The 130425-nt window shown below is 34.0% G+C and overlaps 4 protein-coding genes and 1 long non-coding RNA gene across 14 annotated transcripts; 4 read left to right on the forward strand and 1 right to left on the reverse strand.

Moving 5' to 3' along the window:
* Positions 1-3860: 3860 nt before the first annotated feature.
* On the reverse strand, positions 3861-23335 carry LOC106672736. Of its 4 annotated transcripts, none has more exons than XM_014404389.2 (30): positions 23169-23335; positions 20033-20228; positions 19742-19930; positions 18473-18583; positions 18230-18286; positions 17782-18114; positions 17631-17714; positions 17409-17510; positions 17006-17151; positions 16765-16921; positions 15197-15406; positions 14971-15047; positions 14677-14829; positions 14545-14593; positions 12509-12551; positions 12249-12284; positions 10574-10696; positions 10483-10500; positions 10364-10384; positions 10281-10289; positions 9788-9808; positions 9652-9675; positions 9447-9521; positions 9298-9329; positions 8961-9056; positions 7168-7354; positions 6947-7103; positions 4442-4833; positions 4010-4366; positions 3861-3945 (listed from the first exon to the last, which is right to left on the reverse strand). In XM_014404389.2, the coding sequence occupies exons 4-28, from the start codon at positions 18548-18550 to the stop codon at positions 4647-4649; spliced, it is 2475 nt and encodes an 824-aa protein (XP_014259875.1). In that variant the 5' UTR covers positions 18551-18583; positions 19742-19930; positions 20033-20228; positions 23169-23335; the 3' UTR covers positions 3861-3945; positions 4010-4366; positions 4442-4646. The 4 variants fall into 4 exon arrangements, with proteins under 4 accessions (XP_014259875.1, XP_014259874.1, XP_014259876.1 ...); XM_014404388.2 differs by having other exon boundaries at positions 6947-7115; XM_014404390.2 differs by lacking the exons at positions 3861-3945; positions 4010-4366; positions 4442-4833 and having other exon boundaries at positions 6988-7087.
* A 20-nt stretch (positions 23336-23355) lies between these two features.
* LOC106672726 lies at positions 23356-33123 on the forward strand. Of its 4 annotated transcripts, XM_014404373.2 has the most exons (11): positions 23356-23401; positions 23485-23616; positions 26674-26815; positions 28708-28831; positions 30652-30772; positions 30893-31008; positions 31587-31674; positions 31895-32108; positions 32209-32333; positions 32416-32502; positions 32572-33123. In XM_014404373.2, exons 3-11 carry the CDS (start codon positions 26809-26811, stop codon positions 32608-32610), a joined length of 921 nt encoding a protein of 306 aa, XP_014259859.1. In that variant the 5' UTR covers positions 23356-23401; positions 23485-23616; positions 26674-26808; the 3' UTR covers positions 32611-33123. The 4 variants fall into 4 exon arrangements, with proteins under 4 accessions (XP_014259859.1, XP_014259858.1, XP_014259861.1 ...); XM_014404372.2 differs by having other exon boundaries at positions 23391-23616; XM_014404375.2 differs by having other exon boundaries at positions 23391-23616; positions 32416-32496.
* A 1260-nt stretch (positions 33124-34383) lies between these two features.
* On the forward strand, positions 34384-51284 carry LOC106672739. Of its 3 annotated transcripts, XM_024228455.1 has the most exons (9): positions 34384-34488; positions 35010-35068; positions 36737-36877; positions 36946-37095; positions 47561-47717; positions 47781-48033; positions 48120-48233; positions 50849-50954; positions 51152-51284. In XM_024228455.1, exons 3-9 carry the CDS (start codon positions 36805-36807, stop codon positions 51232-51234), a joined length of 936 nt encoding a protein of 311 aa, XP_024084223.1. In that variant the 5' UTR covers positions 34384-34488; positions 35010-35068; positions 36737-36804; the 3' UTR covers positions 51235-51284. The 3 variants fall into 3 exon arrangements, 2 of the variants coding, with proteins under 2 accessions (XP_024084223.1, XP_024084222.1); XM_024228454.1 differs by lacking the exon at positions 35010-35068; XR_002910566.1 differs by lacking the exons at positions 34384-34488; positions 35010-35068; positions 36737-36877; ... (3 more) ...; positions 50849-50954; positions 51152-51284 and adding exons at positions 41540-41776; positions 41851-42417 and having other exon boundaries at positions 37028-37095.
* A 28043-nt stretch (positions 51285-79327) lies between these two features.
* Positions 79328-87529, forward strand: LOC112127438. Its single transcript, XR_002910569.1, has 3 exons — positions 79328-79491; positions 87177-87240; positions 87376-87529. It is a non-coding gene; the product is annotated as an uncharacterized LOC112127438 (long non-coding RNA).
* Positions 87530-88208: 679 nt separating this feature from the next.
* Positions 88209-118812, forward strand: LOC106672738 (homeobox protein CDX-1-like). 2 transcript variants are annotated; one of them, XM_014404395.2, is made up of 3 exons: positions 88209-88560; positions 114390-114553; positions 117420-118812. In XM_014404395.2, exons 1-3 carry the CDS (start codon positions 88269-88271, stop codon positions 117522-117524), a joined length of 561 nt encoding a protein of 186 aa, XP_014259881.1. In that variant the 5' UTR covers positions 88209-88268; the 3' UTR covers positions 117525-118812. The 2 variants fall into 2 exon arrangements, with proteins under 2 accessions (XP_014259881.1, XP_014259882.1); XM_014404396.2 differs by having other exon boundaries at positions 114408-114553; positions 117420-118811.
* The last annotated feature ends 11613 nt before the right edge of the window (positions 118813-130425 follow it).

Here is a 130425-nt window from a genome sequence, read left to right on the forward strand (position 1 = left end):
AAAAAGTTCCATTGAAATCAATGATCCAACGACCGCATCCCCTTTTAGGAGAAATACTGTTTTAGGTCAGATTATCAAATTATATGATTTGACCAAGGTTGGTTTCATTAGTTTCTTTCCGTTGTTTGAACCATTTCTATCTTCTTTTTTATCATGAACTTCATTTTGATCGTGTTGTCAACCTTTTTTTCTAGTTTTGTACAAACCCGTCAGCACCGCCACCAAATTATTCGTTATTTGAGGTAGTTGGCTGAGGCTTTCTACCTTTAAAACTCTGAATTATTCTGTTCTATAACACATTTAATTAGTATTTTATTTCATTGTATACATATTATTACATTTATTTATTTATTATAAATTATGTACATAGAGAAAATTAGTTTCACTGCTAGGTTTGTATATTTAAAATATGTAGGCTCCAAAATGCAGCTAGTATACGGTAAAACATGAACATGACTGGCTCTTATATTGTAATCGATCAATAATTTCTGATATTTTGTTTTTTAAATTTTAGAACACGGTATTTTTATAGGCAAATTCCTGGCTGCTGCCATTATTTATAGCCATTATTATTGTAATGAAGTCCATTACGTTATAAAACAAGAAACAAACAAAAAAGCTGCGACTCTTTCGTTGGCAAGTCACGTTTCACATTAAACTTAATCATTATTATATTTTTTGAATCACTGCAAACGGGAAGTTACTGGGACAGATTTTTGGCACTTTCAGTCCGTTTTTTAATATATTAAATTTAAAAGTTCAAAATATAAGAAAAATTTGTAATAAACTAATGGTTTATCAGGAGGAGAAAGTCACACTTTCCCGAGTTTGCTGATTGTGGTGTTTTAGAGGCTCTGTTTTTAAGGCAAATTGCCCTTAAAGTAGTACTGTAAAATAAAACACATTGAAGATGGCAAAAGGCGCTAGACAGACCGGCTAAGAGATAGGCAGTGGGAAATGATTGACAACGGCCAAATTTCAAATAATAAAAACTGCTTAACGATATCGTGCCCAAGTATCGAAACAGCTAACTTACTCAAGCGTCTACTAAAATGGTACAATGTGGATTAATTTAGATTGCAAAGATAACAGAAAATGGATTTTACACGACGTAGATCCTCACAGTCTGCAGATAGGTAACACCACCCATATCCATAAATTCCTCGGATTTGTGTTGGACAGCAATCGAAACAAAATAAAAAAAGGCTTTAAATGTACTCAGATGTATTTTGAAAATAAAATATGGTATCCACCCAAGGATATGAGTAAGAATTTACCGTGTGCTTGCAGTTTTTAGTATTATGGGTCCATTTACTATGATAGTGCAGCGAAATCCTATCTTAACAAGCTGGACAGAATCCAAGAATTAGACTGGGCGCAATGAATTCCAGCTCCACCAATACATTAATGGTGTGTCATCAACCGAGATCAGATATGAAAAACACGCATCCAACATCTTGTGTGTCCTTCCGAACCAAAACCCAGTCAGCTAATTACTATGAACTTTTCCGAGACGACTACCCTCCTCCTTTCCTCCAAAGTAGCACTGTTAGAAAGCAACCCATACTACTAAGGGCATTTGTGAAACAAAATAAATAGCCCTAGGCAAATCAATCTGCCCAGACCGCGTCTACACTCAGTGATATTAGTTTGGTCTCTCTCTGAATGATATTACGAAAAAAGAGAGTATGTGAAATAGTATTTCGATTTGATGCATGCTTCGAAACTGAACGAAGCCCAGTGTCCACAGTTATCTGTACTGAGGGTCAAAATCAAATTTAGATATAGACACCAAGCGTAAGATGCTCATAAAACTTCCGTCTATGGTTTCTATCTTCTTATATATATCTGCAACAGTACTCTCCGCACCACTGACTTCTCTTTGCTCTGGAAATACTCAAATGTCGTCCTTTTCCCAAAACCCGGCATCACAGCCAAGCTTCTTTTTATATCCAATCAGCCTACTTCCTCTGTTCACAAAAATATTTGAGATCATTTTCAAGCGATTGATCCCTACAGTAAACTCCCTTAACGTTTTCTCAGATCACCAGTTTGGTTCTCAACATTCAACAGTCCAGCAAGTGCCTCGCGTTAAGGACTACACACCTCACCTCATGTAAAAAATATTGCATGGAAGCCTCGATTAATTTATCACAAGCGTTTGATCGCGTCTGGCATGAGTGTATCCTATATACTAAAGTATGTCCTTCCTACACCTTATACATAATCCTTCCCACCTCGAAGGACGATTCTTTCGAGTTTGCCAAGGACTACTCCGATTACTGCCCTGTAGGAGCTGAAGTACCATAGGGCAGAGGGCAATACCCTGTACCTACTCTACACCTGAGATAACCCGACTACACTCTCTACCCCCTTGCCGAAGGCACAGTGCTTTCCTCTGACCCCGATCCTGCAATTGCTTCGGAGGAGCTCCAGACACACGTCCAACGAAGAGCCAAATAGAGCCAACTTTGGAGGATAAAGATTAATGAAAGCAAAGTTTTATGAAGCAAAGCCGAGCAAAGTAAAACTTCTTTGACTACTTTTTTAATCATCATTTCTCAATATAAATTGTTTCTTCATTTTTGTTTGAAGAAACTAAACCGTATCAGTGTTGGGTGTACTATTAGTTATAAAATAGCTAGTGTTTCAAAACAAATTGCAGCGTGTCCTTCCAAATACCTAACGGAACAATCCTTCCGAGTTCGTTAAAGATCAGACAGCCCCGAATGCCTCCTTTGGGAATGCCACAAGGTGCTCGGATCAGCCTTGTACCTCATCTATACCTCAGATATCCCGACTACATCCTCCACCACGACGTCATAACTATATCCTCTGATCCTGATTCCGCAGTTGCTTAGGATGAGCTCCAGGCACATGTGTTGCGAATAGGCGAGTGGGGCAAACTCGTCATGTTAAGATAAGCTTTTCCCCTTCGAAATAAAACCCATCATACAATGAATATTTAAAGATCACGAGATGCGGTCGGATCGGTGATGTAGGTTATAAAAACATTTTCTTTATGGTGCCAACGTTTTGCTCTTGATTTAGATCATCTTGACCCCTTCCCTTTAACCTCAAAAAAGCCGACTCCTCATTGTAAACTGAGTTTCTATCATTAATTCCTTCCCCACTCCTTCGAAATAAACATATATAAATAAAAAAATATTAAAATCTCACTAACACTCCCAACACGACACACAACAGTGACACGACAACCCAGAAAACACACACACTTTGAGTGAGTACAAATGTTTTGATTAAACATAAAAATTCTATATTGTGTACATCACTGTATAAATTCATATTAATATCTTATATGTACTTGTATAGCTTACATAATGTTTATAAATCCCAGGCCCTGAAGATGATATCAATGAAGATGTAAACATTGGCACCATAAAGAAAATGTTTTTCTAACCCTTTATCACATCCGACCGCATCTCACGATCTTTAAATATTCGTTAATTAATGGTCACTAAATATTACACATACACAATATTCAAGTTAATGAGAACTATCACCCATAATAAAATACCCCTTCAATGTCACAACTACTGTCCAGGACCTAACAGAGGTCATGGACGAAATTGTCAAGATATCTGTGGAAATGGAATTCAGCTGTAAAGGGAAGTTAATGACAAATCAAAGCTAAGGCATTCAATGGAAACATAAATTGAAATTAAATGTAGTTTCAGCTGGCATTCAATTAATTAGTGGTCGTTGGTGGTCACAATAAAATTATATGATGATTTTTAACTAAACGATCACATAAACAAAAAAAAAACTTCTAGCACACCCGCTCAACAGTTTCCCCCATGATCAACTGGCATTTCTCCTTTTCCTTAAATAAAACAGCATTAAGTAATGAAAATATATTTTATTTTGTCTCATTGTGCCGACACCATGATGAATCGAAACCGACCAATGCTGAAGCGTAAGTGTCTAAAAATAAAATAATAATGTTAAGATGATTAATAATGCTTAAACCAAACGATGCTTAAGTTACTTATTGATCTCAAACGTCGGTTTAAGAAAAATCAGATATACTGATGAACCGCTACGCTTTTCTTGTGATTCTTTACACTGGTCTGTTCCCCGTGGAAAATTTGCTGACTTGACCCGTGCCAGAAACCTCTTAGAGTTTACTCCCAGCATCCGTGAACAGGGCCGGTAACGTTTTAACAGCTACTCAATACATCGAGAATAGGCGGACCAGGGAGATCAGGGACGGTCGAACTGTGGACTAATGTTCGATTATGCCCATTCTCCCGGTCCCTTTCCGGCGGACATCACGGTTTATATAAATACTAGACATAGGCCATCATCTTGAAGAAGTAATGATACAAGTCTGGGAACGGCCAGCCTGGAGAAACATTTATTTTTATAATGACGAAGAATAATTTGCTTAACTAATAACTGCTATTTTGTTAACTAATACCTTAAATCACAGCCGTATTCACTTTTGGTTGTTATTTAGTTTGATCTAATCTGCTGTTCTCAGCTATAAACAATCTAAAAGGTGTTTTTCCTCTTTTATAGTTACAATTCACAATGTAGCCATAGTAAGCTCGCAACTGTTTATATTTTGACCTATTGGCCACGAGCGGCACCCGTTTCGATACAGATTGGCTTCTCATCCGCGTTCAAAAGACGGGAACACAAGGCCCTTGGGTTCTCTCTTTAAAAATACATCTCATGAGACGTCGTCCAAATATACGGACGACGAGCTTTCCGATTCTTTTGTCCGTAAAAGAATAAACAGGTAAGGCGATCTTCTTCGCAACGCCTCTCTTCTTCTGTATCAAAGAACGCAACCGTAAATCTGCAAATCTGAAAGACAATTTTTTTAGGCAGTAAGGTGAATATATTTGAACATTATTTAACCCACTTTTAGACTTAAAGCAAAGCGAAAAAAATAATAAACTGCATATTCCTGAGTTCAAGAGTAATTCTTAACCCATCGACCATCAATTATGCTGGGGATTACTAATTATGGGAGTAAGGTGAAAAGGATGATTGATGGAGGAGGAATATCAACTACTCCACTACCCTATCTGAGTGAATGGTATGTAAATACGTAAGAATGTATTTAAGAGTGAGTGAGAGTGTGAATGAGTTTCACCCAGCTGCTGTTGGTAGCCCATGGAGCACAAACTTGGTGGCTGAATGGATTAGACCGAGGTCTGACCCCGGACTGCCAGCATAGGTGATTCTTGAGGCCTGCTGATAATTTAGAATAAATTACAAAAGCTGGAACTCCGGCGGACTGGGAGAGATACATGTGGTAATGTATACGTGTACATACATGTGTAGATTTGTACTTATATAAATCAGTAATCAGTAAAATGGAGGTCAGAATGGGGGAGTGTACAGAAGATCAGAAGGTGATATGTAGAGAAAAGAATGGAAAGATATCATTTGATATGATAAAAATGATAGATGCAATAAAAAAAAGTATTACCACTTCGAATCAGAATACAGATCAGTCACTTGGGACCTCCTTAGTAAGCCAAAGATAAAACATGCAAAACAATTCATTCAATGAAAGCTTATCATCCCAAGGGATGAAACTAGAAGTCTACGCATACTCATGGGAAGGAGATGACTGGCAAAACAGAACCAATATTAGGTGGGTATGCAGAACTGGGAAATCTGGGAGATATGGGGCTTTCAGTTCAAAGTCTGATTATGGACAGTCAAGGTCCTTGATGGTAGGACAGAAGGAAATGGTAAATGGAGGAATTGGAATAGATGAGGGAGCTAGATCTGAAAACAATGGCTTTTCTACATTCAAAGCCCATTTTCAGCGGCCCCAATTGAGATTCCAAGTACTCCTGAATTAAGTCAAGAGCAATATTTTATAGATTTAGATAAGTCATTGATGTAACAATAAAAAGAGAAGCAGAAATTGTTTGAGCCTTGACAGACTCCAGATGTGATGGGCTTGAATGTACTGTTTTAACAGGACTTTTAAACATAGATCTTAATGTCCAACTATCCATTGGGTGTCGCGAATGCTGATTCAATCCACTTTACAATACATTTTTTCATATTATTCTCAATTAAAATTACATGAGCATGCCAGGATTCAAACCCAGAACTGCTACTGTAGCAACATGAGGCAAACATGAGTTGGACACCCTAACGACTCAGCCACCGCAGTCCCCATCAATCAGTGAACAGCAGTGTGTAAATAGACCATCTTCTAATAAAAATTATATTCTGCAAAAAGCCAATCACTTGAGATAACAAAAATTATTCTTATTGTTTTTTTGTTTTTATTTTTTAGATGTTTTACCTTTTTGGGGGGGAAAAGTATCATAAACAGAAGAAATCCCTTCTTTATTGTGACTAATTATGGTTGGTAATATAATGGTTGAATTATTTTTCAAGATGGACCTTCCTTTCCACTTAAGGAAAAACAGTCAACAAGAGGCACTTTATTTTGCTAAATTTAATTACAGTTCAACCTTCAAGATCCAAGTTCCAGTGGATCTTATAAAATATCTACACTGTAAATAAGGAAACTTCAAACTTAGTTTTAATTGGTTAGAAACAAACCAATGAATTAGTTAAATAAAATAACTAATGTCTTGTCATACAGGACATCTAATCTAACACATGGGTGTCGTGGAAGAGCCAGAACAACTTAGCATTACTTTTTCCAAATAAGTATCTAATAAAATTTCAAGAGCTATGCTGCTATTGCTAGTTAAAACCAATTACCAAACTCATGAATTACAATTTAATTTTTATGGAAATACTATAGCCCTCTGGTCTGTATAAAGAAGAAGATAACCTACCAGTACATTCAGTTGCTGATATATATAAGCCAACAAAACACCTCTTTGATAAGTGATTACAAATTCAATTCCTCTGAGAACACTAAATTACCAAGCCCTTTAGCGATTAAGTATAACTATTTGCCTAATGTATTACATACGCAATATCCCAGCATCTGCCTCCAACATTTGGATCGTCACCAGGGTCTCCCACAACCAAAAATCTTATTACTGTAGATGTTATTTTGCCAGTCGGTCGTAACATCTCTTTTAAAATGCTTCTTTCCTTCATGTTAAAATTTCTTGAAAAGCAAAACCCTAAAGATGTTTCTATAGAACTTTCATATTGCAACTGATCGGTTAAAACTTTCACAGCACTCACTATTTTGAGTTCTGTACATAATGCGTGAAGCAGGAGGGTAGCCTAAAGTTTCTGCCATTATGTGACCGAGGAAGGCAAAATCAACAAAAAGGGCCTCGTAACAGTCTTGCAATTCATCGACGACATCAGTGTCCAACTCCAACCGAATTATTTCAATAACCATTTCATCTGCTTCTGTAGTTAAATACTGCAAAAAAATTCAATTTAAAAAGGTGTAATTGTTCTCATCATACAATATGCAAGGCATTTATGTATTTATTGGTAATGTGTAGTGTGAGAAGACCAATGGCAGAATATTGGATACCCATTGCCCCTCAATTAGGTTAGTTATATAATAGGAGTGAATGGCATGTAAATAGGAGAGAATATATTTAAGAATGGGTGAGAGTATGAATGGATTTAGGAATTGATTGCGTTGGGGGCTGAAAAGTGACCTAGCTGTTGATAACTCCTAGAGTACAACCTCGGAGGCTGAATGGATAAGACCTAGGTCTGACTCTGGACTGCCAACAGCCTGCCAATTATTTATTGTAAATCACAAAAGCTGTAATTGCCGGTGGGCTGCAAGAAGTGGTAGACTCAACTCTGTACACGTGTTTTTGTTTTTTTTTAGTATCAAGAAGGACCGGGCAGAGCCAACCCGGCAGCAACGGACGAACCGGCGGATAAAGCGGGCTTGGCAGTGGTCTCTACGGAGACGTGGATAAAAACCATTTACATCGAAATATCTATGGAAAAGTCCATGTCTCCTAGAACACCGAAGCTACACATGCTCAGGGAGCTCTCCTCCACCCTCCGCCCGCCCGCAGTAACCGCCCTGACCCCCCCACAGACCTCACCCAACACTCCCTCCCAATATCTCTCTAAATTTTACATTTTTAGTGAAGGCCGTTTACCGATCTTGCCATATAAGTAGATTGTATTGATGCACAAAATTCACTATATACATGTAAACCTTTTCTTCTTTCATTTGTAACAACAATCTGTAGTTGAACGGATTATCTACTTCTTATATTAAATACAAGCTATCAAACAGCAAACTCCTCTCCTTGTAATATCTTTCACAATTCATAATGATGTCATAATCCCTACGTTGTTTGATCCTTTCTAAATATACTCCACAGATCCCATGATTTGATCTTAACCTAATCATAATAGTGCAATCCTTCTTTGACCATTTGGCATTGTGAAACCAGGGCTTCTCGTTTATATCGGGATTAATGGAAGTAAAGAAAGCCCCTGTAGGAGTGTCAGTGTTATATATACGCCATTTTTCTCTCATTTGGGATCTGATTTTACTCCTTGCATCCTGTAGGAGTATAGGAGTCAATGCCTCTGTCCCTTTAGTGATGGCTCGTTTCGCTAGACTATCAACCACCGAATTACCCTCTATGCCTGAATGGCCCCGAACCCAAAGAAAGCGGATGTCAATGTTTTTCGTTTGTTTAACTTTCCATACCTTTTGGGCTACCCATATTACTAAACGATTTATATCAGATTTTAAGTTAAGGTTCCCTAAGCTTTGTAACACACTCATTGAATCTGACAAAATTAGTATGGTCTCACCATTGACTTCATTAGTCTACATATTCTATATTTAAGATGTTCAAGAGAATGAAAGTATTAAAAATAAAAAATAAAATTATTCCTTTCATACTGGAGGACTCAACGTCTAAATGTTAGCTTCTGGTGTTGTAGACAAGGGGATGGTATCAACCAAGTTATAAATATCTAGTTTATCAATACGATATCAACTGTTAAATTATTAATAAATTGTTATTGGCATAACTTACATTTGCGCAGAAAAATCCAACATCCTGTGCTTTCTGCATGTCATAGACGTTAAACATTATATTTCTGTTCCCTAGGCACATTTTACATCCTGCAAACTAAAGACATGTTACTTAAAATAGTAAACAGCATATAAAAGTTTAAGATTTTTATCTTACACTTTTTTAAAAACAATTGACTTATATCTATTATCCTTTGGCCTTTAGCCTTTATATCACAATATAACAGAGTATATATTCAATAATTAATCTATATTTGCTTTTGTCAATTAGAAATATTTTTGAGTATTTTAGGTATTATACAATTAAAACTGTTAGTTGAAATAAATCAAATACTCACAAACTTTTCCCGGATGGTCCTTCTTATCAATCCTGAAATAAACAGCAAATAAGTTTTATTTAATGGCTTTCTACAACATGCAACATCAATCTACGATTTCACTATTTAGGGTATTATCACATATTACCTTTAGTCTTAGTAAAACTTACTTCGGAATGTGTATCTTGGAGGATATTTTATTCGATTTCTGTACATAGCTTCTAGGTCACCAGTTGATACAAAATCTGTAAATAATGAAACCCAAATAGACTGTGTTATTTGGTTTTATTGATTTAAAATAATTAATTGATTCTGTTTAAAAGTCACTGAAGTCATTCACCTTGAATACACAAACATTAATTGAATAATACAAACCTTGTGTAGGAGGTGGTGGTGGTGCTGAAAAAATTGTTTTGTTATTGAATTAAATAATTTAATAATAATTTAAAATAATTCAATGTTACATTTTATGGAGTCAACCATTCTCTAAGAAGTTTAGAAACATATTTACCTGCTCTTTGCGTTGGCGATTCTGCAAAAGAAATGTTATTAATAATAAATAATTGATTATAAATTATAACATTAGTTAAAAATAATAAGAACAAACAACTAAGCTTCTGCACAGGCTGTTTTATATTTATAAGTTTTTCAAAATTCATTAATAATAAGCAAAAAAGTAAAGTAATTCCTGCTGTACAGGAGGTCATAATGTCCAACTATCCATTGGGTAGCGGATAAGGGGTCAAACCATTTTACAATACCTTTTAAATATTATTATCAATTAAAATTCCATGGGCTGGGCCAAGGATTTGAACCAAGAATCACTAGCGTGGCAAGTGAGACACCTTAACCACTCAGCCAATCCTGGTTTTTGAACATATCTTCAGTGGAAAATATTATTTTTAAAATAAATTTTAAAGTTGTCTACTAAATGACTTTCCTTCAAAATTGATTACTTATACACACTTCATTAAACCACAAAATAAATAATAAAGAAAACTTACCACGAGGTCCTGTACATGAAACAAAACAAACATTTAATTGGTTGGTTAACAATTAATTAAACTGAATCACAAAAACTGTTTACCTGGAGGCTCTACATCACCTTCTAATCACCCAAAATAATAAGGAAAAAATAGCATTAGTTTGTTAAAATGGTGTTATTTTACAAGAAAAAGAATCATGAATAATATAAAATACAATTACCATCTACGACATATTCAGCTGAAACAAAAAATGTGTGTTAGTGATTTTTGAGTGAAAGACTTCAATAAGTAATCTGAGGGATAAAATTTACCTGGAGGTAAAGGCGGAGGTGGCTCTGGAAGTGGCGGCGGAGGAACCTCCGTTGGTTCAGGTGGAGGAAGAGGCTCCAAAGGCATTCCTTCTTCTTCTTCTGGTGGAGCACCTTCTTCTTCTTCTGCAAAGGCATTTTGGATTTGTAAAAGTTCATATAAATTTCTAACATTTCTACTGAGTATTTGACAGTGTAAAAATAACCAGTCAGTCATTATGGATTGACCCAAACATGTAAATTGTCTGTTTAATGACATGTTAGTTTTAAAAACATACGAGGTAACCAGAAAATTTACATAGGAGGATTAGATGCTTACATCACCTAATACCAAGAGGATCATATGCCAGTACATAAAGAAAAAAGTGTCTTGAACAGTTCACTGTAAATCATAATTTTTTTTTAATAGTTTAAAACCCATAATTTTTGCATGCTTATTGTATGAATTTAAGTTCAGTACTAGGGTGGCTGAATCAGTTTGTTTTAGGTTTATTCTTACTATTTAGACAAAATAAGATATATCATTTACTGGATAATAAATGCAACGCATGTACATTAGTACGTATGCTTGGTTGATCTTTTTACAGTAATAAACAAGAAATCATTTAATCAACAACAATACATATTTCTTATACAATACAGATTCATAAATAAATAATATATAAAATAAATTAAATTATAAGTATATGAACCTCCCATGAACTAACCATTAAGCCTTAAACTGAAATAATAATGAACCTATAAATTACAAAGATATCTTTAAAAACAGGTTATGAATAAATAAATATAGCTTAATATAGGCATAAAAGGGTAATATAGAACCATTACCCATTTTTTCCAATGTTGGTCCCTTTCACCTCAAAGAAGCCAACTTCTTATAGAAAAATGAATTTCTATCCCTACTTCCTTCCCCACTTCTTCAAAATCAAACATATATAAACAAAAAACATTAATATCTCACTAACACTCTCAACTCGACACACAACAGCGACAGATCTACACAGAAAACACACTTTGAGTACGTACAAATACTTTTATTAAACATACACATACATCATTGTATCAATTAATATTCATATCTGATTTGTAATTGTATAATTTAAAAAATGTATCCCAGGCCCTGAAGATGATCTCAATAAAGATCGAAACGGTACGATAAAGAAAATGTTTTTTTAAACAATACGTACAAATACATACAAATACTTTTATTAAACCTAAAATTTCTGTAACATTTACATCATTGTATAGATTAATATTCATATCTTATTTGTAATTGTATAATTTAAACAATGTATCCCAGGCCCTGAAGATGATCTCAATAAAGATCAAAACGGCATGATAAAGAAAATGTTTTTCTAAACCCACATCACACCAGACTGCATCTCACGATCTCTTAATAATCATTTCTAAACTAATTTTATTTGTGACCAAAAATCTTTAAACCCAAATGGACTTTTCTGGTTACCTGGTATTTGGCTTTGTCAATTATTCTATCCATTGTTATGTATGTTTATAGTTTTTGTGAACATTTCAAGAATCTATTTTGTTTCTGTTATATGCATTACAAAGTGAAGAATTTATTATTAGTAGTAATAATAATATTCTTCAGAAGCATCTAAATACTTGAATTTGTTGTTTGAACTAGTCTTTATGACAATATTGAAATTAACATATTTACCTGCATCACATGGCCTCGGAATAGGTTCACACACCTCTGAAAATATACAAATTCACATTAGAAGTAGTTTTTAAAAAAACTCTATGTTGAATTATAGACTGTGTATTGGATCTTCAGTTTAGATTTACCTTATTTAACAATTTAACTAATTTTACAAGTAGATAAACATCAAATTAACAAAAACTTAAAATATTATGAACTTTTTGTAAGTGAATCAGTAAATTAATAGTTCACAAAGCTTATTGTGTAATTATTTTTACCAGCAGGTCGGATAAGTTGTCCTCCATCGCTAAACAGATATGCCTAAAAAGTAAAAATATAATAGTTAGAAAAAGTTAAAAAAATAAATTGAATTAAAATATTAAATAAATCATGTGTCTCAATACAACCTGTATAAAAAGCAGAGCTATAATACTAGAGTGTATATTCAAGAAATTATAATAGTTGAAGCATTTCAAAATTTTCCATATCATTATGAATTGGTCTGTACTGATCATTTTGGTCTGCCTACCCTTGCAAGATCAGTACTGTGACAGGAACACTGAGGGTGGTGAAATATCAAAAGTTGAGTTGAGAGTTTTGAGAAGAAATAGAGTCAAAAAAACGCCCTTTGGAAAGGAATCATTTTTTAAAAAATTTCTTTATAATGTTGTTGCTTAAATAATTAAGTAGGTGAAAATCTGAAGTCTAGACAGGACAATAGGACGCAGAAGAACTTTGTAGCCCAGTTCCTTTAATTTATTCACGGCATCCCTCCAAACATGAAGGCTGGCATTGTAATGTACGAAGAACCCTTCCAATTTACCAACTGTACATTTTTTTGCTAAGTTTTTCATGAATTTAATCAATTCAATTTTCAAGGTAATGGTCTCACATCTTGACAAAATGTAATGACTCCAGCCACACACCACCATCCGGTTTTTTTTTTTTTTTTTTTTTTTTTTTTTTTTTTTTTTTTTTTTTTTTTTTTTTTTTTTGTCGAACAAGCTGCTCAGTTAGCTCATGAAGTATCCACAAACTGAAATTTTTTACTTTTCCAGTGTTTATTCGTAAATACGCCTTTCTACAAACAAAATAGTGATGTATCTTGTTTCTTCTTCTTCTTAGCCCAAGCTGCCGAATCACTGAGTTTAAACTTATAAAAGAACATAGCATGAAAACTGTGTGTCTTCATGTACATATTTCAAGATATACTAAAAACTATGTAATGAATTGAGGGTCTAATCAATATAGACAAAAATTAGAGGATTAACAAAATTGCTTATTTTAATCTGTAAACATATTGATAGTAAACAACAAGAAGCTCCTTAATATTTTATAAATTACTAAAATAATAAAAACATACATTTCATGTAACCCTATATGAGGGTTATAGATGTTTTTCTTTTTTTGTTTATAAAAACTAATATTTGTGTATAAATTCTATTCATCAAGTAAATTTACTTTTTACTTGCATTAGCCAATGAGTTGAGTCTCTCTCTCTCTCTATAATATAATATGTTCCCACTCACTCTCTCTCTCTCTCTCTCTCTCTCTCACACACACACACACTCTCTCTCACTCTCTCTCTCTCTCTCTCTCCCTCCAAATTGCCCATAATTGGTACAATTTTTCGAATTCAAGCATGCCAACAATTCTAACTCGAACAAAATCCTTTACTCTCATTATGTGGGTATGTTGGTGAATTTTTTCGAATTCGCAGTTCAAAAATATATCTATAAGCTCTCCTGGACGGAAGAAGATCCCAAAATATATATGTACAAATTTGTTAGCAAGGCGCTTAAATAGACTACACCAAATATTCGGATTGGTCGTGCTGGTTTAACATCCGGAAGCGCCTATTTGCGATTATTTCACGTTTATTTCCTCTCTCTCGCACTCACTCACTCTCTCTCTCTCTCTCTCTCTCTCACTCTCTCTCTCTCTCTCTCTCCCCTCTCTCACCCCTCTCTCATCCCCCTCTCCCATCTCTCTCACTTTCTCTCTCTCTATCTCTCTCACTCAGTATTTTGTATAAATTTTAATGTTTTTTTTTTTTAATGTGATTGGATTTATTTGTTGACATTTCTATAGTTTAAATAAGAAGAAACTTTTTGTTTCAAAATGAACAGAAACCCGTTATAAACAGAAATTTTAATGTATTTTTGCTCAAATTAAATTATTATTTGTCGTATTTATAATTTTTGTCCCCTTATACTTATAAAGTATATTTTTATGAGAATATTAAATCAAGATTAACTTTATAATCTTAACATAATTAATTATTAAAATTAATTGATCAACTTTTACCACTTACTTCAAATCGCTTAGAATATTCATAAGAGTTGCACTCATCCAGGTCTTGACTGGAAAAAACAAATAATTGTTTTTCTACATTGACATGAATTATTTGGCATAAAAGCTATTTTATTAACAAACATGTACTTACAAATGGACAATCACTTCACCAGGTGGAAGTTGGTATGGTTGTGTACTGCCTACTAATTGGTTATTTACTTTTCTTATTTGTTTATCTAAAATCCAGCGCTCCGTTTCCATTAAGACTTCATGCCTGGTAATACACTCATCACCTGACCCAAGTCTGTGAAAGATTAGAAAATTTTAAATTAAAGTTTATGTAACTTTGATTGTGATACACAAATCTAAAACATTGCATTGTTAATACATTTTTTAATATATTTTTGTAACATAAATTATATGTTCAATATCTAAAATAACACACTTAGTTTCATCAACTCTTCTCAGCCTAGGACCAGTGTGAGCGGCCAAGATTGCATATCTATGATGCTCTTCTCTAGCCTAAGGGTAGAATTAAGACTATTACTATTAGCAATAAACTTTTTATATTATCCTGTTTTATGGTGTATTGCATGTGTGTTTCTCTCTGTGTAATGTGTATTTTTAATGCATTTTAATAATTTTATCAATTATTTTGTGAATGTACTCACATAATCCAAATATTCATATATTAAGTCCAATACACAATCCAACTCATACCAGCCTCGGAGAATTCCTATTGTTGCACCTCCGACAATTTTTGTTACTATGTAGACATGTTTTCCAGGATATTGAAATACAGGTTGAGTGTTTATAACACCTTCTCCTAATAGAGTTGTCCTGCCCTTGTTGTATTGGAATAGTTTTATTGGTATGCCATGCTAAAACAACAAATTAATTATTAGAAATCTAAAGTCAATTTATGTTTTAATCTATGTCTTACACACATAATTATATTTATAGATAATTAATTAGATATTATGTAAATTATTAACAGTGATTTAAAACCAGATATTCCATTAAATATTTTTATGAAAGATTATACTACACGGACACTTTCTAATGGGGGTGAGAACATTAAGTGATTAAGTGCATATGGGGTGGAGAATTTATCATGGCAGAGCACATAATAACAGACTGCAAAACAACTAAGTCTGCAAAGAAAGAAATACCAAACCTCTGGATCAAGGTATGGCCTTGAAGAAGAAAGCAAATTCAGTTGTTACTGCCAAGCTTTGACGAGGATCTGAGGTACAGAGAGGCTAGCAATAAAATTTAAAAAAAGAGAGAGTTAGTTATATTAATATCATACATCATAACTGGACTGGAGAAACAGGAAAACAAATTAGTAAGATTTTCAACCCATAATAGGTTAGGATGCCTTGAAATTATCTGGAATATTTATTTTGGACTAGGTATATTAAGTGATGCCCGCTGAGCTGAGGGCCAGTGGTTCCAGCATCAAGGAGGCAGGGGGACAAGGCAATGGAAGAGATGCCCAAGACCAATATCTCTCCATAATTTTTTCTTTTCTTCTATATTCATGGCAGTCGTTTTACATGCCAGGTGCCGCCTTCCAATCATCCGCCCCAGCTGCACCAACCTCCCAACCCTCCAGCAATGGCCAATGGCTCTCCACCCAGGCTTCTCACATTTGTTACACTGTCACATCTTTCAGATGTCCCGTATCAAATAAAAATTGTCTATTGTCGTTTGGTCATATTTTAGTACATCAGTTAAATTATCTTCAAGATTATATTTAGCTTGAGTTTGAGCAAATTTCTTGCATGAGGTGGAAATATGTTTAATGGTTCGATGGTTAGCCTAACATTACAGATTGAACATAGTTCTTAAGACATTAAAGGACTATGCATTAACCTAGTATGTCCTATTCTCAATCTAGCCAGAATTGTTTCTTCTCTCCTTGACTGACGGTTAGATGTATTCCACATTTTAACTTCCTTTTTTATTGCTCTTAATTTGTTCTCAGCAAGATTCTGCCATTCTATTTGCCAGTTTTTCATGGTTTCATTAGAAGGATTATAACACGAGAAAGTCAAGAAAAGTTAAGAAAGAGAGGGCTGGCGATGTTCACTGTACTTTGCCAGCCCTAAAACTAAAAAAATGTACTAGCATTAAACAGACATAATGTCTTCATTCACATGAGCATTAGTGCTGCCAGTTTAACACATTATTAAACTAAAAGTATTTCAGTTCTAAAATTGAATTTTGTACTAACATGAGCCAGATAATGAAGAAAACCTCGAGTGGCGTTTCCAGAATACACTGTTTGTGTACAAAACACAGGATCACAAATTTCGACTAACTGTGAAAAGTGAGGTTCAGGATTGGACATGTAACTCCATGTCAGAAATATTTGCCCACCTCCATCTCTCCTACAAACAAAACATTCAAATGTAAGTATAATTTGATTTACTCTAGAATACAGAAAAAAGATTTTAAATACAGGCTGTACTTACAAGTAATACTCTGCTGTTGCAGGGTATAGAACCAGATTTACAATATTCATCGTGAAATCTGCTTCCAAGCCTTTTTTTGCAGCTTTACAAGGTGGAGGGTAATAAACCGAGGCGTAATCAATTCCAAAATCAACACTTTTGTACACCTACAAATTAAAACATCTTTTTTAGTCATTCAGGGTTGTCCATTGAATCCGAATATCTGATTTAAATTTTTTTTATTGTTCGTTGTTTGCATTTGTGCACTCCTAAATATTTTAATCTTAATGTCTTTTACAAAAAATGCATGTAAAAGAAACCAGAATTAGCTTTTATTGAATCACAACTGAATAACATATCAAAATACTTGATAAATTAGGAGTGACTGTGGTGAAATTTGTTACTAATAACACCAAGAACTTACCACATTTCCAACATCCTCATCTTGTCCACACAGACAGATACCAAGTTTTTTTAAAAGCATACATCCTAGAGTTCTATCTGCCAAAAGATACGGATCAAAGACCTGTAAAAATATAACTTTTTACAGTTTAAGCTCATAACAGATGAAATTTTGAATATATTAATACATGTTTAATCTAATATAAATACTCACAATAGGTTTGTTTAATTATAAATTACTTACTGCTCCACCAGTACCTCCCAAGCTGAGACCCCTGATCTTTCCAGATTTATCTTTATATGTAAATTGTGAATCCTCACATACATCCTAAAATTTAAAGTTGGTTTGTAACGGTTCATTCATTATAATCTTAATAAAAAATTATATTACATACAACAGTAGGCCGTAGTGGATAATCATCGCCAAGATCAGCTAATTGTTTTCCAATCACATCAGCACATTCTGGAGGTGGTTCTTTTAAAGCACCTGGGTCCGGTTCAATAATATCACCCTCTTCAGTACCAGCACCAGTAAGTGTTGTGTCATACACTGAAACTTCTTGTTGGTATGTAATAGACTTTTGCCTTGTACTCAGTTCATCACAAGAAATTGCCTCTTCTGATTCGGCTTCCTTGAGTTTCGTCCTACTTGGAACTTTCTTTGCTGAAATATCTTTTTCTGAAAGATCTTGTGCTGAAATATCTGAAGCAAGTGTATTAACGACTATCTGAAACACAGCAATCGATATCAGTTAATAAAATATAATCATTTTGTATTTAGCTTAATAATAAAAGTTTATTATTTCTACTTAATTTCTTATTGATATTTTTTTATCAACTTACCCCGCATGTTGTCGCAGTTTCATTGGCACAAGGTTTAGCTGGTGTTGGATTGTCTTCCTACAAAATAAAAAATGAAAACCTGTTTTTTATCATTTTAAAATTATTGAATAGAACTAGACCATAAGAATAAAGTAATTTCCTGGTTTTGTAATGATATTTAAATCTAAACAATAATTCTTAAAATTTAAGACCAAATATTTTTTCTAAATTTAATAATGAAATAAAATAAAATGATTTACATACTTCATCAACTGTGAATCCTCCTTGACAATTATCGCAAAAGCAACCTTGGCCTGCAAGCATGAATTTACACCCTTCCATTGTTAGTGGCTTCTTCAAATCAGTTTATGTTTCCTTTTAATTTGTAAAATATCTTCATTAATATTTTTGTTTTTTTAATACAAAGATAAACATTTGAAAAATTCTAATAAGTCGATTAATTTATATGAGCTTAATTTTGCACATACAGAATCGAGCTTATGTGCAAGAAACACCCACATTGATGATATTGGAGGCTAGGTTTTTTTTTTTTTTTTTTTTTTTTTTTTTTTTTTTTTTTTTTTTTTTTTTTTTTTTTTTTTTTTTTTTTTTTGCGTTATGAACTATGCATATTAGCCATGTGACAATTCGTATATGTGTGTTCAAATTTGGGGGGGTTATTGTGAAAAAAGGGCCAGAGGCGACGGTGGGAATCGAACCCACGACCGCGGTGTGAGAGTCTCTCATGCTAACCACTCGGCTACCGCGGTCCACCTCGCTGCTAAAGTTATGCCCCAGGAGCTGACAACAGCTAAGGTATTTAACCCTCAGTGTATGCTGGTTTTAAACTTAGGCACACTCACACTCTCTTTTATTCTTAAATACACTATTTTCTATTTACATTCACGCAAATAGGGTAGTGGAGTACTCGATATTCCTTCATCAACCCTCTCACACTATTCATGATGATAAACACATTCAATCTTAATATACACAAAAAGATATATCCATCATGTACTATATGCAACAAAATAGTGCTCATAATGTATTGTACTCAAATTCTCATATTGAGTGGATTCCTACTCCCCATATGAAGTCAAGGAATGACATCCTTCAATAAGAGGGACACGTAAGCTTTCTCTACATGCAACCATGCTCGTGCTTTCTCTAATGCTGGGCCACCGTGATATAAGAGAGCTCCTCTGCTGATCCAGCCTATCAATATAGCTACTTCCTTTTAATCATGTTTTTTATAGAAATTTTAGTGTCAAAGGGCTGGATCTCAGTTGTCAGATCCAGGGGTTGGAATTGCCTGACTCGTCCACCATATATATATATATATATCATAAATTAATGGAGAACCTAATTTCTCAGGGCATTACTCTTCTGTAATCTACTACATGCTTATTGAAGCAAACTTTATATTGCTCTATACACAAATCTGGATAAAAATCTGTTTTCCACATACAATATTTTTATGGTGCAACACATCAGTGCACATGTTAATAACAAATTCTCAAAATAATATAATACCTGTCTTATGGGTTATGCTGTCCAATTGGGAATTTTTTCCCAGCTCCTTTTATGTAGCAGGAAATAACGTGTAAAATTCATCCGCTGTCATCTTGGTTAACACAACTTTTTTCACACTTCTTTTTTTAGTGTTAAATTGTTCATGCTCTTTTTGTTGGCATTGTTTTGTATTTTTGCTAATAAAATGTTCTAAAAAGTAAAAGTTGAGCATTTTAGCATTTGTATTTCCAGCATAAATAAATATTTGAATTGATTAATAATAAATAAAGGTTGTAATTTGAATGTACTTACTACTTTACAGAAACATTCCAATTTAATCGTCAAAAGCAACATAGCATTAGTTGCTTTAAATATCACATCAAATTGTCACCCTGTGTATATCGCAACAAATAACTCCCTCGTTTATCCTTTTGCTCAATTCTTCCACATACAGCATAAATACAAAAGAAGGCAATGGTCAAATTAAATGAACCTCTTCAGCAGAAAACTAAATAAAGAAAAAAGATGTGAACAAATTTACTAGTATTGAGAAAATACTTTGAGCTGCCTCTCTCCATCAAATTATAACAAGTGCTCTAAAGAAAACCATTCAACGTAAGCAGAGAAGAAATTCTAGTGGGATTAGAATATAAATGGACAGATCAATTATAAAAAGGGAATATACAAATAAATATAAATATAAGAAATTCTCCCTACATCAAGTAAAGTCCTACCTGTTGGTATACCAAAGGTACAGGAGCAATATAGTCAAGCACCCATCAACTAACTCAATTTGAATACCATCAACACAAATAAATTGCAAGACTTCATCTACTTGATCATTAACATATATAATGATAGAATAGTCATTAAAGGTGTTTAATACTGCCTATTTTTCTACAAGATTGACAGCCTTTCAGTCTTCAGACAATGCGTACAAGAGCGTTTCTGTACCTATAGTGAAGTACAGAGGAGGATCAATGACAAAACTACAGAGCATGAGTAGAAGCATCCTCAAGCAAAGTTAGAATCATGCTTTTAAGGATGACAAAATCCCATAAGAGAACTTCTACCCATGCCTTTAAGTTAAGAAATATATTACATATGTAATTTGTTAGATTCGTGAGGTCAGACATATACATTTAATTGGTGCATATATGTTTTTTTCCTCAACACTGACACTACAGCCAGCACTGCACCTGGAGAACATAGGCTAAGAGAAACCAGCCAATACTGCCACCGATTAAGGGGCGAGGAGGTCTCAAAGCCATCATCATTTTAAAGCAACGTGGTAGATTCTCAGGGTGGGAAAGTAGAGAAAAGTCTTGGGTAGTAGGGTTAGGATGGATCAAAAGCTTGGTATAGAACTTGTGGAATTGGGATTAGATCAGTTTGTTGACAAAGGGAGTGTTGAGGTCATCGCAGATAGTTAGGTTAGTGATGTAGTAAGCTTTAACAATTTTCCTGAGAACTTTTAATTAGAAGGATTTGATGTGCTTCATTTGATAGCCTGGTAGAACCCCACAGTTCCACTCTGTATGTCCAGAATGGTTGCAGTAATGTGTATAAAATAAGTTGGTTTAAGCTTTAAAAGTCAAAACAATTGCAGTTCTAAAAGTCTTGTAGTTGTTCAATCTTCTGTTAAGTTGTCTCTTAAGATGTCAGTCTGCTGTCTAAGTCCTAAGTATCGACTTGAGTGGATGTACATACATATATATTATGCAGGGTGGGCGACCAAGACCCGAGGGGTTAAATGCCTGGGTAGACTCGTACCCCATCCCTAAAAGGTCCGGGACTTGGTCAGCTCACATGTCCTGCATAAACCTCTTGGACTTGTTCACAAACCCCAAGATTTTGGACCATTTTATTTCGGGGAGTGATTTGGTGATGTCCTCTCCTTCAAAGATTTCAAATCTAGACCTAGCATACCTATCACACTCTGTGAGGTAGTGCCTTGCCGTTTCTTCTTTTATTTCGCAGAAGCGGCAAAAGGGATCTGGTAGGATACCCATTACGAAGAGATGTCTTCTCAGTGGGCAGTGGCCCATCAGAATACCTATCAGCCTCCTAATTCCCTTCCTTGAGATCGAGAATATCCATTTCGATTCTGCTGGTTTGATCGCCTTAACAAACTCTTTCGATTGCCTGTGTCCAGGGGATAAATTCCACTCCCTAAGGAATTGTTTCATGCCCCAGTTATTGATACTCTCTTTCGCTGTGCTCATAGAGTGAGGTAATACCAGTTGTGGCCTGACAAACACAGTATTCGAACCTTCTTTGGCTAGGCCATCCGCCTTTTCATTGCCATGGTGTCCTTTATGTGCTGGTATCCAAATAAGGGTCACTTTATTCTCAAACCTGAAAGAGATCCTATTGATAAGATCTATAGTTTCCTCCACCAGTCGTGAGGTTGACAAATCTTTTTGTAATGCCCTAAGACTAGCCTGACTGTCAGAAAAGATTTTAATATCTTTTCCCTTAATTTTATTTTCCATACGTGTTCTACAACACACATTGATGACCCAGATTGCCGCCTGAAAAACGGAGGTGTTATTGCCAAGAGGGGAGGAGATGCTGATTCCTAATTTTGGTATGTAGATTCCTGCACCACTCCCTCTTCCTTTGATAAGTGAGTGGATGTACATGTACTCTTTGTACAATTTTACTCATTTATTCTCCCATTTTTGCACAAGTCTTTGATAAATACAAGGAAGAAACTCAAATTCAGGTTAGAAGACTGAATTGTGGTATGTTTTGTATAATAATGATTGTGTTGGGATGTTTAGGAAAGTCAGCAGTATTAACAGTATACAGGATGGGACCAAGAATGCTCCCTTGTGGGATGCTGCTTGTGTTGGTCTGGTGAGTAATAGCCATGGTCTGTGGCAGTCACTATTAGGTAGTGAATAGTAATAATACTGAATTAGTGATATAATACTGAAAGAACTTATATTCTGCTGATAAAAAGCTTATTGTTTTAAAACAGTAGACTTTAATTTTGTTTCCAAATGAATTTTGCTGAAGTGAAAGGTTCTTTCGCTTTGCTTTCACACTTTATTTCGTTTCAGATCATTGGTTTTCGAAAGTTACCAATTTTAATATTAATGTATCTGTCATTCTTGTATTATTTACATTAGAACTTCATGCTCTGACACAAAGTTAACAAACAACTGATATAAACATCTTCAAAATTGATTTACTTTAAAAAGCAGTCCTGCTTTGAACATTTGCAGCAAGTACTTTGAGCAAAGATTTTAAGCAATTGTTATTAAATCAGTTTCACAAATACTGATGCAATGTACAACCAAAAACATAAACTTTAAAATGTTATTTTCTTCTTATATTCAATATACAACTTTATTATGCCTTAAATTATTCATAAATTCTTTTTTGGAGGTACAATACACTAGTTTTCTGGTATAAGACACTATATGCTTATATTACTTACCGAAAGAAATGCTAAACGTTGATAAATTTTGATGACAAAAGTGTAATGATCCTTATTTTCTGTATCTGTATTATACTAATAATTTTTAACTTAAGCTAAAATGAAGGTCTAAAAGTACAAAAAAAGAAGAAATTTTTAATTTTTATTTATATATATATTGCAATTTTAAATAAACAGTTTCCATGGCTTTTTCAGTTTGATTGATAAACAAGTTGTAAGATTCTTCGGTACAGGTTGTGCTTAACATACAATTGTATTCTTTGAGTTTGGATAATAAAAATTTTCACACTATTTCTCTCGATATTATGGATTTCAGCTGCTAACAACCAGAGGATTATTTAAAAAAAGTACAACACAAGGACTAATGAGGATAGTTTTAATTTTGGAGATATTCTTGACCAAGTTGGACCAGTTTGTTCTAGAGCAAGGGTTAAAAAATCATCATCTAGTGAGTTATAACCAGTTCCAAAATAATGACAAAATTAAAGCACCACTGATGGACAAAATAAATGTTAATATAATCTCTTAAATGTTAAGGTATTTAGGTTTATTTTGCCTACCAAAATAGGTTTTGTTGTAAAAATAAGATATTTAAAAAGAAATGATTACCTAATTAGAAAAACAATTATTCAGTAAAGAACATTTTTGTGCCCTTTAATACTGAGTATTTCGACCCCTGGCACTCCTTGGAAAACATTTCTGATCATGAGTAATTCTTTCTCATTCATCAAGAACAGCCGTTTCTAACTCTTCTAGGTTGTTAGGACCTTGGTTTTGCCATCATACATGCCACATAAGTTGTCCCAAAATGTGTTCCATTGAGTTCAAATCTGAACTTCAAGCTGGCCACACCAAGCACTCAGTTCCAAACTCATTCAGGTAGTCAACCACAGTCCATGCTCTATGTGGCCTGGCATTATTCTGCACATTATTCTAATGTGGGCGGCGGGCAAATGGCACTACATATTCTTCAATTATTTCATGTGAGTATCTTCGTAAAGTTAGAGATCTTTCTTGCACAACAACCAATTCGGTGTGGGTATCCAAGGAAATGCCACCCAGAACATCAATGACCCACCATCTGAGGAGCCATATGCACGGGGTGTACCTTTCTCCTAAGCAACTCCTCGCACAAAAACATTCAGACCAAACCACTCATGCCTGCAGCAGCTCCATTAAGTGGTAGATACTGGATACATTTGAAAATAAAAAATTAGCTTGATACGTTCTGGACAGAGAAAATAAACATTTATTAAGAACTTGGGCTTCTTGTGAAAATGCTAAAATACTCTCTCTATAAAAAATATCAATAATAATAAGTTAATACCAACCCTATCTAGTATCCAAATAGCTTAAAATCCAAGTTTTGGTCATAGGATGGTATTTATAGTAATAATGTAAGGACTAGAATTCACATAAGCCTTGGGCAATATGTCACTGTCTTTCAAGCAGAGACTGTAGCTACTGAACATTGTGCCATGTAGATTACAAGGCTAAGTATTGTTAAGAGAAGAATAGCCATCTAGTCAGACAGCCAGGAGGCACTGAGGGCTTGGGATTGTATTGGGCCCTGTCAGACATTGGGTAAAAAATCTGGGCTGTCTGGGCACCATGGCACACAGGGCAGATGGCACAAAGAAGCCAATAAATTGAGCAAGTAGAGTTTGGCACTTATTGGCCATGAACCCTCTTGTGCCATCACTCTCTCTCTCTCTCTCTCTCTCTCTCTCTCTCTCTCTCTCTCTCTCTCTCTCTCTCTCTCTCCGAAACATCGCAGGAGAACCGAGTTTTTACATTGCAAACCCTATCGTCCAACAAACATATTTCAGCCGTAGCCCTCTGAGGAACTGAACCATAAAAAAGGGATGATCCTTGTCTGATTAAGAATAGCCTTGCAAGGTCGACACACAGACACTTTTAGACTAAAGCCCATGTGTGTTGTTTGGGACAGTTGTTGTCTGGGCCCCAGCACTTTAAAAGGAAGTGTCAGCATCAGCAGAGAAGCTCTGGCGTATCAATAGCACAGCCAAAGTTGCTCTTGGAGGATACTAGGAGACCATACTAGATTGACCCATAGAGACTTACTTTTTAGGAGAAAGTTCGTGTTTGTGTCTCACTTAATTGAAAAGTGCCTTTCCTCTATATCTGTTGCATGTTCTGATTTTTGGAGAAAACAAAGGTTGTTTTCTACTTATAGATTTTTTGTTAGTTAATGTTATTATTGTTTATATAAAAAGTTTGGTGATGGATGTATTTGAGTTAACTGTTTGTGTAGTACAAGGAAGTTGTTGTTGACACATGAATATTTTATTTTAAGCCAAAAACTCTGTATGTGACTGGCATGAATAGATTTGGTGCTTGATATTTCCCTCTTAGTTGAATGGTGTTAGTCCTTGACTTCATATAGGGAGCGAGTAGGAATCTCTAGTCCCCTGTTCTGATTTTTGGAGGAAACAAAGGTTGCCTCTTACTTATAGGTTTTTTTGTTTTTTTTTTAATGATATTATTGTTTATATAAAAAGTTTGATTATGTATCCTGTGTTAACAGTTTCGTTAGAATGTATTTGTAAGCGTAAATGTGGGCAGTACAAGAAAGTCGATGTTAACATAGTCGCTTTTTGAGTGATAAAGCCCGCTTATGTGTCCGGTATGTAGAAAAAGCTTACTCAATGTGCCTCACTTAATTGAAGGGTGCCATATAGTGAGCGTGTAGGAATGCCCCCCAATACGAAAACTGTGAGCATGGCAGCGAGCATTTGGGTCCCTTGTTCTGTTTTTCAGAGTAAAAAGGCCTGTTTTATTGTATATAGAACTTGATATTAATGTATATTGAGATCGTATGTTTTTATTAGAGAGAGTGTGGTGGTGGATATTGAGTACTCCACCACCCTATTTGAATACATGGTATTATATAGGAAAGAATGTTTGGGCCTAAATTCAAAAACCGTGTGCGTTGGAGGTCGGATAAGACAGAGATCTGTCCCCGGACTGCCAAAACCCTGAGGTCAATGATCCTCACGGCTTGCCAACAATTAATTTATCCACAATCGTAACTTTCGGGAAATCGCGTTTGAAGGTTTAAAAGTTTTAATGAACGATCACAATAACATTAGCGATGAAAATTTTTTAAATGTCTAATTTCCATACAAACACATTTAAATTCGGCATTGTTCCATAGTTTTTTGTGATAGACGGAGACTTAATGGATTATCGTCGTTTTACTTTTCCTCTCGGACTTGAGTGTGATATCTGTATAATTCAATTTAAGTTCCCGTGTCTACTTTCAGGAGTAAAAAGCCCAAAGTGGTCTGTTTATTAATTCCTGACACCGACTTGCGCCTAAGGTAAATGACTGGGTAATATTGACTGCGATGTGTTTTTTTATTATTTCTTTTCTAATCCATCCTAGGTTTTCTAACACAATTCACCCGAATCATTACGATAGGGTTCCCTTCCGGCACGAACAAAGCTAATAAACTAATATTCAGTTATTCACATTCCTTAGCAACGCTACCACAACAAAATGAGGCGTGGGTTTGATTACCGACGTTGGCTTACATCCAGGAGTTGATTTTTTGTGATATTAGCTAGTATATGTCATCCTTGTGGGCATATTTTTTAGTTGAAACAATAAACAAATATGAAATGTAAGTACTCATTAAAATAACTTAATAATGTAATAGAATTTATATTTTAAAGCTTTAAAAATAAGCCGGTCAGCCCACTTCTAATTTTGCTAGTTTTCAATACTATGTGGAACTTAGTTGCAAAATAATATTTTAATATTTTACAGACACGTTTATTGCAATGACAAAAACGTGTATTGTTTTCACACTCATCCCCAGAACAAAAAAAAAAAAATCCACCAAACTCACTTCTATTTTATTCTCAAAAGTAAATAATTAAACAACCTGTTTATTAACGATTTAATTACATTGATGTTGAGTCTTAACACGTGCATAAAATTATGCATGCGCCACTTAATAAGACATACACAACATAAAAAATGTAGTTCTTTTTTTGCCTTTTTATTTATTTATTTTTGTTTTTAAAGACCTATTTGGCTGCATTCCATAATATGTATTTCAAATGTACAAAAAGGTATACTTTTTAAAAGTTTTGTCATCTAAATTTATATACTAAAGATGGTGATAGATGTTTAAACTTTTTCATAATGTATTTATATGCTTGAATGTGTGTAGACAAGAGTGCCAATAGTAGAATATCAAGGAGCTATTGACCCTCAATCAGTCTAGGTATTGTAAGTATAGTTGTCTTTGTGTGATAAAGGGTGATGGAGGAATATCTAGTACTCCATCCTCTACGTGAGTGAAAGGTAAATAAGAGACAATGTATTTAAGAATGAGTGTGCTTATGTTAAAACTACATGCATTGAGGGTTGAAATGACCTTGGTTCAAGTTGTTTGGTAGTGCACTTACGTACATTCATACACCCACTCCAGATGTTGGCAGTCGGTCATATTCAACCAGCTAGGTCAGTTTAGCCCCCAATGTAATCAGTTCCTAAATCCAAACCCACACTCCCATTTTTTTAATACTTCTTTCCTATTTACCTACGATTAACTAATTTAGGGTAAAGGAGTAATTGATATTCATCCATCATCCTCGACTTCATATAACTAATCTATTGAGGATCGATGGGTTCTCAATATTCCACAATCAGCCCTCTCAAACTACACATTCACGCAAATAAATACATTCACTCTCAACACACACTAGTGTACATAAAACAACACATATATCAAAACAACCCTGTTACCTCCAATTGGAACAGGACATCGAAATACTTTGCTCAAGCACAACTGTCATATCAGGTGGCATTCTCACTCACTCTCTATATGTAGCCGAGGAATGGCACATGCCAATCAAGTCTTCACAAACTATCTTGAAGTAAATGATAATGTGGAATGCAGTTCAATAGGCCTTTCTTTTATTTGTCTTAAAAAAATTGTAATATTAAAGGCTGCTATCGATTATATTGAATAAAATACATTTATAGCAATTTTAAAATACATAAAGTATATGGTTTATAATCTAAGATAAGTCAGTAAAGTAGTTCATACTGACTAATCTTAGATTATGAACCATATACTTTATGTATCATAAAATTGTTATAAATATATTTCATTCAATATAATTGATATCAGCTTTTAATATTATACTTTTTATTGAAAATGCAGGGATAAAGCCAGTTTGGAAGAAAAGAAAAACTATAGCTTATAGATCATGTTCAACTGTCACCTCATAAATTCAATAAGTTTTAAACCATAACTTTCGATACTGTAGGTAGATATTCATATTTCTTAACCTTGTGAAATAACTATATTTTTAAAGTCCGGATGAAAGGGTTATATTCTATGAAAGCTTGGTGAAGTGAGTGTTTTTCTTTTCTTTCAAATTGGCCTTATTCCTACATTTAAAAATAATCGGTTATGGTTTAATTTGGTGAACCGAGGGGTCTTGAGTACAGAAATAAGACTGTGCATGTGTAAGTGCTGAGTCAGTGATTTTGTTTCAGCCCGATTATATAATGGGGTTAGTAAAATGACTAGGACAGAACTAGAGGGTGCTTACTGTGAAATAGTGAATGAAAATCTTATTCTTAAACGGACGGTGCAAAACCAGTCTAAAGAGATAAAAAGGTAAGCCATGATTTATTATAATTAAACATATGATGTAGGTAAAATTGTTATTTAAAAAAATGCACTACTGATTGTTTATACCTCCATTTTATTTGAATAGTGATGTCAATTTTTACATCAAAAGAAACTGGGAGAGTAGATTGTTTTCTTTCCAACAAACTGAAACTTCATGTTATGTATGCACCATATAAGTTTCATTTAAAATCTTTTAACGGAATATTTTAAAGTTTTCATATTAATAACGTCTACACTGAACATTTTATGACCACTATTTACAAAAGTATAATCCTTCAATTCTACCATCTGAGCTTTCTTCCATTTACTTTCATCGACAGCCAATATATCGAACCATAAGTTGTATTTCATTCCCTTGCAAGAACTTTGCTAGACACTGGTTCCAAATACTCCGCAATAGATCATTTGATCTTCAGTTTGCTGAAGCAGTCTCCAAGGGTCATTGCCACTTCTGTTTTATGTAGCTTAAGCATTTTGAACTGTGAAAGAAACTGTTATATTGGGACTAAGAATAAGTCCGTCGTAAGACAGGATAAAGAGGGAACCATTTCAGAAAATAGCTGCTGCATTTTGTTTTCTCTAAGAAACTTATTGAATTAACACAACTGAAGGGTGTTGCTGTGAAGTATCTAATGCATGTAGATACATTGTCGAAACAATTTCTGTTTTAACTGTATATTATATGTAATATGTGACACACACACACACAGATATGTGGCCTGACCTTACCTAACGCAACCCCTTTACATTCCCCAGTAATGTAAAATCGATGACACAAAAACGGTCACTAAAAAAAGTTGTATACCCAGCATTGGAAAAACTTTGGAGTAGTTCAGAGCTTTTAATACTTAAGAGTTGTCACTGACAAGGAATTAAGGTTGGCATTCAAGCTAAGATTTCATCATTCATTGTTTCGACCCCTGTATTTACTTAATTTTGAGCAGCTGTCCAGGAATGTTGATAATTATAAAAGATATTGAATATGAATGATTAGGCCCAAGATCAGGAGCTAAGAGGTTTGTATTGTGAAAAAAAAAATAGAATTGGTTAATTGTAGCTGCTTGAGCTACCTTAAGAGGATGGAGAAACAAAGGAACGTGCTAAAAAATGTTTACTGACCATCCAAAGGGTAATCTGGAGAAGAACTTTGGATACTTGGAGTTAAGAGATTTAGAGGGCATTAGAGATTGTTTGGTGTGGACAGTCTTTCAACAACCTTTTTCAGTGGTTGGCTAATGAGGAAAAATCACCAAACCCAATTATTCCTACATACTACTCCAACCAGGAATAAAATATGGCAAGAGAAGAAAAGCTTGTAAGCTTTTTGTAATATATGTCATCTTTTCCACTGATGCCCTGTTATATGAAAGGCATAAATGAAATTGTCCCTTGACAATTGTATTACATTCTTTTAAGTTCTTTCTTCAGAAATATTCTTCGTGGGACCATGGTGGCCAAGCGGTTAAGGTGTCCAACTATTAGCCACTCAAGCAGTTCTGGGTTTGAATGCTGGTACAGCCTAGCTTTTTAATTGAGAATAATATGAGAAAAAATATTGTAAAGTGGTTTAATGACACTTGACGTGTAGTTGGATGTTAAGCATACTCGTAAAACAGGAAGCAATATTTTTCACTGATTATTGTTATAAAATTTACTCACAGGTGAATGTTGTTCTATTCTATAGATTCTTGCATCATATATTTTTGTATCATATCATGAGTGAATTTTTCATTATTGATTTTTTTAATTAGTAAACACTTAATAATTGTTATATTTGTGTATACTCAACAACACACCTATTTCAGGTTAGAAATTCTGTTCGGAAATGCAAATACAAATCATAAGGATCGATACAGTGCAACACCGACATTAGAGGACATAAGGTTTAAAGATATTCAGGCGAGAAATAAATATCTTATGGATAAGGTGAATTCATAAGCTAAAATTAAGATAACTTGTAACTAAAGTAATTTTAATTGAAAAGAAAATTGTTAAAATTTATATTATTTACATAGTTCATCATATATTGTGGATAATATTTTCCAGGTAAGTGTTTTGACACATCAGTTACTTCAACAAAGCCGGTTTCATGCTCAAGCTCATAAATGTTTAAAAAAATCACCATCAAAAGCCTGTTATAAAAAGAATCCACCATCAGAAGGGTATGCTATTGTTGTTTTTATCAATCTAAGTATTCTTTAACAATCTATAAATTGTAAGATTTATTTCTGAGATCTGTTTGCCTCTAACCATCCGTCTTTTGGTCTGCAGTCGTGTTTCTGCCTTTTTAGCAGTTACCTTGTAAGCAAAAAAAACACAGACCAAAAGCTGGTATGGTAAAATATGGTAAACCGATCATTGATGGCAAAATGCCAAAAAACCATTTGACAGATTAAAAACAGGTGGACTAGGATGATTGTAAACAACTAAATTTCAACATCTGTAAATCATAAGGTTCCCTTCTATGGTCTGTGGGGTAACGGACTTGAATTGGGTTGTTACCGATCACTGTGATTAGATCAATCAATCCAATTAGGATAGGCAGCCAAAATAGTAATAACCAAATTACATCTATAAATACTAGTTATTCTTAATAGTCTGATAATTTTTATTTATTTATACTTAAGTTAATACAATTTGAACATTACTTTAGAAAATTTTTAAATTAATAATTAGAATAATAACTGTAATTAATATAATAACTATTATTTGTATTAATACAAAGTTTTTGAATTATCAGAATAGAGAATGAAAGAATTGACCATCAGGAATCAGAAAAAGAAGAAACCATACACAGTATTAGTGAAAATTCTGAAACTGAGGATGATGTGAGTGCTTACTTTTTATGTCTCATTAATAAACTAATTAAAGTGTAGAAATGATTTGATCAATATTTTGATAAAAATTGCAATACTATTATAAGTCGAACTTGCATCACTGAAAAATATATATTATCATTAATACCTGACAATTGATCAACTCACTACTGAATGTTTATACCAAATATCGCATAAATTGCAGTTCTTTTTAGGATATGTTTTTTTCCAGAGTACCAGCAGAGATGTTTCTTCCTACAGTAGTATAGCTTCAGACCGAAGTGGGTTGACAAATACTTTCGACCATCTCATGAACAACGTTGACAACTTGCGCTGGAAAATATTTCTGAGGCAAAACAACGAAGAGAAAGAAATGTTGGTTGCAACAGCTGAAGGAGAAATCAATGCTCTGAGAAAAACAATCCAAATGTTAAATGAGGATTATGGTAAAAAATAATAAACTCGTAATTAAGACTGAACTTTCACAGAAAAATCGTTTTTTACAACAAATAATGCTGTATTGGTGTGGGTGTGTTTTTTTTTCAGATGATATTTGTGCACAACTTAATGAAGCACATATAAAGTGTTCAGAGTTGCAGACAGAGTTGCTTGAGCTGAATTCATTGAAAAAATCATACAAAATGTTGGAAGAAAAATTAAAAGACATAAAGGTAGGATGTTCACATTATTTGAATTATTTAGCTTTATAAGTATGTAAGATATGTAATGAACATTGTTATTAAAACATATTAGGAAGAAAGAGAAATGTTGCGTGAAGTTAATAACAAACTTCTTGCTCTCAATGACAACGGAGAAGAAAACCTTTCACCAAATGTAAAAGTAATACTCTTTATTATTGTCCCCAATATTATTGGAAATATTGCTTAATAATTTTGTATTTCATTTCAGGGGAGCATTGAAGTTGATTACAGTGCCGTCATAGAATAATTGTGATACAGTCCAATTGTTTCTGGTTAAAACCATATATAAAGTGCTTAAACAAGACAATAGAAACAATAAAAATATATGTGTGGTGTTTAGTGATCTACCTCACACCAGACCGCACCTCACGATCTCCAAATAATAAAAATATACTCTTTTTGAAAAATAATTTGTATCTTCTAAATGTATAGTTAAAACCTTTAACAATTGTTATTTTAAGTGTTTAATATTATTAATTACTTTATTTTATTTGTTATCAAATTAAGTGTATGATATTTAGTTCATTAAGCTCTTAAAAATCGACAGTATTTTAGATGTAAATAGTGTTTTAACATGTAATCAAATATACTTTATGAGACTTTTATATCCTTCTGTGTTACCCTCAATCTTACCACATGCCAATGAGGGCTTTATAGACTAATCTGATATTATAAACCATATAGTTTATGGTTGTTAAAATTGTTATAAATATATTTCAGAATGGAAAGAATACATTTAAAAATAATAAAATGAGGTTAAATGGACTATTTAAGTATTAATAAAGAGTTTTTGTAAAACAATGTGAATAAATTGTTTGATATTATGTAACTTAATTTGTTGTTTGATATGTGTTCAAATGTATTTATGGTAAAGTAATAAAGTTATTGTTAAATTTATTTAATTATATAATTAAAAATGTACCTTTATTCTCTTTATATAAAATATTAATTAAGGGAAACTAATTCAAGATAGAAGACAAGCAAGAGACGTATGTTATTTTTTCATATTTTTTGTCTAATAATATCTAGTCTTTTTTACATTGATATGTTTTATTAATTTGATGAGATTTTGTTATTTTTCCATTTCCCTAATGTGATTTTCTCAATACTCCAGAAAGGAAGTTGGACATTTTCCAGGATTCCTCTATGATTATTTTGCAAAGCGTTACCATTCCAAGATAACTGTCTCATTCCAGGCTAATAATTTGCAGTCACATAAGATATGTTGTTATCTTTATATCTGCTGATTCATGGTAACATCAGGAGGATTCTGTCTTAGTTTTCCCACTTTGTTAGGTGGTGATTAAACAGGTAATTGCCAGTATAAAAACCTATTATTTTCCTTACTTCATGCCCGCTGAGAGTTTTATTTTCCTGGTTGAGATGTTCAGAGACTTTTTTGATTGTTTTGCACTTGGTAAATTCATCCAGTGCGTAGTCATTTCTTTTTCAAGCATGACTATTTGTAGCTTTAGTCCAAAGGGTCTGATTTTGTCAGGCTATTGCCTTCAATCCCCTCATTTCCTAACCTGATTTTGTTTTACCAGGAATTATAAATATGTTAGGCATTACCAGAGCATTGAGTTGAAGGTGGACTCCTTCAAGGTGGAAGCCTTCAGTCCTTTAAATCTCCTTTTAATTATTTCTTGGGCACAGAGTTCTATTTTGTGTATCTTGGCTTGGAAAAACTTACGTTCTGCTATATCAAAATTTGTACCTTTGATTCCTGCCCTCACTATATGTTCCATTTGGATTCATCTGAGTGCCATAGCAAACCATTCAAATAATTTTAAAATGCTATTCTTCCAACATTTCTTGTTGCTATTTTTATTTGGAAGGGTCTGTCAAAATTTTCTTTCGTCTTCTTTTAGAGATGCCAATCTTTGTAATTATTTAAATTGATTTTGTCTTTTTCCAAGGTTTCATGGTATCCACATGCTCCATGGGTTGGTATATAGTAAATTAAAAAATAGTAAATTAATAAAATTTAATATTCGTGCAGTTACTTAGCAACAGTAGTTATTGTCAGGACTACCTTTATAACTATTCCGAATTTTTCTAAATTTTTGTGAATTATAGCTAGACTAATATTGGATATCATCTGTTCGTTAAAGTTAAAGAAAACGTAAGTTCAGTTTTACCACTTAAGTCATGTTATATGTGTGATCACAAAATTGCAAAAATACCTCTTGAAGTGAATAACAGATAAACCAAAAGATAGATTGTGAATTTATGCCGATTGCTCTAAGGTCAAGTATGGCTGTTTTCCAAAATGAAAACATTTGTGCATAATTCACAATCTGCTTAATATAAATCAGCCTATTCTCTTATTTGATTATAAAAAAAATTGAAAAAGAAAATATCCACTAAAGATGACTCGTACATACATCAGAATGGAAGATGCAGTGAGCATAGGTGGAAAATGATCAAAGGTAAATTGTGAAATTTTGTGTTGAAGTACACCAGGTGATCCGCAGCTCAATGTATCTCAAATGCACTTCATCATTTACCTTTTTCAAAAACAAATGTACAGTGAAATCAATTGTTGAAACCAAATTGTTTTAAGATTCAAGTCTTACTTTCAATTAGGGTTTTTGTATTGTGGGTCTAATTAACTTTCATTTTTATGTCAATTTGTTCAATTAGATGAGCATCAATTTGCATGGATTCTTGGGGCTAGGTGTCAAAAATCAATTATTTACAAGGTATCAAAAATCCTTTACTGCATTTTAAATTAATGAATATTTTGTTATCTTTTGGATTTTACTATTAATAAAATCTTGATATTTATAAAGACAATAAAATATTGCATTTACTATTTTTAAATGATGGATCATTAAAAATAAATATTATTTTTACTTAAATTCACTAATTTCGTGGTCCGCTTGACCAATTAATACATTACAATTAATTAAGGTTTTTAGTTGAGATAAAAAAGTCAATGGCACGAGCGGGATTCGAACCCACGATCTTCGGCTAAATACGCCGCTGCTCTACCACTTGAGCTATCGTGACCTCGGTCCACTCGGACGTCAACTTCCTACCTCAACCCCACCGTTTGAGTTCTCCCTCCTTTTTGCCATTTTTCAAATGTCGTGTAATCGGATTGGATTCTCGGCGACAAATGAAATGGCCACGGAGAGCTTTAGTGAAGTATACTTCATTTTAATTCATTAAATTCACTAATTTCGTGGTCCGCTTGACCAATTAATACATTACAATTATTTAAGGTTTTTAGTTGAGATATGTCCGAGTGGATCGAGGTCACGATAGCTCAAGTGGTAGAGCAGCGGCGTATCTCGCCGAAGATTGTGTGTTCGAATCCCACTCGTGCCATTGACTTTTTTACCTCAACTAAAAACCTTAATTAATTGTAATTATTTTTACTATGTAGAACACTTGTTATCTTTGAAAAAACATGAATCTGTAGTTTGCTCATTTCCAAACAGACATATTGTTAATGAAACACATTTGACAGACTAAAACATCAAGGATAATCAGACCAAAATGGCCAGAAAGGTCCTAAACTAAAAAATGCTAATTGCTGCAAACAAATTTGACAACAAATATATTACTGGACACAGATTTATTTGGTTAAGAGGTTTATAGTAGCATTATATTTTACTCTTGGAAGTAGAGGGGGTCCGCAGTCGCCTAGTGGTAAGGGTGTCCAACTAGTATTTGCCACACTAACATTCCTCGGTTCGGATCCTGGCATAGCCCATGGTTTAATAATTAGTCATAATATGTAAAAAGAAGTGTAGTGGTTTGACCTCTTGTCTGCGACACCCAACAGGTAGTTGGACGTTAAGCCCTCCAGTAAGACAGATAGTGATTTACTCTAGTCTAGGAATGTAGAAAATGGAAATTCTTGGGATTCTACATTGCACACTACAAGATCCTCTTTCCTGTATTTATAATTTGCCCCTAATTTATTACTTGCTTTGATTGCAATGAATGTATTTCTTCCACTATGTTGTACCACCCAAAACATTTTCTTCTGCAGACAATGAGAAGTTTTCATCTTCATCTATTTCGGTCTTCACTTTACCTATAGTTCTAAACATGTCTAAGATAGGGTAACTTTCTTTGTTGTGAAAAGGTTCAGCCACTGTCACTGAATTGGAAAATTCCATTTGCAATTGGAAAATGAACAAATAGACCATAAAAATACGTTCACCTTAACTCTATGGGTTCTGTAATTTACGCAATAGTACAAGGAGATTAAAACTTGTTGCTCTGCTTTTAAAATGGACATACATCACAGATTAATTAAAGTCTGTATAATGGCAACATTTATTTTTTAAATTTCAACAATAATACATAATAAAAAAGTAGTAACAATATTAACATAATATATTGTTACTTTTAAGGTTTTGGCAATTGTGGAGAAAAAAGTTGTTCATATTGTGTTAGAGTGTTAACAATAAATAATTTCAAGATGATTACCCTTTTCATGAGAGGCAGCAACGAGTCGGTCATCAGTTCACGCTGGATGATAAACAAACATATTGGTAAGATTGTATATCATTTTATCGTTGTTCAGTTAATAATCATTTATAACATGACTCATATATCACAGCATATGGAAGTGGAAAAGGAGCCAATATTATTAACCCGAGTCAATATGCTTTCCCTTATCATCCAGAAGAAGTGAAAATATTACGATCTTTAATAAAACAAGTCAGAATAATTATCATGAAGCAAGATATCATCCCAAGTGAATTAACAGGTTTATTATTAAAATTCAAACTTAATGTAGAACATAAATATAAATTATATTTACAAATTAGGCTTGTAGATTGACTTATAATTGAATTCACTAATTTCGTGGTCCGCTTGACCAATTAATAATAATAATAATATATTGATCAATAATTATAATTGAATATTTTATATTTATATTTTATTTTACAACCATATAGGAAAAAGAAATAGCACTATGCAGTTTCATGGGCATAGAAGGTGCTTTTGATAACTCCCCATATGAATCCATTGAGAGAGCAGCAAAGAAAAATGGCAACCCGAGTCGAGAAATAAAAGCCAAATTAGGACATCAATCACTGTTAGTAATACCACAACGGGGGGGGGGTACTATTGGCACTTTTATGGTTGTTGGTAGTTGTCCTAAGTGTAGAGGTAAATAGAAAAGGATATGCTACTACACGGAGAGGGCTGGATATTTTTAAATGTAAGCTTTACGTTTTTATATGTTATAGCTAAATTTAAAAATAAATTAAACTGAGTAAAACAATGTTACCAAAACTGTTGCTATTGAAACAAGAAAATATCCAATTCAGAACGGAGTATTTCCTCCCCTTGCACTGATCACTGCTTGCATTCGATGTGGCATTGGAATGTAATGCTGTGGAATATTTTCATACTCCTCCAACAGCATCTTTAGGGGGAAGGGTAGCGTGAAAAAAATGGCCAGGGGCGATGTGGGAAAGCGAACACACCACCGCGGGGTCTACAAGCCAAGGGTCTATCATCCTGCCCTCTCGACTACTACAGTTCCCCAAAATTTTTCAAGTTCAGATCCATTTAATAACACTTTCTTCACAAAAAATAATCAAAAAGCTGCATGGATAATTCTCAGACAGCCAAGTAGTACTAAAGGCATTAAACTACAATTTCAACTCAAAACTTGTCTGAGAATGAATGTAAGCCTAATTCTTGGGAAAATGCAACCAGTTAATATGATGGTGCCAAGAAATGACAGGATTGAAGTCAATAGTTTGACAAACTCAAACCCTTAGACCAAAGTCGCAAATAGTCATACTAGAAAAAGAAATGACTATGCACTAAATGAATTTACCATGTACAAAACAATTAAAGAAGTTTCTGCACATCTCAACCAGCAAAACAAAAATCTCAACAATAATAGGCTTTAATACTGGCAATTTGGCTGTTTAATTACCCCTTAAAAAAATTGGAAAACTGAGACACACATCTTATCTGGAACCAATTTAACTACTTTAGACCAGGAAAATAAGTGAAGGGGAACTCCGGAAAGTTCTCACCTTAAAGGAAGTGCATTTTCTTGCTTATGGATATAAAGATGTGTACTAGTGTCCCCAGATGAAGGATAAACGTGTTACGCTAGTTTAAAAAAAATTCAGTTGAAGAAAATTTTATTTCTTGGCCTTCTCTTCTTGAATATTATTACTTCTTATCAATACCCATTTTCCACTTAAATATATATGGTTGCAGTGAAAAGTGGGTTAAGTATAAAAATTGTGAAAATCAAATTATCAGAATGGAAAAATAACAAAACCATTTCAGGACAAGCTAATGTTGAAATAAACAGAAAAGCATATTTATGGGAAATTTTATCCACCACTCAATTTTGAGACAAAATGTAAAACTAAAAATTGACATTTACCACTTGCATTCTTAAAACTAGTAATTATAAGCTGTACCAAATGGCCAACATTAATGAAAAAATTATGACAGATATGATTTTGACAAAGTAGGATCAATGGATAGTAGGACCATTGGTATTTTCTCCTTTACACAAATCTCTACTGTTCCAAATGTTCCAATCTGGATCATTTTCAGTTTTACATGGTGTAAATGAGCTGTTACTGACTTTTATTTGTTCTAATAATGATGAAATTTTCACCTATCTACAATGGGCTACTGCTAACCATCTCTGTGGAGGAATATAAATCTTCAAAAATGTCAGTCCCTTAGGATCTTCGTTAATAATACCGTTACCCCTTTTTGTAATACTGTGAGAAATCCTTGTGTAAAATTATCCTGCAACCTCTCATGGATATCCTACATTTGTCTAAGGCCCTTGGGTTCAATCAAATCTTGTCCTACTTCGCCTACTGCTCACCATTATTTAACTTTTCCTTGTTTTCTGTGGAAAGATCTCAACTAATTTAACACTTGTACTTAATTCCACACTCCCTTATTTTGGAACAAGTGATATTTAATCTTGGCTGTAAGATTGAGACCTGCCTCACTTTACTCAGTTTAAAAATTATTTTTAAAATTCTAGCACGAAATATGTATTGCATACGCATTCACTCAGTTCTCTTCTTCATCTAGATCTAGATTTCACTCCATTACACTCATACTCTTTACTGATGTGAGGGCCTGGAACAGTCTGCCACATCTGGCGCACTCGTCTGCCACCCTGGCTTCCTTCATGCACCAGAGTAATCCCTGACCACTTAAACTTTCCTTTTTAGTTTTCATTATATTTTCTTCACCCATTAGTTTTTTCTTTTCTTCACCCCACTCTTCTTTAAGCAATTACCTAATACTGATTTCTGATTTTATATAAGCTCAAATCTGCACAGCATGTACATAAATACATGCGTGTAGAGTTGAGCCTATCACTTCTTGCCATTCACTGGCAATTCCAACTTTTGTAATTTACAATAAATTACCAGCAGTCCTAGAGAATCATTCAGACCAGTTGTTGACAGACCAGGATCAGACCTCGATCTTATTCATCTAGCCACCAAGGGTGTGTTCTGGGGGCTATCAACAGATAGATCATTTCAGCCCCAATGTACAATGCACAATTCTTACCTATTTACATACCATTCAATCAATTAGAGTGGAGTAGATAAGGCAGATGCCATATTAGACATGCCAATCAATGCCACTACTCCCAAATACAATTTCACTAAAAAGTGCCATTCCAAAACAGGAAGAATGGGCCAATGGAACACCACTGCTAAATGCACACTCCTACTGGTACACTGACGGCTCCAAAACTGGCAAGGGCTCGGGATGAATCCAAAGACCGAATTGACAGTAAACCTAGTAAATATGCTACAGTTTTCCACTCTGAAATCATAGCAATTGAACTCTGCCAGGGAAAAAAAGGCTAGGAATACATTACTGGAGGATAGCCACCTCCTCTGACAGTCAGGCAACACTAAAGGCCCTAGCCTCAGGCGATATGAAGGCAAAGCGCGTTTGGAACTGCATGAAGGCCCTGAGTCAGTGACACTAATGACCTGGCCCTTGCATGGCTCCCTGGACACTCGGGGTATAGAGGTCTAAAGGTTGGCAAGTTGGCTAAAGAGGGAGCCAACATTGGTACTCTCTAGGTCCTGAACCCTACTGCGGCTTAGCATCCTGCCACGAAAGAGGATGCATCGTAAAATGGATCCTCAATGAGTCCAAAACTGGTGGAACAATACCACAGGCATATGGCATGCAAAGAGATTCATAGAAGGGCCATCCGCAAAACTTACAAAGGTGCTGGAAGGTAACCGCAACCGAACCAGGATTCTGGTTGGACTCCTGAGGGGGCACTGCCACTTAAGATAGCACATGCACTGGATAGGAGACAGATAGAAGAAACACTGTGCAGATACTGCCAGGAAAAGGAGGAGACCGCAGAAAACATTTTAGGTTTCTGTAAAGGTCTATGTAGGTGCAGGTTCTTGCAACTAAAACTGGAAAATCCACAAGCAAAATCCTACACTAAGGAGCCGTTGGCAAGGCTGTGGAGGTTGATTGACCTGAAGCTGGCCAGGAATTTTCAATATCCCCATCACCCTTTACCCATATTATGTAATTGATCTAATTTAGGTTCGATGGGGTACTCCATATTCCGCCATTGACCCTCTCACACTGCTCATTCACTCTCAACACTCACTTGGGACACAAAAATACACAATTTATATAATAAAACAACCATGTTTCCTCCAAAAATTGGAACATGGGACCCTGATACTTGCTACCGTGCTCAAGCTAATGCTAATGCATATATATAATAATGGAGTTAAGGAATTGCACCTTTCATCTAGGTGGCCCATATCGAGCAACCTTTCTCTACATGCCAGACACATATACGGCCTACAAAAGTACGTGTTCGTGTGACAACCTCGCAAGGCCCAGTATTAATCAACCTTCAACCTAAAAATAATTAATAATAATAAATAATNACTTATTATCATTAATAATAAATCCCAGGCGCTGATGATGATCTCAGTAAAGATTGAAACGTGGCACTATAAAAAAAAATGTTTTCGTAAACATTCTACATCACACATTTCTACGTCACACCAGACCGCATCTCCAAATAATATTAATTAACGGTCACCTAACACCACACACATATATATACATCTGTAAAACATAAATAAAATTATTATTATAAATTATTTATTATGCATGCTTATTACTTTAATTGGTTTACGTAGCTATTTCGAGTAAGAAACAGGCGCGACGTTTACTCCAACATTTCAAATTAAACGAAAGTATGTTTTGAAACATTTACTGTTGATTTTACAACAACAAAATTGAAAAAACCTGTCCTGAAGTGAACACAAATATCGAGCAGTAGTTAAACGTTGGACTTTGAAAGGTAACGGAGTAACGATCCTCAAAATAATTTAATTTGCACAATAGACTTGAACCAAAATTTATTTTTGAAACATGTAAGTGTTTAGATGAAATTATTTCTTCTTTTATTCATTAATTTTATAATTTTTTTCTTTTTGTTTAACGAAAGATGACTTGACAAATAACAAAATGTGTTTATTCCTCGATATTCAAGGCTTTAAAAATATTGATAATATATTCATCATAAAAGAATTAAGCACAATGGACGAGTGTACTCTTGATATAAATCACTGGATATTTGAGCTTCCGTTCATCTTCAATCTGGACGCTAAATCTATCAAAAGTAACGATTGGATTGCGAATAACTACCTCCGTTTGGACATTGAGTGCGGCGACGTACCGTACGACGAATTGGAAATTATTCTAGGTGAAATAGGTGCAAATTATCACACTATATACGTTAAAGGGTCAGAGAAGGCTGGCGTTATTCGTCGCTACTGCAGGAAAAGTAAAATCGTCGACATGACGGATCTCGGCTGTCCAAAGGCCAAAACGCTAACTACTACCAAAGAAAATTTGTACTGCGAGTATCATGATAAAGGAAAAGGAAAAATTTGTAGCCGCTACCAGGTCTTTTGTCTGTTCGAATGGTATAACAACATTTTACTCTTAAAAAACTAAATTGATTAAATTATTGAAAAATGAAATTTTTATTATATTAACATTTTTTAATATTTTGATGATTATGTTTGTATTGAAGCTCTAAAGAAATATATTTATTCTATAATGTATTTGTACAATTTATTTAGCTCGTTATAATCTAGAACGTCTTCTAATGAAGAATAACCCAAAGAAGGGGACACACTGAGTGTCTTCAAATGGACAAATAAATAAACTGTATTGCACAGTCCTTCACGCTCTATCAATGCTAACAAAGCCAACTGGCAGAAACAAAACTTAATTAATTTTTTAATATTTTTTAAGTAAAGGAATTGAAAATTCATTTTCACCTGTAATCACTTGACTATGTGTGCCTTCTTTAGTTTAATCCGATCAGTTTTGTTTACATTTGTTCGTAAGAGAAAATATTTATTGTAGAATTCAACCTACTCTCCTCCTAGGTACCAGATGTGTTTAGATTTATACCCTGTTACTTGTTTACAATCTTAATTCCTTTATAATCATTATTATCTAAAGAAAAGTAAAATCACTTTTTTATTGAGTTATAGCTACTTTTTATTTTGTCGCGAAAAGCTGTGCTTCGATTCCCAAAGTGTCCCAAGAGTGCAATTCTTAAAGTGCAAATTCTTAAGCACTTATTACACCTCTTGCGAAATACTCTGAGCTAGTTTTTTCTTTTCAGATTAGAAACAGAGTGCCCTTAACTGAGAAATAAAGAGTACAAAAGAGCTCTGAATTTTTGGCTAAATCTATTGTTCCCACTTGAAGGCTCCTTGAAAAAAGTTTGTTATCTTAGATTGTATTCCTCAAAAGATTTGAAAACCATAGTGTATCTGCTGACATTAGAGCATTATTGAACTCAAAGTACAATTATATTATACATCAATAAATAATTGAGGAAACTCCGTCGAATCTTCTAGACTAAAAAATAACATAAAAACCTCGTCTTATCTGTCAATTAAGATTGGCCAGTTGTAAGCAACCATTTTTGTACTTTAATAGAAAAAATATCAATTCAATACTGACATAAAATGCATTACATGTTTTGGCCTGCAATATGGTTCATTAATTCATTTCCTATTTGAATGCCCTATGTTTAGCACTTTACGATCCGTCTTGACGTCCCGACCCTAAATATGTACTATTTGTTACATATACGGACTTTTGAACTGCTAAACCGAATCTTTAAATACTGTTCTAAACCTCTTAACTTAAGATACATAAATGTGTTTTTTTTAGTGACCGGCTGTTCGATAATTTGTTGAAATCGAGAGGAGTGGTCAAAGATAATGTATTTTGGAAGCCTTTTCCATTTTCAAGTCGGCAAACGAATGAAAAAAAGCTGTTTTTCTGAAATACATCATTTCTGACCGCTCCTCACGACTTTCACAAATTAGGAAATAGAATAACTCTGCTATTGGAAAACCAATGAATTAGGAAAATATAATATTAATTTATCGACTGCAATCACAACACATTATTGTATAGAAAGTATAAAAGACTAATGTGTATTTAGTTATGATTACCTTGCCACTTAAATCTTCATAGAATATTAATATTGTAATTTTATGTGTATTTCCATTACCATTAGCCAGTGCGATTATTCATTAATTTAGTCCATTCCGCTAAATTTATCTCAACAATCATTATTAATTACTATTAAAGGTTGTTATTACAATGATTACCTTTAATTACTACCTTTTATTAACATTACTACAATAAATATTTTGGCTATCAATACACCAATTATTGTTAATATTGTAATTTATGTGTAGTATTTAGTGACCGTTAATTAATGATTATTTTGAATCGTGAGATGCGGTCTGGTGTGATGGTAGGTTTTGAAAAATATTTTCTTTATCACGATAACGTTTCGATCTTTATTGAGATCATCTTCGGGCCCTGGGATTTATAAACATTTTAAATTATACAAATACATGTAAGATGCGAAAATGTATGTATACAATGTGTAGAGATTAGTGACCGTTGAGCAATAATTATTCGTAATAATTATTTGTTTGAATATAAAATATATTTTGCATTGTATAAATTCACTTTTCCACATCCTAAATGTATTTTTTAAATGTAAACATTGTTTGTAAATCCCAGGCCCTGAAAATGATCTCAATAAAAGATCGAAACGTTGGCACGATAAAGAAAATGTTTTTCTGAAACCTACATCACACCAGACTGCATCTCATGATATCTGAATAAGTATGTATACAATGATGAGCACAATATAGAAATTTTAGGTTTAATCAAAGTATTTGTACTCTACTACTCAAAGGTGTTTTCTGCGTAGATGTGTCACGGTTGTGGATCGTGTTGAGAGTATTAGTGAAATATTAATGTTTTTTTGTTGCACACCTTACCGCATCCCACGATCTCTAAACAGTCACTGTAATTTATTGTAAAACTACTATTCTCACAATATAGAAATGTCTGTTATAATTAAATACTTGTAAGATTACATATTGTAAATTTCTAAGATTATATGTATATTACAGTAAGATAGTTTGTTGAAGTCGTGGCCGTGGTCAAGACCGTTCCTCACGACTTCAACTAATTATGGAACAACCGGTCACTAAAAATCACACATTACTGTAAGAATCCACCTCCTATATGCCATTAAAACAGATCTAATAAATTAATTAATAGTATAATGGCTTTGAGTTTACATTATTCCACCGATATATAATTTAGATTTTCCCCCTTTTTATTATCTTTTTATTCATTAATTTACGACCAACGTTCGAGTGTAGCCTGTCCCAAGTTATTCCAGGTCTCATCCCTTTGATGCTTTTTGCGACGTTTTGGACGTGCCTTCTCTTCCTGCAGTATGATGTCCACGATATTAGTATTTTCGTTCTTTGTCATTTTTGAATCAAAGTATTCACCACCGGTAATTCCCAGCTCCTTACTTTTGCAACCAATCTTGAGCCTGTCTATCAGCCTCACACATTTTATGCTTCATGGTGACTTTTCATCCTTGATTCTAGCTATATGGCCAGACTTAATTCTCAGCTTCTTGCCTATGTTGCCATTCTATAGCTTGTTTTTCTTGTCTCACCCATTTTATTCTTCGTTGCGCTGTTTTTGAACGTCTTCTTATCTTCATCTACTATGTGCTCGATGTTATTTACCTTCGTTCATCTACTATCCTTGAATCTAGCTTATCTCCGTCTCACCATTTTTATGCTTCGTTGTGACGTTTTGGATGGCTCTGGAATTTCTCCAATATTGTATAAGTTATCCTTTTCGTTCATCTTTCATCCTTGAAGCTAGTTATAGCCAGCCTATTGATTCCCAGCCCTTACTCATGCCACCAATGTTGAGCTTGTTTCTCAGTCTCACCCCATTTATGCTTCGTTGCGTGGTTTTGGACGTATCTTCTCTTCTTCTAGTATGATATACACGAAGTTATTACTTACGCCTGTCTGTCATCCTTGATTCTAGCTATTTTGCCAGCTCCTTACTCATGCCATCGTTTTTTGAACTTGTTTCTCAGTCTCACCCATTTTATGCTTGTATATCACGTGAGGCTTAGAGTTGAGTATCGACCAATCTCCCTCTTCGATTCGTGTTTTTGTCCAAGCCGTTTTTAGAATATGTAACAAAGAGAACAATATTTCTTCCGAGGTATGTCGTTCTTATCGATTATTTAAAATAAGACCCTATCTCATCTAGGATCGTACGAGGTTGACCATCCTGGTAGACAGATTGTATGATTCAGACGTAGCTAGTGTTTAGTCTAACCCTTTCCAGTGAATCAAAGGAGAAAACTTATGGAAAGAATCACAAGAAAGTTGAAGAATGTGTATATGTTAGATTTTTCATTTTCTTGAAGAAGGAAATGTACAATGCGGTTTTGGCTTTTTAAGTTTGACCTGCTTTGTGTTACTTATTTCTACTTTCGCGGGTCTGAGTAGAGATTATGGTTAGATACAATTTCTACCTTACCAATCGCCATCAAGCTGTCTCACTTCCCAATGGCCTTACCTCCTCCTTCCTCCCATTAAAATCTGGGGTGCCCCAAGGCTCTAGCATCTCTCCTATCCTTTTTTCCATTTATATTAACGACCTGCCCGACTCCATCCAGTTCTGTAACTACCACCTATACGCCGATAACTCCAAATATACATCTTTCCACCCTTCCGATTTTCACTCGGCCATTCTCAAAATCCAAAAAGACCAAAATTCTATCACTGAATGGGCACATAAAAATTCCCTAGTCCTCAATCCGTCCGGCCATAATTACTGGGTCCAGGCAACTCCTCAATACCCTCCCCAGCATCTCACCTCCCACGTTAAATAACCATCCCATCCCTTTCTGCTTCTCGGTTAAAATCCTAGCTGCAGTCTTTGACCAAAACCTTTTCTGGCATCCTCACAGCTCCCAAATTTCCCGCCATTGTATCACCTCCCTCAGCCTATTTCGTCGGTACTGGCTTCTTTTACCTTTCCCCACCCGCAAACTTCTTGTATCTTCCCTTACACTTCCCTTCTTCGATTACAGCTGTGTGGCATACGGTGGTCTCTCGGAGGTGGGAACGCGCTATTGAAGCGTATTATGATTTGTTGCATAAGATAAGTTCGGCACCCCATGAGGGTCCCGGGTGTCGGAGTTCTATTCCCAACTTTCATGGCTCTACCCCTCCTTCCGTGCACAGTATTTCCTAGGTTGCTTTCTTTTCCAGTCCAACCACATCCGTCTCCTCCTTACATCACCCAATCCTTCCTCCCAACTCCTCACATCATACTCGTAACACCCGCTCATCACCAATTGACCCTATCTTTCCGCAACATATAACCCATACCTTTGAAAGATCCTTTCTGATCCGAGCCTTCTCCTTTCAATTCGCCACGCTGCTTCCTTTTACTATTTTAAATCCTCTTCTCCCTCCAAACAGAGACCTTACGTTCATATTTGATATTCTTGTTTAATATTCTTGTTATTTTTTCTTATGGCTTGCCTTACTTGTATACGTTGTGCCAAGATTTTTATTTCATTTTATTTTTAATTTCCTAGAAGGAACTTTATTTATTGCCTTTATTTATTTCACGTGTATTATTCTTATGGAATACCAGTCCCAGAAAAAAGATATTTCTCTTCTTCTTCTTCTTCTTAAATAGTCTATATTAATAAATAATTAAATATTATTATATTGTTGTGATATCCATGCTCTATGAAATTCTAGATCATCAGATTGCTGAGTTTATAAATGTTAAACTATGCCCACTCAAGACAGCAATTTTAATGAGCAAACACTTCAGTTTTAAGCAATTATATCCGGAAATATTCGCAAAACGCGGTTGCAACGATGACACAGATTTGGGAATAGCACGTACCATGTTGTGAGTTCATATTCTGTAAATTAAAAACCCTATTGAATTATATTTTGTTATTTTTGTGTTAAGAACTATAGCGCCATTGCCTATAACTACAAAAGATGGCTATCAAATGATTTACGTCCGTTTTGAAAAATTCGAAAAATTGAGTACAGCAATTTTACCATGTTGCCGATACATTGCATTAGCCATGGAAGCGCTTCCAATCAGTACGGGATTGATTCCAGGGCATATAATTCTTTTCGATTTTTCTCATGTAAAAAACGAGTACTTTGGAATACTCAAAATTGTTGAATATCAAAATATGTTGAATTACATACAGGTGAGCTTTGAAAAAATTATTACTAAAACATTGTTGATTTTTTTTTTTTTTTTTTTTTTTTTTTTTTTTTTTTTTTTTGGTTAAAGGAGGGATCACTTTTGAATATAAAGCAAATACTTATGTTTTCTCGAAAGGAATTTAAACTCTTCCAGTTTCTTGAGTACTTGGAGCCACTATTTGAGAACGGCTTCATGAATAAAGTAAAAAGTTTTCATTTCTATACAAAGTTCATAAAGGGTTAATTTAAATAAAATTTTAAAACTGAGAAACATTTAAGGTCAAAATTCACCAGACCCCCATAATATCGCCTTTTTATTATTGGGGGTGTTTCACATAGAATATCCGTTTTTAATATTATATAAATTCGTAGAAGATTAATCGGTTTCCTTAACTATTACGTTAACTACCAACATGTTTACATATTATATGCGTAGTTATTACTCGTCTATTTTTTGTTTATATTGATTATCTCACTAATTAATCACATACTCTTTAGTATACTTTCAAATTCCAGGTAACCAGAAAAGTTTGTGCGGATTTTCACTTGTTATTGTTTTAATACCATTATAATCAACATTTTTAGTGAGCGTACTGCCAAAAGTAGTTCAAAAAATTTCCTTCTGGGAACAAGGAGGTCTGGTAAGCCGTCTGTCTTGAATGACGACGGATTGATGGAAGCTGTCGAACTTGTTCGAGTTATATGTCAGGAGCTTGCCAGAGAATTCAACGTAATCGATGAAACCATTTGTTCTAGCTAACATTGACTTGGGAAAACGTGGAAGCTGAGAAAATGGGTTCGTCATAAATTGGCAGGCGGCAACAAGTGTAAGCATCTTTTACATTTGCCTTCCATTGATTCACGGCATATAGTAGAGAAGTTTTTCGACATGGTAAACACAACAAACAGCGACGAAAAATAGATTCTGTATAGTAACACCAAGAGGCGGTCACTAAATGCCCCTGAGGGGAAAACCGAATAATCACCAAGAAACTTGATGCTTTAGGTTTTGTGGAATCCTGCAGGCATTGTGCTCTATCTCCTGCCACGTGTCATACCAACTTACTTTCGTGAACAGAAAAGGTCATTTTTCCATGACAATGCGATAGCTAATACAGCCAGAACGAGAAAAGAGGTAATAATGAAGTTTGGTTTGGAAGTCCTACCAACCCTCCATACTCTTCAGACCTTTCCTCATATGAATTTCACCTTTTCGTAACAATGGACACTGGGCAGTCGGGAGTTCGATAATCGCGAAATAACTGGAAATGTGCTGATTTTATTTTTTAAGCCATGAGACGCAAACTTTTATAAGAAGGGCACAACATGGCTAGTAACACGTTTGGGGAGCGTCGGTGCGTTGACTGTAAAGCAAAGGTCCCCCGACATAATTACAAATGGGCTTTCTTCAAAACACCGGCACCCCGAGAGTTGATATGACCTCTGCTGTTACGAGTTGGGAGAATAGATGTCTATGGAGACTATTTCCCTGAATAAAATGTATATAAACTAATTTTAATTGTGATAATTATAAATCGTTTAAATCTGCACGAACATTTTTGGTTGCCTGGTATGAACACAGAGAAACGAGATTTTCGTCCTACATTCTTTTATCAAGTTAAGCTCGTCCAAGCTGTAATGAACATTTAAAAAGTTTTAACGTCGTTTAGATTTAAAGTGTTAAGGAACGGATTGCCTTGATTTGCGAAGTTTTTGGCTGGAGATACCAAATTTGAAAACCGGCCTTGAGGATTGCCTGCTCTTCGAGCTTACAGTGGAAGAAAACACTTATCATACCGTTAGAGGACTCTCAGTAAGTGCACCCACAGCTTCAAAACACTTAAAGTACATAGGAAAAGCCAAAAAGCTCCTTTTATGGGGTTCCTCATAAGTTCACTGAGCAGCCGCAGTTGAAGCACCAGCATGAGTTTCGTTGCTTGTTAGGCAAAAAACCGCGTCTTTTCTAAAAGATAATAACTTACGATTACAAATGGTTGCATAATTCAATTTACGTCGAAGAAATGCTAGGACACATGCTATATTTAAATTTAAATGAGAGATAGAGTTATTCACTCTTTCTTTTTGTTAGAGGTGAAACCATCACCTGTACCAAATAGTGGATTGAAATTGACCAAATACACCCAACTGACCAAAACATAGCAAAAAACAACTTGTATTGGTAAATCGGGTGGGTTCTTCCTACAAGATAACGCCAAGCCTGGTGTTTCAAGGGAGACTGAATAAATTAATACATGAAGGACGTTATTCCCCATCTTATTCTCCAAACCTGCAACCAACAGATGTTTCATCTATTTAAGGTTTAACATTGGGAAAAATGTATATGAAAAGAAGGAACTTTGTATACTATTATTTTGACCCTAATAAAGTTTTTTACTAAACAACAAACACGGGCATTTCATGTGAAACAACCCGATTATAAAAATAAATAAATATTCAGAAATCGTGAGATACGGTCTGGTGTGATGTAGGTTTCAGAAAAATTTTTGTTTGTAAATCCCAGGCCCTAAAGATCATCTCAATAAAGATCGAAACGTTGGCACGATAAAGAAAATGTTTTTCTGAAACCTACGTCACACCAGACCGCATCTCACGATTTCTGAATAATTATCGATTATCGGTCACAAATCACCACACAAAATAAATAAAATTAANTTTAAAAAATTATCTTACTACCTTTAAACTCCCACCCTTTCCGGATAATTTGATATAGACAATATAGAAATCTGAACAAAGAAAGTACTCATAATAATTATTTGAATTATTATTATTATTTTGTATTTATTTATTTTTTTGTAGGTTCTATTCTGTCAGCTCGGCATCAAAGAATTAGCATTGATAATCGGTAAAGACAAACTACCAAGGGACTTAGGAGGAAATATTGGAACTGTGAAAGAGTATGAAGGTATGAATGTTTCATCACTTTCAATTTAAATATAATATTAATAATTCCAGCTGTGCACTTGGCGACCTACTTCGGTGCTGTCGACCTTCAAAGTTAAAATACTTGTTTTTTCAGTCATTTTTATATAAAATCCAAGGGCAATGCAAATAATTTTTTGACATGCAAACCATAAAGATAATAAATTAATGTATTTGTAGAATGTTTTTACCGGGTTATAGTACGGACAAGAAAATGGATTTACAAAAATCAAGAAAAGTGTACTTTAATCAATGGATATTAAAGTTGATTATGACGAAATGTAACTGGGAAGAAGACAAAATAAACTATCTCATTAATCCAACATTCTTTTATTACAAAATATTAAGCAAACGAAAGTTTAAGTTTTAGTAATTATAAATAAAATAAAAAATAGCCGAAGTTTTATCGGCAGGGTACTAAAAGTAATGACTACTATCGACAACCGCTAAGCTTTTCGGAAAGACCTTCCAAAAAAGAATAAAATCATCCCAGACCACAAATTTAAATACTGGTCAAAAGATTCAACAATAGACCGAATTCACAGAAAAATCATACGAAGAAAAAATAATTTGTTCTGCTTTCTTCATTGACGTTTCATGGGCTTCTGAGAAGGTTAGGACTTATCAATAAACTATGAGATATTAGATAGTATGTATATAACACTTCCTACTTAACTGACATACATTTTTATATTCAAACATGATCAATATTCAGAAGTAAGAATTAATGCGTAGGTGTCCCAAGGGAGTATGCTGTATGTCCACTACTGTACAGTGGGTTTATATGAGAATGTACATAATTATTTATTATATAATCGTTGGTCTTTGAAGACCAGTTTTAATAAAACATTATACATAAGAAAAACTTGACATATCTTAAGTACACAAAATAATAAATTACAACCCTCGGAAAACTCTTTTATTTTAAAGATCAAAATTTGGCGATTTGTCACTGGAAGTTCCTGGGTTCGAATCTCAGCGACCATGAAATCGACTCTAAAGTACTTTCGAATGGTTTAATTCAGTGTAAAACACCGGAACCACGGGAGTTGAACCTCCGGATTGGGAACTCACATAAAAATTAAAAAACAATTGTTTTTGTCATAATTTTTGGCATACTGTGCTCTCATTATTATAATAAATTTATTTGTGGTATTTAGTGACCGTTAAATAATGATTTTTTGGAGATCGTGACTTGCGGTCTGATGTGACGTAGGTTTAGAAAAGCATTTTCTTTATCGTGTCAACGTTTCGATCTTTATTGAGATATCTTCAGGACCTGGGATTTATAAACATTGTTTAAATTATACTTAATGAAAATGTTTTTCTAAACGGACATCCAACCAGACCGCATTTTATGATTTTTAAATAATCATTAATTAACGGTCACTAGATTGAGTAGTGATAATTTGACAAGATTTTGAAATTTGGAAAACACAATTGTGGATTTGTTCTAAATTGAATCTTTTATCTCATAAAATGTACATTTATTGATAAAATTCCTTATCTATTAACACGTCAATTTAATTATTATAAACATTTATTAACAAAATTGGTTGATAACAATCATAGCATGACAACATGATTTTCCAGGAGATTCAAACAACTGAAAGTCTTAAAACGTTTTTATGCATCCTTCGATGAACTTGAGGCAATAAATAACTATCGATTATCACGGTAGGACGTATCTTTACGAATTCATTTTTGATCTCGGAATCGAGCCCGGTACCAACCGTCAATTTATTATCAAATGAATTAATTTAGTCGTGATTTTAATTTGTACGGCTTTTAACTTGTTATTAGGTCCGCTGAGTTTTTTTAAACAGTTTGTGCCGTTAATTTGATAACCCAAGATGATAGGGAACTGAACGTATATCACCCCGCAACCACAGGAAGAAACCTCACAATCGCTCTCTCTCTCTCTCTCTCTCTCTCTCTCTCTCTTCATTATTAACTCCCAACACTTCTCTCGGAGTCTGGGACCCATTTAAAACTCCTAGAGCTTAGGGCCGTCCGTAAAGAGCTCACGAAAAGAGAAAGGGGCAACCAGATTGTCTCGAGTCCCTTCCCTCATTTCCAACGATTACAAAATTCATTTTAGTTTTATTTAAGACATCCACCAAATAAATCGTAATTGCAACCTCTTATAAATTACGTGCCATCTTAATTTTCTACAGAAAAATATACAGATTTCAGATCATGATCTTCCAAAATGGAGGCTTAAGAAGGAGACCAGGAAAGTGGCTATTCAACTATGATGCAATTGATATCACTTAACCCAAAGATTCTCCATTTTAATCTTCACAATGAAGCTACTTTAACAAAAACACTTGTTCAAATACTATTAACATCAATGGCTAAGCCTTAAAATCTCCTTTTAAAACTTAACTTTTCTTAGATACACAGATGAAAGAGGCTTATAATTTATAAATGTACTTAGTTTTGTCGAGTTTTCAATAGTTGTGATATCATTTGGTTATTATCCGAGTCGATTCGAATCGTAATGGAGTGAAATGATAATTATCGAAAAAGGAATTTCACTTGAAAACAAATACGCCGTCAGTTTATTATCTGAGGACAGAATTGAGATTGCTTTGGATATGTGCAGAGCTGATTGGTTAGTTAAAAAGTGATAATGTTTGTGCGTGGTAGAGGAGGTCTTGGCAATAAGGGGTAATGCTTCCCTCGAGAGCCATCCCCGTAGAGTTATGGGCCGCCAACCGCTCGCATACAAACCCACCTTGTTGATACCATCCTGCCACCAACCGGTTCAAACGGCCTCGGCTCTCTTATGATCTAATTTCGAATAACATCCTTTACGGTTTTCTCCTTTTTCCCTTCTTTCTCCTGTCTTTCAACGGAACGGATTTCAGAGTTACTCAATTTCGTTTGATTTAAATCGAATTTTGGAATAATACGCCTTTTCTTCCTTAAAGCCCCTCTCTACTGACCTTTTAAACGGATTATATTTACTAGTGACCGACTTAAGGTTTTAAAACCATTTACCTAATCCATAATCTCTAAATAGGTACTCTTAAGAGGGCGAACAAAGAGAAATGAAACCTTTCAACTAGTTCCTGGACAAAAAAAGGTCACCCTAACAATTTGAACAATAGATAGAATATTTAGATACCTGCGACGATTTACTTTTATATTAAATCCTGTTCTTTTATCCAAAATGGAAAAAAAAACAGGGAACACGTGTTTTTAAAGAAAATCGAGAGTTTTATTGGTATAATATAATGTGTGGTGTTTAGTGACCGTTAGTTAATAATTAATTTGGAGATCGTGAGTGACATGCGGTCTGGTGTGACGGTTTTACTCTCAACACGACACGCTAGGATGGCACAATTACACAGAAGACAAACACTTTGAGCCCTGAAGATGATCTCAATAAAAGATCGAAACGTTGGCACGAAAAAGAAAATGTTTTTCTGAAACCTACATCACACCCGACCGCATCTCACGATATCTGAATAATATTTTCTTTATAGTGGGATGAAAAAAAAATGAATTTATACAATACTAGAAATTTTAGATTCAATCAAAGTATTTGTTCTCACGCAGGGTTTCTGTGCAGATGTGTCGTCATTGTTGTGTGTCGTTTTGAGAGTGCCAGTGAGATATTGATGTTTTATGTCGATTTTGAAGAGGTGGGGAAGGAAGTCGGTATAGAAAGAAATTTTTGTATAAGGAGTCGGCTTCTTTGAGGTGAAAGGAGCCGACAATGGGAAAAAACGTGGGTAATGGTTCGGCCTCATTATCCTTTCAGGATTATATAGAGGGGGATAAATAGGAAAAGGAAAGCTAAATTGTTGGACAATTAGACTATGTAGAAATATTTGATGTGTGGAATGTTATGATTGTTTTATATTCACTAATTTCGTGGTCCGCTTGACCAATTAATATATTACAATTAATTAAGGTTTTTAGTTGAGATAAAAAAGTCAATGGCACGAGCGGGATTCGGACCCATGATCTTCGGCTAGATACGCCGCTGCTCTACCACTTGAGCTATCGTGACCTCGATTTTGCATCGTGACACCTTTTTGCCATTTTTCAATCCTGCTCGTGCCATTGACTTTTTTATCTCAACTAAAAACCTTAATTAATTGTAATATATTGCTTTATATGTTGTATTATATGTTTTGTGTGATGTGATGATGATATGTGTATGTTATCGATACTGAATTTGATTAATGATATCAGCGTAGCTGCGACTGAGTTTATATGTCTGTTCTGTAATTGATGCTTTGTGTTGTTCTATGTGTAATATTTGTGGTTGTTGAAGTCGAAATTGTGTTGGTGTTCAAAATGGTGGGTAGTCAGGGCTGTAGGATATTGTTTGGGTTTAAAGCAACTATGCTTTACTCTCTTATCCAGATATTGGGATGTAATACCGATGTAAGTAGCCGGACAATTTGAACAATTGATTTTGTAAATTACGTCAGATTTATTTGTTACTGGTGTGGGATCTTTAATTTGGAAAAAACTGTGTGAATTGTTTTATAGTTTTTTAAAGCAACTTTAAAGTTGTTTACATAGTTCTTTATATCTGCTAACATTTTTTTTTATAATTTTCCATCATAGGCGTCCAAGTTACCATTTAGAATTTTACAATGGATCCTATATCGTTCATTATTCCTTTTTTTCTAAAATTTCTTCTAAGGATTAAAGTATTTAGTTTTTCACTTATTACACTGCCTTCATAGTTGATGATTTTAAATTGATATCTAATTTTTTTTTACATCAGTGCCGTTTTTTGCCAGCTCAAAGATTTACAAATAATTGACGTTTACATCGAATTTGGTGTCTAATTCTGTAACATTGTAGTAATGAATGAGAGTGTGGTATGTTTGTTGGATTTTCTCTTTTCCTAACCTTATGGGTAGTATAGCAGAGTTTGTTGAGATGTTCTTGAGGTTCAGCCCTTTTGTAACAGCTGAGGATGAACCTGGAACAACCTCACTTTTTTGAGTAGTTTTACTATCGGATTTTTTTGAGTGGATTTTATTCTGTGTGTTATAGGCTGATTGTGCGTCTATTTCACCTAATTTTAGAGTTTTGTTGATCGATTTTAGTGTTTGCTTTTAGTTTTACTTTTATTTTTTTTATTACGTACATATACTTCTTCCGGTATATTAGGTAGTTCTTCTCTATCCCGGTTTCGTTTTGTTATAGTTTTTTCTTTGATTTTTGAATTTAGTTCTTTAATCTGTTGATATAGTAATAGAATTTTATGTTTGCGGGTGTTTATGTAATCGTTGTATATTTGAGTTTCTATGTCTAATGCGAACGGGGAGATTTTCGATATGACTGCTGATTATGTCAATTGGTTTCGCGTTATATAGAGGAGTGTATTGTATTATATTGTTGTACGTTAAGATAGCATACATAATTTTTTAATCTTTTTCTTTAATAGTATCTTTTTTGAATTCCTCCATATTATTGAATAACCTTATATGTTTTAAACATGTGGAGTGTAGTCTTTCAACGGGGCCATTGGATTCTGGGTGTTGGGAACTTGTGAAACGTGTTTGAATTTTGTGGATTGCTAGTAATTCTTTTTCTAACGAGTTGTTTAATTCTGTCACGTTATCCATGATAATCTATGTTAAGAATTTTGTTTTTTCAAAAGTTACTGTATCTGTATGAATTATTTCGAACGGTTTAGTAGGTTTAGGTGTTATGTTTAATTTGAGTTTTAAGGTTCTTCTGTCTATTTCGTTACTTTACCAATCTCACATCCGTTGATGAAATTTTGAATTGAATGTGTGGTGATTAGTGACCATTAGTCGATGATTATTCGGAAATCGTGAGACTTAGGTTTTAGAAAAACATTTTCATTATCGTGCCAACGTTTCAATCTTTACTGAAATCACCTTCATGGCCTGGGATTTACATTGTTACATTTAACATGCATTTGTTAAATTTGAACAAGGTTACTAAATTCCAATAAGACTGTCCTGGGAAAGAGCCTCCATAATAAAGTGATGTTTGAACAATATCATCTCAAACGTGTCTGTCTACCACGTGCTATTTTCATATGCAGCTTTCGTTGTTTCATTTCAACACAATGTGCTCAGGTGGTGAGAAGGTGCTCTGGAAAAAGTCATTTTACGGACGTAATTACCATTTAGATGTGGTAAAAGTGTTCCTGGAACAGTATCCTCAACTAATTATTCTTTTTATGTAAGGTCTTTGTTGAGATGAAGGGGGAAGATGAGGGATTCGAACCCACGACCTTCGCGGCTAGAGGAGGCTAACGTGGGTTCGAATCCCGCTCGTGACACTAATTTTTTCATCTCAACCAAGACCTTATATAAAAAGAATAATTAATATAAATATGTAATTTGGTCAATTAGACCAATAAACATAAATGGATTAGTATTCTCAACATTCGATACCGACTCAATTTATGGACTGATTATGAGTAGGTATCAGCGGAGTGATTACGTTAATGAATGTCTTCATGAATAAAATGAAATGTCTTATTTAAGTACTTATTTTATTTTATTATTTTTTTATTGCAGATTTTAATATAAAAATAACGTTGCAAAGTACTACCTACATAATACATATACGTTTGAGATGATTCTATTTAATACAAACAACACTTCATCATCACGGATATACAAATTTTATTTTTCTGCTCTGATTTCATATCATCTCGATTTTTAATATTTAAAAGAAAAGGTCAATTTGAAATTAAAAAGGGTTAAGTTCAAGAAACACAACCCAGAAAATCCCCATTCTCCACTCCCTTTGAGTCAAATAGAACCGACTATGATCAAAGAAAATTTCCCAGATTTACCGCGGTCCCGACTCTAACACCATCATATAAAAACACAATATTAATTCACGTTTTACAACAATTTCACACGAACAAACATGACACTACAAGAATAGCATCACACTTTGTTTGTTTGAAATACTCGGTTCAAAATGAATATTATTTACATCTGTATTGCATAATTATCTTTTCCAATCCACGTATGTTCATAATTCACCCAGGCCCTGAAAATCACCAGAACAAAGGTTGAAACGCGCAAAAAAATGAAAAAGGAGTTCTAAAACCTTCATTCCTGATCGCTCCTCACTACTTTAACAAATCACTTAATGTGTGATGATTAGTGACCGTTAATCGATATTTATTTAGAAATCGTGAGATGAGGTCTGGTGTGATGTAGGTTTCAGAAAAACATTTTCTTTATCGTGCCAATGTTTCGATCTTTATTGAGATCATCTTCAGGGCCTGGGATTTNGATGATCTCAATAAAGATCGAAACATTGGCACGATAAAGAAAATGTTTTTCTGAAACCTACATCACACCAGACCGCATCTCACGATTTCTAAATAAATCACTTAATTTGAAATTTAAAATGGTTAATTTAAAGTTAAATAGGGGTATTGTATATTTAATTTAAAAAATGCTAATTTGAATGTTACAAAATTGTTAATTTGAAATTAAAAAGAGTTAATTTGAAAATACCCCTGTTTTTTCGACAAATCGGAACAGGAATCCCATTGATGAAGATTCGCTGCCTTCTTGAACACAATTCTCATATCGGGTGGCATTCTTTTTCGCATGATCTTTCTATTCATGCTGACAAATAAGTACAAAGTCAGTGTCCATGTGGCAGCCGAGCATGGCCGATACTTAGTCGGTTCAGGATGATCCTACTTCCACGATTTGGACTCTCTGGGGGCTGCTCTTGTTGCACAAAAGCGTCTCGGAATCCCGGACAAGTTGCTTTGTCAGGATAATCGGAAACGACTTAACTATTGAGGTAAAATGCTGTCAGACATATCCATGAGTGCATTAAAAATGCAAACAACTGTCATTTTTTATGATGATTTTGGAATAGATTAACTCCTGAAACCCTGATCTGATGTCAAAATCACCGCAGATCAATAAAACCCTTTAGCCTTTTAGTCCTTCGCTGAACTCGGGCTTACTAATCAAGTTCCTTGATGACTTTCCGGTGTGTTTTCAGCACAGAAGGGGGGATACAATAGCTCTTAAAGAGCGTAGTATAATACTCACCCCGAATAATAAATCTATCAATCTATCTAGTCCTTCACTGCCAATTTAAAAAAAATTAAAGTTACAAATTCACGGAACAAATGTTATAAACAGTCGAGGCCATATCGGATCGACGAATGGGAATTTCTCTCCCCTCCCGTTCCAGATGAGACCATTAGAGAAGTGAAGGAAGAAGGTCGTAAGTCGCCCACGTACCGCCTTATAGGCCCCTCGACCAGCTCAAGAGGAAAGGGACAAAATGGACGAATTACCTTCATCTTAGGTGCGGCACAGTTCTATATTCTAAATTAACACGATACAAGTGATACTTTTTAAATTTTATATATTCACAACAGCCAGTTTGAAATCAGTTGTGTCAAATGAATCTAAAAATGTATTACTGTTTTTTTGGTAGAAATCATTAGTCTTCAGTAACATAAAATCCCATAACTAAGTAGGTAAAATATATAAAACGATCTAATGCAAAACTATGCTTGGTCCCCTTGATAAACGAGAAGAACTGTTCAAATGAGGCAATACTCGCAGATTCCAAGCTTCATTTATTTTCTACCAAAATTTTGTAACGCGAATTGTCGGCTCGTCGTTGTTTTTTCTGTAGAAAAAAATGAAGGCTTTTAACACGGAGTTATGCCTCAAAAACAAATTGTGCCATCGCGTTGAAAAGGGAGCGGTGTGATTTGTTAGGGGGGCTGTTGACAAACCCGAAATCGCTCCCTTGGCAATTGCCCAAACCATCCCCCACGGCCGTTCAACACTTTTTTTACATGCTAAACACACCCAGGGGGCGGGCAAATTTTCTTCTCAATGTATTCCTTGTCTCAGGATTTATGTACTTCATCAGGACCCCCTAGTCGAGGCGAGGTTAAACCGAAAGATTAACTCCTTGATGTCGAAACGGGATGAACGTTGTCCAACATTAGCGCGTCATCTTATATGATAACGACAGTTTTTCGATAGCGACGAACGGCTGTTTTTATTCCTATTTTATTTTTTTAAACCCACTTTTACCCGATGGATTTCAATTTCCATACGAAGTTATTTTTCAGGAGCGTGTGTACTTTTTGCTTAAGCATCAATCTCTGAAATTTTACCACGCACTTTTTCTATGTCATTTTCTAGGTTTAAAGGCTGACTATTTATGGTACCATTTTCTTAAAATCTATTCGGTCTATTCCAACAGTTCTTTTCTTTCTGCTTAAAAGAATACGAATAACTAGGGGTTTTTAAAAATACTGAATCGGTAAGTTTTGCAACAATCTACAATCGTGACAAAAATGTTTCACTTTTCATTCAGAAAAATTGCTCCCGGGTGTTTTCGAAAAACATTGCTTACTACAACATAATTGTTTGTCTTTTATTGTTGTACGAAATGAAAAAAGAATGGTTTCAATATGATGAAAATTTTATGAGGAAAAGTACACAATACACCTTTCCAGTAGAAGTCTACTTGATTTATCACGACCTTCTGATTCTTCCATATTGTTGGCATCAAAAAAAAAAAAATTGGGACGAAAATTTTACACCTTTTTTTAATTCAAGAAAAAATTATTTCTCTGGGTTGTATGATCTTAAAAAGACATTTCTCGTTACAATTGTTTGCCTCTTATGACTTATAAAATTAAAAAAAGAATCGTTTCGATATGAGGAAGAGTTTTGGAGAGAAGTGAAAAAATACTTTTCAGGGGAATTTTGTGATTGAAGCCAAAGGTTTACCCTATTTAGGGACCATTTTCTCACAATCTATTTGGTCTATTGCAATAAATTTTTTTTTGTTTCATTTTTCTTATTATACTGCTAATTTGTCTGCACTTTCTGCTTAAGCCTCAAACACTGAAATTGTACCGTATTTCAGCACTTTTTCGAGGTCATTAAGTGGTTCAAATAGACTCCAAAAGGTTGCCTATTTTGTTGAAATCTATTTGGTCTATTGCAGCAAATCTTTTTTCTATTAATTTTGCTTAGTTAGGGTTTTAAAAGTAGTATTTTCTAAATTTTTGGCAAGAACTTAAAGTTGTGATAATTTTAAACCTTTTTCAATACAAAAAAATATATATCAGGTCCTGAGTATTTTTAAAGGCATTGATAAGCGATTTTGGAGAAAAGTGTACGTAAAGTGTATTGTAATTGTAATTTCAACAATTTTTCAAGGTTATTTACTTGGAAAAAATTGGGTCATGTGGTTAGCCTCAACCCCCAGTTTATTTATTTTTATTATTTAAAATTGAAGCACGTACCACACTCAACATCATTTAGTGGTTTATAGAAAGGCCACTAAGTTTTTCGATTCTATTTCCTTAAAGTCTATTTGGTATAACACAATGACACTGTTTTCGTTGTATTTTTTTTTTTTATTATACTACGAATTTGTAACTAGATTTTTTATAAAAATAGTGAAAAGTTAATTTTTGGCAGCAGCCTATACTGTGCCAAAATTTTACACCTGTTTTATGCAAAAAAATTTATTTCTCACCCAGGGGTGACTTTACCAAACCATTTCTCGCTATGATTGTTGCCTGGTATTGCTGTACAAAATGAAGAATGAATGCTTTCAAAATGAGGAGGCGTTTTGGAGAAAAGTGTACCGTAAAGTGAAAACATACTATTTTAAATTTCTGTTTTCTACAAAAAGAAAAATATCGTTTCAATGAAATGACGATTTTTGGATAAAAGCGTACAGAAAAGTGAAAAATATAACTTTTTATTGCGAAGCAATTTTCTTATCGCCATAAAAATGTTGCCCACCGATTCCTCTTGCGTTATGAATTTGATAGAACTAGTTTTAGTTTAGAAATTACTCTTTGATACAGAATAAATAAATACAGAATGTGTAGAGATTAGTGACCGTTAATCGATAGTTATTCAGATTCAGGGCACTCTCAACACGACACGAAGGATGGCACAACTGCACAGAAGACAAACACTTTGAGCCCTGAAGACGATCTCAATAAAAGATCGAAACGTTGGCACGAAAAAGAAAATGTTTTTCTGAAACCTGCATCACACCCGACCGCATCTCACGATATCTGAATAACTAAATACAGAATGACGAGAGTCTTCAAACAGCATGAGGGGGTGATGAATTGCAAGTTTGCATCAAGGAAAAACATCGAAACACTTGATTCGCAACTTTACAAAAATTTGTGTGTGTGGTGTTTACTGAGGCACTCTCAACACGACACACAAGAATGACAATCTACACGGAAAACAAACACTTTGATGATGAAGATGGTCTCAATAAAAATCGAAACTTATTCAATTCACTAATTTCGTGGTCCGCTTGATCAATTAATATCTTTCAATTAATTAAGGTTTTTAGTTGAGAAAAAAAAGTCAGTGTCACGAGCGGGATTCGAACCCACGACCTTCGGCTAGATACGCCGCTACTCTACTTGAGTATCTCAACTAAAAACCTTAATTAATTGAAAGATATTAATTGGTTAAGCGGACCACGAAAACTGGTGAATTTAATAAGTTAAAATGAAGTATATATTCACTAAAGCTCTCCGTGGATATTTCATTTGTCGCCGAGAATCAAATAGATTCATGACATTTGAAAAATGGCAAAAAGGAGAGAAAATTCAAAAGGTGGGGTTGAGATGGGAAGTTAGTGTCCGAGTGGATCGAAGTCACGATTGCTCAAGTGGTAGAGTAGTGGCGTAATTAGCGGAACGTCTTGGTTCGAATCCCGCAGGTGACACTGACTTTTTTATCTCAACAACCTTAATTAATTGAAAGTTTTTCTAAACCTACATCACGTCAGACCGCATCTAACGATCTCTAGATAATCATTAATTAACTAAATACCACACTTATTTATTTATATTTATTCCTTTTAATACGTATGTAACAATGAATTTTTTGGTACGAAAGGTTCCACGTTTTTCTGTAATTCCATTTTCTATGATTGTTGGGAAACTTTCCTTTCTACGTTAACCTCATAAATGTTAATTCAATTTTGAACTCCCTTCTCTTTCCTTTATGTACACTAATTGGGTTGTCCGGAAAATAATGCAGGATTTTAAGTTTTCATTAAAAAAAATCTATATAAAATATTCTGTTTACGTTTACAGGATTACTCNTTGATTAAAGAACATTGCTTTAAAGTAACTAGTTTCTTTTTTTTTGTTTAATACCAAAATCCTGCATTATTTTCCGGACAACCCAATACATTGAAATAGCAGGTTGTCGGCAAGATCAAGAAAAAATGCCCCGTTAAACTTTTGCTCTAATCCTTTTACCTGTAGGGGTCTTCGAAATCCTTGGTTTGCACAAGAGGCAATTTAATTTTTGTAAATCCCCCTCTCTATAGAAGGATATTCCAAGGACGTTTTGTAATACGCAGCTAAAACTACCTATGCCAAAATGAAAGTCAGGTGAAATTTTGATAATTAAAGGAAAAAATATAAATAAGAAGTTTTTATCAAGTGGGTTGTTAGGCCTCTCAACCAAACCTTATTTTACATTTTGTAATAAAAAGTCAGGCACAATCAAGGCCAATTTAAAGCAAACGAGAAAAGAAGAACAGATAGCTCAAGGGAATAGAGCACCGGCGTATCGAGCGTATTTTTGTTTGTATAATGTTTGTAATTCCCAGGCCCTGAAGATGATCTAAATAAAGTTATTCAGATATCGTGAGATGCGGTCGGGTGTGATGTAGGTTTCAGAAAAACATTTTCTTTATCGTGCCAACGTTTCGATCTTTTATGAGATCATCTTCAGGGCCTGGGATTTACAAACATTGTTTACATTTAACAAATACATTTAGGATGTGGAAAAGTGAATTTATACAATGCAAAATATATTTTTTATATTCAATCAAAGTATTTCTACTGGCTCAAAGTGTTTGTCTTCTGTGTAATTGTGCCATTCTTGCGTGTCGTGTTGAGAGTGCCAGTGAGATTTTGCTGTTTTGAAAGAATTTATACCATGCAAACAAATATTTTCACTTTTTTCCACATCCTACATGTATTTGTTAAATTTAAACAATGTTTGTAAATCCCAGGCTCTGAAGATGATCTCAATAAAGATCGAAACGTTGGCACGATAAAGAAAATGTTTTTCTGAAACCTAAGTCACACCAGACCGCATCTCACGATATCCGACTAATAATCAATTTCAATGTTATGGCGATCCTGTGCCATTTTAAAGAAACATATTTTATTTCAAGCAAATTTTTCATTTTATATTATTCTTTTTATTATTTTATAGATATGATGTATTAGTATTTACCGTAATAGTGGATAAAAATTTCATAAAAAATTAAATTGCCCATATTTTACATGGCTTTCAATTTTTGATCGGTTACATATATGATCGGTTATATTTTTCTGTTCCAACCTATTTCTATTATATTATCCAATTTATTTTTTCATTCTATTTTTTTCCATTTCTTTCTTTTTATGATTAAAAAAAATATTATGAAGTTACATTTATAAAGATTAATTTATTTCTTTTATAAGTTATTTATTAAAATGTCTGTGTATTTCATTCCTGTTTTGTTCATATCTGTTTTTTTATTTACTAGTTCATAAAAACATTTTATTATATATAAATTCCCCGGTATTTTTCTTTTTTTAAAATTATTTTCTCTTGTCTAATATTTTTATATTTTCGAAGTTAATTAAAATTCTTTCATTATATATACATTTTATAGCCATTTTCTTTGTTTAATTATTATCTCTGTGTAATATTTTTACTTTTTCAGGCTAATACAATTGTTTATTATGTATAAATGTTCTAACATTTTTTAAAATTATTTTCTCAGTTATATTCTTACATTTTGGAAGACAATTTAAAAACTGTTATTACCGTTATTTTCTAGTATTATTATTTATTTAAATTATTTTCTATTCTAATATTTTTACATTTTTAATCAATATTTTTCGTTGTCTAGAACAAATTAGTGATATTGTATATACTGATTTATCTTAGAAATAAATCATTCTAATGTTTTATTTACTGCATATTGTTAGGGATAATAATTTTTTATTGCTATCTTTTTTTTAAATACACCTCTCTTAAGTAAAAACGGCTTTACAATCCACTAGTTTAGGCGTTAAATATTTAGAAAATATTTACTAAACTTTACTGAATTTAACTCATTGGTGGCTTTATTTATTTATTTATTAAGTTTTTCGTTTGTACAAGCATTTTTAATTATTAACTTAACATTAATTATTAACTGCTTTTTACTTGTTATTAGATTTTTTCTATGGTCCTTACTTTCTCTTTTGTTTTTGCTAGTGCCAGCGTAGTAAGTATTGTAAACAAACAAAACAGTGAATAAATGACATACAAGTGTGTTTTTGTTGCGGGGTGATTTTAATATTATAGACCTCGACCCACAGTTTATAACCAGATGGCTAAATTAGGGAAAATAAGTTTGCATACAACAATACACACGTGTTTACTTTTTGTGAATGGACGGCTAACATGTTTGACGCCTGGAATGAAGTACAGTGTATAAAGTGGTAGCAAACAGGTAAAGCATAACAGTATTTCAAAGTCGCCTTAGAGTTTTCCCAACTGACAAGGGTTGACATCTCTGAAGTCCGCCGACATTTCCAACGTTTTGACTTTTCTGCCACTGGCCGTCTGTGTACAACAATTTGGGCTGTCTTCACTTTTTTCTCCCCGCCGTCCTTCCAATAAATGAAGACGTTGTGCCTTTTTCGAAACATACGGTTCAAAGGAGAAAGGCGGCATGTCATTAAAGGATTGTATGCACACTTTTTAATTATCTTATCCTAATCCTAGTGACCTCTTTTCTTTGTGATACCTGACTTGTCAAACGGATTCTTGGCATTTTCTTTTTCTTTTTTTTCCTTCTGCCTACTTTCTTCTACGAATAATGATGTAACAAATTATTTTCTAATATATGAATTCCGCTTTAAATATAAAAACTTGAATAAATTAAAAATACTTTATCTGGCGTTGTGTGTCTGTTTTAAGATGTGTGCGGTGATTGGTGACCGTTAGTCGATTTAATTTAAGAGATGTGAGTATTAATACTTCAAAGCTTAGTTTGATTTTATTACTGATAGCGTGCAGATCTGTTTTTACATGGTCTACACTATGGTCTACGTGAGCCTGGAGCTCCTCCGAGGCGATTGCAGGATCGGGATCAGCGGAAAGCACGGCTGTGTCGTCTGCAAAGAGGGTAGAGGTTGCAGTTGGTATGTCTGGGGTGTAGAGGACGTACAGTAGTGGTCCCAGTACATTGCCCTGTGGCACTCCCGCTCCCACACGACAGTAGTTAGAGTAATCCGACCCTTGGCGTAATCGGAAGACACATTTAGTAAGGTAAAAGCGATCTGGCAATACTAGGTGGAAAAATATTTGGCGATTATTTTAATATGTATATATGTAATGTATATATAATATAAATTTCCTTAAAACACCAAACGACTAGTTACTTCCAGTAAAGCAATCCAAATAAACATCTTTTTTGCAAAAAATCGGGTTCGTTTTAAACACCCTTTAAACTTTTTAAATATGAATTTTTCTAACAATAAGAAAATAGACATTTTTGCCTTGATTATCCGGAGATAATAGTTTTTCCTTACCTATATCCAGTAGTTCCAATTATAAAATTCATAACTTCTATGGGAGTTTTCCAAATTTAACGTTATTACAACTCATATATGTATTTAGTATTCATTATTGGTTTAGTAATTATTTTAATTAATTATACTTTTAATCTAAGATCTTGGTTGAGTTCAAAAATCTCTAAATCAGTTTGCAGAAAAAATCTTTCATCTCACCCATGAACCTAGATTAAAAGTATAATTAATTTTAAAAAAGTTATTACAAGCGTTAGAACGCTGATTTTTTTCTTTCAGTATTTGTCAACAAAATATATAATTTTTTGTCATTCTAAGTGAGAAAAATGGGGATAAAATATGAAACCGTCACAACAGTTTTATTTTAGTTTTCCTTTTCTAATTTGTTTATGAAGGCGACATTTGTGCTCTTACGATTATAAAATTCAAACCCTAGTCAAATTGCAAGTGGTTGCAGGAATAGTTTTAAAGATACCACTTTTTTGTGATTTTCATAGTAAACCGTAAGAATTTGGAAGGCGAAAATTTTGAGAATTTTTTTGTCAAAAACTTGTAATCAGAGGGTATATGGCTTAAGAATAATAAATACCAACTTGGTTTCTTGCGAAAAAAAATTGAACCTACTTTGCAACTCATATATCCAATTTGATCACCAGATATTTTAAACACAAATTCCAACGAAAAAAAATTTTTTTCTTTTTCCCAACACATATATATTGGGGTACTAAAAACGAATATTGACTTCATTTTTGACATAAAAAAAAAATAATATGTATATATGGTTAGACTGTCTACGTGTAGTTTATATAGTTCTAAACCCTTGTGTCGTTTCCTGTCGTTCTAACGAAATTGGTCATCGCTATGAATAGAATAGAAGAATATCAGAAGTTTCCTCAGCTCAGGCTGGCCAATGTCATACACAAAATTTGCTTGTTATTTACTGAGGACTGTCTTTTTTCCGGATTGTTGAAGTGGGGTTCAACGTGTAAAGTATGTGAATATCGTAATTTAAATAATTTATTTATGAACATAGCGAAAACAAAAGCTTTATTATTTTGTAATTCAGCTAAATATATTGGAATATTTTAATATATGCGTATAAAGTGGGATGTTTATGGGCCGACAAACAGTAGAAGTTATCGCCGGCCCTCTGCTAGGTTTCTTTCTTTTTCTGTTCTTTCGTGCGTATTTTGTTTTAAACTGCAGCCATTTGAGCGTCTCGATTTGGTTATTGATTCTGCTTTTAAATGTATACAGGCCGATATCCTAAAATATGTTGGGCTATTATTTTCACCTTGGGGTTCCTTTCGGGTGTCTGGGAAAACTTAAAAGAATGAGAGTAACAAATCGTGTTATAAATTTTACAAAACATATTGATGTAATTATTCATGCTATTATGCTCTTCACGAATCCAACAAATTAAAAATAATTATTCATTGACCTTCTTGTCAAGGAAACAACCTGCAAACCCGTATTAATTTACTGAAGGATGGGATTGAAAAAACCGGTTAACTTACGAAAAAAGAACAAAATAGTGAAGGGAACGCTCTTCACACGGAATAGAAAAAGATCGTGATACAGCCATTATTAAAAACAAAAAAATTACGAAGATAATAGGGAAATTAATAAATGGAAAATGTACGATGTTAGTCATTTGATTTCATTATTCATGAGGTTGTGTCGTGTGCCTTCTTTTATAGCTCAGAATTTCCAAAATAATGTTCTTTATCATAAAGGTCATAATGGAACATCCAACCATGCAAGGAATACAATCGATGTTTACTACATGTTGTGCATTCTTTCACGGTACTTTAGTTACAGTGGTAAATTTGAAAGTTCTAAATGTCCCGTTTAATTTATTCCGCCTCCTGGGAGCCCCATTGTGACTTTGTGGAAACATCGGTAGGCGGACAATCGACTAGTTGGAAAGGGAATGTAATTGTTTATCCTTAAAGGTACGGCAGTAGGGTTGGAGTACTGTTTATTGCTGAGAGAAGGGGCTGAAAGCAGTAAAAACGTCTTTTTCTTTTGTCATCCTCCTGAAGTGAAGATTTTGCGGTAATTCTGTTATTATTTTTCTGTGGGTTAAATAGAGATAATCGCCGCGGGTTTGATCTGTTGCCGATTTCTCGTCCGCTCTGATACGCAGTTCTCTTGAAGAAGTGACTTTTAAAACGATGGTTAAAAATGTCTAATTACAATTTTAAGGAAAAATGTTCTATTTTGGATGGCAAACTACCNACTTAAATTAAATAAAATATATTAAAATAGGGACTTACTTAAATAACGAAAACCATATTCATTGATTTTCATGAAACTATTTTTGATTATACTAGATAGAAAAATATTTGGGCCCTAGGAGCGAGCAAAAATTGCCTACTTTCGTAGCTCATAAATTTTAAGATTACTATAAATATACTAATAATATATACTATTAAATTCACTAATTTCGTGATCCGCTTGACCAATTAATATATTACAATTAATTAAGGTTTTTAGTTGAGGTAAAAAGATCAATGGCACGAGCGGGATTCGAACCCACGATCTTCGGCTAGATACGCCGCTGCTCTACCACTTGAGCTATCGTGGACCTCGATCCACTCGGACACCAACCTGGTTGACAAGTACTGAAAGAAAGCAAATTAATATATATTTATTAAACACCAGACATCGGATAAAAAATAACTATACATACACTAATTAGACTAATTGAGAGTCGACGTACTTGATATTCCGCCATCGACGACCATGTACTACAAACACATTCATGCTTATAACGGAACAGTTAACACAACATATCTATTTTCTATCACCAACTTTTTATATACAATAATAGAATAGCTACCAGAAAAACTCTATATAACATTTTTCCGACAAATTATCACTTTTTCGCTTCAACTTAGCCTTACTTTTCTTCAAAATTAACCTTTTATAATATGTGTGGTATTTAGTGACCGTTAATTAATGGTTATTTAGAGATCGAGGTATGCGGTCTGTGTGATGTACGTTTAGAAAAACATTTTCTATAAGTATAAATTAAACAGTGTTTATAACTCCCAGGCACAGAAGATGATCTCAATAAAGATCGAAACGTTGGCACGATATAGAAAATGTTTTTCTAAACCTACATCACACCAGACCGCATCTCACGATCTCTAAATAATCCTTTTTTTAATATTAAATAAACTCTATCATTAAAACATCGAAAAAACCTAAGAGATGGTATGTAATGATAGCACATAAAGCTTAATTCCTGCATTAAAAAAAGTAAATATAAAAAATTAGGCTCCTGGAATACCTTATGAAAACTTACTGCAGTTACAATTTAAAATTATATACAATGAAATACTAAAATGAAGGATTTTTCTTTTAAATATGATTAAAATTTTTTAAAAATATATTTTGTTTTGTAAACACACATTCGACATGGTAGAAAATTATGAACCTGAAGGAGCTTAAAATGTTAATTCAACTTCATCGCTATAAAAATTATTTGGAGATCGTGAGATGCGGTCTGGTGTGACGTAGGTGAGAGTGCACTCAACACAACGCACAAGAATGACACATCTACATGGAAAACAAACACTTTGAGCCCTGAAGATGATCTCAATAAAGGTCGAAACGTTTATGCCATAAAGAAAATGTTTTTCTAAAACCTACGTCACACCAGACCGCATCTCATGATCTCCAAATAATCATTAACTAACGGGCACTAAATACCAAATATTGCTAGAAAATTTTTTAAAACTGCGCAAACGATAGAATTTTTCCGCTTTAAATCAGTATGTAACCAAACGGTGGCATGTTTATTTTCATTAAAACTAATTACTGTAGTAACAAAAGAAACTTGCCAGAGTTTGGGACTTATTCAACAATACATACTTGGCCTAACATGATTCCGTAACAATAAAGTTCCTTAGTACTTTCCTCTAGATTTATCTCTATATGTAAGTTATAAAAAATATAATTATATTATTAAGTAAATAAAGTGATAACAGTGCTATGATGCGAGGGTTGTACGTAGCAACCTAGAATTGTCGTCGGCACTCTCTCGCACTCCAGAGAGTTTTAATCATTTTTAGTTAACCAACTTGACAGTCTTAAGTTACATTTCCTGAGGGTATAGCAGAGATTAATTCCTGAGGGTATATTTTTGATTTAAATTCCTAGATTATAAGTAACTGAATACGAACTGAATAGATCAATAAGAGTATGTAATTTCTTTGAATAAAAGTTTTTACACACGCATTCGTCAAAAGAAATTAATTAACTGGTACATATATTAAAAAAAAATACAGCCCTTATACGTTATGATCGTTACTTTTTTAATAGGTATGATGTTCAGCTTCAACATCTTCGATCATCCAGCTATGTCTTTAGTCTCATAGGATGTAACAGTTTTTAACTTTTCGAAAGAGGAGACAGAGAGAGAGAGGAGAGAAGAGTGTGTGAAAGAAAATTAATGCATGTGGTTTTATTTAGAGTTAAAAAAAAATTTCCAAACATTAATGATAACAATAGTATGAAAGCCAGAGGAAAAAGAGTGAAAGGGAAAGGGGCAGAGAGAGAGAGTGTGAGAGAATGGAAATTGCAAAAATAGGAGAACGAAATATTGTATGTTTCTCTACTGTATGAATTGCCAATAAATAAAAATAAATTCTCCCGAAATTAAAATTAATTTAACTGCAATTGCTTTTATATTGGGAATGTCATGAAAATTGGAAAATGAAGTTGGAGTAACAGGAAAAATTGTATGAGCAAATTACTATGCAATTAATTGTAATAAATCAAGTCACCTCCTTTTTTGTCTGTCGATTAAAGTTTAAATTTAGCGCATCTATTATACATTTTATTTTAAATCGCATGTTACTGAATTAACATACAATGAATACGAACGAAAAGGAAATATGTTTAAAATAAGGCCAAAATGATATAACAGTAGTGACATTAAAGAGGATCCGGTGAGTAGTGAAGTCAAAGGATATAACGTCAAAAGGGATTCAAAGCAAACATTAAACGCAATTTTCTTTGTTGGCAAATGTCGGCTATAGATATCTAAAAATTTCAAGAGATATAAGGTCGTACCAAAACTGAGCACCGTGTTTGCCAGTGATAAGCCTAAGGATTATCTGTATTTGGATAGTATAAGAAAAACATTTAAGTAAGGTAATACGCGGCCTAATGAGGAAAGAGATAATTGTGAGATAATGTGTCATTGAAAAGAAAACAAGATTTTACGGAGAAGAAAAAAAATTGGACTACCAAAATTATTAAATTATGTTTTATACGTGAAACGTGGGTTCCGTTATAGAGGGATTTAAATTATATAGAAATCCTTTTTAGCCGGAGCGTACATTGTCCGTTAGGAGAGATTTCATGTAATATATTAAAATATATATAATTTTTATTTTGTAACGAATTTTTGAAAGATTTATTGTCTTTTCTTATATTTATAATTTGTGTTTTTTTTTAATTAAAAAAAAACTTTTCCAAGTGATTTATTTTCATTTTTTTTACATTAAATGTTTTTGACGTTTCGGGAATTTACACTCATAATCAGATCTTTAAAAAAAAATTATTATCATTTATGTGTGATGTTTAGTGACCGTTAGTCAATGATTATTCGGAGATCGTGAGCTGCGGTCTGGTGTGACTTAGGTTTAGAAAAACCTTTATTTATCGTGCCAACGTTTCGATCTTTACTGAGATCATCATCAGGGTCTGGGATTTATAAACATTGTTTGAATTTTACAAATAGATGTAGGATGTCGAAAAAAATTATGAATTTATAAAATGCTAGAAAAGTTTAAATTAAAAAAAATTTGAATTTATAATTTTTATAATTATTCAAATCACACCAGACCGCATCTCACGATTTCTGAATAATTATCGATTAACGGTCACTACACATTGAATTTATACAATGCTAGAAAAGTTTAGATTAAAAAAAAGAATGAATTTATACAATGCCAAAAAATTTTAGATTAAAAGAATGAATTTGCTAGAAAATTTTAGTTTAAAAAAGTATGAATTTATACAAATCCAGAAAATTTTAGATTAAAATAATGAATTTGCTAGAAAATTTTAGTTTAAAAAAGTATGAATTTATACAATTCCAGAAAATTTTAGATTAAAAAAATGAGTTATTCAAATAACGTGATACACATTAAAAAATGAATTTAATTGAAATTCTAAATCCAATTCAATAGAAGATCTAAAATTTTCTGGCATTGTATAAATTCATTCTTTTTTTATTCTAAAATTTTCTAGCATTGTATAAATTAATTTTTTTTAATCTAAAATTTTCTAGCATTGTATAAATTCATAACTTTTCCCACATACTACATTATTTTTAAAATTCTAACAATGTTTATTGTTCCAAAAATGCAAGACCCTGAAGATGATCTCAATAAAGATCGAAACGTTGGCACGATAAAGAAAATGTTTTTCTAAAACCTACGTCACACCATACCGCATCTCACGATCTCCGAATAATCATTATCATTTATTATAAAACGATACGACTGTTAAATAAAAAATAATGTGCTGATGATGGGTGTAAAATCCCAAAAGTCCAAAAGATTTAATGTAGAAATAAAACAAGAAATTGATTAAAAATAAAAAACCCATATGGTAAAGTTTAATAATTAATAATTTAATCCATTTAATTATCAAATTTAATCATTAAAAAACTCACAAGTTATAAAAGAAATAACTGTAATATTTTCCAAATTATATATTATATTTTTTACTTTTCGACAGGAAAATGGTGAAATAAACCGATTTTCATTTTTCTTATATATTTGGTCTATTATACTTACTCCAAAATACCAACCAACCACATCGTTGATATTTTTCTATAGTAATCTAATCTCAATAGTTTTAATCAAAAATTAATTAAATCTTTCTGCAGAATAAAAATGAATTGAACTATATTCAAAACTTTTAACCTGTGTAGCATAGAATGAACTCTTTTCACTCTCAAAATTCAGAATGCGGCTCAACAAACGAAGTGCGAGCACCCCCAAAATTTATAAACCCAAATAAAAGGAGCGTATCAGGCGTAGGTCCATGTGGAGTTACAACAAAGAGTTCAAAGGGAGCGCGTCGTATTTAAGTTAAACTTTCTTAAGGAAGAGATCCTACGATGGAAGACAACTGAGCAATAAAAGTTCTTGGTAAGAAGAATTCCAAGTGCAATAAAACAGGTGGGGTGGCATTCCGTCCGTCTACTCATCCTTCTCAGCACTGACACGTTAACTGGAACCTTTTATTTATTCCTCAAGATTTAAATGCAATCCCTTTAGAAAATTTATTGTACCACCGAATTTTTATCTCTTCCACTTTTTTCTTTTTTTTAAGTTATTTTTATGGAATTGAGAAGTTAACTTTTTTAACCTCAGACCCTCAGTAAAACCGAATAACATCCATAAATAAACCTTTCGAGGAGAGATAGAGATGTGAGGGTTAACACGTGGACCTTGCATTTATGATTTTATTGCTCCAGACCATTGAATGTACTCTAGACATTATTCGGCCATTATGCGTCAACAGTACAATCCATCACGAGAGTCATTTACAAAATTTTATTTACAAAGGAAAATGGAAGATTAATTTACCAAGCCTTATAAAATTGATGGAAACTTCTCCAACAGAAAGAAGAACCATCTGAAAATGAAAATATATGTGCTAGTAAGAAATGGTACATGAGAAAGTTCTTGGATAACGAATTCTGAGGTTTGAAAGAGGAAGTTCATTAAAAAGGAGTTAAACAATTCTAAATCAAGATTACATCAGCCCTCATTAAACGTAAAAATATTCTAATTAAATTGATGTATGTGGAGCACTTTCATCAAATGTTTTTAGTCAAAATGCTCACAACTACACTAAGAAGATTTCTCTGAGAAACCAGAGTAGCTTTTAGCTGCGTCCATTATATCACTATATAGGTTAAAATTTAAAAGTTAATAGGAGTCGGCCTTCCGCGACCAATAACGGTCTATTTTGCAATATTCATTATCGTTTATCTTATTCGCTAAAATGAGAGCTTTTTACATATCCCAAAGCGTTAAAGACTCCCGTATGTTTTTTCCTTGCAATATCTGTACTTGTTTCTGCTATTTATACATATACCTCCGTCTATCAAGCAAATAAACGTTAATATTATGTTGCTAATAATTGACCTTTGAGAACACACGTTTAATGCTTTTTAGTAGGAGCAACATTTTTGTAAGCGCCAAATCTGTCAGTATTTATAGAACCAAGAAAATCTTACTTAAACTAGTATCTAAACTAGTAGTAACACAAAGCACTTTGGAAACTCGTGAAAGTTTTGTTTTTCTTGTGTTTTTGTTGTTTCATTGTTGTCTTTTATGTTCAATGTTTCAATGTGTAATTCAAGTTCTTTTTTGTGACTTTGTATTTTGTTTGCTTAAGGTTACAAAAAGAACACAAATGAATCTTATAGGAATTTCGACACTCTTTCCATTGGTGACATCTAACTTTCTGTAGGTTTAACATTTTGCGAGATACTTTGGAACTTATGGACTAAAGTCGTGAAAGGTTGAATTAACCTGAATATTCAGGTATCTCTGATACCATAATCATATTTTCCGCAATAGGGACTTTTAGTGAAATGTGACATGTAAAATCACCTCCTGAAGTATAGATATCTCTTCACGAAATGATGGTGTAGTACGTAGATTCACTTTTTGTAAATGATGGTTCTACTCACATCATTTAGAATAAGTGTCCAGTATATGAATTTTTAATTATTAAGTCAATATTAGGTATTTGTACGTTTTTGCAGTTCGGTAGTTTCCGATCATTTTGTTTTGTCTGTCATCACTGTTTCTGCCAATCAGATGCATTTCAACTTCTCGTCCTCTTCATTAATGGGTCTGGGTGATTTCCGTTTTTGTAGAGACCCTTTTATACTTCCGTGAAAGCATTACAAAAACATATTTAATCCAGTAAAAAGATACCTAGAAAGCAAATACAACGTCTAAATCCATAATCAACCTTTCACATTTTACACATCTACACAATATGTACATGATGAAAAAATCATCATTAAATGCTAACTAGTGAAATGACGAGAATACGTTTACCATTTTCATAATACACTCAATGAATAGTTATCGCGTTTTGGACCTATAGGTTCTAGGTCTAAGAAGAATCACACAGACCCAGCACTGAAATGACGAGAAGCTAGATCGTGTCAACCAGACCAAAACAGAGGATGAATAGGCCAAAATTGTCAGATGCGACAGGTTCCTCACCTCGCAACCTCAGAAGGAAATTTTACAATTAAACTTTTCTTTTTACTTTTACCACCGACTTACTAAAAAGATGTGAATTTATCTTGTTTTAATAAACACATACATTTTCACCTAAAGATCACGCCCGTTGTCATGTGGTTTGAGTGATGCTATCACCCGATACAGACTGTGGCCCTTCTTCTTGTTGTTTTTCTCTTCTTAGTTTATGGGCTTGTAAAATAAAAAGAAGCGAGTATGGGGCCAGTACCGGAGGGGAACATTTGCATAAAAGCCTCAGGTTCCTTATATGTTAAGAGTAGATATCAAGCAGGTGGGAAACGTGTGTTCTAATGAGCACCATAGGATTAGAATGATACGGTCAACGTGGCTTGGGTGCAATAAAATGTAAAAGTGCTAGGCACCATTTCCTTTCATTTATTTTTCCTTAATTGTCGGGTTCGTTTTCCTCTTCTCCATCCCTGCCTTTTTTTCTTTTAATTTTAAATCTCGTTTTAACACTGTGTTTACTATTGGTGTATTTTGTTTAAAAGAATAGCGCCGAATGAACAGAGAGAAAGCGTTACAATACAAACATAATTTTTAGCGTGACAAAACAAAATTTAACCACAAAAATGAAACTTGTTGATAATTTTAGCCAGTGTGATTGATAAATTCATTCCAGCCTTTGACGCTATACAAACAAATAGGTAATCATGATCTCACCACATTTTCGCATTCAGGACTTACCAAGAAAAGGGTATAAACTTTTATGGATAGCCAAAAAGCCTCATATGAAAAGAGCAAGGCGACATCAGTTGTTAGATATGTCCGTAACTTTTAATCCTTTTAAGTCACGAAGTCCGGGTTTAGGATGAATCATCAGTTCCTCCTTTTTTTAAATCTATGACGTAATCATATAAATAACGTACGCTCGGTAATTCGGTTTTTTCCGAAGTCGTAAGATAGGATTGATTGGAGTCTTATCGGGGATAGGGGGTTGCAATTGTTTTTCGGACAGTTGGTTTAAACTTCATTTCTACTCCATGAATTTCAATTTTGATACGCTTTCTCAGGAGAGTCCCTACTTTCTGTTTCAGCTTCAAACTCTAAACTTTAACCGTTTTTCAGCAATTTTTCAAGGTCGTTAGTGTTCAAAGAGAGTTACCTATTTGACTGAAGTTTCATGAAGTGACCACTTATCGGTATTATTCTCTTGAACTTTTTTTTTTGCTCGGTTATAACCAATTTTTTATTCTTTTTAGTTATACTTCGAATTCATAGCTAGGGTTTTAAAAAAATCGTTTTTTTGTCAACAATCTAAATGAAATAAAAATTTACACCATTTTTTTAAATGCAAAAAGCTGTTTTATCTAGTTTGAATCGTTTAAAAAACATGTCTCGTTACAATTGTTTGTCTATTATTGAATTACAAAATAAAAATACAAGAATCATTTCAATACGATGAAAGGTTTGTGAGAAAATTGTACCAAATTTGAAAAAAATACTTTTCAGGGAAATTTTCTGATCAAAGCCAAAACATTGCTATATTACGATACCATTTCTCTAAATCCATTTGATCTATTACAAACAATGAAATAATCGTAATAATTTTGCTCATTATACTTCAAATCCATAGGTAAGCGGTTAAAAAAAATATTTATCACCTAATTTTTAGCAACAACCTTAACTTGAGTGAAAAGTTCACACCTTTCTGTTTAATACTATACATAAACTATTTTTAAGCTCATGGGTGTATTTTGGAGACTGCTCGCTAGATTGTTTTTCTATGATTTTTCTAAACAATGAAAAATAAACGTTTCAATATAACGAAGATCTTTGGAGAAAAGTGTACCAAAGGTTCGACTTTGCAAGGGAATTTTTTCATCGAGGCCAAAAGATATTTCGGTACAATTTTCTCAAAACCTATTTGGTCTATTACAACTAATCCTTTTCGCCCAATTCTTCTTAGTATACTACAAATCCATAGCTAAGAATTTTTAATAATAGCCTAATTTTTAGCAATAAATTTAGTAAAGTATTTAAAATAGATTTAACAATTTATTTCAACACATCGCTCTACAAATACTACCACATTGATATATTAAGACAAGGTGATTTTCTACGTTTGCCTGCTTGCCAATAAATTGTAAATAATGTAAAATAATCAACATATATACGAAATAATTACTTTATCATTATGTTAGTCTTATTTTCGACTAGAGTGAAAATTAAAGTCTACTTTAACTGTTTAATGCTTTTATATTGTAGTAGATATGGGGAAACAGTACATACTTATATAATCACAAATATTGTGAGATTTCTCTGTGAAGTTTGCGGAAGGATGAACATGTCATTTGGTCTTTACCAATCGTTTCGCCATTTTCAGTGTTGAGTCTGTGCGTTATTTGGTCAGTGCATGTTATGCACACAAAAATATGTATTAATTAAAGCTGAATATTTTCACTATAATTTGGCCGTTACGGATCATTTTGAGTCTTTCTTCGCTGGTTTGGTTTGTAAGAAACTTTCATTTCTATAACTTGTACGGTATGTATAAAATGGACTGACTAAATAACACCCAACATTGAAGATAGCGGAAGCCGAAATGCATTTTAAAGGCCAAATCAGCTAGGAGAGTCAGTTCAAATTGATACGTAACGAACAAATTATAATTATTGATAGATTTTAGAGGTTTTGGCGTAGGTGGTTTGTCAAATTTATGGAATTACTTTTTCATGGAAGGTACGAGATACGTTTTGAGAAAAGGCGAATTTATTGGTCGTCAGAAGACTTGTATCAGATGGAAATCAGTATTATGATATGTTTTATGAGTGAGATATTAAAACTGGAAATCATGGGAAAATGTATTGTTGTAACGGATTTGTTTTAATGTAGACTGTTTACAGAAATCTTTCTGAAAGAAACGGGCCACACACACCGATAGCTAGATTGCGATAATTTTTTTCAAAAATGAAATGAATTTTTTAAAAATACTTATTTTATGTATAATCAATGTATAATTTATGTGTATCGATAATTTGTTGTTTTTCCATTTCTTTAAATGTTAAATATCCAATGAATCTGGGTGAAAAAATTACTGCTTGCAAGATAAACTATTTTCGTTATTATTGATCAAAGATAAAATCAAAATTGACATAAGAAAGACGGTATTTTTGGAATTATGTAATATAAAAAAATTAAAGAATCGTGTAAAATCGCCTAATAATTATTTTGCAACCCGGTGTCGTTGTCTTAATTTGTTAATAGGCAGATAAATAAAAAAATAGGCGGTTGAAAAATTATTCTGCCTGTTCCAGATTGTTCAGATTAAATTAAAAGTCGTTTTTATCGAAACGTAACGGCCCTACTCCAGCTTTTACAACGTCGAACTGAAGAGGCTTATGTAATTTTCCTTTTTACAGTATTGTGTGAGTTTATATATGATTTTTACTGATGATATATGAGTGCTGTAAGTTCGATATTTGCACCATTCTACATTTGTTTTGTCATGCGAAGCCGGTTCTCACGCTATGCCTGGGTCAGGCAATCAGATAACATGAACGTGAAATACAGGAGTGCTATAGCAACCAGCATTTGCAGATAATAAATTACAACGTGGCCGAACGATTGAAACAGAAAAAAATTATAGGGTAATTACCTTTTAAATTTAAATTTTAAATTTTAATTAAAAGTTTTTGAATTTATGGATTATTTACGGATCCAATGAATTTTCTCGGGACAATGTTCAAAATTCGTTCTTCAACCTAATGAATTTTTTAAATCGATTAATTTGATCACAATTGCATATTATTTTGAAATTGATCCTTTCATAATAGCTAATAAATACATTTCCTTCGTTTTTCCACTCATGTGGGCGGCATTGCCTTGTCCACCCCTCAACTGATTTATTACTGCATGTCCTCGCTTGCAAACATCCGGACGTATTGTAAACATTATTTCCACATAATACTAAATATATTTGTGCAAAAAAAAGAAAGAAAAAACACAGTTCTCCCAGGATATGTCACCAAATTTCATCTGGGGTCAAAAAATATTTCCATGCTTTCGTAATTTATTCCAGAAGTGTTTATTTTTTATTGAATTTTGATAGTTAGCTTTTTTACCATGTATCTTTCATGTTTTGGCCATCATGAATCATGGCATAACATCATGGCTTCCTGGGCTGGCATAACCTCTATCACCATTTTTACAATTTGCGCTCGTACAAGCTTCCGATGACAATTTAAATATAATAGTTCGATAACTCCTATGAACTAATTATCAATTTTTACTAGATAGTTTATTATTTTAGTTTCAACTTTAATTATAGATATTTTATGAACTGATATCAGCGCATTGATAAGCTGCCTTGGGACGTTGCAAACAAGCGATCCTTCAAGTAAATTAGAATTTCAGACCGATTAAGACAGAATTTCAGTAAGATTAAGTCCCACATTTTTTGGGTTCTCCCCTTCAAATCTTATCCAAATATGTGTAACTGATTCATTTTCCGTTCAATGAAGACAATTTTTTCCGAACCCACGCGGTTTTAACGTGAATATTTTCAACGGGATGAAAATATCAAATGAGATGAATTTTACCGAAAACAGGGCATCATTTGTCATTAAAATAATTAACATTACTCCATTACCCTTTGCACATACTATAGAACTAATTGAGCATCAACGGTACTCAACATTCCGCCATCGGTTCTCTCTTCACACTAATAAATACACTCGGTTTCAATATACATAAAAATAAACAAAAAACGAGATATATACCAAGTACAATAAAACAGACCTCGTTCCTCCCATACTCGGAAAAAGGGACCCAAAAGACTTGCTGAAGCGTGAATAATCAATTTTAACGCAACATTTGGTGGCGATGAGGGCCAAAAGTATTATACATGCGTCTAGGCAATTATGTATATATGTCGATTTCTTTACGGAGAACAAGAGAATGGCTGACTAATTTAACATAGTGTTTGGCAGCTGCCAAACCCAAGCCATAGTATGAGTATCGTAGATGTACGTAAAATACATAAATATATTTGTGAACGAGCGACATAGCAAAGTCAAGCAATGATTATTTGGGGATCGTGACATGCGGTCTGGTGTAACGTAGGTTTTTAGAAAAACATTTTCTTTATCGTGGCAACGTTTCGATCTTTATTGAGATCATCTTCAGGGCCTGGGTTTTATAAACATTGTTTAAATTTTACAAATACATGTAGGATATGGAAAATAAAAATAAATAATTTATACAATGCTAGAGATGTGGACAGTGGTTAATATATTTTTTTAGCGTGAAACCAGTCGATATTCTTTTTTAAGGACTCCAAAAACATTCTGAATAGCAAGAAACAAAGCTGTTATTCGTTTGTGCACGCTATAAATAAAATCCACAATAAAAATAAAATCCATGAATACAAATTTTTGGGAAAAAATCCCTAAAAATTTTCGCCAAATTTGTACGATTGTTTCGAAATCCCTTTGTAAATAAGTTAGAGACGGAGAAATAAAATGAAACTTCCGAAGAGAGTTGTTTTTTATTCCCTCCTTATTTTTCTCACTTATAATGACAAAATATGAACCTTTTTGCAAAGACTGAAAGAAAAGAAATTAACATTTCTAACAGTTGTAATAACTAAATTAATTATACACAATTTTTTCGAAATGAAGTTGTAAAGTTGTAAAAAAAAAGCCGTAATAACGTTGAATTTGGAGAAAATCCAGAGGCCTTATTAATTTTATAGGTAGAACTACCAAATAATACACGAAAAAAAAGTGTCTCCGGTTAATCAAGCCGAAAAATGCCCGTATTCTTATTACTATAAAATATTTATAATTAAAAGCTCCAAAGGGTGCTTAAAACGAATCCTAACACTTTACTGGAAGTAGTCTTCTGGTTTTTGCAACTTGCACTTATATAATAATTTCGAAATATTTTTCGACCTAGTATCGCCAAAAAAAAGTTCCTGGTTCGCCAAAATATTTTTACAAATTTTTGAAGAACAATACTTCCCCGAAATAATTGCTATATACCATATCAAACATATTCGCCATAGTAGACATGACAACAACATAAGTCACTTACATGAACTAGTTGCATAAAAACATATATTTCACAACAAAAACTAAAAAAAACAACAGCATGCATTTCATAGATAAACATTAAAACTGACAACTACAATTCGACATAATCAGAAAACCACTCAGGTCTCTCATCGTTTAGGCATTTCACCATCTTCTAATTTTCCAGGATAGTAGTATACGATTTATGGGGGGTTAACAATTTTAAACGGCATGCACTCATTAATATACATTTTTTGGAAAGGTTTTTGACGCTCAATTTAGTTGGGAATAACTTGGGTTGGGTTGCATCACAGTAAAACCGTTTGCACCGTTCAATTCACCGTCAAAAAACCGTACAAAAATGTACATGGAATTGTATATAGGTATTTGAAGTCGTCGAAAGATAAGTGTGTCTCACGACTTCAACAAATTTTGAATATTATTAAATCCCTTTATGAAAATGAATATTTTAGAGTTGAAATAAATGTGTGGTGTTTAGTGACCGTTAGCCAATGATTATTTCGAGATCATGAGATGCGGTCTGGTGTGACGTAGATTTTAGAAAAACATTTTCTTTATCGTGACAACGTTTCGATCTTTATTGAGATCATGTCAACACGACACACAAGAATGACACAGAAAACAAACACTTTGTGCCGTGAAGAAGATCTCAATAAAGATCGAAAGGTTGGCACGATAAAGAAAATGTTTTTCTAAAACCTACGTCACACCAGACCGCATCTCACGATCTCAAAATAATCGTTGAAATAAATAATACCGACAGCGACAGCTTTCAAGTTACTCAAGGTGACTTACAGGTGTATCCTTATCCTCTCTATTGCTTAATCTATTTATTTCGGACTCTGTACTGTATTTTTAAAAGTTTGGATATTTAGGCGTGAGGCAAGGTAATTTATTCTTTGCCTCCTCTTTGCTGATGATGCAGTATTTTTGCGCACTCTTGCATTGAAGCCCAAAAATTGCTAGATGTCTTGTCGATGTACTGTAAGGAAAACTCGCAAAAGGTTAATGTAAAAAAGACGAAGGTAATGGTTTTTCTTTCCTCCCATAGGATGAAAAGAATAAAATCCCTTCATTTTGAAGGCGAAAATATGGAATATATCAACTCGTACACATAATTGAGAGTATCATTTGTCATTACAGAAAAATTCAACTAGGCCTCTAAGCACTTCCATAATCGTGAGATGCGAGACAATTCGAGAAATTTTGGCTATGGGTGCTATGGAATGCACACGGCCCGCTTCAAAGAACTAGAAATTTCTACTTCTACAATAAAAAAGAATAGACATAGTATTGGTTACGGAGACACACTTTACATCACTATCTAATTTTTACATTCGAAATTTCAGGACTTAAAGGACAGACCATCCCATATTGCCTGTGTTCAACTTTGCTATAGCAGCTGTATCTTGCCCACCAAATCATAACGTTTCCCACAACAATTTCTATTTTATCCCAGTGCATTAGCCCGCGTTTCTTGTCCGGTGGTGATTATGCAAAGCACCCACACTGGGGTTGCAGAGTAGCTAACCCTCGAGGCCTAGTGTTACAGTGTCTCTCCGATCAACGTTTCAACTGTATTCTCCTCATGATTCTACATATTGGCCCACTACTACTCACAAACGCCCAGATCTTCTATACTTTTTCATTACATCCCAACTCTCCTCACTTCACCACATGTTTGTACAGTGAATGATCTCTCGTCGGATCACAGTCCTGTTTTATCGACACCTATCCCTTTCCAACTCCCCCTAGAGCTACACAAATTCACGGTCCAATAGACGGGAAACAATTTGGAATACTCTTGAAAAAAGAAAAAAAATCTGAAAACTACCCTTAAAACACACCACGGAATAGATACTGAAACGACAAATTTTCCATTATCAATAACTGAATTCATCAGTGATTCAACAATTCATACATATACACAAAACACTTATTCTCAGCACATTAACGTATTCGCTACCTTGTACGATCAAAAGACAAGCTCGTAAGGAATGGCAAAATACACGCTATCCCATCGGGATTGATAAACGAAAACTGAATAAAACTAACGCATCAATTGACTACGGAATTGCAACCTTGCCGCTACGACCGATTCATACTGTTTACTGAAGGACTAGCAACGGACAATAAATTGCTCTGGGCCGTAGCTAAAAATCTTCTGTCTTACGACAAAATATATACCCCGCTTCGCCATGTCGAATGCTTTTGCCTCTTACCTAACCACAGTATTCACCCCAGATGACAACACCATAGACCATACTTATTCACAACTTATCTAGGAATATTTACACTTACAGATTTCATTATCCCTCCCTCCTAAAGCATTTTAACCTTCTGACGTTCATTCTTCCATACAACACCTAAAATCCAAGAAAACTCCAGTTTTTGATCTTATTACCACAAAAATCCAAAAATCATCATCAAATTATCACAAAAAGGCCATCATACTTATTTCATATCTATTTAATTCTGTTCTTCGTACCTACTTCCGTATAGTTTGGAAGCACTCATATATTCTAATGTTCCCTAAACCAAAAAAGCCAAGACGTTGTACTACTTCATATAGACCAATAAGTTTTTTGGGTAAAATTTAGAAAAGCTCCTATTGAAAAGAATTCTTCAAATTCTAAATTCTCAAAATATATATCGCTCTTGAGATTCATTACACCAATTTTGTCGTGAATCCATGCCTGGTTCACTATTTAGGATCTGGCGTAGTTTAAATAAATCGCCTCGCTCAGGATCATGACTTAACTACGGCCATCAATTTGATTTTCGCAACTATCACTCAACTGTCCAACAGTGCCATCGCGTGATAGACATTCCTCCTCCCTTGAGCAGGGACAGTACTGTTCTGGGGCCTTTCTTGACGTAAACCAAGCTTTTGATCGAGTTTGACACTCGGGCATGCTGTTCATGCTCATGGGCATCCTTCCAGCCACCTACTATCTCATACTGCACATTACATCACTGACCGATTTTTCTAAGTCATCGAAAGCCATTCCCTCTCTGCATATTCCCATATCCATGCTGGTGTTCCTCAGGGTAGCATTCCGGGCCCCACACTATACCAGGTGTTCACAGCTGGCATTCCATTAAATCCCGAAACCACCACATTCACATTTACAGACGATACAGCAATTCTCTCTAGCATCTCCGACCTTTTCATTTCCACTCGAATACTCCATCACCTCACACTACTAGGGTCTTGGTGTAAAAAGAAAAGTATAAAATTTAACACAGACAAATCCATCCGCATTACCTTCGCTCTCCGTAAAAAGATCTTCCCTCATGTTTTCCGTAATAATATTTCCATCCCATCTGCGGACAAGATGCGGTACCTCGGACTGTACATCGACAAACGCCTGACCTGGAATCCTCACACACGACTGAACCTTCAGGAGGTTATGACATATAGAGTTCTTGCACGACTTGACGAACGTTCTAATTTACCTCTAAAAAATAAACGGCTGCTTAACAACACCATAGTTAAGCTGATATGGTCTTATGGACTGGAGTGTGGGGTTCACCCAAATATTTAAACATCAGCCGCATTCAAACTGCCCAATCCTTAATCCTACGAAAAATACTAGGTGCTCCTGTGTATCGAACCTAACTACACGTACAGACTTAAATATCCCTTTCGTTCAAGACGAAATCCGTTCCCGTTACCGCAAATTTCACAAAACCTTCCTTAACTACCGTAAATCAGTACATCAGAAACCTCGCATCCCATCGAATCTCCTCGAACCCTCCTTGCCGACTGAAGAAACAATGGCCGCGAGATCTCCTAGGAAGTGATGGTGATGCTAGTGAAAGTAATATTGACACAAGTATCAATTAAATAGGCAATACTTTAGTATCATTAGAGTAATAGCAACGGGTATTTTCTACACTGATGTTTTTAAATTTGTGTACACTACCTTCCTCATTGTTTCATGATACCTACCTGAAGGTAGTTGTAATATACTACAAATTTTAAAAAAATTAATTGCGTTGAACTCTTGGGAGATTGGACGTTCCATCATGTATGCGGTTATTGCCTTTGGAGTTCCCTACAAAACTCTGCGAGACGCTGTTCGACGTTTTCCTGAAACTGGGTCCTACCATAGAAGGCCCGGTTTTGGACGCCCTCGGGTAACAGAACCACAGGTATACCGTTTTTTGACTTTGAGAATTTTGCGAAACCGGCACCTTACTGTTGTTCGAGCGATTCATCAGCTTCAGGAAGTTCGAGGTGTCCAAATTTCTGAACGCACTGCTCGAAGAAGATTAAATCAGTATGTACTGTGGCTTTTCGCCCATATACGATCTCCAGATGGGCGTGAAAGAGTGTGGAGAAGGCGAAATGAAAGTACGAAGCCTGTAATTTTTCCCAGAGCCGACCTTTTCAACGTAGCTCAGTGATGGTGTGGGAATTTCAATGGAGAGTCGCACAAAGTTGGTTGTCGTTCGTGGAGGATCTTTGACGGCCACTCGCTATGTGGATGAAATTTTGGAACATCATGCGTTGCCTACCCTCCTATTACCAACATACCTTCAACAGCATACCATCATGGTCTTCTTAGCGTGGCCAGCTCGTTCTTCAGATTTGAACCCCATCCAACATTTATGGGATAACCTCAAAGACGAATAAGAGTACGTCCATCACTTCCTGATACACTCCACGAACTTGAAAGGGCTCTTTGCGAAGAATGGGCTAACCTCCAGCAAAGGGACAATTTCAGATTGCTAGAAAGTATGCCGAGGTGTCTTCAAGTTGTAATTAAAGCAAGAGGAGGAAATACGCCATATTGAAATTTTAATTAAAACTCTAAAACAAAATTAAAACAAATTTTATCTGTCCGTCTGTTTTTTAAGTTTTTTCTTTTTCTTTTCATTTTCCTTAGCAATTTACATTTTTGTTTTACTTTTGTAGACAGACTCAATTATTGAACTCTAAAAAACGTGAAACTTTTATTAATATATAAAATATATACAAATCAAGTTATATTATAAGTGGGCAGAATTTTTTGCCTGTCAGTGTATTTTATTATTGTCAAAACGCATTGAGACTACGATCATTTATTATCAGTGAATAAACAAAGACAGTTCATATTGTATATTCATATGCATTATATCCTATTTTTCAAATTAAGAATTAATTCTGTGCTATAAATTTTGCTACTGTTGTTTCTTTTTTTATTTATATACTAGTATTGATTTTGTTTGCGTTAAAATTTTGTATTTTTTAGAACCGAACCGACCCAAGGTTTATCAAGTTCTCTGGGGCGAGTGTGTGATATCCGTAGAGTAAAAGTAAGTTAATAGTGAGAATGGCTGAGTTCGATCCCGCCTGAGGAATATCGAGTTCTCTGGGGGGAGTAAATGTGACCAGACATCAATTATCGTAATGTATTTATTTGTATTTTATCTTTTATATTTATTTTGCAGTTGACAATCTGATGTACAAATGGGAGACTAGTATTCTAGGACATAGACGCAGTTTTCATATAAAAGCAGAAGCCAGTACAGATTGAAACACGCAAATGGCTGTATATAAAAAATACGTGTACAAAACCAGAAAAAGAAGTAAAAACATGCATAAGGCTGGCCCCTAAACATTATTATTTAATATAGGGCAGTATGTTAATTTCAGTTATTATATTTTTAAGTTGTTATATTATATGATTTGCTGGAAGAGTTTAGAATGTATAAATTGTGTAAACAATGAGATTCCAACAAGATTATAAATTGTAAATTGTAAATCCTAATCAATAAATTATTTCTTTTTCTTCTTCTTCCATTTGTAGTTAAGCCCATATTCGTTTAAGCACATAAACCTATCCTGGAAAGTTACTGGACAAAAAAAAAGAAAAGTTTAAGTGACTCGGGGTTTTTCCAAAAACGACTCTATAAAATTTTTTTACGGGGAACAGAAATTAAACTCATCCATGGGATAGGTAGACAGTGACGACCTGTAAAGACCAAATGTTAATTAAGTTAGAAAATTTGGGGAATCGCGTTAACACCGCAAAAAAAAGCAATCAGCACAAACGACCGTTATTATTAGATATCAGTTTAGAGTGCATTGAGTTAAAAAGAGGCAAGGATATATTTTTTAGAAAGTGTGAATAGAATATCAATTTGAATATAAAGAGTCTGCAATGGTGAAGAGCCGAAGGGGAGTTAGTAGCTTTGGAAGTGGGAGTGCTTTGCAGTAGAGAGGGAGTCGGAGAGGCGGAGCGTGTAGGCGTGGTTTTGAAGCAAGGGCTACGGGAGGAAGGCCTGCTTTTCCTTCAGTGTGACAAAAACCGTTGAGAAGGTATAGTGGTGCGAGCTGAAGGATGTACTATCAACAGTACAACATGTACAAACAGAGCTGGTACGGTGGTTACCAGCCGGCCGGACAGCATCAGTACCTCAGTTGTATGCACGAGGAGCAAAGCGGCTGGCCGCAGCACGTTTTCCAACAGCAGCAACCGATCACGGAGATCTGGGACGACCAGTCGGTCGTACTGCCCGTCACCCCTCAACAGCAATCGCCTCCAGAACCGCAAATCCAGCAAAGGGTACCACCGGCCAGGAGCCCGTACGAATGGATGAAAAAACCATCCTACCAAAGCCAACCGAATCCAGGTAATTAATTTGCACGGCTTATGCTTACTTCGACCCAAATAAAAATCCTTTCTCTGTTGACACGAGTCTGAGATCCTTTGAGTAGATAAAAAGGATTCCATAAATTAACTCATGCTTAGAGGTTCTTTCACATGGCTATTCTGTATGACAAAGAATATTTCTCACGCTAGTCATTTAAAATAAAAAAATGTACCTTTTTTACTTTCTACCTTAGAGAATGTGTACTGAGAAAATATTTTCGAACACACTCTTTAAATTACTGGTAGATTGCAAATGCACCAGCCTCAATTGTACTTTCTCATTTAAAACATTTTGTAAACTCGGTTATAACACAGGTTAGGTAAAACTAGCCTAGCACTGTTTTCTTTTTATTACTTTCTTTTATTGTGGCAACCTTTAATATTAGAAACATAATAAAGTCAAAAGAAAACACTTTAAGCTACATTTCCCAGAAATATGCCAATTTTCATCTTATAATACATTTTTATTATCGTTAAAATAATATTTGTACAAGTGCTTTGGCAAAGCCCGTAAGTGTAGGCCTACATACTTTTTTTTAATGTTATATTCATGAAGTCAAAAGTAGACACTAAGCTACATTTCTCAGGAGGCCAGAAATTTTCATTCTATAATACATTTTTATTATCATTAAAATTTGGATCAGGGCCTTGGCAAACCCGTAACATCAGATACTCAATTTTAGTTCCCTGTAGGCCTATATCCTTTTGTAATGTAATAAAGCGAAAAGTAGGCACTTTAAGCTACATTTCTCAGGAGGCTGGACATTTTCATCTTATAATACATTTTTATTATCATTAAGATTCGGATAAGGACAAAGCCCGTAACATCAAAGTCAATTTTAGTTCCCTGAAGGCCTACATACTTTTTTTATATTATAAAGCCAAAAGTAGGCACTTTAAGCTACATTTCTCAGGAAGCTGGACATTTTCAACCTATAATACGTTTTTATTATCATTAAAATTTGGATAAGGTCTTTGGCAAACCCATAACATCAGATACTCAATTTTAGTTCCCTGTAGGCCTATATCCTTTTGTAATGTAATAAAGCGAAAAGTAGGCACTTTAAGCTACATTTCTCAGGAAGCTGGACATTTTCATCCTATAATACGTTTTTATTATCATTAAAATTTGGATAAGGTCTTTGGCAAACCCATAACATCAGATACTCAATTATAGTTCCCTGTAGGCCTATATACTTTTTTAATGTAATAAAGCCAAAAGTAGGCACTTTAAGCTACATTTCTCAGGAAGATGGACATTTTCACCCTATAATACATTTTTATTATCATTAAAATTTGGATAAGGTCTTTGGCAAATCCATAACATCAGATACTCAATTTTAGTTCCCTGAAGGCCTACATACTTTTCTTTAATACTATTCCTGTTCATAAACTCAAAAGAAGGGATTTTAAGCTACATTTCCCAAGAAAATACGTATTTTCATCCTCTAATCAGTGTTTATTCACTGTTGTAATGAAAATTTTAGTAAATCACAGACTTCCTTCACCAGTACACACAAAAGTTAATAAACAAAAACTTTTGTGTGTACTGGTGTAAACTGAATGACTAAGACACCAGAAAAATGAAGTCATTCGTATTCAAATTTATGCCAAATTTGCTTTCCTACGTGATGACAGTGAAGTGCCGTTGAAATATTTGTCAGCAGGTTGAACATGGGTCCACCTGATCCCGTTGTATATTTTTTGTCGCGCGGGTTTCGACATATTAATTAGGTGAAACGATTTAAACGCCAAAAGTAACACTGTTTTCTAAAGAATATTTTATAATGATGGTATATTAAAAATATTTTTTGGGTCTCCCGTCTGTTTTGTCCGCCGAAAGCACAGCGAGAATAGGCGGATCAAACCGGGGGGGGTGGTCCTCCGAATAACAGTCTTAGTGTTAAAATATTTATATTAAATACCATACAAAAATATTTAGTGCTTACTTATATTTGCTTTTAAAACTAAAGGATAAATGGCAAGTTTGAATTTTAAAAAAGAAGAGCCGATTTCAAGATCAGATGGTGAATAAACTTAGTACTAATCCTACGATTACTGGCTTACCTAATTAATCCGATCATAAACGTTTATTTTGCGAAATGAACATTGAAAACTACTGATATTTATTACACAATTATTTGTAAACATATGCACATAGTTTGACTTTTTGAATTTGGTAAAGACTCGTTCCATACGGTGATATTCCCTCGATTTTTTTATTCATATTATTATTTTATAATGTATAAAGCTGGAAAAGAAACGAGCGGGAATTTAGGATTAATTCGGTAATCTTGCGTTTGCTGATTAAAAAAATACATCAAGGATGAGTTAACACGCTCGCAATAAAATTATCCCTTCGGCTGTACCGAAAAATAAATGTACGTGTAATTTTTACACTGGCTGCCTCTTTGTTTGGATGTGAAGTAATTTAAAAATTAGTATTGAAATTTTTCCTATTTCCTATCTAAAATGGGAGAGTGATGGAATAGACTTTTTGTGAAATTTTAGTCGTTTTCCAGTTTCCCCCATCTCCTCTATTTTCTTCTTTGGCGCTTTTTGTCTGTCGATTGCGTTGTTGTAAAAATACAAAGAGTATCTGAAGAAGGTCGTAAAATTAGGTACTATTTTATCTCGGTGTATTAAAGAGATAGGAGGTGATCTGTGCCGGGGGCACCCCGTTCGTTGTGCAATGTTTGTCCAGACCTCGTGTTTACCGGAGCTTTAGACACGTTATCTGGGAAATTGTAGAAATCCAAAAGTTAACAAAAACCAGCCGAAACACACTTCTTTTAATAAAAAGAAATTCGATTGAGAAAAATCGCGCATTCGCAAAAATAAATTGAAATAAGGCTTCAGACCTGTCTGAGTTTTGCCAGTCTAATGACAAACAAACAAAATAAAGTCTTATAACAATTTTTCTATTATAATTTACTACGATTTTATAAGGTTTCTGACGGATCACGTGAATATCGATTTTTTTATTAGACTTTTAGCCCAAAGGACTAAGAATTTGTTCTTCCATAATAAATTCAGTTGCAATTGACATAAGGTTTTCCCGTTAATTAGGCTCACTGAACATTATCTGATTTAATTAGTTTATGAGAGTACGCGAGCAATAAACTACTTAATATTTTATTATATACAGTAAACACGATTACAATTTGAAGTGTTTAGATCTTCTCAATTACGCCTCGATTGATCCTTAATTGAACTTTCTCCTCTGATTGCTGACAAATCGACATGTTATAAACTTCATGTTCTCCGAATACTCATCCCAAATCGACTTAATAAAAAGCATTTCAACCATTTGTTTTTTAAAGTAAATTTCACTACGGTGATTTCTTCCGTTGTAGTTTCCCCGGATAGTTTTGTATTATGGCTACTTAAAATTTACCATCTCTTGGTGTATCTAGTTGAGTATTGTTGCCCAAACGACACCTGAACGGTAGTAGGATAGCCTTCCTAAAATAAATATTTACAGAGAACAGTTTATCCCAGGCTACACACCGGCCCAAGAAATAGATTTGAAATATTTAATAATTGCAAAAAAAAGTTATGGATGGAATTATGTAATCTTACGAATCTTACATACTCACATTTAACAAAAGAAAAAATAATTGTGTAAGATAAATAGAATGGAATGATCAAAAATTCATCACCGGGTAAACAGAAAAAGACTAACAAAAGCATTAATTATACATCATAACATCATGTCCGCATAGATTTCACAGCCTGCTGTTTTTCTAGTCGGAACATTTTTGAATATACTATACTGCCATATATGCCAATATTTGAGGTCGTATAAATTTAACGCTCATTCAGATACCAATATTCAAAAAATTGTTGAGCAGGCATTGAACCACTTACTGAGGTCCTCCTGCACTCACGGGTTTCGGAATTTCGCCATCTTCAGTGAGGAACGGTTTAAATAACCTAGTAGGTGACATAGTTGAACACGCGTTCACCGACTCGTAGAGCAACATCCACAATTAACTTTAAATGGAAGAAATCGTCTAATTATCTACCAGTGTATCTTTATACTTTGCATTTTTACTATTTTTCCTTCGTTGGGCTAGTCTTCAATCTTGTTCTATTTTCAAAGAGCATATGGCTCGACATACACCACCTACCAAAACTCGGATTAAAAGATAAATTCTTAATATTTAGTTTAAAAAAAGAAATTTCATTGGATAACCATGGTGCTTTTCACTTTTCTACGTAATCGTCAAGCTTGTTATAACATCTTTTACCAAAGTAATATTTATCTTTTGAAAGTTCCGTTTCAAAACAATAGTCCGTCATAAAAATAGATGTTGCATTATTAATGTTATCGAACCTAATTCAATTGTCCACGCTCAAAATGTGTTCATTATTTTGTCAAAACATAATACACCGTTAATTATCTCGGGCTGGTACAGAGTATATTGTATGTTTTGCTTTACATTTCACTGCCGCACATCCTCTAAGGATAGGAAAACATGGACTCTTTTTTATCTCAAATCCCAAAGCAAACATTGTAAATTTTATGTAATTTACAACGTTTATTAATATTACGCAAATATATTATTATTCAATATGATATTGTTCTCAGGAGCACATAGTTGATATCGAATATGTACACTTGCCAAAAAACATTTTTTGTGTGTCAACGGCGAATTTTATACACAATGGACCCGAATGTCCTTGACATTTTCAAAAAATTGAACGTTGTGGTACTAATTTCGAATTTCCCTGCTTCATTCCCCTTGAATTGTGGATTTTCTGACTTACTAACAAGTTAATTGAATTTTTTTAAATATTTTACCCCTTGCAGATTTACCGTTTGCAAGTACGATCGTAAAATGTTTCGACGACAAAATTTTGATAACACGATCGTTTTACAATGTTGTTGAATTATCATTGCAGCCTGAATAAACCGCCTTGTTTCGTCAAACGCTAATTCTGTCAATGGTCATCAAATCGCCTGAAAATTCGCCAAATTAATTCAGATTTTTATTATCAATTATTCTGTAGGTCTATTTTCATTTTTTCTATTGAAAAAATCTTGTTCTTACAAAACATTGTCTTCGGTTAGCATCCGTCCCTAATAGTCATAATGGGCTCTACAAAGCCTAGCTACCTCACTTGAGCAAAGCTTTTTTTGTCCTCTACGCCCAGTAGACTTGTTATAGTAGGCATGTCATTTTAAATAGGCATAGCATAAATAATTTTAAAAAATGATCGCAAGAGTTGTGATAGATTTTCCCCCGGGTACAATGAATTTAAAATATTTAGGAAGACATGTTTAGGCTCTCCTTTCTTACATATTCGTATTTACTAGTGCAAACCTAATATTGCACTTTAAACTGATCAAAACAATAAAATTTAATAAGTCTACATTTACAAGTCTAAAAGACAACAAAGTCTCTTTAAAACATTACTGGAAGTTGTTTTACTTTCAGAATTGATAGGTAATGTAAATTTACTTTTTGACTGTTTAATAATATAATATATTATTATATTAATAATAAACCAGCGAGGATTGAATACTAAAATGATCGGAAGCTATCAAACTGCAGGTTCTTCGTCCCGCTGTTCCCATAAGAAATTACAATTACAAATTATGCATATTTAAAACCAGGTGAATTGTTTATAGTTGCTTTTTAAACCGTACTTTATAGTAGTTTTTCTATTGATTCGCTTGGTTGATTTAAAAAATAATATTACAATGTGTGTATGAAGTGTAGTGAAACATTACTGAGAGTGTTAGGTCCCGGGAGATAAACCTAAAAATTGAATTTCATACTTTATTAGAACATAATCTGTGGTGATACATCAAATCATATATATATATATATTAAGTAAGCATTAAAAAACAGGGATAAGGTCAATTTGAAAGAAAAGAAACTCGGTTTTTTCTTATGTTATACAAAGGAATTATCTTTTTTCTTTTCTTTCAAATTGGTCGTAATATCACTGTACTTTTTAAAATACAAAATTATAATAGTAAAGGTTGATGTCACATCTATTTATAATAAGTAAGTTATGCTTAATCTTTCATAATGGTAAATGTGGGTGTTGTGTACAATGTGAACTGCACTCTGTTCCGCTAATATTTTTTTCTTTTTCACCATTCGATTAGATCGGTGACGTGAAGAGATCTGTCAATATTTTCTTTTCAGCATGAAGAGAGCTGTTAGATGTTTGATCTTTCCTTTTTAGTAATTAGCATCCCGCCTATGCCGTGATCCGCGTTTTGAAATGCCACCGGCTGGCAGGAGGATCACGTAATTTTCCAAAAGTCAAAACGGTCGAGAAGGATTTCGAGATGCGGTTTCAAGTTTTCACTCTTTGGTGAAAGGATAGGATTAACCGTAGATCAAAATGGAAAAATACCTGTTTTTGACATTTGTTTTGGATGAGACACTCTCGCGGCGTCTTGTTTGTGCCGTATTTTTTTCTTTTTTTTTTCCCAGGGAATTCCTTGGAACCCTGAAAATGTGGAAAAGGGCTCCCGGTACCTATATCGAGATTCTCTGTAAGTAGTAATAAAATTTTATTGCAGGGGTGGTAGGGGAGGGCTATTAACACTCGACTCTGTCCGTAGTACAATTGCAGGTAGTAGGAGGGAAATGTTTATTAGTAGCCTTGCCGACATGCCCACTTCCTTACAGTGCAGAAGGTTTGTTTTTATCCTGTTGCATTTTCATGCCGGGTCACGTGTGGATCTTCGGGTCTGGGACGACTGCCCGGGAGTCGGACGAGGGTCCTGGGAGCCGGTTTTTATCTCGGTACCAGGCAGGAAACGCCCCCGCACCGGAAGTCTCCACCACAATCAGAAAGTACAAAAATTCAGTTTTATATAAACCTCTCTTGGAATAAAACTGAAAACTCTGAAAATTTAAATCAATTAGTGAGAGAAGAAAAATCAATTTAGAGCCTCTCCAAATCAATTGACATTTTACGTAAATTAACACCGATTCACAAATCCTGACAAAATAAATTCTCAGCATAAACAGAAACTCATTTAAATGTAAATATAATAAAACCCAATACTCACATCAGTTTATCTCTAAAAAATAATTGTCAGTAATTCGTGGACTTAGCAATAAAATATAAATTCAAAAAGATACTTTCATGATGGATAATTATTAAATTGTAAAATTACAAATAATATCTCTTATATATCTGGTACTTAATTATTAATCTCGGTTTTAGTTTAAAGTTTTTATTTTTGGGTGAAATTTTTTTTTGATGTTAAAACGCGTTTGTATGATTTTATAACAACAGTCATGGACGTTGGACGGACGGTACTGAACGGTCTAGACGGTCGGTCACAACTCAGTTTAATTTTTCAACAGTGATTCACGTCAGATAGGCGCCTAAGTCGAGTTTTTGAAAACAAATCCACAAACACTGAAGAATTCATTTAAAATAACAGTTCTATTGTGAATTGTGATATCAGCGATTTTCGCCCGGTGATCTAGGGAGAAAGCTAAACGATTCGAATAATATTGAGGGGCTCTGAAAGACCAAGGATAAGGCTAAAGAGCAAGAAAGAATTAGAGTGAGAGGGTGAGAAAGTTTAAAAAGTAAACAAATAGAATCAATTTTCCCAGGGTATTTTTTCTCACTCGTAAATGACGTTTCATCGACTCGGTACTTTTAAAGATGAATGTTGTTTTTACGATTTAGCCTTTCTTCTGTAATAGGTTCTCGACAAAAAGGGAAATAACTCGGATCCAACACTGAAGATGGTCAAAAGCTGAAACACGTCAGACAGGCCACAACACAGGGAGAATAGGCCGACTAAAATGAAATCGTTCTGTGTATAGGACTTCTATGACCAATTTTTCGTAATACGTTTATTATTATTTTGCCGTTACCGGTCATTTTCATCTTCCTATCCTTGCTGGTTTGGTCTCCTAAACATCGGCTGGGTCTGTTTATTAATAGTTTTCGAGTTCGAGTTTATTTATTAGATACTTTTACTTTTACATACATTTTGCACAAAGTGACTATAAGAGGAAATGTCTAAGACATTATACATCCTTGTGGCAGAGGGCTTAAGTATATTTACAATATTTGTTGATTTGGCCTAGAGAAATAAGAACAATGGTGAAAATTATACTAAAAACCACTTGGAGAAAGAATACATTAATAAATAGGGAAGTTACAAATAATTACATATATAATTATATATTATAAATTATAAATCATAAGTCATTGACTACATATGTACAATAGATAAGTTTGATAAACATGTGTTTGATCCTCCTGTGTTTCCAATTTTGTTGAGGTTATAGTTTCCTACATTCTTTACTGTCATATTTGTACTCTCAGCGCTACGTTCATAAAACGAGCTAGTTATCCTTATTAATAGTTTGATATGTACAAAATGGACTGATAAAATATAATGATGGTGGCGAGAAGCCGAACGTGTCCGGCGGATAGACAGACCAAAATGATCGGAAACGACCTATTTACTTATACTTACAATTATTATAATACACTCAACGGGTAGTTGTCCTTAAGGTTAAGCCCTCATAATAGGACTTTAATTTGCCAGTCCTTTCATCAATTTTTCATAAATGGTTACCGATTATTTTGACCTTCTTATTCCTTGGTTCGTGGATATTCTTATTCGTTAGTTTAGTCTGTCTGATGCATTTCGGCTTTTTGCCATCTTTACTGCTGAATCTGTTTATGAATAGTTTGACATATGTAAACATTAACCTTAAAAAATATTTCATCAGACCCTCCCCCCCCAAAAAAAAAATTTATCATCAGCATTCATACACTATTATTGGTCCAATCAAAATCCAACAAACTGCCTTCATCCTGATACATTAATTATGTTTAATATGTGCAATTGGATGAACGTTATTATGTTATTATATATGTTTGTGTAAAATGTTTTGAAATTTCTCATGTAACTCCAACATGAGTTATCTTCTCTTCTATTTAGTATTTCATATAAAAATTTAAATAGATTCTCTTATTTCTAATGGAAGTGAATCTTATTTTAAAAGCTACATAGCGAAGAAATGTATTCTGTACATTTGTATATATTTATTATAATTTGGTGACCATACAATGGTATTAACTATTTTGAGCGAACAAGGGTTGTATGGTGATTTAATATGTTTATACATTTTTTCATCAGAAACCCCCGTGTTCTTAGGCTTATTTTTCGGTTATACTTTTCAAACATTTACTGTTATTTTACTCTTGTTTACTTCTACATAATTACACTTTAAATGAGTCTTTTTAGTTTCGGCTGTTACTGCCGATGATGGTCAGTAGTGTTGTGTATATAGTCGAATATATAGTATATAAGTCGAAAAAACTATGCTCCCATTTGAAAGGGTCCGCTTAATCTCGCTATTATCCTTCATTATTTCCAATGAGCCGACAAAATTCAGCTTTCAACTTATGAGAAAATATAGCAATGAACGGCTTTCTGTAGAGAAATGACATGCAAGCCTTTCCAGAAAGTCTAAACAATATATATAGTACATGCAGGTTAATATAATTTATTTATTATAAGACATACTAAAAATAATTTAATAATTCGGGGATGATTATTAATAAGGAACTTATCAAGATCTTGTAGTTAGGTCGTTTCCGATTATTATTGTCTCTCAGTGCGTGTCGGCTTCTCGCCATCGTCCCGGGTGATTTCTGTTTTATGCTCGTGAAAGTTTAAAGCATTACAAAACATAATTAATCCACCATACGTAGAAAGCAAATGCGATGTAAACACGCATATTTCACTTTTACACAGAATATACATTTTAAATATGTAAATGATAAAATCACACAAATACCGTCCTCTGAAGATGTCGAGAAGCCGAAAGGCATCTGAAAGACGAAAACAGTCGGATTTAGGCGGACCAAAATGTTCGGAAACGACCAAACTAAATATTAATTTGCACACCGAAATGGAAATTTCACAATTCATAAATCTGGATAAACGTTCCTTAATCGCCAAGTTGGTTTTTTTCTTGTTTACGACCAGACGGGATTGTTAGAAATATTTTAACATTGATATCAACATTTCGTGGATTATATAGAATAATTAATTATAAACCAGCAGTTTGGTCGTTTCGTATCATTTGCCCGGTCAGATATGAGTCGGCTTCCCATCATCTTAAGTGATGGGTCTGGGTGATTTCGTTTTTCGTCTAGACCGTTTGATATGTTCGTCAGAGCATTAAAAAAATTTAATCCAGAATAGCAAAAAAGCAGTGCCAACACGCCTATTTCACCCTTTCATATTGCACACATTTTACACCTGTAAATGACAAAATAACACAAATTACACAAAGTCCTCTGGAGATGTCGGGAAGCCGAAATGAGTCTGAAAGGCCAGACCTGTCGACGATAGGTGGATCAAAATGATCGGAAACTACCTAACTAAATATTCGTTAGCTCGCAGACCCGAAAAGGAAATTAAAAATAATTTTTCAATTAATTAATATTTGTGAAAGGTATTGATTGAGATAAAAAATTCAGTGTTGCGAGCGGGATTCGAACCCACGACCTTCGGCTAAATACGCCGGCCATTTTTCAACCCTCTAACCATTAAAAATAATCATAAATCTGGATAAAAGTTTCGTTATCCTTATCGCTAAGTATTTTTTTTTTTTCAGTTTACTTTCATACCGGATGTTTGAAAATATTTTAAATTTGATATCAACATCTCATAAACAATATTATGAAATTGTACTTCAGTCGTATCCGATCTCTTGGTCTGTTAGACACTTTTTGGGTTTGCTTCTAGGCCCAACAGGTATCACACAGACCCAGCAATGATTATGTCGAGCAGCCAAAACATCTGACAGGCCAAAACAGTATGCGCTAGACAGAACAAAATGATCATTACACACCTCATATTCCGTTATTTTTTTATTCTTTTTATTTTTTTACTTTCATACGGATGTTTGAAAAAGTATAATGTTGATATCAACATATCATTAATTATGGCAAGTAACATCAACGCGTATTTTGGTCGCTTCTGATCATTTTGGTAATCAGACACGTTTATGGTCCTTTGAAAGGTTCTCCGCCGAACGGGACTCACAGAGGCCCTGCACTGAAGATGTCAAGAAGCCGAAATGCGTTCGACTGACCAAATCAGCGAGAATAAGCAGACAAGGAAGATAGGAAAAGGCCGAAATACATGAATCTAAGGTGTTTCTAAAACAGTGGACATTTTTCTCAAATTTATGCACCCTTTTACACTTTGGTTTTACTACAGTGTGATCTCTTTCTTACGCTTATCGCGGTAGATAGGGGATCGGGTAGGGCAAGGGTACATCCCTGAAGCGAAGCAAAAATGGGCGGACCTATTGCTTACAAAAGAGTTGATTGTTCAACTTTGTCCTGTTCCGAGCATAGGATTCTCCCAGGTCTTTTTAATTTTATTTTCTTCGTCGAGAGGGTAAAAAAAATTAACGTTAACAGACCGACCCCGTTAATTTAAAACAATTTTTTTTTCTCACTCCCATCTCAGACCACGCGAGACTCATTAGGGACAATAAAACCGAGGCCGAATTAATAAATTCTGACGCCATTTCGATAGCATGTTAGAGTGGACGGACCGTGTAGTTTTATGACGGCTTGAGATTCTATCAGCGGTAATAAAAAGCAATAAAAGATAATGATTATTTAAAACATGCCGCTGTCGCCATCTTGAATACCGGGGCCCAATCGGGTTGGACTTGGGTGGGGCAGCGACTCCCCTCCGGCGAGGTCCATCGCTTTCTCATTTACATATTTCCACCCCCCTCGCCACAAAAGCCGCCCAATCAATGATTATTATTCAAGTTGGCTTTATTGCTTTCCGACGAGGATGGAACTTTTTTCCCACGAGGAAAATGTTGATAGTGGATAAATAATGGGAGTGAAGTTCCGATTCGAGCAGAGTCGGATTACTCACATTCAAAGAGAAAATTTGAACAAAATTCTTACAGGATTATTAGGGATTAGCTATCCCAATTCGACAGAAAAAAAAAACTAAGAGCTGTGACATACCGGTTTGCGGAGTGATGAGCCTATAGTTTGGGTTCCGGTCATCTTGGTCTGCTTTATCACAGCTAATTTGATCATAAGCATTTCAGTTTTTCAATGCAGTGCTCTACGACACCTTTATTGTATGCAAAAAAAAAACCGAACACTATATGGGAGAAGCTGAAACTCGAACCAGCTAGGATAAGAAGACTAAGACCATCAGATACTGCCAAACAAAAAGTTTTGACTTAACCACGGTTTTGGAATAAAGCAATCAGTCATGTCAGAAAAAAAAGAATTTTAGTATTGAACGGTGATTTTTTTCTTAAGGTCGGCGGAGTGAGCTTATAGTTCAGTTCCGGTCATCCTGGTCTGCCTTACCTTAGCTCCTTTGATAATACGCATTCCAGTTTTTCATAATAATTCAATGTTCTGCGGCATCTTCAGTTTATGTATGAAAAGACACAACCTACCGAATAATTATTGATTAACGGTCACTAATCACCACACATTTCTACCGAATAACACTCTCTTACTGAAGATGGCGAGAAGCCGAAATACGAACCTGCTGATATAAGCTCACCATTGCCATTGGATACAGCTAAACAAAATGTTTTGACTTTACCACAGTTTTTTGATAAAGCTATCAGCCATGGTAGAGGGAAAAAATAGTTTGAACTGTCAATATGGGTAACTTTTCTTGATGTTAGTGAAGTGATGAACCTATAGTTTGACTTCCGATCATCTTGGTCTGCCTTCTCCCAGCCGTTTTGATAATACACGTTTCAAAATATTCAAAATAATTCAATGGGATATTCTACGGCATCTTCAGTTTATATCCGGCTTACCAAATAACAGTCCTATGGAAAATGACGAGAGGCCGAAACGAACCAGCGACAATAGGCAGGCTAGGATCCCCAAATAACAAACGGTTTTGACTTAATCACGGTTCTCAAATAAGCAATCAGTTTTGCCAGAAAAAAAATAAATTTTAGTTTTGAGCGGTGATATTTACTCTTGAGGTGGCGGAGTGATGGGCCTATAGTTCGGTTTCCTGTCATCCTGGTCTGCTCTTTTGATACGCCTTTCACTTCTTTTAATGTAATATTATGCGGCGCCTTTATTTTATGCATAAAAAAACAGGGAATAAACATAGGCATTGAAGATAGTGTAAAGCGAAACGCGAACCAGCTGTCTCAAACACACAAAATAATTAATGTGATGTATATGTTGAGTTTGATAGACAGCAGATCGTAAAAAATAATTCGGTACAAAAGTCCTAATTAATATGAAGCATTAGGCTAATATGAAGCTTTTTACTTTTTTTTTTTAATTACGTTTACAAAAATATTCGTCGTACATATTTCTGATTGGAAAAATTGTAACGATTAATTACAAGCAATGTTTTTTTAATGAATTTGTTCCAAAATCCATTTGATCGATAGGTGAAAAATTCATTTGTACAATTGTATTTACAAATTTCATTTAATTATTCTTTTTATGTAAGGTCTTGGTTGAAATAAGTAATTTAATCAATTAGACCACTAAACATAAATGGATTTCGATTTACACATTTGTTCGTATTTTATTGAAAAGACTAAGAGAATTTTAGTAGAATAGTAATTGAGAAAATAAATAATAATAGAGACCAAAATATTTACATTTTTAATTAAACACAATTAAGCTCGCGACGAATAAAAGTAACATAAACACAGGCTCGTAAATTGTGGGTTTTGCGAGCCTGTTGTTGTCGTAGTTACTCAAGCTGTGTCCACTCGAGCTGTAAAACTAGTTGTTTTTTAATCTTCAATGTAAAGACTGATCCTTATTATTGTGTTGTTTTTGCTTAGACTTTTGAGACGAGTATCTTCAAATTTGACTGGGCGGATAAAAAGTTTAAAAAAAATGCAAAATGTACTTAGTTAATTATTGTTAAAATGTAGTTAAATTTGTTGCTGCACACTACAATTATTCCACAGTCCAAATTCCTTTTCTGTTTCCGGAAAGGGTGAGGGATTTTCGGAATACAGGTAGTTCCGCCTGTCACTGGATGTATGTTAATCCGCTGTTTTGTCAACTCTACAAGACAGTCAGGCCAATTGACTTCAGGTAGCTGGGATGTATGTTCGACTCTTGTGACCAAGTCGTGATTTACCTAAGATGAGAAAGGGCTCAATTGACGACAGAAACCGCCGTTATGTGATATCAATGACACTTCTATTATTTTCTATGTATTTCTTTATCTTTTCTGTTTTACTCTAACAACAATCGTTGTAGTATCGAAATTAACATTAACATCACACAAAATTAAATTAGTCTACAATTCTGTAAGCCGAACTATTTGGGACCTAGCCATATTAATATTAGGCGAAATGCAATGTTGTTTCTTTACCATAAAGACAGGGTATGAGGCAAAATAAGCTATGGTAGGTGCGAAAAATCCGTAGACAAAACTGAGATTCCTGCCTAGAACCTGAAAGATTTACCATCCTCCGAGACTCCAAGACCCCCCTTTTGTAAGTTGCAATGTGCAAGTCCCTGCTATATTTGTTCTCGCTAGCTTGTTAAGTTTCGCTAATCCGCTTCAAGCTGCTTTCAAAGCAAGTCAAAACGAATCCTTAAGTTATGGGTTTCCAATACATAAAGGTTTTCTTTAACTATAAAATTTTGGTTCAATCTATATTGTTCTAAACGAATTTCATCCAAAAATTGATTTTCTCTAAATACAGTGGAATTGTGCAAGTCTAGTCGGGACGGAGTCCTGTTATTGGTGAACTAATTGCAATGATGATAATGTGGGAAAAATAAGCAATCGAGCTTTATAAAATGTTGACCAGGGTGATAGTGTAGTCGTTTCTGATTATTTTGATTTTCCCATCATCGCTGTTTTGGTCTGTCAGATGCGTTTCAGCTTCTCGCCATTTTCAGTCTTTAATAATGATTTTGGTTAAAACGCAACACCTCGATTTTACAATTTAAGGGCTAAAGTGCTGGGAAATCGCCAGTAGAGTTTGGCGTACCTTTTAAATTGGTTAACAAATTAATTAACTGGAAAACACAAAAAAAAAACTATGCTTTGCCAACTAAAAAAAAATTTACGTCGAACGATATGTAAGAAAGTAAAGTAATTCCTGTCATGTAGAAGGGCTTGTACATCCACACTCGTTGTGTGTCTTGGACGAGGTGCCAAACCACTTGACAATACTTCTCGCATACTATTCTCGATTAAAAAACCATGGGCTATGCCAGGCTTCGAACCAGGTTAGCAGTCCTGCTGAAAATGCAAATACGAGTCAGACGCGCTTTCCCCTCGGCCACCGCCGGATTAAAGAAACATTCTTCAACTAGCGGTAAAACTGGTCTTGTTATAGGTTGTATAGACATACCAGTAATACACGTGTACTTTGAAAAATAAGCTACAAGTCTCAAAAGGTAGGACAAGAGTGATGGTGTGTGTAGTTGTGTCTTTGGTGCTTTGACCTGCCTGCCCTAGCTAGTTTTGGTTAAAACTCAACACTAAAAATGGCGAAAACTGGTGTAACAGGACAAAACATTCAGAAAGGACTAAACTACAGGTTCACCATTCTTGCCTCGCACTGTAAAGGTTAAACTTCAACTGGCAAAGTCGAGTTTGGATTGGGCAAAGCCACAATATACCTTTTCAATTTAACTGGAAAATGCAAAAAAAATTCCTCTGCCAACAGAAACTGGTTCGTTTTAGACGGTCATTCAGATTAACCGAATAGCTACAATAATGCTAAAAAAAGCGGTAAAACATGCCTTATTTATTAAAGAATGACAGACATACCGGTTATGTACATACGTGTACTTTGAAAAATAAGCTGGAATTTTTGTAAAAGCTGGACAAGGGTGGTAGTGTAGTTATATTTCTGGTGGTTTTGCTCTACGTATAATGTGTGGTGTTTAGTGACCGTTAGCCAATGATTATTTGGAGATAGTGAGGTGCGGTCTAGTTTGACGTAGGTTTTAGAGAAATGTATAATTAATTGCAATTTCTGGCCGGATACATTTCTGCTTCTCGATATGATCAGTTTTCAATAATTATTTTGGTAAAAAACTAACACTGAAGATGACAAGCTGAAACTCGTCTGCGACCAAAACGTGCGACGGAACCAAACTACATTTGATTTGTTAAAATATGTATATCAAAAGAGCCCAGCCGAGTAAGAATTCTAGAAAAGAACTACCCGGAACAACCGGTAGTTTGTCCCATACTATTCTCGATTAAGACTTCGAACCCAGGTTACCAGTCCTGCTAAAGTGGTAAATACGAGTCAGGCTTCCTTCCCCTCGGCTACCGCCGGATTAAATATACATTCTTCAACAAGTGGTAAAACTGGTCTGGTTATAGACATACGAGTAATACAAACAGGTGTACTCTTACGCCTGTCAGAGACGTTTCAACCATTCCCCCAGCCAGTAATTTTAAGGGTTGCTCTACTTGGCTGGAAGCCACTAATATTATAAAAACTTTGATCAACTAAAAAATCTTGAGAACATGATGAATGAGCATTAGCTATCAACATAAAACATTGATGGAGATAAAACTTAAAAAAATATCTACAGAATTAAATACTGAAGATGACGACATGCTGAAACGTCTCTGACAGGCCTGAACGCCGGAAAGGACCAAACTATAGGTGTATCACCTCGCAGATCTTAGAAATTAAGGGTAAAAGAGCGGAACTCCTTGCCGCGATGTTGATTTGTTAATATCGACTCTAGAAAATAAATATTAAAAGAGCTCAGCTGGGTAAGAATTCTAAATGAATTTACTTAATAGTTATTTGGAGATCGTGAGATACGGTCTGGTGTCATGTAGGATTAGAAAAACATTTTCTTTATCTACCAACGTTTCAATCTTTATTGAGATTATCTTCAGTGCCTGGGATTTACAAACATTGTTTAAATTATACAAATACATGTAAGAAGTGAAAAAATGAATTTATACAATGATCGGAATGTTAGACTTAATCAAAGTATTTATATTCACTCAAAGTGTTGGTTACTTAATAGTGGTGCGTAGCAGTACGTGACTCGAAGCCATTATTATTCTAAAAACTTAAAAAGCCAAAAAATATTTTAAAACTCGATCCAGAATCAGCTATTTAAATTTAGGTATCAACATAGTTGAACATTGATGGAAATAGAGACCTTAAAAAATTACCTACCCATTCTTTCTTGCATTTACTCAAATTTTTATTCAAATAGGAAATTTTTTATTGCTAAGTCGGTGATACGAAGTTTTATTTATGTATTGTTAAAAAACTAACCACTCCGAAACAATTGCGAATGTTGGTCCGTTTGTAAAATACGCATTGCTTCACTTGGTCATTAATTATGTCTGTTAAGCCAAAAACCGAAATACTGTCTAGTTTAATGAACAAACAACCGTTTAAAGTTATGAATATATATATTTTTTTTGTTTAAAAACAACAACGAAAAGTAAAAGGAAAACGTCCGGAGGGTTGGTTTGATTTGTTCATCTGGCATTAATCCAACGGTCGCCTTCAATTACAGCCTACTCATAAAATTTTACTATCTCTGTCGTAATTCAAAGCGAAGGAAAGTTTTACAACTTCTGTCCCACTCGCGAATTCGAGTTTTTTTCACGCCACAGTCCAAAGCCTAATACGTTTAAATCTGCATTATACCCCGTTACTTAATGGTGTGATGGTTGAGTTGCGAATGAGCCTGTTGTCAATTGTCCCTCGATTTTACAAACCTTAGCATATCTAAGAGGTGTAAAAATACCTATATTTTCTGTTGACTAATAGGCCGAATAGATCTCGAGGTCGCTGTGTGTTCATAATTTTACGATCCAGGAAGCTCTTTGGTATATGCCAATTTGAGATATTTTTCGCCTCTTTACTAAATAAACCTTTATGCTATTCCATGATTCACTTTTCAAATAAATCTAAACTCTCTTTAAGAAATGTGTGGTGATTATTGACCGTTAATCGACAATTATTCCGAAATCGTGAGATGCGCTCTGGTGTGATGTAGGTTTCAGAAAAACATTTTCTTTATCGTGCCAACGTTTCGATCTTTATTGAGATCATCTTCAGGGCTCAACGTTGGCACGATAAAGAAAATGTTTTTCTGAAACCTACATCACACCAGACCGCATCTCACGATTTCTGAATAATTACTCTCTCTAAGATTTGATTTCATTTGGATTTTCACTTGGTTCTTGTTTATAATTAAAATTTATCAGACTACGTCGACCATTTTATTTTGGTCTATTAACTTGTTATAGCTATTAATTTTATGGTTATGTTAATGTATATCTATAATATAAGTCAGGGGTAATGACACCGACCAGCAAAACTACAGACCTATTTAGCGCAAGGAGTAAAGTTTATGAAAATATTGTTCGCACACAAGAAATTTTATTGATCTAAATATACTTCTTACATGCCTGAGCAATTTGGCTTCGTTCTTTCAATTCAGATCCACTTATGTAGGTAGACAAGGTGACATGCAATATTAATAATAAAAACACAGGACCGGCATTGCTACACTTAACTAAAACATTTGATAAATTAATTGCCTTCAAACACTCACTACACTTGATAAAAATTATCGGTTTGAAGTTGCATGCAACTCTTACGTCGACCAATTGCAACATATCTCAAGCCTAGTTCTTGGCCCTCCTTCCTAATGCATGTAAATGAATTACCTAAACTAAATAACTTACGGGGGGGGCGCTCGTCAGCGCGGTAGTAAATATATTAAAAAAGTAAATTGCCAAGATAGACGAATATTTCACTAAGTGGAAAATTAAACGAACTCTATAAAGATAGAATCCATCTTATTTTAAACCTAAACCGTGTTTAAGCACAGATATACCTTTTAGGAGAAAAATTCCCCCATGGGATTGTAAGATAGGCTTATGGCTGGATAGAAAAGTTAACCATCTTAACGAACAAAAATAAACTTTCTTTTCCTCAACATGAATTCTCCTTTCATTGAGAGAAATAAAACATTAATGTACTAAGTACATATCTGTCCAACCTGTAATTACATCCTGTCAGGTATTTCACCTGCTCCAGAAAAACATTTATTGTACAAATAGTACAAGTTGAATTTTTACGTCTGTGTACAGATTCACCTAGCATACAAGATTATACTCCACCATAGCATGCATCTATCTAATCAGCCAAAGAATCCAATAAACGTGCTTTTTTATTACTTTTTTAAGTAGGTAAATCATTAGAAACATTTGAGGCACTATTTTACTAGAGAAACTACCCCAAATCAATCAATCAGAGGTTGGATCGGTACTGTCGATAGCCTTGCAAATGTTCAAACGAAAAGAATTCGTTTTTTAATTTGAAAATTTTACTTATCTGACGAAAGCTTGTGTAGTGTGTGGCTATCCATTGTAGGTTTTTTTTACTTTTTAATCAGCCCATTACATTGTCATTTCCCAATCATCGTGGTTAATTATTGAGAGGTTGATTTTTTTCAAAATCACACTTCCCAATTTTTACAAAATGTTTCTTCTTTTAACAAATTTAGATTACATTAGATGAAGAAAGTTATTCATAGATTTGAAGAATGGAAAATACAGGTAGATAAAATTCAATTTAATTTCCATTTTTACACCTCTACCATTATCGTTTTTGGACATTCTCGTCGACATCTCGTATCGATTACATTTCAGTACTCGTGGCTACGTTCAGAATCCCATTCCAAAATTGAACTGCCTCAACCAATAAACAATCAATAATGTATGTAAAAAGAAAAATGTAATATCTAATAATAAATTAATTGGAAATGCAACAATAAAATACTGACCTGTGGCGACATATAGAGTACCCCACAGACCTGTCAAATTAGTTAGGGCTATTAGTATAAGGAGTATGTATGTGAGTCTGATAGGAGAGGGCGAGACATTGGCATAACATCAATGCCCTGGTGCCTCCCCAATTTTTAATTGTATATACAGCTTGAATGAATCTATCTGTAAGAATGTATTTATCTACGTGAATGGGTTTAGTGTGAACGGACGGGTCTGCGGCGGCATATAGAGTACCCCACAGACCTGTCAAATTAGTTAGGGCTATTAGTATAAGGAATATGTATGTGTAGTGGGATAGTAGAGGGCGAGACATTGGCGTAACATCAATGCCCTGGTGCCTCCCCAATTTTTAACTGTATATACAGCTTGAATGAATCTATCTGTAAGAATGTATTTATCTACGTGAATGGGTTTAGTGTGAACGGACGGGTCTGCGGCAGCATATAGAGTACCCCACAGATCTGTCAAATTAGTTAGGGCTATTAGTATAAGGAATATGTATGTGTAGTGGGATAGTAGAGGGCGAGACATTGGCGTAACATCAATGCTCTGGTGCCTCCCCAATTTTTAACTGTATATACAGCTTGAATGAATCTATCTGTAAGAATGTATTTATTTACGTGAATGTGTTTAGTGTGAACGGACTGGTCTATGGTGGAATATAGAGAACCCCAGAGACCTGTCAAGCTTAATTAGTATAGTGAATGTATGTAGGGTGATAGAAGGGCGAGATCGGCGGACTATCAATACCGTGTGTATATGTATGCGTGTTGCAATAATATTGATTGAATTAGGGCCCTTCACCACGTGTGAGAGGAGACGTCTTTTATGGAATATGTTACGTTTTCGATTTGTCCCGCATTTCAATAAACAGAAGGAAATCGCACATGAAGGGGCTCCTAAGCTATTACCAGAGAGGGAAAATGCAGAGTCTATAACCTAGTTGATTGCGTGCAGTAAATAAGATGTGTTTCTTGCTTTCTGATACTTACAGTCAGGACCGTTGTTGAAGTTTGAAAAATGTTTTATTTATTCACTACCAATAATGTTTCAATTTGTTGATCCTCCTTGATGAATTCAAACTTCATTACGAAGTCGTTGTTTGATTTATTGTGGTCTAAATTGAATCACACGGATTAATACTCAGTTAATGACAACACCGACGGCAATCAGACGTTATTCTGCTTTACATGTAATATTTTCTTTGCGACACAGTATTAATTTTTTGCTTTTGTGATAGGAAGATAAAACTGAATATTAGAGGATCTGTCTGCTTGAACGTGCCTGCAATTGGTGGCTATTTTCTCAAATCATCAAATTTTTGATAAAGGCCTCTATCCAAGCGATTCTCCAATCCACGGTTTTCCATCGGTTACAAAGTCGAATTTGTACAATTTTTTTCTTTTCCTGACGCTTTTCGGCCGGTAATGTGTATAGATTAACAGATAATTTATCTTCCAAATTTCTTTCATTTAATGTTAACTTGTGAAGGCAAAGCTCGAATCGGCTAAACACGAGTCAGATTGGGAAAAAATGATAAAATATTACTACAATAAAGGTTTTTAAACGTTTCTACTTAATAGTGGTAGCTTTGAACTGTATTTATTCGTGTCGGAAGGTTCAACAGGGTGATACTAGATTGGTGTTTATTTCTTGAGGAATTGTCTGTGGAGGTTCCCGCCTGTAAATCAGGTCAGACGTTCTCCCTTCGTTCTTCGTATTTCCTCGAAGTCTCAACCCATTCGATTTGCCGTCAGCCGGGGTGAAAAGAGAAAGCGGCGCCGGTAGTTGTGCGAAACGGTCAATCAGAGAACGGGGGTCGGGATGTGCGGCGAGGGAGCCATTATCAGATGATGCACCGTCGTGATTTAATGTTGTAGGCCCTTTGCCGATTAAGAAGTGAGAAGTGACACTCGTGGGGTGGAAATATTAAATAAGAGGGGTGCGGGGTGGAGGAAGCGATGCTAAACGGGACAAATCTGAGCGGGTGTTGGAATGTCTCCCCTGAGGGTAGTTAAAGGGAGCTTCCAATAATTGCCAACAACCACTTCTACCAAGTCGTCCCACACCCCTGACACCATGTTTCAACCGCAAACCGACACATACACTCGCCTAACGAATATGCCTGTTGCGCCTCGATCCAACTAGTATTTTATGAAGACCATTAAAATCAAAACGATCTACTGCAATTTACCAAACCGTTGGGAAAATTTACGGTCTGGCCGATTTTGGGGTGCTCCGATTACCAACTCAACCCTCTTTTTTTGGCTGCCTACTGCCTACTGGTTGTGAGATTAACATAGCAATGTTGCGTTTATTCTGAAAGACAGTTACCTTTTAAGTGTTGATGTTAAAACTATATGATCATGAATTGCGAAAGAGTAAAAGTATAGAGTAGTACTGATTTCTATCTTATATCAGCTCCTTAAGTATCAGGCTGCACATTTCCGTTGGACAACAAAAACTTCGGCTTCTGATCAAAAGGTAACCCTGTATCTTCCATGAAAGATGTAATTCCAGGAATTTAGCAAACCACCTTTTCCAAAATCTCTAAACTCTATCTCTAACAATAATTTATTCGTAACCGATCATTTTGGTCTAACTATCCTCGCTAGTTTGGTCTTTCACATCTTCAATCTGGGTGTTATTTTGTCAATCCATTTTAAACTTATCAAACTATACATAAACAGCCCCACTGAATGACCAAACCAGCGAGGATAGTCACACCGAAATCATCGGTAGCGACCAATTACCGATTCATCACGCCGACCACGCAGAGATATTTCACAGTTTAATTATAACAACATTAATTTTACCTGAGACAAACGTAGTTATTATCATGAACTTCTAGGACTGCAAAAACCAACCCTAGTACAACTTTAATATGGGATATCCCATATTTTCGCTTCAATTATTGCAGACTATAATTATTTAAGTTTTATTACTCTTAATTATACGTCAACCTAAAATCAACCATTTAGGAATTCCTCCCATTACTCTTTACTGATGAGGTGTGAAATATTACTTAAAATATTGGTTAAAAATTACCTCCCAGATTGATGATGGATGACCCCAAGAAAATTATGCAAATTTAATAATTTATTTATTTAGATTGTACTACTAGAAAATTATCTTTAAAGGTGAACTCAATAAATTTCTAATGGCCAGGTCCACGGATAATTGGGGCTGGCGCCTTTTGATAACTTTTTCCCTCAGCCCTAATATATATTTTTTACAATTTAGTAGTTATCACAATAATAATCATCTATGTCATATGTCAAAAAAATCCACCAATCTCAGTTGAAAAGGTTTTAATTGACTTTAACGACACCCACCACCGTCTGGTCCCGCAGACTGATGAGTTTTGGCGAAGGGGTCGTGTAGTCGGTTCGTCACGGCTCCTTTACCTGTCCCATGAATAGTGTAGACGTCAAAACATTGAGACGTTGTCATTTGTCAATTCTGCCCCTAAAGGTCCATTACAGTCAGCTTTGGACTACTTTTTACCATTGTTGTGCTACACTGGGCAATAAATCACTATACACTCGTCCAAATGACTTCAGAAGACACCGCCTTTTTTTTACTGCAATCTAAATATAATTTCATAATTATTTTTTCATTATGATTAAATTCAACTGCATATAGTTGCTTCCGAAATAATAATTAAAATGTCATTTTTGTCAGTTCATTGTGACAACATAAGCAACGATCTACTGGTGTTGGCAAAAGGCCGAAATGCTTCTGACAGACCAAAACAGCGAGTAAAGAAAGACTGGCCAAAACAATTGGAAAGACCAAACGATATTATTTTTAATGTATTTTATTATAATTATTTATTATAATTGGGTTATTTTTATAATTAATAAATTTATGGATTGAGCTACGATAGGCGAGAAAATTCAATATCAAAGCTCCTCTGAGCTCACAAGATCCCCTTTTACTAGCAATAAGTTGCAATGCTGTAGTTGGTTGCTCCATTTGTCCTCGTTAACAAGATGCAAGTTTTGTTAAGTTTCAAAGCCGCTTCTTCAATGGTACAGATTAGGAAACTGTTATGTGTTATTCTTTCCATTGCTTAGATTTTTACTTAGAAGCACAAAATTTTAATTGAATCTATATTGTTCCCTTCATTTTCAATTTAACAGGAAAAATTTACATTTAAACTTCTCGCCAAATATTAGATTTTTACACAAAAAAAAGTAGTACCGCAAGTTCACTTGGGATCGACCCCAGTTCGAATAATTGCAATGATGGAAAAAACAACAGTAAAACTGGCCTCCTTTATTAAAGAATACCTGTATAAACATACAATCAGGTGGTACACATACGTGTACTTTGAAAAATAAGATGGAAATTGTATAAAAATCAAGGGAAGTTAAGTAGTTACTGATCATTTTGATCTGCTATCATCGCTGTTTTGGTCTGTCGGATGCGTTTTAGCTTCTCGCCATTTTCAGTTTTTATTTATTTATTTTTGGTTAAAACCAACACTTCACCTCGCGGACCTTACAATTTAAGAGCTAAAAATGCACTATTTACAATAATAGAGTTTGGATTAGGCCAAGCCACAATACCTTTTCAATGTAACTGGAACAAAAACTATACTTGTCAAACTGAAAAATTTCTTTGCTTACCAAAACATGTTTGGATTAATTAGATGGACATTTAGATTTGTCGGTTAACTGCAATAATGCTAATACAAACAGTAAAAATTGCCTGGTTCGATAAGGAATGTACAGGCGTACAGGTGTACATACACACACACGTGTACCTTGAAAAATAAGATGAAAGTTTTGTAATTGGTGGAGAAGGGGTGTAGATACATATATTTCTGGTCGTTTTGTTTCTGCATATCATCGCTGTTTTTGGTCTGTCGGATGCATATCGGCTTTTCGACATCAGTTTTTAATAATAATTGGTATCAATTCCAACACTGAAGATGATAAGCGAAACGCGTCTGACTGGCCAAAAATGTCGGAATGGACCAACTTCAGGCATTAGTAATTGACTTAATGGGGGGTGCGTAGCGGTACTTGATTGGACGCCACTAGTAATCTAAGTAATCTAAAAACTTTGGAAAAGAAAAAATGTTTCAAAATATGATCCCAAATGAGCTTTAACTATCAATCTAGAACATTGATAGAAATAGAGTTTAAAAATTAACCTACTGAATTAAATACCGAAGATGATAATCTAAACGCCTCTGACAGACGTTCGGAAAGGACCAAACTACAGGTTCATCACTTCGCAGACCTCGCAATAAAGCGCTGCGTTATCGCCAGTAGAGTTTGGAGTGGGCAATGCCACATTATCTTATGCTTTTTTTTCAGTTTGTTTCAACGTTAGTACATACATTTCTGATTTTTGTGACCTGATATATAAATCTGTCATAAAAACAGGTGCAGAGAAAACCTACCAAACAAAAATATTATGAAGTATGCATTTACACGATAGTCTATTCTACTACTTGTGCAAATCGAGATTTTCGTTTTGCTGTTATTCGTACAAGTGCTCACTTGGTCTAATCACAAATTTGTAAAACACGCCTGTACGTTTATCGTAGCTCTATTCGTAGGTGCTGATGATGTAACTAATTCGATGTAATGTACAATGTTGGAGGAGGCAGGTGTAGGAGCCATTTTGGTTGTAGATAAGTAGTTAGATAGCAGAGCTTAGCGGTCGGCAACATGACATGAAGCGGTTTCTTTCATCTCCGATATCACCGCTATCCGGGCTTAACCGGCTTACAAAACACGATAACGGCGACTCGCTTCCTATGTTTCACCACAACATCTTCTCAAAATTCTTCTTCTTATTTGTTCTACTCTGACAGAATTTTTTTTCTGTTTTTTTAATATAATAATTTTTATATGAGAACATGGCAAAAACGGGGAACACCTTCCACTTTTATCAACATGTATTGATTGCATTTATTTTATTGTTGAAATGATTTTATTTAAACAATGCAACACTAAGGTATGCAGTTTTGATTGCCTGTGCAGGAAAAACCAGGACTAAAGACAAGTACAGAGTTGTGTACACCGATCACCAGAGGCTCGAGCTGGAAAAGGAATTTCACTACAGCCGTTACATTACGATCAGGAGGAAAGCCGAACTCGCTACATCCTTAGGCCTTTCGGAAAGACAGGTAATTAACAATATACAATAAATCAACTGAATATAGTACAAAGAAACAGGAGTAGAAGAAGAACGTTTCATCTTCAATTTGAGTTATCAATTCCTTTCCTTCTACTGTCTTATCACTCAGTCCTTATAAATCATCCGTGATACATTTCTTGATTCAAGATTTTTTTTAAAGCTTGTTATTGCTTTTTTTATTGAATGGTCAATAATTGTAGTTTTCCTCCCACCTACCTTACTCTAATTTATTCCGTAAGCTTTTCGGCATTTGACACAAAAGTTTTTACAGCGCATTTTTTTTCTTATTCTATTTTCATTTAAACCCCACAAGTGACCGGCATAAATGTCAAGTGGCAATAATTATTTTAAAATGCCATAAAATTTTCAATCGTTACAGCTATAAAACATTACCTGTACAATATTAACAAAAAGAGTTCTTACTCACAGTTAGTTGTTTTCAGTGATCCTGATTTCAAACTTATAGCCCATCATCAGGTTGAAGGAATTTACAACCAAGTCTCTTGAGATGAATTGTAAAAGTGTACTTTGAGCTGTAAGCTTGAAATCCGGATCGTTGAAAGCAACTAACTGTGAGTAGGAACTATCTTTTTACAAAGATTGAACAACATATACACTGCACCATTTATCATTTCTATTACCTTTACAATGATGATACTGTGATAATTAGAGCTTAGTATATCCAAGTTGCTGTAAATGAAAGACGCTTGTGAGTATCGATTAAAGGTTTAAGGCGTCCTCGCCTTTCCGAGTGTTCTTAGCCTTTCACGGAAAGAGACCAATCCAAAAGCTTAATTTTGGCTCAACAGTTTGCAGCATCTTGGTCCTTCAGCCGCCCTGATTTAACTTTGGTATCGACTTGCTTTTCTGAAAATAAAACTGATCCATGAAAAGTCTGAATGAATGGTAACATTCCCTGTTGAAAGATAACAATAATTACAAAGAAGGGAATGTAAATTAATATATATTCATCAGAATGTTTATTTGTTTCAGACGTTAAGAATAAAATGCTTAAATATCAAATTATTAATGAACTACTATTTCGGCCCAATAATTTTGAAGCCAAAACTTCTGAAAAAATTGAAAACAAACTTTAGTTATTTAGAGATCGTGAGATGCGATCTAGTGTCATCTCATGATCTCCAAATAATCATTAACTAACGGTCACTAAACACCATACACAAACTTTAATTATTTTCATTCCATCACAAACTCAATCATTAGCCTGTATAAAAATCTCCATGTTTTGTTCTTATCATCACTTCCTTCCAAATCTTCCTAAAAAGCGATAAAACTACGTGATTTCCACTCTAATTGAAAATATCAATCATAAAACCCATTACTAAAACTCTAAAACTTCAACAAACCCCCTACGTAATACCGCACCATCGGTTTGCTGCCATTACTTGACAAAATATTTGAAAAAACCTTCTGGAACACCTAGGTAACATCCTTAAAGTAATCCCATCCCATCAATTCTGGTGCAAGCGACATCTACCATTCAACAGTGCCAAAGTGTGGCAGACGCAATGTTGCGAGGGTGCTTCCCTAGACTTGAGGCAAGCTTTCTATCGATTGTGCCACGCTTCATATGGAAACTCAGGACTTTCATTTACTTACTAATTCATCTATAGGTATTGGTACATTAATGTACGGCAACCTACTTCTCCCACATCCATTATGCCGGAGCGGGGTTGCACAAGGAAACATCCTTGGTTCCTTTCTCTATTCGGTACTCCTCACACATGCAGACGGTACCGCCATCATTTCAGCAAACACCGACCTTCAGAAACTAACAGGACCATCTCTGCTGTTTGGAAGAACGGTTCAAGAAAGGATCAGACTTACCTAACGTTCACCCTTTTACAATTGGTTCCTTTGGAGGTTCCTCCGCGGCCAATGCCATTCGCTACTTTACTTCGATAAAAATCTTATTTAGAACCCCCACACACGTCTCAAAATAATAGAACTGGACTGGAATAAACTACAGAAAATTATTTTACAACACATCGAAATAGAAATAATTGAAGTGGGGTGAATATGACGATTCACTTTTTGTAAAGGTTGATTTTACTTACGAAAAGGGATAGGGATAAAAGAGCCGGCCACAAGCATTACATGCTCATCATTATATGAGGATTTACAAGTCAGTCCTACAAGAGAGAATTCTTCAACCTGATAATGAGCATTTAATGTTAGAAATGTGGATCGTTGCAACAATTTTGTAAGTACAACCATCCTTTACAAAAAGTGAACACATCTAAACTCTTACTGAAAAATTCACCTTTACATCATTACTGGACATACGGAATCGAACTTTGGAGTTTAACCACGCATTCCAGTCTCCAAAAATCCAGTCATTCCATTCCAGCATCGTTGGAACCTTTGCTCAAGCTACTTCGTATCCAACCTTACTTACTACACAGACCTTCAAATGCCATTTTTCTTTAAAACCGCTAGAAGTCTTTAAGTCAACAGCCGCTTATATAATACCATGGATCCTCATTCCAACCCATATGCCACCATTTATTCATCCAAAAGTGGCAGTGGCCACGCGATTTCCTCCCCATTGAAAAACGGTATTGTTGTTTTAGGATGTAATTAATGAATTACTTCATGAAGAGAACCAAGTACTTGTAGTGCTCTAGCACTCTTGTAATATAATAATTTAAAAATATATATTTTCTAGGTTGAGTAGTTTTTGAGAAAACCAGAGGTGTTTCTAGCAAGTTGGCACCCTGTGTATAAAATCGATTGTTTTCCTTTCTATTACAAGAATTTGTTGCTTTTGTTATTGTTGTATTCTATTCCTAATCATTACATTGTGTAAAATATGTGTTTTCCTTTGTGCACAGGTCAAGATCTGGTTTCAAAACAGGAGGGCCAAGGAAAGAAAGCAAGTGAAGAAACGCGAAGAATTGATACATAAAGAAAAGATGCAACAGCTTGCAATGTTATGAAATGTAATTTATTGTTTTTAATATGTATTTAACTTAATTATGGTAATATATATATATTTTATATTATTTTAATGTTAAACGCGTTCAAGCGTAAGAACTGCAATAGTTTCACAGTTAGATGCTGGCGTCCGAAAAGAATCCTAAAAAAAACACGAAAAACAAGAGTTATTAACAACGGAACAGGATTTAATGTCTACACTCTTTTGTATTATTAACAAAACCAAAATTATAGAAGTGGCAAGAATGAAATTCTAACACAACTTTTACAAGAAAGTTTTGTTTACTCGAAAAGACCTTTTGCGGGATTTTTTTAAACTAGTGCTTTCCTTGTGTTTTTGAGTTACATTTCGAAAACACGGAGAAAACGTTTTCTGTTCAAAACTAACTAAACATTTTCTCAGTAGTTTTTTAATGTAATTTTCTGCCAAACATTTTTTTAATTAAAGAGTATGATTTTCTCGTTGTATTTTGCTTGTTTTTCTTCAACTACTTAATAGAACTGCTTTATAATTTATGTTGATAATATGCTTAATTTTTCATTAATTTCTTAAAGTACGAGTCTTAAATTTTTAAGTAGTGTTTAAGGTAAACTTGCTTACATTTTCATCACAATTTATTGACGTACTGTTTAGGTATATTTAATAGAACCTTAAAGGCTCGATTATGTTCAGAAAACCTGACTACAAACAACACTGCTTTTCTCTCTTAAAAAAGAAAATGTTGTTTGTTAAAATTGAATTGTATTGATTGTAACGATCAATAATACATTAGGAATTTTAATATTAATTAAATAAACAATTCTAATATTTCAATGTTTGTATGTGATCTCATTATTGTAAATTAAACTGGTGCTTGTTCCGTTGTTCTACGCTCAATCTAAAATTTATTGTTTCATTAATTTCTCACGTCAGTTTATCGTAAAATTTTAGTTCAATTTTGATTTTTCTTTTTCTTCTTTCGGCTGATTCTCCTTTGCTACTTGATCTGTGCTGAAACATCTTTTTATGTAGTTAACTTGTACATATTCAGTATATATAGCAGCTATATAACATTTATAGCTCATAAAATCGAGGCGGGTTAGTGTGTTAATCGAAAAAAATCAAAGCCTTTTTTTATATCTACTTAAATACAAAATATATATCCATGTAAGAAACTCAGGAGAAACCGTTACATGGACTCTTTTATCCTTTTTCTTTAACTTATTTTGAATTTTCTGGTCTTTGAATAATAAAAAATTGAAATTTCAATTTGAACTCCAAACAATCATAAAGGCTTTCTTTTTCTTCGATTAAACAACTTGTCTCTTTTAATATATATATAGCATATATATATATATAACAATTATAATTAATATTTAAGTCTCTATGTATATAAATTGGCACATAATCTTTAGTTCTTTGTAATTTCGAAATATATTATTTTTTATTAAATAATATCTTTTCAAAGCATATGCTTGGAATTTGCTTCTTGTTAAATATGCAAAATACGTTCTCCTAAAATAATGTATTGGAGAGACTGCATTTGTACATATGTGAAACGTTGTAATTTTTAATACAATATAAAAATTCCATTAATAAAAGATTTTATTGTGATTACCAATTGATGAAGAAATTGTTATGACAAAATAAAATGACATAATAAAATTGTTTTTTATTCACAGAATTTGTATATAAATCGTTCAATCTTTATATATATCATAGAATTGACACAGCAAGTCATGCTACTTTATAATTAAAAAGGTAAGTAAAAAAAGTGAAAATATTTACAAAACGTATCAGCGAGGATTGACAGTTCAGGATACGACTAAACTATAAGTAATAACCAATACAAACAATTATATGAATTCACTTGTAGGCTATAATTGTTTACTGGTGGGTTTTCATAAAAGCTGTATAATGTATATTTTTGGTAATAAAAAATAAAAACGGATCGGTGAATGGACACGAGACAACCACGACGAAGATTACATTTTTGCATATTACCTAGAACAAATATTTGCTTGTGAGATTTCCTATTGTGGTCTGCGGAGTGATAAACCTATTGTTTGATAGTTACCTATCATCTTGTCTGCCTAAACTCGTTGATTTTTGTTGATTCAGGCGCGTTTCAGCATTTCGCCATCACCCAAACATTGAACATGGAACACCGAAACGAGTCTGAACCGACTAAAATCAGCGATGAAAGGCAGACGAAGATGATAGGTAACTATCAAATAACAAATAATTGTAGTCTTACGAGAGGGTATTCTCCAGTTGATCATTTATTCTCGCACAGGAATATTATTAACCTGGAAATATTAAAAAGAATAGATAAAATCACATTCTTCGTTGACTTTAAAGTGGCGTTTAACTCATCTTCGACGAAGACTTCTTCGGAAGGTTGTAAACTATTTCTCATCTACAACAGTAAATATATGCTCTCCTCTACTGGTAAAATGAACAAAACATCTTTCCCGGTTGAAAATGGTGTTAGATATGGATACGTTCTTAGCCTCTTGTTACTATTTAATAAGCTCCCTGGTGTTCTAGATTTCGGAATTCTCTATTTTACTGTATATTAAAAGCTGTCTCAATGACATTCTACCCAGCTTTCCATCCACCCTGAAGAGAAAATAGGCGCATTGGAAAATTATTGATTAAGGGTCCTGTTCGTTCAAATTTTGTTTTTAATTTACAATCGTACGTGCCTATTCACTGACTTAAAACACTAGTATAACTCGAAATCAAAATATTCATTGTTGTAGACTTGACTGTTCTTTCTGTTTCTGATATATATTAGTTTAGTGAAACTAGTGTTTAGGCCGTAAATGTTTGTTTCTGATGTAGACAAGTTCTGATTGAATATTTTATTTGTTTTTATGATTTTTCTAAGATATAGAATTTAGTTGAACAGGTGTTGAGGTTGTAAATGTTAGTTTTTTTTATTGATTATTTAGAGATAGTGAGAAGCGGTCTGGTGTGATATAGGTTTTCCAAAATTACAGAACCTTTTATTCTGTTTAACTTTGAAAAAAATCCGAAACCAAATTAAATTTGTTTGTTGTGCGAGTTTTGATTTCTTTGTCTAATGTCGGTGTTGTCTATTTAGTAAGCTATCATCGTATTTGAATGAATGAGGGATTTTGGGTTTATCATCTCAGTTGGTTTTTCAGAAAAACAGGCCATACGGAAAAATCTCGCAATCTCATCCATTATAATGTGTCCAATAAATGATTTCTTTTGTATTATTCAGGTACCTGATTGAGGATTAAGATCATCTCCAGGGCTTGGGATTTATAAAAATTATTTAAATTATACAAATACATATAAGATATGAATATGAATTTATACAATGTTGTACACAATATAGAAATTTTAGGTTTAATCAAAGTTAAATTCACTCGTTTTTGTGGTCCGCTTGACCAATTAATATCATTCAATTAATTATTTATCTCAACTAAAAACCTTAATTAATTGTTTAATCAAAGTATTTGTACTCACTCAAAATGTGTGTTTTCTTTGTAGATGTGCCACTGTTGTGTGTCGTGTTGAGAGTGAGTTATTAATGTTGTTGGTTTATGTATGTTTAATTTTAAAGGAGGGGGAAGGAAGTAGGGTAGCAGAAATTCATTTTTCTATGAGGAGTTATAAATCCCAGGCCCTGAAGATGGTCTCAATACAGATCGAAACGTTGGCACGATAAAGAAAATGTTTTTCTAATCCTACGTTACACCAGACCGCATCTCATGATCTCTATAAATAATCATTAATTAACGATCACTAAATACTACACATTTGGTTTTTATGTAGACATCGTACATTCCCTTAGTTAAAACACTGATATAACTCGAAGTCAAACTAGTTCATTGCTAAATAATGTGGCAAATAAATGATTTCTTTTGTATTCTTCAGGTTCCTGTAGAACTTGTGAAAGAAAACATTGATTCCGCAAAGTGATAGATTAAAAAATATAACGTAGACCGTTATTTAGCCGAACTGTTCTGTATAGAAGGGAATAGGCATGCACGATGTCTACATAAAAAGCAAATGTTTAGTATTTAGTGATCGTTAATTAATGATTATTTAGAGATCGTGAGATGCGGTTTGGTGTAATGTAGAATTAGAAAAACATTTTCTTTATTGTGCCAACGTTTCGATCTTTATTGAGACCATCTTCAGGGCCTGGGATTTATAATTCCTCACAAAAAAAGGAATTTCTGCTACCCTACTTCCTTCCCCCTCCTTCAAAATCAAACATACATAAACAACAATAATATTTCACTCTCAACACGGCACACAACAGTGGCACATCTACACAGAAAACACACACTTTGAATAAGTACAAATACTTTGATTAAACCTAAAATTTCTATATTGTGTACATCATTGTATAAATTCATATTAATAAATTATATGTATTTGTATAATTTAAATAGGTACCTGAAGAATACAAAATAAATAATTTATTGGGCACATTATAGTGAATGAGATTGCGAGATTTTTTCGTGTGGTCTGCTTGTCTTGACTTATTTCCAGACCAAATTTCAAATAATTTATGTGTTTATACGAATAAACAAACTGCTTTAAATCTAACACAAATCACAATAAAGTTAAATTATTTATTTATTGCTTGCAAAATTGGTCTTACAAAATTATTTCAAAAAACGAACCGAGATCATGGATCAACCCAAAATCCCTCATTCATTGATAGCTTACTAAACAGACAACACCGACATTAAACGAAGCAATCAAAACTCGCACAACAAACAAATTTAATTTGGTTTAGGATTTTTTCCAAAGTTAAACAAAACAAAAGATTTTGTAATTATGGAAAACATCAAAGCCCATCACGTGGATTTTCTATGGGCGTTTTGAACTGCACAAACTTTGGCAAGAATTATGACGAGTTATACAAGGAATTTTGATAGATGATAGCATTAAAACAGACAAATATCTACAACAATGAAACAAGAGGCCACGTGTAAGATCTGTCTGCTAAATAGTAGCACTGTAATATATGACATCAGATTAAATTTGATAGTCACCAGCGAAAAATGAAGTAAATAAAACACAGCAAAGACCGGAAAAAAATCAAAACAAAAATAAGACAAACGAAGAACGATAAGTAAAGATATCAAATTTCCATGTATTTTACATAACTGCCTAAAATAAGGTAGGTACAAACAGACTAGCCTATTTAACAAAGACAGTGTTGTTACAAATAAATTGTATTGCTGTTGTAGTCAATCCAAAGACAAATTTATACTAACTTTAAAAGTTTAGAACTTCCCTTTGGTCTTTGAAGAGTTTTTCTTTCATAGAATATAGATCAGAGTAATGACAGTATAGTGTTACGCGTTTTGCTTATGACTGTATGAGAAATGAAGGAAGAAAAAATAAGCAGGTTTTCATATTTATATGTGTGCTTAAATCGTCCTTAATTTGAATTTCACCTTTTGGTATTAACTGGATAGAAAGGCAGCAATTCGTCCAAACAGCAAATACGTTTACGGATGTGCTTGAGATTTTGTTGAATGGTATGATAGCTGAAAGTACACAGCCCGGCCTCTGTTGACGGAGAAAAGCCCTACATGGAGGACTTAGTTGGCAGAACAAAAGAAAGGGGGAAATAGGGAACTCACATATTTTCCTTTGTAGAAAAAACTATCATTGCAAAACTCACATTTCTATCCGTACATGTTCTAAATAATTTGCTTTTAGTTTTTTCAATTATGAAATGAAATTAAAAATTATTCATAGTTATTTATGGTTTGTTGAAGTCATGACGAGTGGTCTGGAATAAGTATTTTAGAAAAACACCTTTTTCAGTTTTTTGCTGATGTTTCAACCTTTATTCGGGCCTGAGTTGATTGGAAAAAATACAATACAGATGTAAATATAAATTTTTAACCAAGTATTTCATCCTCACTTAATGTAGCATGGCGGTGCCATCATATGGCCAGCAATGCAAAAAAAAAGAGAATCCTCTCATAAAGTGAGATGCTATTCTTGCAGTGTCATATTTGTTTCATCTGATATTGTTGTGACAATTGAATTTGTATTCTGCGGTTTTCATATGATTGTGCAGGGAGGGAACATGGTAAATCTGGGAAATTTTCTTCGATCATAGATGGTTTTATTAAGGAAGTTGAGAGTCTAAGGAAAGTGAAAAAAATATCACTACAGTAAGATAATAAAGGAATTATTAGGGATTTGATAAGGATAACTCTAGTTTTCTGTGGAGTGAAAAAGCTAAGGCGTCGAAGAAAATGGAGGCTTGAGTAGACCTTCTTAATAATAGAGCTCACAAGGTCATGCCATGTAAGCTTGGGGATAAAATAATGTTAAATAATGAATAATAAAATTAACTCATTACAATTAATTAAGGTTTTTTAGTTGAGATGAAAAAAAGTTAATGGCACGAGCGAGATTCGAACCCACGATCTTCGGCTAGATACACCGCTGCTCTACCACTTGAGCTATCGTGACCTCGATCCACTCGGACATCAACTTCCTATCTCAACCCCACCTTATGAGTTTTCCCTCCAATTTGCCATTTTTCAAAAAAAATTTGCCCAAAAATCCTCCCTTGCTTCCTTTGCCGATGACACAGGTGTGCTATCTTCTGATTCTGATCCTGCTGTAAATGTCCGGAACACTGATTATCCCCAAATCTATTCATTCACAAAACTTTCCCCATGTTCCCTCTTCCCTAGATTAAAAGATAAGGACTTAAGTGACAACCGCCACTTCCACCATGCCAAATCCTCTTCTAGATCTCTCACCACACTATATAATAGAATAACTGTAATGAGCAGATCTTCCTGTATTCCTAAGGGTTATCATTGGGTTATATCTCAATGTCTAACCTGGAATCAACATACACAAACTAAAAGTCCTGAATTAAACAGACACTTCAGACTAGTATACACATTAATATTAAGAACATCACCATATTTAAAAAAAAAGTTGCTTTACAAGACACTACAGAAACCTATTTGGACATATGGATTAGAACTAAGTGGCACCATTAAACCTTCCAACATCTAAAGCCATCAGAACATTGTTAAAGGTCCCCACTATGTTTCAAATACTACCCTTCATAATGACCTCCAAATATCCTTAATTAAAAACATAATCAACCACAAATTTTCCACATTCACAATAAACTATTCTCATAGCCCAACCTGTTAGCTGGATCAATGTCCAACTCACCCCAACCAAGACATAAGCTGGGACAATAATGAACGATATACAGAACTCGGCTAGTGGAAATAAAATTAGGTTCAACCCCTCAAAATCCAAAGTCTTATTGATCAGCAAAAACAGAACAAGTATTGGGTTGTCCGGAAAATAATGCAGGATTTTAAGTTTTCATTAAAAAAAATCTATATAAAATATTCTGTTTACGTTTACAGGATTACTCATTTGTATGAATGTCAACACTTATTAATCCTCTTCCAAATGATATTGTTTGTTTACCTCTGTAGCATTCCGCTACTTGGAAATAATTCAGTCATCCTTATAATGTCAAAGCGAGAATTTCGTACGATTTTCTTTTACGAGTTTAAACTCGGCCGAAGCGGAGCCCAAACGGCTAGAAACATTAACCAAGTCTGGGGCGAGGGTTGTGTTAATGAGTGCACTGTGCAAAGGTGGTTTAAAAAATTTCGGGAGGGAGATTTCAGCCTTGAAGATGAAGAAGGTCGTGGAAGGCCTTCCTCTCTTAATGATGATGTTCTGCGATCAGTGGTGGGTGCAGAGCAACTCAAAGTCAGTAAAACGACCGTCGCTGACCACCTCAAGGCGATTGGAAAAGTGAAAAAACTCGAAAATTGGGTTCCACACTCATTAAACGATCGCCAAAAAAATCAGCGCTTTGATGTTTGTGCATCACTTCTTTGTCGAAACAAAAATGACCCATTTCTGGCCAGAATTGTTACATGTGACGAAAAGTGGATTCTCTACGATAACACTAGACGTTCTGGACAGTGGCTCGACAAAGGAGAAGCTCCAATACATTTTCCAAAGCCCCCAACTCATCAAAAAAAGGTAATGGTTACGGTATGGTGGGCTTCATTTGGTTTAATACACTACAGCTTCTTAAATCCTGGCGAAACCATCAATGCTGAATCATACTGTAACCAAATTAATACCATGCATCAGAAATTGGCAGTAATGAAGCCCTCTTTGGTCAATCGGAAAGGGCCCATTTTGTTGCATGACAACGCTCGACCACATGTGTCACGTGTAACGTCACAAAAATTATTGGAGCTTGGCTATGAAACTTTGCCTCACCCACCCTACTCTCCGGACCTCTCGCCTACTGACTACCATTTTTTTAGACACCTGGACCACTACTTACAACACATAATATTCAAAAATCAAACGGAACTGGAAAATGCATTTATTGACTTTATCAATTCTAAAAATTCTGAATTCTACTCAGACGGAATTAATAAGTTACCAACACGTTGGGAGAAATGTATTGAGAGTATGGGAAATTATTTTGATTAAAGAACATTGCTTTAAAGTAACTAGTTTCTTTTTTTTTGTTTAATACCAAAATCCTGCATTATTTTCCGGACAACCCAATAGAAGGGTGGTGGTCTACTTGAACTATAAAAGATTAGAAAAGTATCCAAATTGAAATAGCTTGTAGTGTATTTTGATGAAAAATTCAACCGGAATTTCCATGCAGAATATGTAAAAAAATGCACCTTTCTAGAACAGCAAAACGTGGAGCTGGGGAATCAACGCCCTTATGATTATATAGATTGGAGCTGTACTTCTGCTTATGTTTTACGCTGTCCCTGCCTAGAAGCTATGGAAACTGGATACAATAGGAAAAAATTTATTAGAGATTAATGGACTTGAGAAGAATTAAAGGATATAGGACCATATCATTGCTGCATAAGTTATAGCAAATGTGACTCCAGTTTATTTACATCTCTTGCTTTAACATATAAGAACATAGAATATGAATCTTTTTTTTATAATATCATAGTATCACTATCATCATATTGGGATGGAGAACCCTGTTCCAAAGACAGAATGGATTCATCCAAGAACAATACACTTTGTATGAAATATATACTGATAGAAGCGGAATTGGTGAGTTGGATGCACACTACAAAAAAAAAAAAAAAAAAAAAAAAAAAAAAAAAAAAAAAAAAAAAAAAAAAAAAAAAAAAAAAAAAAAAAAAAAAACACTGAAATTTGCTTTAATAATCAAGCTGAGCCGATGGCGATCAAGAAAGCATTGGAGTGAGAGAAACAATCTCAAGAGTGGCTTAAAAGCCGTTGCTTGATTGTGTGTTGGGATATCGAAGTCGCAAAAAGTAAAAGAAACCATTGAAGTACTACTATATCTAAATAATACTGGCTGAGAATTTATGTTCAAATGGGTTAAAGCCCATCTGGTATCGAGGGAATTGAGAAAGCTGACAAGTTTATGAAAGTGGCTACACTTAGCACATTTCCAATATACTTACTATTCCAGGGCTCTTGTATATGTTCTTAAGGAAAGTTGCAGACAAGTAATTTATGTTAAATGGGAACAAATTTGGAAAAGCACTGATAATGGCAGAGCAACAAGAAAATACTCCCTCACATTGTTGACAGACAGCAGGCCAAGTACTTACGCATGGGATGTGTGGTTACCTAAGCATTGAGTGTACACGGAAAGCCTACCTCCATAGGTTCGGATTCTTGATAGAACATGCTCCTGTGAAGATACCGAAGAAACATGGGAAGAAACTTTATATTTCATTGCTAATGCCCCGAGGAAGACTTAATCTTAAGATTACAGAGATTAATAAGATACATTCTGACAACGGGTTCAACTTGGCCTCTACAAAAGTGAGAATTGATCTCAAAGCAATATGTCTATAAATTTGATCACTTCTTAAATTCTGTGCAAATAATAAATCAAGTTAGTGATGACAACTGTGACCATGAGTGTTATTATTATTTTTAACTTTCATTTTATTGTACTACAATTTTAATATTAATATAATTTATTTTATGGAATCTATTTCTTTTGTATGATGATGATGGATACTAGGAAGCAGGGTTTGTGCTCCCGTTGTAGCAGCTTTATGGCTTATTGTACCTTCCTAGTTCCCTAGTTCAGGGCAATCGATTCTTTGCAGAAGTATTAAGTCATTGACTGCGCTTCAATGAATACAATTTCATTTCCAGGGGTTTCTTTGTATTCTTGGATATGTCTCCATTGACCAGTTGCTTTGCATTCGTAGATGATATGGGTGGCTGTTTCTTCTTCCTCATTGCATAACCTACAAATGGAGGTCATCATTGAATGTTGATGCCACAATTTCATACCTTTTGTATTTACATATTTTTTGTATATATATTGTAGGTTGTCTCCATTGAGCCATTGCTTCGTGTTCAAAGGTGATATGTTTGTTTCTTCCTCCTCATTGCATAATCTGCAGGGATCATCATTGATTATGCCCATGTTATGTAGATGCCAGTGACTGGTTTATAGTCCTATTGCTCCTCTGAGACTGGCCCTCTCCAATTGCAGCAGTGAGTTTGCCAGTCATGGTGAGGGTTGTTTTAGCATAAGTTTACTGGGTCTAGTGCCCTAGAGTTTATCCAATTTTTTTAATCCATTCTGGATTCTGTAATTGATTTTGTTGTCACAAGTGAGGGCCTATATATGGTCTGGCTAGTGTGTTTGCTTTTTACCTAAATCTGATTTCAAAATGTGTGAAAAAAATCTGATTTGATCTGAAAATTTTGATATCGAATTTGACACAAATTAAATTTTCATATTTTATTCAATTACATTTTGATTTTTCTCTTTTTTTTAACCAGTTACACGATAAATGTAGTTCTGAAGAAAAACATCAATTTCTCCAGAAGGGATCAATGCATTTTTGAGTTTCTGGTGTCATTGTTTTTAGAATGGAAAACAGTGCATTACATTTGAAAAATCAGTTGATCACCAGGTCAGTTTAACAAGCTAACTTATTAAAATTCTAATAGCACCAGCAGAGTCTACTTGAAAAATTATCTTCGGAACCATACTTAGTTTTACTATAAAATAGGCAGTGCTAAAATAAAAGACCATGTGTTTTATAAAAACTCACACAATACATTAGTTCAGGAATTACTATAGAGGATTAATGAAAAATAGTGAAGATTGTGATTATTTGCATGTGTGTTTATTTACATTTAATTATTTACAACCATGTACAAATATCATATTAAAACTAATAACAATACATTTCATAAAGATAATGACATGCCTTTCTTTATTTAATTAAAACAGTTATGGAATGGGATTACATTTATGTGACAGTTTATTATATTCAGGGGACAGAAAAAAACTTCTATTCTATCACAACAATTAGGTTTTTCTATGGCCTCTTTGTTATTTACTTTGTTTCTTGATCTTTGGCATTTATTGTTCACCTTCTAAATAAAATATTTACCTATGACACTTTTTAGTGTGGACCAACAGAGGACCAACTTACATCACAAAAATGACACACGTGACCAACAAGGATTGTGAAGCCTTACAAATTAAAATAATTTTTTTATCAAATACAAAAATTGTTATATTTATTTGCACACTAATGAATACAATACATATGGTATATTAATCTATAAAGAGTAAATTACAGACAGTTTTCAGCATATTATTGAAAATGATGTACTATTTCTACTACAGTGAAAGAAATTAATTACACCAATTAAATAACCTTATAATATATGTATGTGTACATAATTTTTTGATGAATTGATGGTATAGGATTAAATGAAGTATGAAAACAGAAAAAAAAATACTGACACCATTTGTTAGTCATATTTACAACAGCCACATTCTAGTTTATTCACTGTCAAACCAAATTTTTACCTAACATTATGTACTACAAAAATTAATGCTTTCTGTAACTACACATATATTTACTTACACTCTACCTAGAGAGTATATTTTCAATTCATTTTCATAATAAAAAAAGTGGACTTTGTAAAAAAATTACTTTTTTTACATATTCTATCTTTGTTCATTAGACAAAACGTATGTGTGTTGAAAAAATATGTATGTGTATAAGTATGGAATGAAATAGTGTGATGAAATTTTTCCAAACCTAATTTTTTTTTAATTTAATAAAATTAAGAGATATAATAACTGAGATTGCTCCAGTACACAGAAAGATTCAATGTCTCCCCTTATGTCTCCATAAATACTTTGGATTCATGTTTTTTGTATATTTAGATGATCTAAAGAACTACTATGTATATTCTACTCAACTCAAACAAACTTACATGGACATTTAAATATTCTTTCACTTAAGAATTATATATAGTGTGTATACATATAACATTAAAAATGGGTAAATAATTAAAATATATTTACATAGCAAGTATATTCATTCAATGAACATTTAACACATCTCGGACCCTGTGTACTCTTAGATTTTTCTAAATAAGAATTCAAAATGATTAGAGGGAAATTTTTTCATACTGCAATATTTCTCATCCTTTGCATAGATAAAATTCTATTGGAAATTACAACCTCAAATAAGGTAAAAATATAATTTATAAATTGTGACATAATGTCAAACTATCCTGGTAAACATATAATAAGGGAAATCTCATTAGAAAAAATTGATTAAATAAAATGAATGAACATTAATAATTTAATACTACAGTTACATCTGGGTCACATAAAAACAGCACCAAATTTCTCAATTTTAATTATAAGAAAAAACGTATTTTGTATAACTTTTGACAAATATTTAAGAGCAATCAGTGAGAAAATTGGGGAGATGAGAATTGAAAAATATATTTTTGTGATGAAAACATATATTTTACACTTAAAGAACATATTTATTTTTATTCTAGATTAATCAATACTTGACATATTATCTATGCATTTACCATTGTAA

Source organism: Cimex lectularius, unplaced genomic scaffold, assembly GCF_000648675.2.
Source record: "Cimex lectularius strain Harlan isolate CLEC.00 unplaced genomic scaffold, Clec_2.1 scaffold266, whole genome shotgun sequence".
In the NCBI taxonomy this organism is placed as follows: domain Eukaryota; kingdom Metazoa; phylum Arthropoda; class Insecta; order Hemiptera; family Cimicidae; genus Cimex; species Cimex lectularius.

Coding starts and splice junctions, on each gene's coding strand:
- LOC106672736 (XM_014404388.2), bottom strand. CDS start 18,550: ATGGAAGGGTGTAAATTCATGCTTGCAGGCCAAGGTTGCTTTTGCGAT. Junction 18,287..18,472: donor GAGGATTCACAGTTGATGAA/GTATGTAAATCA, acceptor TTTATTTTGTAG/GAAGACAATCCAACACCAGC. Junction 17,511..17,630: donor TGGGAGGTACTGGTGGAGCA/GTAAGTAATTTA, acceptor ATATTTTTACAG/GTCTTTGATCCGTATCTTTT.
- LOC106672726 (XM_014404373.2), top strand. Junction 30,773..30,892: donor ATAAATATCTTATGGATAAG/GTGAATTCATAA, acceptor AATATTTTCCAG/GTAAGTGTTTTGACACATCA. Junction 32,334..32,415: donor AAAAATTAAAAGACATAAAG/GTAGGATGTTCA, acceptor AAAACATATTAG/GAAGAAAGAGAAATGTTGCG.
- LOC106672739 (XM_024228455.1), top strand. CDS start 36,805: ATGATTACCCTTTTCATGAGAGGCAGCAACGAGTCGGTCATCAGTTCA. Junction 47,718..47,780: donor GGAATAGCACGTACCATGTT/GTGAGTTCATAT, acceptor TTTTGTGTTAAG/AACTATAGCGCCATTGCCTA. Junction 50,955..51,151: donor AACTGTGAAAGAGTATGAAG/GTATGAATGTTT, acceptor ATGTATTTGTAG/AATGTTTTTACCGGGTTATA.
- LOC106672738 (XM_014404395.2), top strand. CDS start 88,269: ATGTACTATCAACAGTACAACATGTACAAACAGAGCTGGTACGGTGGT. Junction 88,561..114,389: donor CCAAAGCCAACCGAATCCAG/GTAATTAATTTG, acceptor TAAGGTATGCAG/TTTTGATTGCCTGTGCAGGA. Junction 114,554..117,419: donor TAGGCCTTTCGGAAAGACAG/GTAATTAACAAT, acceptor CTTTGTGCACAG/GTCAAGATCTGGTTTCAAAA.